The following is a 144,179-nucleotide window of genomic DNA, read 5'->3' as shown; positions in this document are numbered from 1 at the left end:
AGTGATCTTTCTAGGAGTCAAATGACAAGGGCAAGCAAGCGAACCAAGCAAGCTCACACTATTAATGAATAAATTGACAAGCTACTAAGGGTAGGATTCATTTACAATATTGAGCACATGGATTGGATCTCCCCCATAGTGATCATACTAAACAAGAATGGAAAGATCAGAGTATGCGCTAACTACAAGAAGGTAAATGTTGCTACCAAGAGGGAAAATTATCCATTTCCATACACTGAGCACATGCTCGAGAGAGTAGCGGGCAAAGAGGTCTACAGTTTTTTGGATGACTTCTCAGGATACAATCAGGTGCAAGTGCACCCTAATGACATGCACAAGACCGCCTTTGCCACTAAGTGGGGTGTCTTCGCCTACACATTCATACCCCTCAGGTTGACTAATGCACCTGCTACTTTTCAGAGGCTCATGCACAATATTCAAGGACATGCTTAGGAAAGAGTTAGAGGTCTTCATTGATGACTTGTGTGTTCACTCCACTTGGAAGAAACACTAAGACAAACTCCGAGCAGTCTTTGAATGATGTAGACTATATCATCTCTCATTGAACCCCTTAAAATGCCAATTCTGGGTAAAGCACGGATGCATCCTAGGGCACCTGGTGTCCAAGAATGGCATTGCCACTGACTTCTCAAAAGTCAGGGCTATTTTCGATCTTCCACTCCCAACCAATTACAAGGGAGTTCAATGCTTTCTCGGTCATACAGGGTACTATCAATGGTTGGTGCTAAACTATGCATTGATTGCTAGATCCTTATACAAGCTATTGATGATATTCCAATGGGCCAAGGAATGCCAACACGCATACGAGTAATTGAAGAAAGCTCTAACCACTGCACCACTTTTCATGTTCATTTTGACACTTTGAATTTCGCAGTAGGAGTTGTGTTGTGCCAGCCTGGTGACCAGAATCTAGACTATCTAGTGAGCTTTCCTAGTAGTCAACTCATAGATACATAAATGGACTACTCCACAATCGAATGAGAGGGGTTAACCATGGTTTTTTCCATCAAGAAATTTCGACATTATCTTCTGGCTACACCCTTTATTTTCTTTGTTGACCATCAAGCCTTGCTGTATCTAGTAAAAAAACCATGCGCTACACGATGCATAGCTCAATGGTTACTTCTGCTTCTCGAATTTGAATTCTCTATCATCATACTCAAGGGAAAGTAACACTATATGGCTGATCATATGTCTTGCATACCCTTGGGAGAAGCCACTGGATAGGGCATTGGAGATTAATCACAAGACACACATCTATTCACCCTATCTAGCGAAAGAGATTTGTTTAGAGCCAACTTGACGCCATACCATTGGGCAGACGATATAGTCCAAGTGCTTGAGCATGGACTACCTGATTGACCCATAGAAAAGGCCCACCAACTGAGGTGACTCATTCTCAAAATCCAACCCTATCAGTTAATAGCATGCCAACTCTATCAGCTAGGGCAAGATTGATTGTTGTAGAGTTGTGTGTGTGAGCACAAAATGCACGATATACTAGTTGAGGTGCTCGATGAAATTATAAGAGGACACTTCAACGAAGATATGAAAACCTGCAAGGTGCTACAGTCTCAACTATGGTGGCCCACACTTTTTCGAGATGTGGCATGATTTGTGAAACACTTTGACGAGTGCCAATGGACCAAGGTTCCAGTTTGTAAGGACAAAATGGAGCTAAGTCCCATCATTGTAAGATAACCATTCAAGAAATGGGGGATTGACTTCATTGGGCCTATCAGTCCCACGGCTCAATATTCACAAGCCAAGTACATCATCGTTACCACTGATTATCTCACAAAGTGGGACAAAGCTCAAGCCACTAGGAAGAACTATGCACCAACCACTACTAAGCTCTTATGGGAGCAGGTAATCTCTTAGTTTGGCTACCCCATCGAACTTGTTAGTGATCAAGGCACACACTTCATCAATGAGGTGATTGCTCATCTCTTGTCCACATTCTTGATCATCCATTAGAAATTCTCACCCTACTACTCTCAAGCAAACGGCCAAGTGGAATCAACAAATAAGATTTTGGTAAACATCCTGACCAAGATAGTTTCTACTTCCCACCAATGGCCAGGATAACAAGCTAATGTCAGCCTTATGGGCTGATCAGACAACCTATAAAATAGCTGTGGGACAGACTCCCTTCAAGTTGACCTACGAAACTAAGGCAATTCTACATGTAGAATTCTTCATTCCTAGCTTGAGAATTGCTATTCAAGAGAGACGGGAGGGAAAGGAAGCATGGACGAAACGTCTCGTTGGGCTAGAACGCTTATCAAAAACTTGACTTCTAGCCACCCATGCACTAAACTATGAAAATACATGACGTAAGAGTTTGTTTACATCAAGTAGCAAGATTTCAAATAGGGTGACTTAGTAGTGTTGCACTCAGTCAAGGGACATAAGCAGAAAATGAAGTTTATGTTGGGGTAAAAGGCCTCTGGGCCTACCCATGTATATTGTGACTGCCCATTCTTTATTCATATATAATATGATAGTGCAATAAGGCTGTCAGTTCAGTTGGACAGTACCTACATTGTGTGTGCTCTTCTCTCCCGCATCTTCCTCTTCTCCTTCTCCACTGCTATTGCATCCCCTTTAACTGGTATCAGAGCGGGTCTTCAAGATCTCATCTCGGCCTTCCATACGAGGTATGAGATCTTCATTCTCACTCAGTTTTCAGCTCAACAGGGTTTTCACAAGTTGTGGGCAGCCATAGCTCACACCTCTTGGAGCTTCCTTCACCTGGATCTTGCTTCCAGCCTTTCAAGGCTTGCTGAGGCTTGGTATAGGTCTTCTTTGGCTCCCATTTGTGCCCCCTTTGGGCCCCATTGTTGACAAGTGGGACAGCAGACCCCCCAGCCAGCTCACGTTTTTTTTGCGCATGTTTCAGGCATTTGGAACCCGATTTAGGCAAGGTAAGAGTCTAAGTTGGGTTTTTGGCATGCTCTGGACGCGAGGGTGATGTCAAATTTTCCAAATTCTGATGACATAATATTTTGCAACAGATTTCAGGTCTAAGAAAACATGTATTTGTATGCCTATGGCTTATATGTGATGCTTCTACTGATGTCTATTGATACCGAATCACTTGTGGATGTTATGCCTCTTATGTGAGATGCATTTGGAGTGATTTAGCTCAGCCATTGACTGTTTTGAACAATCCCAGATCTATCCAAAACAAGGCAGCCACCTGTTACTTCAATTTTATGCTTACAAGTCTTGGCATTTGATGCCCGATTATGCCTGGTTGGTTCTTATACATACGAGAATGTATGACTATGGTTTGCATATGGATTTGAGCTTGGATTGAGCACTGATTTGCTTAGTTTACAAAGGTTATATGATGCTGGAAACTTCAGGGTTGAAGCTATTTATGCTATAGTTGGGTTATGCATATTGGTTACGGGGTGCTCCCGACTACTCAATATGATGTCATGATGTATTTTGACTATGCCACATGTCTTGTTTATGCTCCAGAATGCTTTTGAGTTGAGATTAGAGCTCGATTTGGGTTTGACTATCACTTCTTTGCAGCTAGCATTTCATCTATGACATGGTTTATGCCTAGGCTACCCAGTATGGGTTATGATGTCTTAGTGAATGCTTTATGCTTTGGCTATAGATGGCAGTTATTTGAGCTTGTCTCGACATTCATTTGAGTGTTCCCTTGAGTAGTTGGACATTGACTTGGCTTTTTTCATTACGACTTGGCTTTTTCCATTATGACCTTGGATGCTATATGGGATTCGATGCTCCGATTATGGATCTTGGCTATTACTTGGATGCACTTATAGGTATTGAGTAGTGAACTGCTCCCTTGTTTTGGTAGTTGCCTATTGAGCTATGATTGCTCGTCTTCATTTGATATGCGGGATATTTACTAATCAGTGGACTTGGATAGTGCTTGGGATTTAAATTATGGCTTTCTTGCTCCTCTATTGTCTAGCTTCTATGCTAGTTGGGCTCTTGTTGCCCATCCATGTTAGAGAGCAGATGCTATGTATGCTTACCCGTCTATGCACATGGTCTATTGTTGTATACCTTACAGAGCCACTTATTTGGATGTTGTTGTATAGATGTTTGGGCTTCACTTGGAGCTTGACTCTTGCAGGATGCTTTGCCACTTGTCGATCTTTACTTGACTTGGATGTTTCTTGGTGGCATGATGTACTGCAGAGCTATGCATATGCATATGGTTATGGGCTGATTTCATGGCTGAATATCATATGCTCTTATGACAGATGTCTTATGCTTTATTGTACTGTGGTTAGTTATGTCATGCAGTTGGCTACGACTCTTCTTCATGTGGGAGCTTTTGCATCCTTGATTGATGCCTTTATGTCCTCCCATCCATTGAGGTTTCATGAGCATTTGCAACATGCTTCTACCACTGATGTACTAGCAGATGATTGTCTTTATGAGCACGTTCCCTATGTTGGGACAGTCCTCGACTGCTTGAGCTCTATGGATGCTATGGATAGCCCTATTCATGATGACTTGGATTCCTTGTCGTCTTATACAGGTTCTTCTACTTTAGATGTTGTTTGCTTTGAGCAGAGAGTTAGCGATGCAACAGGTATTACCACTCTTTCTAGTGGTGAGGTACATGCAGTTACCCATGATGATGTAGTTGAGCATGTCCTCATGTCATCTAGTTTCCCTACAACTTACTTGCTCAATGATCGGGCCCATGCCTTTGATCGGCTTTTCGACTCTATGGCATCTTGTCATGTTACCCCTCATAGAGCATGGTCCTCTTCTTACAAGGAGGTTGATGGATGTATTGATTTGTGCCTTGATCAGATTATGCTATTGTTGGTACAGGGAACATACACCTAGCTTTGCCTAATGGGACTTCTCTTATGCTCAAGGATGTTCTACATGTTCCCATGCTCAGTAAGAGCCTAATTTCTATCAGTCAGTTGCATGATGCAGGTTACTATGTTTTTCTTCAGGATAGGTCATGGAAGATCTATCATGGTTGCTTGGGTTTTTCCAGAGGTTCTCGAGTTGGTTCTCATTACCCAGTGCATGTCTCTCATGTGGGAGATTCTATGGTTGCAGTTATCCGGATACCACATGCATTGTTATGGCATTATTGCTTAGGCCATATGCACCACAGAGAGATGGAGATCTTTTCTCGTTCAGACTCATTGTTGCCTCCTATGTCACTTACAGATCTTGATGCTTGCCCTCATTGTACTCTTAGTCCTTGCAGAGCCCCCTTGGCTTATGGCGATCATATGAGGCATGCTCCTCTAGATCTTGTCAATTGTGCAGTATATGGACCTTTGCCTTCCCAGTCACTTGGTGGAGCGTCGTACTTTGTGACCTTTGTTGATCATGCTACCCATCGTGTTTGGGCTTTTCCCTTGGTGTAGATTGAGGATGCTATAGTTATGCTTGACATGTTTATGGATTTTGCTGGTAGAAGACCTAGGTGCTTGCAGATGGATTATGAGAGTCATGCTCTCTCTCCCAGCTTTCAGACCTCTTGTCAACAATATGGCATTGATTTCTTGTGCCCATGGTATTATGGGATTGCTCATGGCATGTGTCTAACCTTAAAAGAAAAGGTTGATTCTATGCTTACCACAGCTGGGTTGTCTTATGGCTTTTGGGCTGAGGCCCTTATGACAACTGTCTATTTGGTTAACAGAATGCCATGCTTAACCTTGGATGGTATTACACCCCATGAGGCATGGAGTGGCATGCAAACCTCCTATGATTACTTGAGGATGTTTGGCTGCCAAGAATCTGTACGTATGCCACATGAGCCTATGTCACATGGATGTATCCTCCTTGGTTATGGAGATGGTGACTTTAAGGCCTACAGATTATGGTATTTGGATGCCTAGCAGGTCATATTGCAGCCGTCATGCTATCTTCTATGAGACGCAGAAACCTCTTAGCCCTCTTGATGAGCGTTTAGTATGCTTTATGGTTGATTTTACAGCAGCTACAGTGCCATTACAGCAAGTTGTTTATGCTGAAAATGAGGCACTTATTGGCCCAGCTGATGTAGCTATGCATAGCAGTCAGGGTCAGGATGTTGGTAGTCAGTTGCTAGACCCCTTGCAGGCTCATGAGAGCCATTTTCTTGTAGTTTTGCAAGCTAGACAAACAGCCATATGTCAGTCTTCTGCTTCGTTGAGGCAACATGTAGTCTTGAGACCTCGAGTGTCCAAGATGTTGACCCTCTTTCAGTGATTGACTCTGGAGTGTTTGACTACTCTCCGCTATCTTATATGCGCCACGCTAATGCTATGTGCGACTCTGATGCTTTACAGTCATGCACTAATGAGTTGTGCTTGCTTCATGAGAAGCATTCTTGGATTGATCCATTGTATGGAGCTGCGGGATCGTTTATCTCCTAGATGTCATGGACTCGGGGATGCTTGACTCTTCTTCTGCAGAGGTTCCCAACACTTCTTGCACAGCTTGCTTTCCGATTGTGCATTGGGTGAGATGTTATGATTCCTCATCTTGTCTTTTTTCTTTTCTTTTATTTGTTTTCACTCCCTAGCCACATTGGCCTTTTAGTGGGAGGTTATTGGGGTAAAAGGCCTCTAGGCCTACCCGTGTATACTGTGACTGCCCATTCTTTATTCATATATAATATGATAGTGCAATAAGGTTGTTAGTTCAGTTGGACAACACCTACATTGTGTGTGCTCTTCTCTCCCGCATCTTCCTCTTCTCCTTCTCCACTGCCATTGCATCCCCTTCAGTTTAGGGGATTAGGACCTTTCAGAGTTTGCACTATAAGCTGAACTAGTAATGTAGAACTCGAAACCTTGGAAGGTGAGGGCATAGGCTTCTTTAATGGCATTCGCGTGAAGAAGTATTACCCTCTCACGCATCCACTACATGAACCCCCGATGCTAGAAGCCCCTGTCAATATATGAGTAGCCACCATTACGGAGATTGAAGATTAGGATGAAAAATCTATAGCTTTGGCTTACCTGCGCATGAACATTACAGCCTAGCAGGCACACGCCATTGATGCATTGATCAATGGGGGTGTTGACTTTAATATCCTAACTCACAATCATTGGACTCAAATTGGCAAACCACACTTACATCCCACTAATGCCAAACTTAGCCCATTTGGGGGTTGATCATATGCACTTCTAGAAAAGTGCAAAGTTGCAATCTCTATTGAGTCTAAAAGCTTGCCCATGATTTTTTATGTGTTGCCAAATACAAAAGATGTAGGCACGCAGTCACTATAGGACAAACCTTTAAGAAGTAAGCCCACTGTAATGTCGACTACCAATCATAACATATTCACCTCATCATTGGCAACATAGAGTCATCACACAGCCTTCAGCAAGGACTGCATGACTCCATCACAGTCCGCAAAGCCACTAGTAGAGAAACCCACCATCAAGCCTAAGGAGGGGGATCATGATTCTCACCACATGCCAAACCTCAGCACGAACAAAAAGTCGACCACAAAGCTAAAACCCTTGAACACCAATTCAAATGGGTACCAAACATCCAAGACCACTACCTAGGAGCACCCACCACCAACCACGAGCTCGCAAAGCTAGGAACCTTCACTCGAAACCTAGGAGACCTAGAAGAAACTACAGGCATTAACGAATGCATTACACTACGATGGGTCCCCAAGTACTGCAGGGCCCATTACCCTTCCAAAACCTAAACCCATCGAGACTCAACAAGCCTATCAACCCAAACCGCAACACGTTACTCCTAAACCGCCTCAACCTTGCCCCGCTAGGACCCTAACTGCCGTCTAAACATTTGGTAGTCTGCCACCCACACCACCGCACTAGCCACGCCTAGTGTACTAAGGCCACATCCCCAACCAGAATTGCAACTAGAGATGCAAGTGCTCAACTATCAAGCCCAACCAAACCTCCACCATTTACTGGCCTTATACCATCTTACCAGCAGAGATCTATTCTAACATTGGCCAAAGACTTAGTTGAAAATACATGCAACGACTTGGTAACTTTCCTCAGATGCTTGGATGGCACGTTTACCATGCTTTCTAAAAGCTACAATCAGTTAGACTTAGGTCTTTTGGACGAGCCTTTAGCAATGGAAGTGCAAATGCTACCTTGCTTGTGGGAGGAATCTGAATTCATATTTGTCAAAGCTTCATAGGCCATCGAAGAACTCATTACCACCAAGATTTCCATTGAAAAAGCATGCAAACTACGCCTTATCACATCTTATGACAAGAACAAAGCCCTTGCCATCCATGGACTAGGAAATTGCAAAGTTGAAGTAGCTCGTGACATCGACTCCTCTTTCTTATGCAAATGGTATGCTCTTTGCCTTCATAAATGGGAAATAGAAGGATGCCAAGTCATGACAAATGCTGAACAGAGATGCAAAATCAAAATTGCAGAGTATGACCTCCAACTTTCTATAGGGTGTTGAACACCATTTGTAATGGACCCCTTGAGGACCACATCAGAAGAGATCCCTATTTAGATCAAATTCTCACAGGAGAGGAGCTCCATATTGCTAGCAAAGTCGACTTTGAGGATTTCCTTCTCAATGTCCTCTCTTACATCACACTAATAGGCATCAGACCATGCTACATGGACAACTATGCTCAAATGGAATACAAACCCAATTTTATCCTTGGCTCATGCAAAAGTAAACACAGTAACCATGTGCGGAACACCCTTAACCCCTTAACCATAATCCTAGGAAGGATTCTTCTTATTTCCGCAAGGGGCGGGGGTAATGTGGAAATAAGAATAAAACTCAAAAGAAAAGGAAAAAAAATCAAAATCAATTCATGGTTAAGAGAAAGGGTCATAAAATTTGGGATTTATGGACTGCTTGAGGGATAAGTTTAATTCTATAATTAAGCATTTCAATTCCATAATTAAGCATGTGATCTTTTTCCTCTGCAAATAATTGTTTTGAAAAGCACTAATGGTGAACATGGTTTCATGACAAGCACCCAATCGGCATGGCGGGCCAAGAGAAAGCTAGTGTAGAAGACCATTGAGTCTTCAACAAAAGCACTGGCATCAGGAGGAAGACCCATAAGAGGAGAGTCCCCTACTACCAAGGCAAAAAGAAAAGTGTCATCCTCAAAGGCTTCTACTGTTGGATTCGATGGGTTTTTGACAGCTATAATAAGGGAAGCATAGGGGGAAGGACATGCTGAAGAAGAAGGAGTCGGAGAAACACCAGAGAGGTCACCTCCTCACCACGAATAGTAGCCACACTCTAGTGAAAGGACTATGAGTGATGATGAGGAAGGAGAATGAGAAATACACAATGGTGGCCAACGAAAAACTAAAAAGCCAAAGAAGAAGGATTCAGGAGAGAAGGCTGAGGAGGAAAGCAGGAAAAAAGAAAAAGCAGACTTACAAAAAGCTAAAAGAGAGTCTAAGAAGGATGAGAAAGAGAGGAAGAAGAAAGAAAAGGAGGAGTTGGAGAGGTTGAAGGAAGAATCAAGAAAATCTGAGGAGAGAAAAATGAAGCAACTGAAGAAGAGGAAGAGTTGAAAAGGAAGGAAGACAAAGATATGTCTTTAGCAACATGTGTATCTATAAAGCAACTATATAGGCAGGATGAGTTGGGTGCCAAGAGCCCCGTCTAGAGATGAGGCCCAAGCTCAAGCACACAAGCACCAAAGATCACATCACCTACACAGACCGAATGCTTGTGCTTGCTGAACAGGGTCCATGATATTATTTGCCTCACACACTTGCTCAAATTTCTCAACGAAGTTGTAAGGGTCACTCCTTACCTAGTATTTATCAAGTTTCTTTGCCACTATGGGGTTTTTTTTTTTTTTGGCTTCTGGCATTTGGGGTGACTCCCGCCCCACTCTACTCGGCGCGAGTAGTGTCTAGGAATCTCTTGGTGAGTAGCTCGCTCAGTGTAAGATTGACTTCCAAAATTCTCTCCCTATCACCATTGCCTCATGTTCTATTCCTACTTGATATGGCCAAGATCCTATGAATCTCATTGAGTTCCCTCTCATGACGTAGTCTCTAAACCTTTTACTACTGACTATAATTTGCCATGTGTTGCAATGCCTTCCATGCCAATCTCCTATCTTCCTCAAGGTTAGCTACAACGTCTGCCAGCGATCTTCCACAGTGTTCTAACCTCGTTTGCTAGTCGTATTATGTGACAAGTTGTTAGGGTGCTCAGCTATATTGAGGTCAAGGTCTAGGTCTAGGTTGTTCTCATTTGGCATGGTACCTGCCATGGTGGTTGCCTCTTGACCCATTAAAGTGTCTATGGCCCTATCATATTATTTGCCACATGCAAATCATGGTTATGACCTTGCTCTCCAGTTATTTGGGCTCATTGGTTAAAGAGCCATGGATAGGGATTTCACACTTTCAATTTAGAAATGAGATTTTTGGCAAGATCCATGCCTTGCTTTCAAGCATAGATAAGCTTGGAATTGAGTATATGAAGTGGAGATATCCACACCTTGCTTTCAAGCATATATAAGCTTGGAATTGAGTATATGAAGAGGAGAGATGCCATGGCTTGGGTCACTGACTTCATTCTCTTGGATTTTTCTACAAATGCATAATTGGGCAAAGTTAACATTCCACCATTGAATAAATATACAGAGGACCACATTCACCATAGGCTTAGGGTTGCATTGGCATGCTTGGAAAATTTTGGATGGGTTGTTTGCCATCTTGATTGGGGTTTTGGGTGGTTTAAGTACCTCAACTTAATTTTTAACTCTGATCACCTTTGGTCTTTTATGTTGTGCATCCTAGGCACTTTTGCTTTATTGATTGAGAGGTAAGCACCTTGTCCAAATCTAGAGATTATGCACAAGTTCATAGTGGAGGACATTGCTCCAATGGGGATATGTGTTAGAAATCAAGCTCACCGTCAGTGTGTCTTTATCTATGACCGACATCTATGACAGCTAGTGTGTACAGCTGTCTACATGTGACTACATTAAATAAGTCATGTTAGTAGTCAGTTAGTGACTTGACTAGAGTTAGTCTGTCTAGTCTACATTTACACTAGGTCTTTTTATCTTTGTAAGTGTGTGTGCTTTTCAGTTTAGTGTGTGGAAAATGAAGGAATGAGCTTGAGAGCCTGAAGGCTCATGGATATGGTGTTTTTCCCTATCTCTCTCTCCTCTTTGAACACGGTATCAGAGCATTGCCAGGTTGAGCTCTCTAGAGCAGGAGGGAGTCAAGAAGACTTGAAGAAGCTAAAGAACAAGGTCTTTTGAAAACAAGAACAGGCTGCCATTACTTTGTCAAGGTATGCATTTGCTCATCTTGGAACCCATGCTTTATCATAGTGGTTGAGGCCTTTCTGGGAGCCTTGGTGGGCATCCTTGAGCATCTGCAAGTGGTCATTGAGCCTCATGATGAGGAGGACCAGCTGACAACAAGGCCTGGAATTCTGCGTGATCTGCGCCTGTTGATCTGGGTGGACAGCAACCTGTCAATCTTCAGTGGGGCACCTGGACAAGATTCATAGAGCATGTATGCTCACTATTGAAGGTATCTGAAGTGTACAAGAAGTAAATGCTTGTGTGGGAGCTCTGTTATGAGCTGGAGTAATAGACACAGACCTATAATCAATTCTAAACTACTGTAAACATGAATGGACAGCATGCATTCAGTCATTACTGACATACAGGAGCCTTGTACTACACTCAGAAGGCATCTTTGGAGCACAAGAATGTGTCAAAGCATGTATACATTGGATCAAATGTCTTGGAGCTGAGATTTCTTGCTCAGATTACTCAGATCTAAAAATCATTGACAGGCTGAAAACTGTCATACACAGCCAATGACAAGCATTGTGTATTACTGAAGCAATACAGGTCATCTTGGGGGTTCCATCATCTATATGAACTGACCTATACATGCTGAATGTATGGAGGATTGAAGCAAGCAATGAACATCATTGAAAACTAAATTCTGAAGCTGAAGTAAATGCAATTACACTATCTTGGTCAATTACAAACAGCCCATGAAGTTTATGCCATTGGTCAATGAAGACAGGTTGTCTATGCCTACTCAGATGCTCATGTATTGAACTTGCCACTACAAAGTAAATGTATGACATGGTCGGAATACATTTTGGAGCTGCTTGGAGCTTGGTATGCTGAATTTTGGTTGACTGCAACCTGCAACTAAATTTGTTGACACTTATATGTGCTGGTTATGCACTGTTCTGTGCCTCTATGCTCATGTCTTGATTGCCAAATGTACTAGCAGCTACCTGGGAGATTTTGGAACATGTATGACATGATTACACTCAGTTTTGGATTTGAAATTGCTGCTGGTTATTTACAGTTTACAGTTTTCAGACTGCATGTATGTACCCTGGCAGTGAGGTTACAGAAGCTTAAGCTTAAGCAAACACATAGCTTATGTATTGACAGTTATATCTACAGTTGAGACCACTTGTTTGTGGGTTGTTTTCGGGTGTCAGTGGGCTGAAATACCCTGGTTTTTTTCTGCAATTTAGTGCAGAAAACTGTCATAAACTATTACGGACTGAACTTAGTCAGTCATACTTATTGGTCTGTAGGGAGTCGGACACTTGATAGACAGTCTATTGCATCATGGCTAATGCACATGGGACTGACAATATCACTCAGATAGTTGGAGAGAAGTTGGATAATAAGAACTTTGCATTATGGAAATTCAGAATGAAAAACTTTCTGGTCGGCAGAGGTTATTGGGATCTATGTATAGGAGATGAAGTTGCTCGTGAGTTGACTGCACACAATCCAACAAATGAACAGAAAAGAGCCTACAAGCTATGGAATGAAAGAGCATGAAAGGTGCTGCATTGGTTTTCTTTATGTATATCTGATGCTATGGTAATACAAATCACTGGATGTGAGAATCCGAAGGATGCTTGGGACATATTGATGAAAAATTATGGAACCATGACACATGCAAGGAAGATCCAGTTGAAACAGCAGTTCAACAACATGTCTAGGAATGGCAAGAGCATCCAGGCGTATACCACGGAGATTAAAACCATAGCTGATCAACTTGCCACTATTGGTTCAAGTGTATCAGAAGATGATATGATTTAATTGTACATTTCAACTAGATTGTGTGAGCAAGTTTCTATTTATTGAGCATGTTATACCACTAAGGAGTGGTGCCACTCCTAACGAAACTTGATGTATCCTTTACTCGTGGAACAAAGAAACTCATTTCAAACTTTAGCTCAAACTTGATACCATAGATAATCATGCACACAAATTTTATGAAAAAGTAAATGTTGATGGAAAAGAAGTAAGTTAAGTGAGGTGGAAATCTTGAAGCATAGAGTGAAAAGTTGACAATCAACACAATGTTAGAAAAAATGCAAGGTATGAGCTTGAAAAGTAAAATATTACAATTGAAGGTATTTTTTATACTAATGATCATTATTAATATCTTTGTAATATGTTCTACATGTTATAATACTAACTTGCAATGGTTTCTCTATTAGACTATTTTCTATATCTTAAGGTAAGGATGACCAATGGTGGACTATCCTGAGTAGAAAGAGTTTTTGTGGCAACTTGTTATTGATAAATTTTCACATTTGCATTGGTCATAGAATAGTAGATGGGATTGGACACAAGCATTAGATGAGGTTGCCAAGGAATATTTGAGATAAAAAATCGAATCTTGTCAATTCTTTTCTCTCTCATTGGATGAGGCCACAACTTAACATAATACTAGTTGGGTCATGACTGTTTATTGTGTAGAAAATCATGTTCAACATGCACAATTTCTCATATTTAGACAAATGTAAAAAGATGCCATAGTTGAAAACATATTTTTACTAGCCCAAAAAAGCATAATGAGTATTTTGCAATGATCAAAAGTCAGGATTGCAAAAAAACTAGTTTGTGTGGGGATTGATGGAGCAACAGTTATGCAAGGATATAAGTCAGGGATCTATGTTTGACTACAAACTTCTATAGTACCTTTCATGTTGGGGATTCATTGCATGGTGCATTGAATTAACTTGTCCTATTAAGTAGTTGATGAGTTTAATAGTGTTGCAAAGGTGGAGCAGTTGATCACTACATCTAGTGGTCTCTTTTGTAAATGTTCGAAATGATATTTGAAGTTTCAAGAGATGGTAAAGGGTTTAATAGAGGGTAGAAAATTATTGAAGTATGTGAGCATAAGGTGGATCAATTTTTACTTTCCAACAAAGAGGTCATTGGATGAATATCTATCTTTAGTGGGACTCATGGATAGATTGGTAGCTCAAAAGTCAAAGGATGCTGACAAGGCATTAGAGTTGTTAACAGCTTTGACAAATTTGGAGAATTTTGGAGACATTGTCCACTTGTGGGACACGTCTTAGCAGCCCATCGGGAAGAGAGTCTAGAAAGCGCCACCTGGCACTCGCAAGGAATGTCATAGGGTTTGCGATCTATGTCTTCCCAGGTCTGCCCCAAGCAGAAGTATTGGGCCGTTCCCACTTAGGACCAACCTGAAGTCAGGGTTTGTTTCCTATCAACAAAGACTCTAGGAAGTAGCTAGCGTATGCTAACGACCAAGGAGGAGGGGGGGGGGGGGGGGGGGGGGGGGCTTCCCCTTATATGGTGGAGGAGGGAGGGCTTCACAAGGGGGGGAGACGGCCATTGAATGGCTGCCACCCTCCACCTAGGGGGTTGCATGCCCCCCTCTCTTTACTCACACACACTCTCTCTCTCTCCAACATGCTGTCAATGGGGAGGGTAAAAAAAATGTACTAATTTTTTTTTAAAAATATTTAAAATGGGGGTTCTCATGGGGGGAGGCACGGGAGGGGGGGAGATATTACATCCTCTCCCCCTTAGAGGAATCGAGATGTCCTCATCTCGAGAAGACCTGGGGGTATTGTTGGTTGAGAGTATTTTCATCCATCCAGGTGGCATCCTCTTTTGGATAATCTTTCTATTGGATGAGGTATTCTCTCAAGGTCCTTGATCTCAAATGCCTCTCTCTAACATCTAGGATTCTATCAGGCCGTAGCTCAAGGACTCCTTGGCTAGGCATTACGATTTGCTGATCATCAAGTACATGATTCAGATTAGGTAGATACTTTTTCAATAGGCTAACATGGAATACATTATGAATCTTTAGAGTTGTGGGCAACTGTAGTCTGTAAGCATTAGGCCCTAGGCACTTGGTGATCTTATAAGGCCCACAATACCTTGGACTTAGCTTCTTGTACTCTCCCAAGGACAGTGAACTCTTTTTAGGGCGTACACGGATGAAGATCATATCACCTTCAATGAAGGATCTGTCTTGCCGTTTCAAGTCAGTGTAAGCCTTCTGTCTATCCTTGGTAGCTTGAATGTCTTGTCTTATCGATTGGATTTGATCATCCATGTCTTCCAGCATCTGTCTTGAAGCTTCTACCCTCAAAGTTGGATCTGAGAAGTTTAAAGGGGTACGACAATCATGCCCATACAATGCTTGGAAAGGGGTCATTTGAATACTCTATTGGTAAGAAGCATTGTAGGCAAACTCAACTAGTGGTAAGTATTGAATCCACTTTTTGGGTTAGCGATAGCAGTATGCCCTAAGCATATCTTCAATGAATTGATTGACTCATTCTATTTGACCATCAGTTTGGGGATGGTAAGCTATACTGAAACATAGTTGAGTTCCAATAGCCTCAAAGATAGCCCTCCAGAAGTGTGATGTGAAAAGAGAGTCACGATCACTAATGATTCTTTTGGGTAACCCATGAAGTTTGAATATTTCCTTGATGAATAATCTTGTGATAGATGAAGCTTTATAGTTCATCTTGACAAGGATGAGATATGCGACATTGGTGAGCATATCCACTACAACCAAAATAGAGTTATATCCTCCCTGAACTTGGGGTAAGCTAACAATGAAGTCCATACTAATGAACTCCCATTTCATTTATGGAATGTCAAGTGGTTGCAATTTCCCAGGCATTTTAACATGTTCTGCCTTAATGCATTGACAAGACAAACATTCCGTGATATATTTGAGTATATCTCCCTTGAGCCTTTCCCAATAATAGCTCTTTCTGACCGTATTAAGGGTCTTGGCATAACCAGGATGTCCTGAGAAAGGGGAGTCATGGGCTTCCCAAAGTATCTTTTGCTTGAGAGTTTGGCTTGCAAGGATACAAAATCTTGTCCTAAAGTAGACCAGCCCACTACTAATGGAGAATTCTTGATACTTCATCTTTAGCTTCAGGTCTTGATCCTTGATGGGGATCTCCCTTAGCATTTTCTGATAGACTGGGTCATGATATGCCCCTTCTTTTGCTAGCTCAAGAATCAGGTTGTTTGACATTGATACCTTTGTGGCTAGAGACCTTGCTATTGATGGATCTTACAAAATGAGAGAATTTAGAAATGCCTTGCGACTAAGTGTATCGGCAACTACATTCTCTTTTCCAGGCCTATATTTGATTTCAAAATCATATTCTTCTAGCACTTCGATCCATCGACGTTGCCTCATATTGAGCTCATTTTGGGTGAAAATCCATTTAAGACTCTTGTGGTCCGTTACTAAGGAAAATTTGTTACCTAACAAGTAATGTCTCCAAAGTTTGAGAGCATGGATGATAGCCAAGAGCTCCAGGTCGTGGGTAGCATAATTCCTTTCATGGCTCTTCAATTTTCTTGAAGAATATGCCACGGGATGACCTTCTTGCATAAGTACACATTCTAAAGCAAGTGAGCTAGCATCAATTACCACTCAAACTCCTTACTAAGATCAGGAAGTTTCAGGATGGGTGCTAATACTAAGCTTTGCTTTAGTTTGTCAAAGCTGGTCTGTTCAGCAGGTGACCATGCAATTGCTACTTTCTTCTTTAGTAGATCAGTTCAGAGGGGTTGCAATCAAAGCATAATCTTTTATGAAAATTATGTACCACCCTATCAACCCAAGAAAACTATGTATTTCTTTGACAAAAGTTGGTGTTGGCAATTCTAGAACGTCTCTAACCTTAGCTAGATCTACTAAAATTCATTTTGCTGATACAATGAATCCCAGATATTCAATCTGTTACTTGAAAAACGCGCACTTCTTCTTCTTGGCATAAAGCTTGTGTGCTCTCATTGTTTCGAGAACAATGCAAAGCTGGGGTTCATGATCCTTTCCCTGTTTTGAGTAGACTAGGGTATCGTCAAAGAAGATGAGTAAAAAGTCATGAAGATAGGGCCTAAAGATATCCTGCATTAACCTGTTGAAGGTAGCATGAGCATTCATTAGCCCGAATGACATCACTAGGAATTCAAAGTGTCTATACCTTTTATTGAATGCAGTCTTTGGAATATCTTCTTCCTTGATCCTTATCTGATAATATCCAGATCTGAGATCTATCTTTGAGAAGACCTTCACTCCTTGAAGACGGTCAAGTAATTCATCTATTCTTGGAATGGGGTATTTATTTTTGATAGTTTCTTGATTCAACCCTCTATAGTAAATGCATAGGCGAAGTGTTCCATCTTTCTTCTTTTGGAACAACACTGGGGCTCCCCATGGTGAACTGCTAGGACGGATGTAGCCTTGGTCTAACAGTTGCTTGAGTTTCTCTTTCAATTCGATAGCTTCCGGGATGGACATCTTATACGGCCTCTTTGCGACCGGTGCAGCTCTTGGCACAAGTTTGATTTCGTGGTCGACTTCCCTTTGGGGAGGAAGCTCCATCAGATCTTCAGGAAATACGTCAGCGTATTCCTTTAACCATGAAGGTTCTTCTCCAAATTCTTGATTCTAATCTAGCTTATTCAGTTTAATTAGATAAACAGGTAGGCCTTTTTGAACACCTTTTATTATCCATGTTGCTTTTGCCAACTGTATTTTTGGCTTACCAGCCTCACCTTGAGTCGTGACTAGTTCCCCTTCAGAATTTCGGAAGGAGACTTGGCCCTTTCCACAGTGGATGTGGGCATCATTGGGTATTAGCCAATCCATTTAGAGTAAACATTCGTGGACACCTAGGTTCATTACCCTGAATCTCACAGAAGTTGGCTTCCCTCCCAGTAGGAATTTCACCTTAGCAGTTTGCCTAGTACAAGTGACCTCACGACCATTTGCTAATTCCACAAGTAGGTGCATCTATTGTGGCTATCCCTAATTTTTTTGCACAGATTGGTGAAATGAAGGAATGTGTACTGCCACAGTCAATCAAGGTTTTGAAGCTTTTACCTTGATATTCTGATGGAGTTTGAATCACCGAGAATTGGCGATTTGGACCCTTCTTGTGAAGAGTGGGGTGAACCATTGCCCTCTCAATGTCAGCATCCATGGATGGATCGTCTTCATTGTCCAGCTCCCTATTGGAAACACTAGAGGTCCTCCCTCTAGCCATAACGATGGTTCCTTGGCCATGAGTGGCTCTATTTTGACATTGGAATTGCCCCTGGAAATGTCCTCTGCCAAGCTTGGGACACTCCCTCTTGATGTGTCCGAGCTCGTTGCAATGGAAGCAACGTGGGTTGCGATCATTGCTTTGTGTTGGAACAAAGTTGTTGACACCATTGGCCCTACTTTCTTTCTTTGGCCCTAGTTCAAACCCTGTGCTCTCTTAGTCTGAGCCTTAGACATGCCCTTATTCTATCTTTGTAAGGACAAATCCTGTTGTTCCTTGGTTTGGTTTGCACCTCCTGTATTATTGGAGCAGCTCGAATGAGTGCGTCTTGTAGGTCCGTTGGGCGCATCGATTCCAATCGAGTGTTTATGGGTGGATTCAACCCAACATACACTTTTGACACATGTTGTGTCATACCCATTGGGGGTGCATACTTTAGGAGTGAAACGAACTTCGAATAATATGCTTCCAGGGATAATCCTAGCTGCTTCAAGTCATAGAATTCATTCATCTTTTGTGTGCGGAAGGCAGTTGGTAGATACCTCCCTCGTACGGCTTCCTTAAGCTTATCCCAAGTGACTGTCCCCTCCAAGATCACTTATTCTCTACACCATTGTTTCCACCAAAGTCTCGCTTTGCCTGTTAGCTTAAGTTTGGCGAGCATGGCTTGGTTAGCAAGTGCAGTTCCTACTGCCTCAAAATAGTCCTCCATGGACTCAATCCAGATCTCGATGTTAGCTTGAACAGTGCTTCTCTTGCCATCAAACTCGGATGGCTTAATTTGTTTGAGAAGGAATTTCTTCTCTTGAACCACAACTGGACTTAGTGTAGGAGTTGGATTTGGAACCTGCGCTTGGGGTTGTGTCTGAAGAACAATAAGATTCTTTATGTTAACATCTTATCATACGTTCCCATATTATGTTAATACGACAGCTTTTTAGCTAAGTGATTTAATCACTTAACACCTCAGTTAACATTTATGATCACGATAGACAATTGTAAAAAGTCTTATCTATTCATGAAGGCATAACCCTTTGAGTACATTTATTTTGGATAAGTAGGACAAGCTTATTGATACATTAGTTTGGGGAAAATAGGATTGTGTTACAATCGGCTACAGGGACGGAATAATAATATGGAGTGGAGTCATGGATTTTCAGGAAACGGTAAGTCATAGGAAGCTTGGGGTATCCCTTCCTTTGATACCCATTCTTCTCATAGCGCCCTAACACTTTGATTCTGTCAACAGAGATTACACGGGTCACTTCTTCATAGACATACTTGTTCTGCTTGACTTGCCGACCGCTAACATGCAAAGTTGCGTTTACGCGAGCTTCAACAAAGATGAATAGCTTCACAATCTTTAAATCCTCCATCCACTTGATTCTCTTCAAGTTGGTCTGAAGGTACGCGAGTCGGTGGGCTGCTATGTAGTATATTCCTGAATCTCTCATCCATCTCCACTCTGCATACAAGGGCGAAGGATTATAGATGCGATCCAAAATATTCATCATGCCAAGCCTCTGACGATAATTAGAAGCATGCATTGTAGTCATAAACATGACCTGGAACACCAAGAACTTGCTCCATGCTTTGTGACTCTGCAACCCAACATCCATAAGTGAGTAAAGAAATGTTTTCAACAGAAAGCACTGCTCTATTCTACTCACCTTCCCTTGTTTATTCCCTTATTCCCTTTATTTTCCTCCATTAAGTTCCCTTGTAATCCTTGGATCTTGTTGGTTTGCTCTGATACCAACTGTAACGTGTCCGCTCGTCCACTTGTGGGACACGTCTTAGCAGCCCATTGAGAAGAGAGTCTAGAAAGTGCCACCTGGCACTCACAAGGAATGTCACAGGGTTTGTGATCTAGGTCTTCTCGAGTCTTTTCCAAGCAAAAGTATCCGATCATTCCCACTTAGGCCCGACCTGAAGTCAGGGTTTCTTTCCTATCAGCAAAGTCTCTAGGAAGTAGCTAGCGTCGAGCTCCAGATGAACCACTTTGCGTAGGAATAACAGAGTCGAAGCGGATTTATGCTGCACTTGGTTCATGGAGAATGGAAAACAAGAGGGATGCGAAGCTCAACCTCTCTGCCCATAAGGCATAGTCCCATTCCACTCCCCTAAAACAACATAAATTGGGATTCTAACTCTACTAACACTAGGTCTTCACAGTCTCGTTATCACGTCTTTTGAGAAAAGTTCCCAGCTAATCGGGACCACCCTTCCGTAGGACGAACCCAAGTCTTATCCACCGCACTTTCCTCGATTTGCTTAGTTATCTAATTACCTACCACATTATGTTTGACATGCAAAAGTAGCTTCCTTAATTAACCAATTTAAACACAGGTTCCTTCACGTAACTTAGGCACCGACACAAAAACAATGTCAAGCAAGTTTCTTTCTCAAATATCTGATCTTTATTTATCATAGTCCCGGAATACATCAAGTATCATGCCCGAAGGCTAACCTAGCAATCAACAGGATCGTTGCTCCAAGTTTCGCCCGTGAACTAGTACACGAGCCTCAAGATCCTATCTTGAGTCACGTCGGGGCCTCTTGTGCGGGATCCGAAGGCAAGGAATTTACAGTCAGAGCCTCCCCCAAATGTCCTCCTGCTCCAAGCAGTACCCATGGAGAGCTCTCGCGGTGGATTCGGTCCATATACCTGGCACGGCTAACAACCCCCTTGGATAGGGCCAGGCAGGCAGTCGGAGGTAACTGAACGTGCCTCTCTCTCCAGTATTTTAACCTGAAGCATTAAGTGTTTTTCCTTGAGTTAGTTCCTTGAGCAAAGAAGTTCAAACAATGTACCTAAGTGTACAATCACGATCATTTCAATGGTCGTTCATATGACCAACTGCTAAGGTGTGATTCCTTCTTCCCGAATGCTCCCAGCATTTGGTCTTGGATCGTTCGCAACTTGGCGAGATTCCAAGGGCTTGGCAAGCTAGGTTGCTTATTTCCCCTTTTTCTTCAGGTTAGGGTTTGTACCCTACCGACCCTAATTATCCTTACCTTAGGTCTCCTTGTAAGATGGATCATGGACAACCCCGTCATCCTCGATTGGTCTACTTGCTGGTTGTCTCCTATATCCCTTGAAGTACTTATGTACATTTAACTTTGATCTTAATTGATCAAGATTGTCTATCCCCTTGACCATGGTTGGTCAAGATGGTTCTCTTTAGAATAGTTCCTACTCCCTCTTAACTATAATCTTCTTAAGCCCTCTTAATAATGCTCACATGCACTAAGCTTTTACCTATCCCTCTTGAAGTCACCAAGGACTTTGACATGGGACTCATGGATCTCAGTCCCATTTGGTAAATTACAAACAACGTTGAATTTTCCCAATAATTTTAATGCACACAACATAATGCCATGCCTTCATTTCAATGATTATAATTTTGATATAATCCATACGATATTTTATGCCACACATGCGAAGGTATTTTCTATGCATGCAATCTTAACATTATCCTCTATGTAATTATTTACACGATCTATAACCTTCTTGAATGATCTGATCTTTATAACTTTATGTGATTATTGTATGAGTCTAGCTACACTTTAATCTTTTCTACAAATTATTACATGTACCTTAGAATCCATCTTGTGATATGGAGATGCACTTTACTTCTTCTGATGTCCTCTGAAATGTATTTTGCAAGAACTTGTGCAAGGAGCAATGCACTTTATGCAGGAATACATGCAAGACATTTTTGGTAATTTACGATGCAATTATCTGATCAATTTCACCTATTATGATGTCATCTGACAACGGAATTTATTTTGTTTGTTACATATATCACAATTAAGTTCATACCTAGGAAATTATCAATCGTGTAATTAATGTGATGCATGTGAATATGATTTTCATGATGATAATTATAATCTATGATTTAATAATAGAGCAACCTGGGTTTGGAGTGAAGTCTTGATTCCAGTGGTGTTTACGCCTGATGATCGATCATTCATGGTTGCAGTGCCGTCTTGATTAGAACCACCATCCACACTTGCAGGGTTTTCGGCCATCCTTGTGAAACTACGCTTCGGAGCCATACTCAAAGACGCATGTACGAGTGATAGAATTCTTGCACTCTCCTATGCAAAATTCTCACCACCTCTCCTTGAGTGGAGGAAAGATAATGAAGGGGAGGGGTGTCTTTCGGCAATGTTTAGGGGTGTGTGACCTCCCTTTTAAGGGGGGGAAGAAGAACCTTCCAAAGATTCTCTCTCTCTCTCTCTCTCTCTCTCTCTCTCTCTCTTTGCGATGATCACCAAGGGGCTGGGGGCTGTTGCGTGAGGATGAGGGAGGGGGGGGCGGTGCATGCTGACGACCAATGAGGAGAGGGGGGCTTCCCCTTATATGGTGGAGAGGGCTTCACAAGGGGGGAGACGGCTGTTGAACGGCCGCCACCCTCCACTTGGGGGGCTGCATGCCCCCTCTCTTTACTCACTCTCTCTCTCTCCTCGACATGCTGTCGGTGGCGAGGAGAGAGAGGGACAGTAAAAAAATGTGTACTAATTTTTTTTTTAATTCTTTAAAAGGGGGGGTTCTCAAGGGCGGGCACGGGGGGGAGATATTACATCCTCTCCCCCTTAGAGGAATCGAGATGTCCTCATCTCGAAAAGACCTCAGGGTATTGTTGGTTGAGAGTATTTTCATCCATCCAAGTGGCATCCACTTCTAGATAATCTTTCCACTGGATGAGGTATTCTCTCAAGGTCCTTGATCTCAAATGCCTCTCCCTAACATCTAGGATTCTATCAGGCCGTAGCTCAAGGACTCCTTGGCTAGGCATTACAATTTGCTGATCATCAAGTACATGATTTAGATTAGGTAGATTCTTCTTCTCCTTCCCTCTCTCCCTTCTTCTTCTTCTTCTTCTTCTTCTTCTTCTTCTCTTCTCTCTCTCTCTCTCTCTCTCTCTCTCTCTCTCTCTCTCTCTCTCTCTCTCTCTCTCTCTCTCTCTCTCTCTCTCTCTCTCTCTCTCTCTCTCTCTCTCTGTGATGATCACCGAGGGGAGGGGCTGATGCCTGACGACGAGGGAGGGGGCGCTGCGTGCTGACGATGAGGGAGGAGGGGGGAGGGCTTCCCCTTATATGGTGGAGGAGGGAGGGCTTCACAAGGGGGAAGACGGCCGTTGAACGGCAGCCACCCTCCACCTGGGGGGCTGCATGCCTCCCTCTCTTTTCTCACACACTCTCTCTCTCTCCCCGACATGCTGTCGGTGGGGAGAGAGAGGGAGAGTAAAAAAAATTGTACTATTTTTTTTTAATTTTCTTTAAAAGGGGGGGTTCTCATGGGGGGGGAGATATTACAGGTATTTCAATATTCTTTAACATATTACATTTACTATTTCTTTTTGAATTTTCTATCTAATATGTTTTTTTTGTAAGTATTATTCCTCTCCTTGCAGAGCTTAATGTCCTTGTGAAGCTAGGTCAAAAGCAAACAATGTATATGGTTAAATATAGTAATATACAAATGATGATATTGTTATTATTGATCTCTTTTTATGCAGATATGAATTCTTCTTTATATGATGAGAAATTCAAAAAATGGCATGAGATCTTCAAATTTGAATTAGAATGGGGAAAAAGGTTTTCAACAAAGAGAAATGGTACAATATACATTAAAAAACATTCAAGATTGATACATCTTTACGTTTCTAGGAAGTGAGTTTGAGGAATACTTGTTAAAAGACAACAAGTAAATATGAAAACTTTCAATGACATGGTGAGGAGTGTTAAAACTACCCTAACAAAAGTTTCAAAGTATAGCAAATGAAATAAGATAATTGTTCCAATAAGTGAACTATTAGAGGCAATGTGCATAGTTTATCCACAATTTTCTTTGGAGAAGTTGTACAAGTACAAGAGTCCAAAGAAACCATCTCAATACTAGATAGGGATGTACTTTTAGAGTGATCCCAATGCTTTGGAGATGCTATGTGACATCAACTCAGTGCTAATATTTGATTATGGAACAAGTTGAACATGAGCCAAGCTCTCCAAAAATGTATGCTTGAATATATTTGAGTTACTAACTTTGCTCAAACAATAACTTTAGGATCAATGTAGGATGAAAGAATGTTTAGCATCATAGGTCTTTTAAAGAATAAGGTGTGTAACAAGTTAAGTACAAACTTGCATGTTTGCATGAGATTATATGTTTCCCAATACTCAATAGAGAACTTTCAATGTGATTGAGAGCTTTAGTATATTGGATATCAAATAATGACCAACAAAAATAGTGTGGATATCAACACAAGGTCAACAACACCAACAATATCTTCCACAACTTAGATTAAAATAATGAAGTGCCTAGTACTACTGCATTGCATGCTTAAGATATTCAAGATTTTTTATTTGTATATAATAAGCCCGAGTAGAAATACTCTTCGATAGAAAAGATGGGTCAATGTTGCACTATATCTAATGAATATGTTATCAATAATATATTATCTATGGATATTTATTTGCAACAAGATTGAGCTTTGATAATTTTGTGCTTTTTGATTTACATTTCTTTAGTCATACTATTTTCTTTCCATTAAGATGGTTGAACTATCTTTCATTCTATTAAGCATGGATACTCACAAGGATATAGAAATGTACACATGTAACTACATGTCCACACTAATGCTCATTCATATTCACTTTGTGCCTATGAATGTACCTAAGTGCTCATAAATGTACATGGTGCTAGATGAATGTGTAATTGTATGCAAATGCATTGCAAGGTAAATGCACAATGTTCATGGGTACTTAATGAATTATACAAGAGTACTTATATGCATTGTGATATCTTTATGTGAAGAATAAGAAATCTAAGTATTGTGAATGCTAGGGTGGGTAATCGGACTATGTGTATATTCAGAAGTACGCACGATTTTCCACAAGTATGCTCAAATGCACATTAGTACATAGGGTTGCATAAGTGTGTTATTAGTGTTCACTTGTGCCCAAGGTTATACTTTAGGTGCATGTCACTTTGAAATGGGTTTGTAACGTGCCTGCCTAACAGCTATACGTGCACATTTTTAGCGGTTCATCAAGAAAAGAATCCAAGCATCACCGCCTGGCACTCCCATGGAATGCTCCGAGGTTTGTCGCCTACAGTTTCCCAAGTCCACCTCACGACGGAACGTTCGTGATCGAACCCACTAGGATCGATTGAAAATTTGGATTTCCAGTTACCGAGGTCTCCTAACAGCATTCTAAAATCAGATCCTAGACATGCTACTTTACGCAGAGATACCCAGCCTGAAGCAACCATCCCGCACTTGGTCAAAGAGAATGGGAAATGAGAGGAATGCACTGCTCAACCTCTCTGCCCATAAGGCATAGTCCCATTCCAGCCCCCTAAAATGGATTGAATCGGGTTCTAATCTAATAAATTCTAAATATCGTACATCTATAGGACCTTGTGAGAAGCCTCCCGGTCCTCTAGGACCACCCTATCGTAGGACGGATCCATCAGGGGTTCCGCCCACCGGGCTTCCCTCAATGGTGTTCTTTAGTTATCTAATTAGGTCCTATCACATTTATGTATGACATTTTTTTTTTTAAACTTCCTTAATTAATCCTTTTAAGGAACAGGGTTCGTTTGCGTAACTTATTGCACTGACACAAAAATAGTTCAGACAAGTTCTTTGGAAGTGAGCTTTATATTATCCTTTTAACTGAATACAAGTCTTGTCCAAAAAGGACGGATTCCGCAATCCCTGAGGATGCATCTTATTTCTTCCAAGTTTCCACCCTTGCACTAGTATCAAGGCCTTGAGAATCTATCCCGAGTCATGTAGATTGTTTGAGTAGGACCCGAAGGTAGGGAATTTATAGCCAGAGCCCCCTGGCATCCAAGTGTCCTCCTACATTCAAACTAACCCACGGAGAGACCTCTCAAGGTGGGTTCGGTCCACGTTCCCATCATGGTTATTTGGAACCCCTTGGCTAGGGTTGGCCGCCAGTTGGGGGTAGCTTGGCACGCCCTCCTTGAATTCAACCTAATTCATTATTCAAATTTATGTTGTGAGTTTGTGTCATACATTCCTTTCATAGACATTGAATCTAGATTTACAAGCACAAACAAACAATGAAGGTGAGTGCTCAGGACATCTACTAAGGTGGAGTCCTCATCTTTGACGCTGGTGTCGCCCTTCTTGGTCTTTCCTGCCTAGGTGTCATTTTCCATTATTTTCTTAGGGATAGAGAATAACCCCTTTCTGACCTCTCTCCTATGTAATAGGGGTGAGCAATTTTGCTATAGTTTTGGATGACAGCTTCCCTAAGTTACTAACCTTTGGTTCTCATCCTAAGATCCCAGTCTAGGATTTAATTGATCAGTTGGTAACCATTTTCCCATCTTAGAATTCTATCGGGGTTCTAAGTTCATCCTAGGGTTTCCTTTCCTCAAGATAGCAGGAACTTAAGTCTACTCCTCTTGCAAGTCAAATGTAAGTTAAGTCTATTTACCAATCCGAAATAGTTGCGAGCATCGAATGTATTTGGAAAATAGTCATTCTTCATGTGTGTATGACATTTGAACCTTCTTGTGTCAACTTCAAGATGTATCATTTTTTTGAAAATGATAAATCCAAGAGTGTTTTGGGTCCATCATGGTTGCCTATTAGGGTAGGGACCAAGAGCATGTTGGCTCTAATTAAAAATATGGACGTAAGGGAAACTTGATCTATTTGCAATTAGAACCCTAGTTGAGTCGAATTAAGCCTTAGCTTCACTTATCATGTAAGGTTTCATTTACTAGACTGGCCCTTGTAGTTAAGTTTAGCACTTGACATGCGCATCTTAAACCTACCTTTTTGGGTGCATTCCCTATTATGTGGTGCAAATAAGGCTAATTATGATATCATGCAAATCTAGTATGCAGGCCTTCCCCGAGTTGTCGATGCGATGCGAGATCCCCATTCATAAAAATCTCTTCTAATGCATTTATGCAACTCAAAAGGCATGACTTAATTATTCAAATGCGAGTATATATGCATTCACTCTAAATGCAAGTTAATTTACTATGATGGTTTACGATATGCAATTGACCTATATGGAATATTTATGTACCCCGGCAATCTATGATGCATTTGCGAAAGATTGAACCTAATACTTGACTTAGTTTTCGCAATAACCCGTAGATGCTTAATCTATTCTAGACAACTCATGGTTATTAAACCCTTTTCAGCTACCTTTCAAACTATGCAAGCTACTCGATGTGAGGAATGACTTTTTCCTAATGATACCCATGCTTAGATATTCGATTTCAATTTCTAGAAACGGTAGCGGTACCTAGTTTTGGAGTGTTGACTTAGCGTTCACGCCTAATAAACCATTCGTGTTGATGGTGGCATCTTTGCCCAATCCTTCTCTGATAGTCACGGTTTTTCCAGTTACTTGGGAGAGTTTACACTTTGGGGCCATTTTGGAGCTAGAAGGGACCTTGACTTCTCTCGGAGGACTCCTTGGTGTCGGAGTTCCCTACGCCTAGTCTTGACTTTCATGGTCTCCTTATCAATCAGAGGCAGTCAATGGAGAGGTTATGGGAATCACAATGGGAGAGAGGGTACTCAAGCCCTCGCCCATGAGAGGAGTTTTCCTTGGCCTCTCTCTCTCTCTCTCTCTCTCTCACTCTAGGTTTTTCTTCCCTCTCTTCCCTTTTCTCTTCCTCTCTTGCTCTCCTTTACTACCTATCCCTCTCATTTTCTCCTTCTCAAATTGGCAGCAAGAGGGGGAGAAGAATAACGATCTTGATGAAAGGGGAAAAAATGGGAAAATTATAAGGGAAGGGTGGCAATAGCAGGGGGAAAAAAAGAGGGTTCGTCCTACCTGTTTAAGGGGGGAGGGGGTTTTATAAGGGTGAGGTGGTAATAATTGGGAGGGGGAAAGGCACCGTGATGAGGAGGCCTTTGTTGAGATTCAGACAATCACACCTACTAACAGCCTCTTTGAATGGATGTGCCGAATCTAGGGTTTCTAAGGACTAAATATTTGGTTTATGTCCTCTGACAAGAATCATCAAGTTGACATACAAAAAGCAAAACATGCTAAGAGGGCTAGATGGCGGTTGGAGATTGTAAGGCGTTATTCTCCTCAAAGAAGCAGCCCACTATGCATAAGCGACAGTGGTTCTAATAACCTAAGTGTCATAAGTATCCCTTTGAGCACAAGTGGAAGTCTTAGCACTTCCCCACTCATGATGTCAATCTGATTGTAGCCATGGGACAACCCATCGCAATTTCGGGATTTATCGGCATTATGAGCATCTTTGTCCATTTTCCATGGGTTGGCAGAAGAAGATGGAGAACTCCATATTAATGAGTTTCAAATGCTCATGTTCAACTATCGAATCCAAGACGAAGGACACCTAATGATGTTCTTCAATATGACGTTAAAAGAAAGGGGAGAAGTATGATATCATGGTCTAGAGGCCGGAACCATAACTAGCACACTGACCAATTCTTCACGGCCTTCTGTAGAGAGTTTGCTCCTGAAAGGGGTGGACAGTATTGGTTGCATGTCTTGAATGTAACATGCCAAGAGCCAAATGAGAATGTCCAGGTCTATGCCAAGAAGCTAAAGCAAGTTCTTCGCAAACTTAATACTTATATCCCCATTCCACCAGCTGCATAGTTGCAATATTTCCTACATGGATTTGATTTCAATATCCAGGTGCAGCTTAGTAGTGTTGCTTTGGCAGACATTGACACTGCTATTACCCAAGCAGAAGGAGTAGAGTCGCACTTGCAAGTGGCTTATGCAGCAAGGATAAATTGGAATGGTAATGATTTGGCACTGACCAATGGGAGTCAAGGGGACCCCATATCAAATGCGAATGGCAGAGGGAGTATCATGCCAAATCTGCTTATGTTACCAGCTCCTCCCAATAGTATGACTATGCCAAATCTGCTTATGTTATCAGCTCCTCCCAATAGTATGACTATGCCTATGGCTAGTCAGACGGCCCACTAATAGTGGGGGCCAAATAATGAATCCTAATGTTGTTCCAATAAGTCAGCGGGCCAATTCCTAATCAAGTGGTTAGGCTGATGGGACAATAGACAGATGATCACGGCTATGAGTGGAGTGTCTCTAATGTCTTGGGTGAAGTTAAAGACATGATGAAGCACTACATCAATATGATTTCTTAACAATATAGACAAATAGCTATGGATGTCAATTCTCTTAAGAAGTAGTAGAATTTGATAGGGAGTCGATGCCCTGAAGAGGGTGCCCCCTCAAGATTCAGTTGTAAGTGGTGTGGTGGCCTACATTTCCCTAGGAATTGTCCGAATGTCAAATGCGATATTTGTGGGAAGTCTGGCCACTTAGCCACTACCTGTTGGAGTAATATCAGTTCTCTCCAACAAGGGAGTAAACTACTAGGTCCAGTTAACTATCACGCATAAGGGAATAATCTTTAGCAAGATGAGGGACCAAGACAAATACTACAACGAGGAAAGGCTATTGTAGAGGAGTTGCCTCATGGCAGTGGAGTTAGTCTTATTGAGGCTGTATGTGTCAATAACACTGAAACTTCTAATCTACGAGTTGTAACAAGAGGTCAAAAGATTAAAGAGGGTAATAAAGGAACTATAAAACCTATTGAGGGAAACCCTAAGCAAGATGCTAGGGGAAAGCAAGTTCTGAATCCTAATATGGAAGGTGAACCTATAAGGCCTATTGATAGTAAAGTTGATCCCGAGAAGGATAAAGAATTGCTAAGAATGAATGAAAAAGTTAAAAAAGAGGCACCAAAGCTAGTCCAAAGACCAAAGGAGAGAATGGTTTGGCGTGAGAAGAGAACTTTGGCTAACTATCACGACTTTGATCTGGCAAGTTTTCTTTGTGAAGTTAAACCATACATGAATCTCTTGCAATTGATTAAACTTTCTCCAGGAGTACGCAAGGAATTCGAGAAAATCATGCGTATTGCGTATAATGTAGAACATTTGGGCATAGCACGAGTGGGAGAAGATTAGTTCGATCATGCTAAAAATCATTGCCCTAGGGTTCTAGCATACATGGATGGAATATCAGTGGAGCATGCTATTGTGGACACTGGATCCTCCGTCAATATCATGAGTTCAAACTTGATGGAGAGGCTAGGTCTAGCGATTCAAAAGGATGGCTCCGCACTTCTTAGGATGGCTGATGATAGTCTAAGACAACCGAAAGGTTGCATCACTAAAGTCCACATTACCATTGCAAGAGTGGAATGCTATATCGACTTTAGGGTGATAAGGTTTGCAGGACATCCTAGATATCGAGTTTTGCTAGGTAGGCCATGGATCTTACAAACAGATTGCCAAGTCTATATACCCACTGGTTGAGTGATTCTAAGTAGAGGTGCTAATCATGTAATAGTGGATCCTTACCCTGAGTCTCCTGAGAGTGAGAGAGCTCCTTTATGTCAAGAATCGCGTGCTGAGGGGACTTGCTCAAGATGCTGCGTCGAACACACATAGAATGCACAAGGAGAAGCTCACTCAAGAGACAAGAAGAGAGATGGAGGCCAAAAAGTTTTCTTGCTAGTTTCTTCTTCTTCTTCCACACACTTTTCAATGTACACAAAGTATAGATAAGATACAACATAAAGGAAAGTGGCCTACTAAGTCAAACAATGCATAACCGACTACACTAGTCGACTAGCACTATAGCTATGCCAACTGTAAATAGGTGTAACAACCTGAATATAATAAGTAATGAGTCAGTGGCCATGTGAGAGTCATAATGACCACCAACGTGCTAAGTGTAGACGTGTGGACCCATCTAACCAGGTGGTCCATCATTAATGTCCGCATGTGTTGAGCTTGTCATCTCAATATTTTATCCTCTACTAAACTAGAAACAGTAGATGATCCATCTAGTAGTGAGACGTCATCGAGCGATGGATCTAAAGAAGGTTCCACTACAAAGGACATTTATCAGATAGCATTGAATGAGTCGATAGAGCCTCAAGATCGAATAAGAGGCGTGGATGTTATTGAGTTGGACCTCGGTACGCCTAATGATTCACAACCAATTAAATTAGGTTCCATGCTCTATTCGAAAGAGAGAGAGGACTATGTGTCCCTGATTCAGGAGTTCCATGACATTTTTGCTTGGAGCTATGATGAACTTAGGGGCATTTCCCCCAATCTACTAGCTGTGCATACTATTCCTGTAAAGGAAGGTACCCGTCTTGTACGTCAGAAAGTAAGGTGTATGCCTTTTGAATTAAGGGATGGGTTGTTTGAGAAGCTACAAAAGTTGTGAAAAGCGGGTTTGATCTTTCATGTTTAGCATACGGAATGGTGTTCATCGATTTTGATTAGAAAGAAGAAGAATAATCAAATCCGGCTTTGTGTAGACTTTAGAGAGCTAAGTAAGCAAACAGTAAGGACTACTACTACCCATTGCCCTTTATTGACCAAATTTTGGATCAACTAGCGGGTAGGGAAATATATTTGTTTATGGATTGCTTTGTGGGGTATACCCAAATGGCAATTGCTGAGCAAGACAACCTTAAAATGACATTTATTATTGTCTTTGGTACCTTTGCGTACCATGTGATAGCATTTAGTTTATGTAATGCACCTAGTTTGTGGCAAAGAATAGCCGACAAGACCTTTGGTGACATCTTCCCATAGGAGTTGAAAGTATTCATTGACGATCTAGGAGCAGCCACCACAAGAGAAAGACAATTGATCATTTTGCGGAAGTGTTTTGAGAGTTGTAGAAAATTTTGCATAGCTCTCAACCCACGGAAGTGCATCTTTGGAGTGCCTTATGGACTATTGTTAGGTCATGTGATCAATTCACAATAGGGATTGCAACTGACCCTAAAAAGATCAAGGTCATAGTCACCATGAGTCTGCCACACACTCCAAATAAAGTGCATAGCTTTATGTCATTTGTAGGGTATTATCGGAGGTTTATCGATGCCTTGGCAAAAAGAACATTGCCACTGACAAACCTATTATCCTTTAACTGTCAGTTTACATAGAGTGATGCTTGCAAAGTATCTATTGACAATGTGAAGCAGGAGCTTATCAAAGCACCTCTTTTAAAAGCACCTAAAAGGGGAAAAAAGTTCTATATATTTTCAGTAACCACCATGTATAGTATCAGCTGCTACTTATCATAAATTTGGGAGGAAAAGTGGTACCATCCGATAGCCTTTGCTAGTCGGAAGTTGGGCATATTGGAAATTAACTATACCTATATGGAGAAGTTTTGCCTTGCGATGGTATTGGTGACCAAAAAGTTCAGGCACTGGATCGTTTAGCAAAGTGGTTAATCACTTTGCAAGAGTTTGATTACGAGATCAAAAGTAAGCTATCAAAGCTACAAAGCATTGTAGAATGTCTTGTGGATTTCAAAGAGCCAAAAGAGGTCATGGCTAAAGGAAGTGACATGGAAATATTTTTTAAGATTGATACGATGTCTATTCCCTCCTAGTATGTTGCTATAACACACTATTCATCTACGAGAGAGATTGGAGCTACTCTATCCAAATCCGAGAAGAGAAAAATTAAACAACAAGCATTGAAATTTTCCTTGATCACACGAACACTATATCGGTAGGGAGTTGATGATATCTATTGTTGATGTGTAATTCCTGACGAGGTTCCATTTATCTTGGAGGAGTGCCATGACTCCGCTTGTGGAGAACACTTTGTTGAGCGGTTGATGGCAAAGAAGGCTTTAAGAGCTGGATATTGGTGGCCGTCCATCTTCCGAGATTCATTTGAGTATGTTAAGAGATGCGATACATGTCAAAGACATGACAATCGAGAGAATAGGAAGTGACCACTTGCATCTATTATGGCTATCCTTCCATTTGAGAAGTGGAGCATCAATTTTGTGGGTCCTATTACCCCGTCATCTACTACTCAGAAGAGATACATTATAGTACCCACTGATTAATTCACAAAGTGGTCAGAAGCATGGGTGACAAGGCAGGACAATGCAAAAGAGACTGTTAGTTTCCTACTTGAGCAGATTATCTGCCGTTTTCGGTCCGCCAAAGGAAATAGTATCGGACCGTGGAACTCACTTTTTGAATAAGGTGATTAAAAGCTTGACTGAAGCATGGAAAATTAAGCATAACAAGATGACTCCCTATAATCTGCAAGAAAATGGACAAGTTGAATGTATCAATAAACAACTTATGGGTATCCTATCCAAGATAGTCTTCGAAAAGAAACGGGATTGGGATACAAAATTGTATGGGCGTATAACATGACATTTAAACGAGTCACTGGCCACACCCCATTTAGATTATTTTATGGGAAGGAATGTGTCTTGCCCTTAAAAATTAAGTTATTGACCATAAGATTCGCAATCAATCATTCTTTGGGTGATGAAGATGCCCTATTCGAGCATTTTTCGACTATAGCCCACTTGGATGAGCTTAAATTGCAGAGTTTGTTGCACCAGGAAGTGGCTAAGCGCCGGATGAAGTGGTTGCATGATCTAAAAGCAAAGAAGTGTACTTTTAAAAAAGGACAGTTAGTTCTATACTATGATGCACATAGGGAGCTGTTTCCAGGAAAGTTGGAACCTAGATGGGATGGCCCTTACAAGGTAGTTAGGATAGGTAAAAATAAGTCCACGACTTTACTAGCTGATCTACAATGAGTGGAATTTAAAAATAAGGTTAATCTTAATAATATTAAACCTTATTATTTTTTAGTATGCTAATGTGCTAAATGCATTGCAAGTTCATGTTGGGCTTGATCTGAGACCTGTAGGAGAGCTTAAACTGGTTGATGGGGCAGTTAATTCCTTATCTGGAGCACCCATATCTAGAGCAAAGATATCATCAGGGGAAGCTTATCTAGTGGAGCAAAGGATACAAAGTGATTAATCATGAAGACAGTACCTTTGTGTGTGAGATCAAATTTTTTTGCCATCACTGTTTACATATTTTGACAAGCATCCCTGTTGAGTTTAATGAAGAAGGTGGGATGGAGTAGTTAGTTCATCCTCTAAATATGTTGAATTTTGATTATAATCATTACGAATCGGGGAGTTCTTGATGGTTGGCTGTGTAAACCCATTATGCATGTATACGTTATACTTTGATGGAGCATCCAGGGGCCCTAATAAAAAAGGGAGTGTTGGAGTAGTTATCCAAGATCCCCAACATAGAGTTATAATGAAATTAGCTATTTACCTCGGGGTAGGTTTCACTAACAACATGGCAGAGTATAAAGCCTTGATTATGAGATTGAACATTGCCAAGAAAGGTGGTATTCGGTGGTTGTTAGTAAAAGGGGATTCCTAGTTCATTGTAAATCAACTAAATGGGACATATAATGTCCGGAATCCTATCCTTCGTATGTATCATCTAACTACTATGACCCTACTTGATGAATTTGAGAGAGTATCTCTTCAGTTGCTTCCACGTTCTTGGAATCAGTTTGCGGATTCATTAGCAAATTTTGCTTATGAAGAGGATCTCTTCTTCAACTGTGGTCCTAGTCCGGATCTTGTTATTGATAATGAGACGTGATCTGGTTGTTTGTGGGGAATGTTATCAGGCCACGTGTTATATGGCAGGCGATAGTTGATATGGGTAATGCGAAGAGTAGCCGAGACCCATCTACCACTATTATCTTGGACCCATAGGTTGGTTAGACGACATGTTATGCATACGCCTCTTGCTATATATGCAGGAGGTATGGTTCACAACTTGATGCATTTAGTTTAGGGCTGAGAGCCCTATTTTTTCCCTTAGAATGGAGCATATTTTTGTATATCTGACTTCTTCCAAGGAGGGATTTATATGAGCTGGTTTGCTTGATTGCTTTAGGCCAAGAGGGCAAGTTGCTTTCAAGTTTTAATGATTGATTTTTTAAGGCCAAGAGGGCCAGTTAGTTTGCACTGAAATGTGCTATTTCTTTAGGCCAAGAGGGTCTATGTCTATTTGGTGCATGTGTGTTTAATGGTTTGTTGTTTTAGTGATTGCACCATACAAGTTGACGAAGTTGCTAGAGGAAGCCTTTGCTACAAAGGAGCTTCTTGTGGCCATTCTAGGTGGTTTCGTCCCCTTTCCAAGTCTTTTTTCCTTAAGCAATTAATGATACATGTGTATGTAAGGGTGCTTTCTTTTTGTTTGTTGAGGACCAGCAATCAAGGCATAAAGTCCCAGGTTTAGGTTATGTATGTCTGTGGGAGGTCTAAGTATTCATTGCCTCCTACAAAGGCATTGTTCGACACTGAAAGACCTGTTTTAGACGGGAGTTCTAGTGACCATGTTCTGCTAACCTGTTAGGCGGCTGTTCTAGGAGGTTCTATTAGTGTGGGGCAGTTAGAGAAGCCTACTAAAAATAACCAAACAGAAAAACCCTAAATATCTAAAAGAAAATCTATGAATATACAGCAGTGTGTAAAAAGGGGTTCTAACCCCTATAAGAATAGAGAAGAAAGACAAATCTTTGAGCAATTTTTAATTGCCTTGCAAAGGCCTGGTAGGTTCCTCAAGACGAGACAAGACCCGGGGCCGATGCCTTGTCTTCCTAGGGGTGGCAACTAGCTGAAAAGCACAGCAAATAAAAGAAGGTTAGAGTGAAAATAAAAGTGAGTGTTAGAAAAGGATTAAGTGTCACCTTGCGAGGGCTTGGTAGGTTCTTGGGTATCGAGACAGGACCTAAGGCCAATGCCTTGTTCTCCTTGGGTCACTACGCTTACCTCCCTCCTTTTTACACACCCAAGTATGGAAACCTAAAGAAATATGTGCCTTAAAAAACGATAATACTTTTTTATCAAGCTATAGGAGTCCTCACCTAGGAGGAGCTCCTTGTTGAGTTGTCCTTAGTTAGGTAGGTAGTTCAGACCACCACTTAGGATGACCTCTCTGATAGTTCTTTTTGGCTTGGCCTTGTTGGAGCAACGGATTAGTGACTAGATTTGGGATTTCTCTCAGGTTATGCTAGGCCTACTCCTTGTGGATTTCCTGCCTTGGTTTTGTCAAGGGGTAGGGTGAGTGTTGTGATGTGTTTTGTTTAGTATTTTCTGTATCAGCTTGATGCTCTTTATGGTTGTGTTTATGTGCATATTTTTTCATGGGATTCGACGGGCTAAGTCGCCCTATCCCATGGTTGCCAATGACAGCTGAATTTTGACTCCGAGAAGTGCTTGAAAATAGCCAAAAAATCTAAATTTCAAGGGAAAAATAGATGTCGTCGAAGGCGGCAGCTACAATCAGTACGATTATAAGTGGCAAAGCCCTAAAGTGCTTTAAAGACCCACTAAGCGATGGTTGGGAAATTTTCATAATTTCCCATGCTATCGGATGAGACTCTAGGAGATGCCTGGCAATGGGGGACTTTGAGACGAATGTGCTGGATTTTTCAAATCACAATTCCGACACTGGAAAATCAAATGGGGGTGCCTAGAGGCCAAGACCCAAAAAGGTCAAGTGTAAATGAACTTGAGCCTTGGGGGGTGTGACCCTTGGGGTCTCCACCCCCAAAATATCATGAAATAGGGGGGGAGTGTTTTTCTATGGCGGAAAAACTGGATGAAGGTGCCATTGTTGACAAGCGACAATTAGGGAGAGGGGTGCTATGGGAGCTTTAAAGAAAACCCCCCAACAAATTGCATCCCTTATCTGCATTTTTTTCACACTCTCCATCGTTGGTCTTCACACGTTCAATGGCTGCCTGGACACGGAGATCAGAAATCAATCTTTCTCTCTCCTCCCTCTCTCTCGCCTCAAGGGGCAGTTCATGCACATGAAGAAGAATGAAGACCAGTTGACAGAGACTTGTCTCGCATTAATTGGATTGCTCCAAGATCGAGACGAGGCTGAGGGGAGATATTCAACATTGAAGATTTGTTGTTGGTCAGTCCGTTGGAAACTCGAAAAAATAATTCAAAAAAGCCGCAACACACAAGTTAGCAGTATGCATCATTTTTACAAAGGAATTTCGCCTCTTTTTTATGTTTGATGGTTGAAATAGAATTCATATGGAACAAAAATTTGTTTGAATCTTTTTTACATTATGATTGAGGGCTGTGCATAAAAGAAATGCAGATCCATAATGATAAATAGTCACAATAATTTTGAAAAGTGCCTTTTTAGTGTAAAAATGAAGGTTTTATTGGTTTCAAGTGGGAAAAAGAGATGCGTGTGGGATAAAATTCTGAGGCAAAACATCTTTCAACTATCATAGTTACTCACTTATCATAAATCAGAAAAATAATCTATTTTTATGCACAAATAAATAGAGAAAAATAGCTAAAAATGAAAAAAACATAGATTTTCACGTTATAAAAATCTAGAAAATTATGATTCATGGTTGTGGCTGTATAACAAAGTTGAGGCATGAAGTTTGGCTTCAGTTTGGCTTTGTTTATGTGTTATAGTGCATGGTTTTTCCATTTTATGCGAAACATACATACAAAGTAAAACCCTTCACCTATGCAATGCAGCAAAACCTAAACGTTAGAGGGAAAGGGTGACGTTAAGATATTAAGAGGGCTGAGAGGATTTTGAATCTTTGAAATATTTAATTGTGCATTGCATTTAGAATTGCGATATTCCAGTTTAAGGGGCTAGTAACACGAGGAATCGATGCTAGTCTCCATACATCGAAGCACATGTTTAGTGAAGATCATGAAAGGGCTGTTTTTCCACATCACAAAATGTTGATTTGATGAATATTGTTTGTGCACTAGGATCATATGCACTATACATGACGCATGACATGGTATCAGTCTTGGACTGCATAGCAATTGTCTTCCTAGGATATGACTTATACGTGGAGTGGAAAGGAGCCTTTGTTGTAGGGCAGTTGTATGCTTTCCTTGGGACTGTTTGGTGAGGATATATATATTCTTGGATCGTACAAAACAAGAAAAGAGTGGAGTTTGTGCATTATGTTTTATATGTTGGAATGATGCCTCTTGGGACCAATCCCCAAGGTGTAAGAGAGTCGCGGTAGCCAAGAGGAGCTTCCTTATGTTTGTGTTACGAGGCACTATGCCTATATGTTCTGGAATCTCCCTCTGATGAGAAGGGAAGGTAAACATTGGACTACATATTAGCTACAAATGCATAATTAGTTCTATCTAGTGTACATCGGTGTATTGCAAATGCTCCTAGCCCACGAGGCCGTGTGGTGGGGTTGTCTGTTTTGTGCATGAGGTGCGGCTAGTGCCATAGCTATGCTGGCCCATTTTAGGTCCCATCACATGAATAGTAATTAGAAAGTGAAACTTTGATGAACATTATTAACAATTATGGGGGCAGATGATGTTGCTACCCACGAATCAATAGATCCAAGGTGCAGATTTGAAGGAAATGATAATAACTTTATTGCTATCCACTAGGAGGATCATGAGTAGTAGGAGAACATGATGCAAACAAGCCATGATTGGTAGTAGAGAGAGAGAGAGAGAGAGAGAGAGAGAGAGAGAGAGAGAGAGAGAGAGAGAGAGAGGTTAGCTACCCACAATCATAGAGAAAAACCACAATCTTATTGCCTATGTTTGGTTAGCTAACCACAATCATAGAGAGAGAGAGAGAGAGAGAGAGAGAGAGAGATTAGCTACCCACAATCATAGACAAAAACCACAATCTTATTGCCTATGTTTGGTACTTGGAGGACATAAATAACTTCTAACTAATCGTGATTCTTTTCTTATGTACTAACCTAGTTATTTCCATTTGGCCATCCATTGTGATTATGGTTTATAGCTACAACCTCGATTTGTTGTGGGATGGTTGGTTCTTAGGTTTGAATGGGTTTGGGGTTAACTTTTTCTTGTGCTTCAGCATCGTGTTGAGTTTCCTCATCAGTAGCGGCGACCACTTCCTCGTGTTGGGGATCTCTCTCAGTATAACCTCGCTCAGCATCTTGATGTCTCTTAGGAGCCATGGAAAAAGCCTGATGGGTTCGGGAAACACTTTCGCATAAGAATGGAGAGAGAGAGAGAGAGAGAGAGAGAGATTCGGCTGATTGCAGTAGAGATTCATCGCTTCAATAGCAGTAGAGAGACGTTTGCATGGATCATTGTGTACTTGATATGACACTATACTCGTGTTTATATAGTAATGGGGGGGGGAGTAAAAGAGAGGGCACCTACTTTTTAGTGTTTTTGATGGCATCATTGACAACAAAGAGAAAACGCTTTCTTTTAGCATTTTTGACAACGTCATTGATGATGTTAGGGAGGGGTTCCATTTTTGTAGTGTGAAGATAAAATTTGACGAATATGTGGACAAGGACACATTGCGCATTACATGGATGAGGACGCACTCCAAGGCTCTTACAACTGAGGCAACGACCAAGGCATAGACCTTGGCATACTTGGAAACGGGCTACAAAAGCTTCATTGGTGCCATTGGCTGCACGTGAGAAGCTCCCACTAGTGTGTAGGAAAATCTTCCCAGGAGGTCACCCATCCTAGCAGTGTCATCACCCAAGTGCTTAACTGCCAAGTGACTATCCACTAAGGCTAGTTCTTTTTGTTGTTATATACTACAAAAATAGTCTTAATAAGGAAGTCTTGGGAGGGTCTCCCAAGTCTTTCTTCCATAAATTAGCATATAATACCTCATTAATAATAACAATTATCTTTATAATGAGAGTCAGTTTCATAATTAGAGTTACTTTTTAAAAATGTGCAACGTAAATCAATTGTCTTTGAAATGTATACGCACATTAAAATAAAATAAGTAATGGGGACATTACAAAAAAGACAAGATCACCAGTTTGAAATAGAAAATTTATTTTCAAAATGATTGTTTTTTATTGTTTTTGTATTTGTGACTAAGTTATGTGAAAGAACCTTGTACTCAACATGTTAATTAAGGAATCTTCTTTTATGTGTTCAAATAAATGCAATATGTAATTAGATAACTAAGAAAACCTATCATGAAAGGGAATTTGGAGGGTTAACCCCCAATGTATTCACATTTTAGCTAGCATCTAATCCCCATGAAGAGATCTCTCATATTTGGTGCTGGTTTTAGCACTTGGAGTTGACAAAAAGAGCCCATTGCTGATGATGACTAGCCTTGGGGGAGGCCTAGAACATATCCAAAATCAATTTAGTTGATACAAACTTTAATCAAAGTACACAATCAACAAATAGTCCTTCCTAATGTATCAAAAAATCTTACATGTGAAATCTATGTTTTAGGTCTTGTTATTCTAGCTTGAGATTTCACTTGACTTGTTAAATGAAGTCAGTGAGGATGTTAACCTCTAGCCCATTGAATAGAATTTAATTCTTTTGATTGTTTTGACATCTTAAATTGGGGTTGATTTTTCCTCTTTGAGAATATTTAATCCTTTTAATTTAAGTACTTAGACTTAAGGACCTTTATGAAATTTTAGCTTGGGTTTCAAAGTAAGGTTTGCATCTTACTTGTATGAGGAAATGAAATCTCATTTACACTCACTTAGGGATTATTGTCATGATTTGAAGTCTCCTCCATCTTCCAATTCCCCTCCTTTCTCTAACTCTCTCTTCCTCTCCACCTTTATCTCTTTTTTCTTACATATCTTTCCTCTCTCCCTCTATCTCTTTTTCTTATTGTGTGTGTGTAGAATGCACAATATTGGGTTAACTTAGCAATAATGATTGAAAAGTGTAAACCTTAATAGCTTATTTTTTAAGGCTATTTTATAGCCTTAGAGTCCTCTTCATTTTTTATGTCATCTCCTACTCTCTCTCCATTGGAGATTCTATTGTGTTCCTCTCCTATTGAACATGTCTCAGTTGTTAAAATGATAATTAATTGCATGGTTTGTGGTCTTGACCGATTTATTGAGTCTTTGTGTAGTAAGGTGATGGTGTCAACAACATTTGTTGATGAGTGTGGTAGTTTGAGTAAACAATGAGGTTGGAGTGGGCAATATGCGTTATATTTATTATACATAAACATTCAGGTTACAACCGTTTACTTTTATTGTCTTGAGGCCTCTTTCATATGCAATGGTTCATATTGGGCTTCATTCACATACAAGGATTTATAGCCAAGACATTGCATCCTCTCTCCCTTAGAGGAATCGAGATGTCCTCATCTCAATAAAAACTAGGGGATATCCACTTTGTGTAAATAATATCCCCTAGTTTTTCTTGAGATGAGGATATCTCGATTCCTCTAAAGGAAACATAATTTAAGTGCTAGGGGAGTTGCCACTTGTATACGTTAGAGCCTAGGCAAATTACCCTAACTATGTTTTCAATGACTTGATTCACCTGCTTTGTCTCGCCATCAATTTGGTGTGGTAACCTGTACAAAAGAAAAGTTATGTTCCATGGTAGCTCTTCCAAAATTGAGAAGGAAACAAGGAATTGTGATAATTGATTATCCTTTTTGGAACACATGGATTTGAAAAATCTCCTTTACATAGAGCATTGCAATATCTGAAGCCTTATAGCTTGTCTTGATGGGAAGAAGATGAGCAACCTTTGTAAGCATGTTGATAATAACCATGATAGAGTTGTAGCCTCCTTGGATTTAGGGTAACCCAACTACAAAAACTGATAAAATTTGATTTTATCTAAGGAGTCTTAAGTGGCTAGAGATTTCTTGCCATCTTGACACGTTCATCCTTCACTCATTGGTAGTTGAGGCATTTAGTGATGTACTTGGATACATCACCCCTTACATTTTCCCAATGATAACTCTTGCAGAACTTCAATCCACCATCATCGTCTCATATTTAGATTCAGTTGGGTTCAACTTGAGACTCTTTTTATCAATGACAAAGGTAAGTTTCTTTCCAAATTTTTTTAAAAAAACTTAGCACACACTCCTCACCTCATTGCCATTAAGGTTGAAACCAATACACAAAAATAAAACAAATAAAAAGTTACAAGTTACATAAACAAAAATAATAATTACACCCTTTCAAAGCTATGTCCCTTATTTCTATTTTTTTGTTAGTTGGATTTTCTTGGTTAGATTGGCCATAGATGGTTGGTTGCCTTTGACTGCATTACCCATCTACCTATTTTTCCATAGAACTGATTTTTTAACACTTAAGATCCTCTTCATCCTTGTGCCATTTGCCATTCCATGAGTGCATCACCACACACACACAAACTTTTTCACATATTATTTGTCTCACCAAAACCCACATGTTAATTATTAAAACAAATGTTGCTCACCTTTTCCACATGCATGTACACCCAATAATCACTAATTAGCTAATGGATTAGTAAAATCTCGAAAGAAGTAAGATCTTGGGAGAAAATTTTCTCTTCAAGTATAGCCCTACTAGAGTAGGAGAGATTCTGTCGGGGAAGTAACTACTCCTACTATTGTAGCAATTGCCATAGCTGCACTTGCTATCACTACAATTGTTGCTACCCCTACTTGTGCCAATTTCTCTTGTGCATTTGTGTTTGCACCCTTTACATTTTCATTTGGACCGGCGACAATAGAAAATTTTACTTGCTCTTATGGAGTGATAAACACCAAGGCATGTGGTAGTTCCTCGTCACTATTTGGAAGAGGAAAGAGAAAGGTAAGGACCTTGGTCATTTGAGACACAACTCATGTCATCTAAGAGAGTAGATGAGCAAGGGGAATGGTAGCCTAGTTGGGGCAAGGGCCATCCTCCATGTAGAACAAAGAGGCCACCTTGGTAGAAATATTAAATGACTTTGCTTGGATGTAAAGGGTCTCCATAAAAAAACATAAGACATCATTCTTGACCTTACGGAGTACTTGTATTGTGCTAATATGAAAGTTTCTACCTTATTACAAAACATGTTACAACAAGAGATAGGAGTAGACTATAAGGAAAATTAAAAAAACAAGAATGAAACCATAGTGGCATGAAAGAGGCTTGATTGATTTCATGGTTGAGCAAGTGCATTCTTTTATACTTTTCTAGCTTGGATATGCACCTTTCTATGTGCTTATGGGATTCATTACATGTGCCTCTAGCACCGTACTTTGACAACCCCCCTTGGTACTAGCTTTTTCTCTAGAAAAGTGCACCTAAGGATGCAGGTTCCCCCCCTTGAATGCATGCAAGATCTCTAGCTCATGTAGTGTCAAACAAAAGTGCACGAAATATTTGCAAAATACTTTTAGAACATTCTTCATAAAATGGTGAATATTATTGTACAATGTTTACCCTTTGATTCTAACAATATTTGTTGATGTGTCCAAACTTGTTGCCATTTTTGGACATTGGTTTTACTTCGTTCTAGTAGCCTTGGTCTTTGTGTCCATTTCTCTAGCATACCCTAAAAATAACCTTTGAAGAAGAATCTTTGCTTTAAATTGTGATTGCTAGAAGGTTCGTTGTTGTAGACTCTTGGGCCTTCTCTTTAATTTTACTTTTTTGCTTGTAATAAGTAGCTTCCATTAAGTTGATTTTTCTATGTAGCACATTTCTTAATGTTGCTACCACTTATTCACATAACCTTTGTTATTTATCCCCATTGTTGAGTAGAATGGAAATTGCTTCATTATCTTTAATATATTTAATAATAGAAGCCAATTGCAATTTCAAGATTTTAAATTTGTTAATCAATGAAGTCAAGGGGTCATAGTTGTTTAGAACTAGCCTTAAAAATTCCACTATAAGATTTATCTTTGAGTTCTTGCTTGGGAGCCAAAGGTCTTGTCTGAATCTTCCCATGTATCTCTTGCATTTATAATCCCAAATATGTGATGTAGAACATCATCTAACAATCTTTGCACTATTATCTCAAATGCTTTGTTATTTCTTGTTTTCCATGTTGGATCATTAGGAGCCTCAAGTTCTTCAAATATTTCACAAAGGTCTTTCCTCATGATGCATTGTTTTCATTTTGTGTGTATAAAAATTGTTTCCATTAAAATTTTCTACTGCTTCTATTTTAGATATTTTGGCATGAGAGGTCTTATTAGTGACTTTCACATCAGTGTGTAACTCCATACAAGAGAGGAGAATTTCTAGGGATTTACAAGAGATTTTCATTTTAAAAAAGAATCCCATATACAATAAGCTTTTAGGCTTTAATTTGATATCTGGATTTGACTTTGGAAGAGCATGACCATCTCTTTATAGGCAAACCAATTTAACACAATCATAATGTGAATAAGCATTATGCTTAAACAGGTTCACTTCAATTAATGTTGCACAAGGGCTGGAATGATCTAGTTCTCCTTCAACAGTGTGAAAATAGATCTTTTGGGGGGCCTCTTTGACCTTAAGGATAAGGTTAGAAAGAAGAGAAACTTATAAAAGAGAATAAAAAACGACATAGAGAGTAGGTGCCACTTGTGATGGTGTGAGCACAATCACCATAATGTAGCAGAGTCGAGAGGATGAATTAGACAGTGGCATTTGTGATGTGGAGACCTCCTCTTGCAATAAGTGATTGATTGGTGGGCTTCAAGATCACCCACCTCTCTTCTTTTATTCTTCTCTTGTCCTTCTCTATCTCTGATGAATAGAGTAAAGAAGGTCCCTTCTTGTTCAAACAAGTTTCCCCCTTCTCAAGTTGAGCATCAACTTATGTAGTCCTCTTGCTTGTTGAAGCAACCCCCATCAATTTTCCCCTTAAGTAGAGGGTTTAAGTAGTGCCCCATGCTTGACAACATGTTGAGCCAAATGCACCAAGAGTTAGGACTTTTGAGGAGCCTTCTATTATTTTAGAGGTTGCAACTTGCTTTGCTGACAATCTCTCACCTTGTCTCTCAACACTCCACTCTAACTAACCAAGCATTCTCCTCTCTATCCCAAAAAAGCAAGAACAAAAGACTAGCTTTGAGGTATAGTGAACTCACCAACTTATCTTCTTGTGTTGTAGTCCAAAATCTTGAAGACTCAAATATGGTTCCATGACCACACGATCAACATAATCCAATGCCATCGCTTCTCTACTTCCACCACCAGGCACAACAATGAGTCAAGAAGTTAGTAAAGAAGAAGACCAAAGAAAGAAGATGATGAGGAGCTTCACCTTCCCTTAGTCTCGCACTCAACACACCTCTCACATACTCTCTCTCGTTCATGCTCAACAATGGAGGCAAGATGATAAAATAGAAGAAGAGAATAGAAAGCTTCAATAGTTGCACTTATAAAGGTTCCACAACATGGATTCACCAAAAGAATCAATACAATTGAGACCTCCCACCCTTATATAGACATAAATTAGGGTTAGGGTTAGGTTACCTCTCTAGGATGGTGCATCATTTTAGAGTTAGAGTTTGCACCCTTATGAATTAGGGTTTGCATCCCTTTTGTGTTTTAGGGTTTCCACCACTGTGAATTAGGATTTCCATCCTCTTTTGGGCATCCCACTTCCTTTGTGGAATCTAGGAAAGGCAATGTGCCCAAAGGTAGAGGAAAATAATCAGCTAAGTATAATTATGTACAAAGTTGAAGAGACTATACCTATCCAATACCTATCATCTGTTGGCAATGGGCAAACCTCTCTGCTGGAAGACCTTTTGTGAGAAGGTCTGCAAGGTTATCAATGTGCACCTTGACCAGCTCAATGCTCTTGATGTCAACTATCTCTCTGATGGAATGATACTTCACATGTATGTGTTTTTTCTTTGCATGAAAGATAGGGTTCCATGCTAACATGATAGCACTCTAACTATCACAGTGGAGGATAGGAACCTCAGTAATCCCAAGCTCATCAACAACCAAACATGACAGCCATAAGGCCTCTTTGCATGCCTTAATGGGCATCCGCATACTCTGCCTCTATAGTAGACATTGCAACACACTTCTACAGCTTGGATACCCAAGAGACAAATCCCCCTGTGAAGTTAATACCATGTAGTGGACTTTCTGTGGTCCGCATGTCCAGCATAGTCTACATCCGTAAAGCCAATGACAGATATTTTCTGCTTACCAAAGAAGATGCACAAATCCTTTGTTCCCTTGAGGTATCTCATAATACCTTTCACTTCTTCCCAATGCTTCTTGCCAAGGTTTGCCATGTACCTACTAACCACTTCCACTGCAAAGGCAATGTCTAGACATGTAGCAACCATAGCATACATCAAACTGTCAACGACTGAAGCATACAGAATCTTGGCCATTTTAGCCTTTTCATCATCAGATGTAGGGTTATCCTCTGCACTGAGTTTCACATATGGAGGAAATGGAACTCTGATTTCTTTCCCCCCTCCATATTGAAACGCTGCAAAATCTTGGATACATACTCTTGCTGAGATAGATAGAGTAACCCCTTCGATCTATCTCCGAGTATTTTCATCCCAAGAATGTGATTGGCATCACCAAGATCCTTTGTATCAAAGTTGCCATGAAGACTTTGCTTCAATGAATCCAAGGCATGAGCATCCATGCCAGCAATTAGCATGTCATCGAAATACAGAACCAAGATAATCAAACTGCCATCTACTACCGTCTTGGTGTACCAGTAGCAATCAACTTGACTTCTCTAAAAGCCTTGAGACTGCATGAAATTATCAAACTTATGATACCATTCCCTCAATGCATGTTTTAGCCCATACAAACTCCATTTCAGTTTACAGACCATCGTCTCTTTGCCTTTAGCAACAAAACCTTCAAGCTACCTACATATATATGTCTTCATGTAGATCACCATGTAAGAATGCAGTCTTTACATCCATATGTAGTGACCTTCATCTTGTAAACCCACTTGTATGGAAGAGTTTTCTGCCCTTTAGATAGCTACACCAAGTCCTAAGTACCATTCTTATAAAGTAATTCCATTTCTAACAGCATGGCCTTGAATCACTTCTTGATGTCCGATCTAGTCATTGATTCCTTGAAGCATAATGACTGACCATAGTTAGTAACCACGACATAATCCGCAGCATATTACACACCAAGAACAAACCTATTTGGTTGGATTTAAGGTCAATTTGAGCTACGCACGCAGCAAAGGTTTTGCATTTGCCAGCTGCTAGGCCTGCAAATCTGCATTTACAGGATGTTGTCCTGAAATATGGGTCTATAATTTTGTATATACAAGTTTCTGTCCTGAAATTCCAATATGTTGTCTTGACACTTTAGGGCTATCCTAATTGCATGTTTTCAGGCTTAAACTACGGTGTATCATGGTGAATACGTTGTTGGTCATTTTCAACACCATTTCTTGCATTTTTAGGAGCATTTACAGTAGGTATACGTTGTTGTCCACCATTGGGAAAAAATGGCTATCTAAAAGGTATATCCTCCCTGAAAACAACCCTCTTGCCTTCCTCAGTCTTCTCGGGTTGCTTATGCATGCGATCTTCACAAAAGATGATATCATTGTTGCATATCATCTTTCTTTTCTTGGGATCCCAAAGTCTATACCCCATCTCACCCTCGTCACTGTATCCTAGGAATATGCATTTATAGGACTTTGGTTCTAGTTTGCTGCATTCTTCTTTCCATATTGTACAAAAGCCTCACAGCCAAACACTCATAAATGTGCATAAGAAGGTGGCTTGCCCCAACCACTCTTCCTGAGGGACTCTCCTCCCCTAAAAATCTATTCAATGACCTGTAAATCATATGAACGACTATCATAATGGCCTTTGCCCAAAAGCCATGGGGTAATGCAGCATGAGACAGCATCGTACGGACCTTATCCTATATGGTCCAATTCATGTGCTTTGCAACTCCATTTAGGGGTGGATTATGAGGGCCAATGAGCTCCCTATTTATCTCCTTGTTGTCACAAAATGCGTGAAAGGCCTTGGATACATACTCCCACCATTGTAAGAGTGAAGACACTTAAGTGTCTTATCAGTGTGGTTGTCAACCAATGCTAGGAATTTCTAAAACTTATTGATGAAAATAGAATTATGTTTATTTGTATTATTGACCCATAACTATGATGGTGTCGAATAGAGGAAGAGGAATTATGGAACAAGCAAGGGAAGAGATTGCTCATTAGGTGTACATCCAACAAATGCATATCTCATTTAGGTGTTTAGAATAGCAACAAGAGGTAAATAAAGATAGAAAGTGTTATTAATGTTGTAGTGAATGTAGAATAACTCATATGTTATTAATTTTGAGTTGAGCGTGAAAATTAAATGGGTTGTATTGAGATGGAAATCAAGTAATAATGTAGAAAATAAACAACACAATACCAAACGTTTTAGCAAACCTTGACAGCTAGAAACTAATAATATTTTTTTAAAAAGTGTTGAAGAAAAAATTGGACATCCTTCCATAACCTGTCCTGATTTGATATAGGAAGAAGATATGGAAAATCATGTGGGAGTTGGTATAGATTTCTTCTTCTATTGGCTCTTCCACATAAGTACAATCATGTGACTTGGAGGATGTGTAATCATTGGGCTAGGAGGTTTGGATATTTCTTATTAGCTAAATTCCATCCTAGGTGCTACTATCTCAAAAATGATGGAGCTGCCAAAGCTAAGGGTGCTCCCTTATTAGCATACAACATTACTCTATTGGCATACCAAGCTAAGGGTGCTTCTATGTATCGCAATCCTCTATTTAATGTATACTAGTTTTTAGCAACATACAAGTTTTGGAAAGGAAAGCATCTAAGGGGCATATAGTTTGAATGGCATTGCTCAAACATTTGGCAATTAGCACAAATTCTTTGATTTCGGTCTCTTAGGAAACTCTCTTGGTAAATGGTCATCTCTACAATAGATACATTGCATGTTGGATCTAGAGGTTGGTCTTGGTCTAAAATTTTCTACCATGTTCATCAATTCCTATTGCTCTTGTTGGATGCTAGCCACCTTCTTAAGACTATTGATTCTTTCTCCTTAGTTCTCTCAATGGAATATTATGTTTGTCCACTTGGGCTTTATTTATCTCTCTTTTCTTTTCTATACAACTAATCTATCGTGCTTTTGTCTCCCTAAACCACACTCAAGGATTTTCTATTAAAGCTAGAAGTGTGAGCTAGGGTATTGTATAGTTATTTGTCTCCAAGGCCTTTGACAAAAATTTGGCTAATGCTCTGTCACTAAGTTGCTCTTTGTGTTGAAATTCCTATTACATGCTTTGGAATTTATACACAGTCTCTTACTTACTCATCCCTTAATTGAGTCGCATTCTCAATCAAACAGGTAGATTGCCTCTTACTAACTTATCCTTTATTAAGATAATCTCTTACTAAATCATCCTTTAATTAGGCCACACTCATCAAGTGAATGAGGAGATTGTCTATATGCTTGGCCTCGATTCACCTCCACAAGAGCAAGTTCTTCAAGTTAGAAAAGTGTGCCTTAATTTTTTCATCCAAGCTTATGAATCAGGTTCTACCTTTGTCACATAATCATCCTAAAGGCGCCTAAGCTCTTTTGTCATCTATCACAAACCCATTATTAGCACAAGCTTTCTCACACTACTCTACAAAGATGTAAGCATCATCTCATGCCCTATACTTATTTCTCTACTTGGATATTATTGGGATTTTGGAGACAATGTCTCAATTTGAAAGGATTATTTGTCCCTCTTTCATTTCCTATGCAAGTCATCTATCATGATGGTTGCTTCCAAGACTACATTGAAGGGTTCTTTATCTAAGCTAGAACTACTAGCTACTAGGACATCATACAAATTCTTATCTCTAAGGCCTTTGACAAAAACTTGGCTACTACAGCAACCACTAAGCACTTCATGACACAAACTTGCTCAAACTGTTATACAAAGATTTAGGATGATCTCATGTTCTATACTTATCCACCTACTTGGTAATGATTGAAATTTCGGAGGTCTTGATTAGCAAGTTGGCTCCTTTTTCTTCACTGACGCTTATTTATCTCTCTTTCATTCCCAATCCAAATCATGTACCCTAATGGCTTCTTCCAACACTACACTCAAGGATTCTCTATCTAAGTTAGAATTGCTAGCTTGGATATCATACAATTGCTTGTCTCTAAGGCCATTGACAATAACTTTGTCTACTACTGCATCAATAGGCTACTCCATGGTTGGAAGTGTTTTATACATTATTCCAAATTTACATGCATAGTCTCTTACTAACTCATCCTCTACTTGGGTCATATTCACTAGAGGCGAATGATGTGATTGTCTGTACAGTTGTCCTCTCATGAATCTCCTAACAAGCAAGTCCTTCAAGGTAGAGAACTATGCCTTCTTATTGTCATCAAACTTGCTCAAAATCTCATGCCCTATACTTTTCTACTTTCTTGGAAATAAGTAGATTTTAAAGACAAGGTCTTGATTTGGAAATTTCACTCTTTTTTATCCACCATCTAAGTTCTATTTGTACCTCTCTTATCTCCTATGTAGGTCATCTATCACACATTATGTTTTATTCGAAAGCTAGACTCAAGGATTCTCTATTTCAACTAGATTTGCTAGGGCACTATGACCTTTGACAAAAGCTTTGGCTATTGCATTGTCAATAGTTTACTCTACAATTGGAATCATTTTATGCATGCTTCTAACTTTTCAATCATAGTCCCTTACTAACTCGTCCTCTAATGGGCCATGGGTTCATCAAGAAAACAATGAGATTTTTTGCATAGTTGGCCTCTATGAAATTGTTGACGAGCAAGTCTTGATAAGAAATTCATTCAAGACAAAGAAGTGTACCTTCTCATTGTCATCCAAGCTTGTGAATGAGGTTCTAAATTTTTCACATAAATATAGGCCAAATATTTGAGCTCTTATATCATCACCCACTAATCCATTGGCAATATAAGATCCCTCAAACTACTCTAGTAGGATCTTAAATTGATCTATGAAGATGTAAGGATCATCCATGTCCTATACTTGTCTACTTGCTTGGAAATTATTGAGATTTTGGAGGTAGGATGCCCATTTGACAATTTGGCTCATAGCATTAGTATCTATGGGGATTATGTTGGTTAGCACACATTGTAGCACAAGATCCTTGATTGTATCCATAGTTGTTCTTACAAGCTTAGAGTCATCTCATGCCACATCACTAATTTGGTATTTATTTAGTTATTTCTTTTGAAAGTTGGATATCATGTTGTTAGCATCTTCCATAGTAGTTTTAAGGGTTTGCAATTGTCCCTAAGTTCTTGAGTCATTAGTCTACTAGTGCCAACAATGCAATCCTACTTCTCATAGCTATTAATGATTGCTTTCAAGTAATCAAGAAAACTATTAGTATTCCATATAGTCATTTGTCTACTAGTGCCAACAATGCAATCCTACTTATCATAGCTATTAATGATTGCCTTCAAAAGTAATCAAGAAAACCATTAGTATTCCATATAGTCAACATCATTTATCTCCATGCTACTCTAGGTCATTTCAACTTTCAATTAACCAATGAGACTAAGATTACCCCACTTTGGCTAATAGTAATGTGTTAAAGAGTTGACACCCATCCTTCTTTGAGGTGATTTTTCAAGTCTTTGCCCATAGTTTAAGCCATGAATGACTAAATTAATCAATTTTTGGTCTTAAGGTACTTCTACATTGATTGCAAGTGTTCTACAAGATTGCTAGCTTGCTCCAATTACCCATTTCAACTAACAAGCTACAATTTCACAAATATCTAGGGTATCAAGATCAAATCACCCTAATCAATTCCCAACTCGTAATATAAGTCTAATTAATGTGTGATGCCATATTATTAACCAATTTATCAATGCTCATTGATTTTTCTAAAGATCTAGGGGACTAGTACTCCTAAGTCCAGCTTGGTCACACTCTCACAATCTCCTACCCCTCACCTATGATGCCTCTCAATTGTTCTTTTTCAAGATTGAGCACATTATCCTTAAGAAAGTAACCAAGCAACCTCAAAAACAAGAGAAATTTTCTTACTAATTCAATTGCTCCCTCGATGGTAATCTAGATGTTCGAGTGAGAAGCTTCCATTTTCTTCAATCCTTGTACAACCTCTAATAGCTTCCATGCTTCAAGCTCTAAGCTCCCACAAGAAAGAAGAGATAACAAGAGAGCACAAAAGGAGAATAAAAAGGCAAGCTCCCCTTCTCTCACACTCACACATTTACTCAAGCACATTCCTGAATACACTCTCACTCTCATACAAGATATTGTGGATGGAGAAGAAAAGAGGAAGTAAATAGTGGGGAGAACCCAAATATTGGCGCACATGAGAATGAGTTCTTTCATTCATTTTGCACATCATATACACAAGGAATTTTCGTTTGGGGTGGACACCCTCAATAATCCTATCTTTCTTGTCCACTTTGTCTTTAGACAAGGGCTTCACTTACTTTGCGAAAATTTACATAGGAGAGACCAACACAAAATAGTCAATTAATTAAAAAATCAAAATGACTCAATATTTATGATCGTGTCACATTTCATATGATTGCACAACCTTCTTGCTTGCTTCTTACTTTTCCATTTCTTTCTCACTTCTTTTCTTCTTGCATCTACATCTTGCTTTGCTCTTGAGCTTCCTTTTTTATTCTTTGTTTTGTCACTTTTTTCAATGTTATGTGATCCAAAACCCATGCTTTGTCACATGGCAAAGTTGAAACCCTTGTGTCTCTCCCCAAATAGCCTATATTTGGGGAGAGAGTCCTTTTTCCCTCTATTCCCTTTCTCCTTTGATTGAGGATTGAAATTTTGCTTTATGAAAATTTTGTAAGCATATCAATGTATGCATATGGCAAACAACCTAACATATTTATTGCACTCTTGAACCTATTTAGTTTTTAATGTGCTTATTAGCATTCTTCATCAAGGTATATGCTGTAACAAAATCATCGTTGACAAGGTTACTCTTCTTTGAACAATTACTCCTATCTAAGTTAAGTGGCCTAGTCTTAAGAAAGGTTGCTAGCATTGATATGTTAACAATTGTCTTAGGAGCTTGCAATGTTGCTCGTAGCCAACGGCTCTCTCTCTCTCTCTCTCTCTCTCTCTCTCTCTCTCTCTCTCTCTCTCTCTCTCTCTCTCTCTCTCTCTCTCTCTCTCTCTCTCTCTCTCTCTCTCTCTCTCTCTCTCTCTCTCTCTCTCTCTCTCTCTCTCTCTCTCTCTCTCATGCGAAGATAATTGAATTAGACAGTGAATATTTACATCAAACCATCAGGTCAACATTCTATGTGTAGCAATTATTTTCTATTACATTAGACCAAGAGGTCAGCATACTCTGTCTCTCTCACTCTCTGTGTAACTAATGTTTACATGAGGCCTGCAGGCTATTAGAACAACCTATTACATGAACAGTACTATCAGATCACACAAGAGCAGCTGGAGTAGAGCGAACAATTGTCATCCAGGGAGCAGCAATATCCGAAAGAACCAGGTCCGCTGACATCATAGAGGAGATTTTCCATAACACTTCCTCACACATGGGCCACATGCCCATGGATGCCCGATGCTGAATCAAAAATAAAGGCATTGTGAGTATGCCATATATGCCACAGGGCTATCCATCTAAGGAAATGAAATAGGCAGGAACAATCTGAACTTAAAGAGGGCATAGAGGACATATCTCCCATAATCCACGAACGAACTGAGAGGCGGTGCTGAGTCACTGAGGACCAGACACAGGAAATGAAATTCCAAATATGTCACGCAACAGGGCAGGAGACAAAGAGGTGAAGCAATGTATCATCACAGTAGTGCAAAAAACACAACGCCTAGCAGAGATCTTTTAGGCACAGAGCACTTTTCCCGTTGGAAGACCCCCAATGAGCAATCGCCACATGAACACTTTTCCCTGATATGGGACCTTAGACTTCCACAGCTTGATAAATCTTTCCCGCCACTTCTTTTCAATGTCCCTACATATATCTGATTAGCTGACCTTTTCCCAAAAATATCAAGAAGCACAAACATCTAGTCATGCCAATGATCCAATGACTATAATATAGGCAAAGGAAAGAACCTCTGAAGATTGTCCTGTATGGATGACCAAATGTCCATGTATCCATGAGGCACCCGAAAGTACTGACGAATACACCTAAAGGAATAAAGACAGGCCTGCCCAGGAATAACACCATCACGGACCGTCTTTAGCCCCAACCTAGGCATCCGATTGAACTTGTCTCGCAGCAAATCTTTTTGTGACCAATCCAATAACCTTGAGCAAGCTAGTATTTCTCCTTGCAATGAATTTTCTTGTTTACGAATATCCAGAGGACGCCAAACTGCAAAACGAAGCATCTCCTGCCAGGAAGCTATCAACTGAGAAAGAAGAAAAGACTGGGAGACCTTTAAAGGCCTCATAGTATTAAGCACATGCCACCAGGAAGCATGAATAACCGTGCTACCATGAGAGATGCTAGTCTTTTCTATGAAGAATTTGGCAATGTCTGACCAAGGATGACACTGAGTACATAGACTCTGCAACAGGGAAAGCCTCAAAGTGGCCATATGCAAATTGGCATCTAGCAAAGTTGCACCCCCCATCCTTTTCGGAGTGGTCACATGTTGCCAGGAGATCCATACCTGTCCCAAACAATTGTCTTTCTTTTTCTAAAGCATAAATCAAATAGGCTGAACCAAATCCAAAATGGACTTCTTTGTCCAAGGAAGTAGTGGCAGAAAGAATGAGATCATACTGATCATTATACATTAAGCCACTTTTAGTCTAACATGTAGTGGCCAACTCTAGGATTTCCAGTACATGAACCTGTCATGAATTCAGGAGGCCATCCAATCCAGCAAGGCTTGGGGAGCAACCTCCACACCAATAGGGTATCCCAAGTTTCTGGTTATATTGCCCCTTGTGATCATAATTCCATTCCAGCCCAAGGCCTGCAGATCATTCTCCATACAGGAGAGAAGGGTGGATTTCTAAGTATTAATGTGAAAACCTGATGCCAAAGCAAAAAGATTCGAGGCCACCATTGCCCGGTTAACATTAATACCATCCCCCTTAAGGAACATAAAAGAATCATCCACCAAATATTGACCCACAAGCTAGTCACCGCCAGGATGAGTTAAACTAACTATCTCACCTTGAGCTGCCAACTTATCCACTGATGAGAGCATGGGGTGAATAACCAAAGCAAATAGCAAAGGGCTAAGAGGACAACCTTGTTGAAGGGACCGGGATGAGGCAATTTCCTCAGTAATCCCTAAATTAAGAGCAATATGGGCCACAGCACCCTGACTGATAATATCAACTAGAGAAATCATATGGGGCCCAAAACCCATTGTAGACATTAATTGCTGCAAGAAAGACCATCTGACATGATCAAAAGCCTTCTCAATATCCAGCTGAAGCATAACAACCTACTAGTAGCTAGAAGCTTTGGCATAGTTAATTCCAAGCTGAACATTCAAAATGTTGTGCATAATATTACGACCTTTAATAAAACCGTATTGATGTGGATTATATATATATATATAAATATATAATCCACTGATGAGAGCATGGGGTGAATAACCAAAGCAAACAGCAAAGGGCTAAGAGGACAACCTTGCTGAAGGGACCGGGATAAGGCAATTTCCTCAGTAATCCCTAAATTAAGAGCAATATGGGCCACAGCACCGTGACTGATAGTATCAACTAGAGAAATCATATGGGGCCCAAAACCCATTGTAGACATTAATTGCTGCAAGAAAGACCAACTGACATGATCAAAAGCCTTCTCAATATCCAGTTGAAGCATAACAACCTGCTAGCTAGAAGCTTTGGCATAGTCAATTCCAAGCTGAACATTCAAAATGTTGTGCATAATATTCCGACCTTTAATAAAACCATATTGATGTGGATGAATGAGGAGCATAAAAACTTTTTGCAATCTCTCTCTCTCTCTCTCTCTCTCTCTTATATATATATATATATATATATATATATATATATATATATATATATATATATATATATATATATATATATATATATATATATAGATATACATGGCAAGGGGACAACAACTCTACACATGAGGCCAAAAAAGTAACCATGACTTTATTCGATAGCAGCTAGTAAGTTATAAAATGGAGGCCAAGATCGAAAACCTAAAGAAAGCAATGAAAACATTGATCAACACCACCAAACAAACCATAGAAAATTACATAAATAAAATTCAATGTACTCTATTAGAAAAGATTGCAAAGCTTAAGGGCAAATCAAAAGAATTAGAAAAGAAAAAAGCGCATGTGCAATTAGAGATTCGTAATATGAGAGAAGAAATTACACCCTTAAAAAGCATTGACTATGAAGAAGGGGAAATCCAAGATGATACAATTAGCACCATTAAAGAATAAATACCCAAGTCGATCACTAAATATGTAGGCATCAAGGTTGAGGCCACACAAGAAGGAAGGGTGGAAGTGGTGAAAAAGAACATAAAAATGGAGGCATAAAAGGACAACCATCAAGAGGAAGTGCACATTGTCAATGTGATTCTCGAGACATAGAGAATGAGAGAAGCAAGGCATTTGAATGTAGGAGTCAATGGAATACTTGATAAAGAGGATTCTACCCCCTAAGGAAGATAGTAAAGCTTTATGCATGTGTCTTAAAGAAGAAGGCCACTACTCTTTAGTAAGCTTGGAGAGTCAATAAAGAAGAAGGCCACTACCCTTTAGTAAGCTTGGAGAGTCAACAAAGAAACAAAAAAGTGCACCCTCATACTAAGGTTCCAAGATGAGGTGGATGACCTTCATAAAACAGAAAACCATATCACAAGGCCTCCTAGGAGATCCCACGTACATAGACAATGACCTCACCAAAATGAATGAGGAATAGAGATGGGCCAATATGACCAAAATAATCCAAGCTAGGAATGAAAGCAAGACACCAATATGAACATCATCAATGATAGCAAGACAGTTGAGCAAGGACTCACAGCCCATGAGATGGACACTCATGAGATACAAATGACTGTGTGGAACTATAGGACAAAGGAGGTGATGGAGAGCATGGATCCAATTATGATTATAGAGACACACCAAATTCCTAAGAGATGGCTACCTAGAGTGCAGGAATACACGTGGAAGTCCGCATATAGAGACTACATGAGACATCAAGGCACCACATAAGGATGAGGCAAAGTGGCAGTCTAATGTAATAGGAGCTACATGAAGAGGTATCCATCATTGCACCTAACCCTAATGTTTGATACATGTGGATCATATTGGAGATATCAACTAACACTAGACAATATAGCACATGCTATGGTGAACTAGAGAATATGTCTACAACAGGATGAGGAAGTAGCCCAAAGCCACGAAGCATTAACCTACTTCTAGCCCACTAGTTTCAACACATTGGACTACACCTTAGGCTTCATTGTGACAATAGAGCTAATCACATCCTCCACTATCCCTACTTACCACACTAAAGAGAACCATACCTACTCCCTCAGTGTATCCACATCCCCATACCCATAAGTTTTAGCCACAACCCACACCCAATCACCACCTTCCACTTCACACATGAGCTAGTTGGCATATACAATCACGAAGTCATAATGGTTTCACTGAATTCAAGCACACAAATCCCCTAGGGACACACATTTCAGCTTACCTCCATCCTACACTCATCCACCCTCTAAAGTTTCCTACACTCCACACACACTATGGGAAGTACATAATCTAGGACCATGCCCCAAGGAAAATGGTATGATGATGAGTGCGAGATATGCAAACATATTTATACCTAAAGAGGGATAGTAAACACTATACAAAGGGGGACCCACAAGCAAATGAGGACCCTCACTCACCTTAAACATTGAACCTATGAGGAGGCATAGTACTGAGATCTCTACCACCTATTTATGAGCATAGATGTGACTTTAGCATGGTGCAAATGATGGAAAGCACACCACCCTACACCATCAAAAACCCACAAACATGGCACTCATATGTAAAGAGGCTCTAGGATGTAGTTGACCACAACCTCCAAAGCTTCACCCTACCACGTCTACCTTCTTCACACATGATATGGTGAGGAGGGCAAAAGAGCACCTAGAGCTTGGACAAACAATGGATTGCACATGAATATACCCGGTGACTTTATTTATGCAATGGACATTTTGGCCCCTCTCCTCACATTCATGTTTAGCAAGGCATTGTGGAGAGGCTTACTAGACAAGTGGACCATGCACGCCATTGTACCTATTTACAAGTATATCCCTTAGATCCAAGTAATTATAAGACCATCATGGTGAGCCACACTCTTGCCAAAATACTTGGTGCATTGTTGAGGAAAAACCTAGTTCCTATGCAAAGAGAGAAAGACTAAGAGCTACAAGACCAGCGAGATTCAAACATGGGCTCTCTACACTCAATCACATCTTCACTCTAAGAGGCATAATTGAGCAAGTGAAAGCTAGAAAAAGAAGCCTTGTTGTTGCTTTGTGGACTTCTACAAGGCCTTTGATATAGTTCTATGCATTGTACAAGATGGTGGTAGTCCAAGTTATATGCCCAAGAGGACTTTCAAAGGCGGTCTCTAGCACCATCAATATGAAGTAGGGATGCCCCATCTCCCCTACACTCTTTGGATTCTACATCAATGAGATAGATGACCACTTCACAAGAGGAGGGGATGGAGCAAACATAGGAGGTACATTCAATTTTATTATGCCTTATGGTAACGATATTGTCCTGGTCTTTGAGTCACGGGAGGGTCTATAGCAACATCTCCATGCCCTACATGACTTCTACACATTGTGTGGATTGACAGTTAATTTTAGGAAAACTGAGATCCTGATCTTTCACACATCGGCCCCAGTATATAGAAGATCAATCTTCACTCTAGGAGTTGGACAAGTGGTAGTAGTGGACTCATGTCTACTACTACGGGGTCATGTGTGCTAGGAGATTCACCATGGCATAGGCAGCCAAAGATCAACTCGCACAAGGATATGCAACATGAGCCATACTCGAGAGAGAACACCATTTGGTGCAATTCCATGAGCCCCACCCAAGGGGATGGTTACACAACAAATTGGTCACACCAACCGTGATGTATGGAGGACTAGTTTAAACTTGGATTGGCTACGTACCTACATATACAAATTGAGAGGCCACATATCATCAAGCTCCCATATCAACTTCATACACAAGAGTATGTGGGATGCATCTAGACCAACCACCTAGAAAAGTTTTCAAGGCTTCCAAGCAACTAGCACATGCAAGACCTCATGGTAGAAGCACAAGTCGAGTTGTGGATCAAAAGATATGGGATCGACATGGACCACTTTGTCCCTTCTAATATGATCATTTTCCCCCTCCGTACACCTCTCTTGCATTGAGAGGAATCTATTCATGTGACAAGACCTCTACCAAATGCTCATTTAACATGGATTTCACCCAACCCCCTTCCCTCGAAGATGTCATGCCACAAATACCACTTTATGAGGACTATGTAAATTGCTTCATTAAGAGATCTTACCACGTAAGATGCAAGTACTCATTGGCCAACCCTAAGGTCTCCTCTCATTAGCTAGAGATTGAGACAAGGAGGGCAACCTATGTTCCCATGGCCAAGAGGATTTGCAAACTATACTAGGAGGTGGAGAATATAGAGCATTATATTTGCAAATGCAAGGCCAACAATACGATTAGAGCTAGATACCCCACATTATTCAAAGGACACACCCCCCTTCACTAGTCATGGAGTCTCCAAATTGGCGACGCTTGGGCCAATTCCTACTTCAGATTTAGAGGCTTTGCACAACACTACTCCAAGCAAGCACCCTACAAAGAAGGATTAAACAATCACAACTTGCCAAGTTTTTTCTAGATTATGCCCACAGACAATGCACCCACTAGAGGGGGGTCACTATCCAAAGGTCCAAAGAGAAAAAAGTAGCATGTCAACTAAGGGTGTAGGAATACCATGCATAGAGGCTATACCAAAGAGAGATGAGGGAGATTCACCAACAACATGAGCAATCCTTATTAGAGCTAAGGGATCAGTATAGATCCAACCCACTATCTCATAAGGGACATACAAAATATTAGACTCACCAATCCTAACTAGATGGAGCTACTCAACATGGTAAAAGTATTCGATCACATAGCTAGCCATCTATATCCCCATATGCCCATACTACATTTGGTTGAATCCTTATAACAACATTTTATTGTACGACGCTTCATATTCCCTTACTTTGCACTATTTATGACCAATCATCATTTCACACATTACATTTCGATATCTAGTGATAGTTATCATTGCACATGGTTCTCTCATAGGCCATTTCTCAAACGTTACTCTGTGTGTGTCTATGTGTGTGTGTGTGTGTGTGTGTGTGTGTGTGTGTGGCTATAGGATGCAACAAACAAGTTGGGAAGAAGAGTTTGTGTGCTGCTACCCTTCTACAACAACAATGCTTCTACTATTTTTATTTGGGAGTGATGACTACTATTATTGATGTTTATTGGTTTGCTTTTGCGAGACAATGGGGCATTTTGTTGTTTGAAGTAAAAGGGTACCTTGCTTGGAAAGAAAAAGATTTGTTATTTGAAGATGGAAATTTGGATTGGATAGCTTTTGGCATATATATGCATCCAAAGCAACCTATTATTGGAGATGTGATTGTTATAGGAGAAGCTTCATGTAAAAGTTGGCAGGCCTTTGTTCATACCATGGGTAAAGTTTAGTGCATTTTGGGTAACTATATAACAATGCTCAACACATGTGGACAGATTTGAAGAAATCTTTCTAGAACAATGCTACGACTGAAGTTATGTATCTCAATAGGGTCTTGGAAGATCTGTCTTACTCATATATTCATGTCTTTTTACATCAAGTAGAAAAATGCAAAGATATTGTGAACCAATTGGATGCTGCTGGGACTAACACTAAATTGATTCCAAATACCTTAGTGCTAGTGCTCCAAATACCATCTCATTGGTTCTTACCTACCCTTCAATTAAGGATTTTTATAATCTTGCCTTCTCATATCTTCTTCCTGCCACTGAGTATGCATACTAAACTATTCACTATCCTTGCCTACCTTTCAATCAAGTTGTTTAATCCTGCCTGCTCACATCTTCTTCCCGCAACTGCATACATGAATGTCTGTCTAACGTATCTTGTATCCCAACAAGCTAACACATTAACAATCCAGAACTATGAAATTGAGAGCTTTTACAAATACCGTGTTAAGGCCTAAGAAAGCAGCAACAATAAAAGTGCTTTCTCGTTAAGCTTTAGAGCAAATTTCAGCTAGATTATTGAAAAGATATAAATTACAAAAACAAGGACCAGAGGTACTTGCTGAAAAGGACTGGTGGGGAGGTCTAGAAACAACAGATCCAAAGGTTAAGTATCAATAACATTTTCTTGGGTTAAAGTATCAAGTTGGGTCAACATCCTATACAGCTTTCAATCAAACAAAACTCTCCTTCAAGGAGTGAAGAATGCCTTAATCAAGGCTGTGACATCATGTCTAATATCTATGTACACACAACACTCTGCACACCACTAGTCTTTATTACTCCAGGCAATATAAACCTTGGTTAATCCTATGTCAAGCATCACGAGGCTGCCACTTTAGTTCCAAGTCTATTTGACCTTTCTCCACATTCTTAAGCTTGATACACACTTCCTGGACTATGTGCCCATTTACATACTTGACAATGCTGTCCTTCACAAAGCCATTCTCATTATTAGCAACAACTCTGCGAATGTTCATGCCCTCTTGAAAGTGATCCTTCAGTCTAGCTGCAGCTAGCAAGGTGTGAAGATCTATTTGAGCATCTCCCATCTTGTCATCAGCTTTCAGAATGTCCTTATCAAATACAAACTGCAAAACAAAGTGCATCCCTCATCAGCCTCCCAATACAAACATGTCCTTATGAAACACAAGCTGCAAAAACAGAAACATTAAACCCCTCACTCCAGCCTTCCCCTCCCATTCTCCTTCCCTTACCTGCATCTTCCTAGCACACCTGCCACATGGTGCTGTTAAAAAGATAATCAGATATTCCAGGATTTGTCCAGGCATTGGTTGTACTTCTTTTAGCTGTGCAGTTCGCCAGTATTATTTGTAGTAGTCAAACATATTTGATTTATCTGGCCAACCAACTTTTATAATGTTCAGACCAATAAAACTTTGTTTATGTATTTATAAGACCCGCTTACTTAATGCACAAAGAGCTCAGTCTTAGTCTCCAAACTCCAGCCTTGTACTCAAAACCCAGACTCAGTTTGTAGCAGATTTTGGCAATCAGCCCTTTACTTTCCACACTCCAAAGGTGCTGGCCTAGCAGTTAACACTTCATCTCATAATCATCAGGCTGTGGGTTTGAGTCACTTTGGGTGCATCCCTTGGTTCAACTGTGCCTGCTCAAAGCAGCAAGCATTTTGGTTGGCCCTCATCCTTGGTGGGGTCACCAACCCAGGGCCATCAAACTCTATTATTCATTCAGCCTGCAGGTCATCCAATCTTCCACAAGGGGTGTCCTCTTAAATGTTCTGCTAAAGCATTGTCTTGAGCTTCAAAATGATATTTACTATTTTTGGGACTTTTCCAAGCATTGATTGTGGCAGTAATGTTGAATGATCCTATCACTATCTCTTTATACTATCCAAACTGATTTTCATTATTTGAAAACAACATTTTTGACTGGTAGGACCAATCAAACTTTCTTCATCAAGTTCTAAGGCCCTCTCGTGGGGGCACAAAAGGTGCAGTTTTAGCCTCCCAAGTCCCCTCCCCTCCCCTCCCCTTAGCACCCCCAACTCCTTTTTTTCCCCTCCCTCATATGCAGAGATTTGGCACTCATATGCAAAGAGGTTATATGTGTACCACATCAACCACTGATGTCACACCCTTACAAAGCCTTGCCCTACCAGATTCACCTTTTTCACACATGATACGATGAGAAAGGCCATGGAGCATCTACAGCATGGAAGATCCATGGATCATACAAATATGCAGGCAAAAGGCTTTCCAAATGAGTGGATGATGCACACCATTGTGCCTATCCACAAATCTAGAGACCCTCTAGATCCAAGGCCCAGGCAACTACAAGACTATTATGGTGGGCCACACACTGGCCACGGTCTATGCAGCAATGCTGGAGATTGAGTTGAGCACCTATGTTGAGAGAGGGCAATTGAGAACCACATGACAAGCTAGATTCAAACAAGGGTTCTCTACACGATCACATTTTCACCTTGAGAGGTACCATAAAGTAGGCAAAAGCTAGGAAGAAGAGACTCTACTACCACTTCGTGGACTTCTACAAATCATTTGGTACAGCCCCACAAGATAAATTACTACAGACGCCACAAACAGTTGGGATTCCATCAGACATAATTTGGGGTATCCACACACTATATGAGACAGTGATAGGCTGAGTTAGATTTTCAAGAGGACTTTCAGATGTGGTCTCTAGTACCATCAGTGTGAATCAAGGCTGTCCTCTCTCTCCTATACTCATTGGACTTACACTGATGAGATAAGAGTACCACGCCGAAGAGGAGAAAGGGTGGACACAGCTGTAAACGCCCCAAACAACGTAGTATGCTTAACAATTATGATATTCGCTTGTTTTCGAGATTTAATATAAAAGAGAATGAACACTTAAAGCTGAAAATGAAAATTACTCACAAAATTACAGCCATGAAAATGTAAAAGTAATGGAGACAAGATTGAGGGTTGAAGATGGGCAAACCACCCCCCTCCCCCCCCCCCCCCGAAGGAATGTATTTCTGCTCAACCTAAGTCCCTTAGGGAAGAGCTCAATTACAATCAACCTGAGAGTGAGGAAAAGTAATTCTCACTCTCACAAGATCATGAGAGCATGATAATCCTTGAAGAGCATGATAATCAGTGGCCAGCTCCAATGCACTTTTCTTTATATCTAATTAGTGCAAAGAAAACAAATTTAATAAATCATTATATAGACAAATTAATGAAAAAGGATACAAATTCTGTTTCTATAGAGTTGTGACAACAGCCAATACACAAGGTCTCTAATATACATTATGTTGATGATATTGGCTTGGTCTCTAAGTCACATGAGGGTCTACAACATCTCCATGCTCCACACGACCTCTACACACACCATGGGTTGACCATTACTCGTCCGAAAACCAAGATTCTAATCTTTTACACATCAGCCCAAGTATGAAGGAGATCAATCTTCACTCTAGGAGCCAAACATGTGGAGGTAGTGGATTAATACATCTATTTGGGGATCACATTCACCACATTCATTTGGGGGAACATGAGGATATGCAGCATTAGCCATGTTGGAGAGAACATGCCATCAAGCACACTTCCATGAGCCTTGTACATGAGGGTGGTCGTTTGATATACTGATCACACCAAACATGATATATGTGATGTATGGAGCACTTATTTGGACCCCTAGCATGGCTACATATCTATGTATACATATTTAGAGGCCACAGATTATCATGCTCTCAAGGATTATCCACAGCAGACCATTGATACCACATGAGATCATTACAACAAAGTTTGTAGCACCTCCTACAATGACAGAGACCCTCTTTTAGACCATTAGATTTATGCGTAGCAAAACTGGTCTTCAAAAGCCCAAAGGGGACTAGACCATATTTTAGCAAACACTTAATTCAACTTAACAATAAATTCAGCAAGAGAAATCCACACGCAACTAGAGCTAGAGTGCTCCTGCACCACACACGACACTTGTTGGTCCCAAAGGTTGGTGTCCCTTTTGATATTTCTTTAGATTACGGATATATGCTTGAAATTTGTTACAAATGGCCATATTTCAGTGATTTGTTGTGACATAACTAATCCATGTGCACAATCACCTTGTCACTCTCAATGTTGGCCTTCAACGAGTTGTAGAGTATTCAAAAATGCAAATGAATAGTTCAGCATGCCAAACCCTAAAAAAGACCACCAACATTTGAACCCAATTTCATGGAGCATTCGCCTAGAATATTGTCCTACATAGGTCCCATACAATCCCACACCATTCCTCTCATAAACAAAGGGATTTCTCGTGATGAAATTGTGAGAACGTCACTTTTTTCCTGACAAAGTTACCCACCAAAAAGCACACTACGCTTGAGATCTTAGAGGAAAGGAGAGGATCTCAGCCTTAGTGCTGTGATAACTCCTTTTTCTTATATGTATATCAAAAACAGCAACATACCTTGCTCTAAACGGAATTACGAAGCTTCCCAATGAAATTGCCAAGCGAAGATTGGCTGCTGTCCACATTCCATCCATGCTGTCAACTCATTTTCCAACGCTGAAACCTAAAATTTCTGCAGCAAAGAAGAGAAGAATGGCTCTCTCTAAAGTTGGGCTAGTCAAATGAGAGAGGAGGAACCCCAAGTAGCCAAGATAAGCCTCCCTAGCTACTCCTTAATCAAATCTTGTTTTTAATTAAGGGTTGATAAAGACTTAGTCTTAATCATAAGTGAGCTACTCACTGGACCAAACCATAGTTGTCATGTACAAAAGGTGTGATACCATACGGTACCATAAAATACAGTGCTAATTAGCACCTTAAGGTTTTATAAGGTACAGTACGATATTAGTACCCAAAAACAAAAAAAAAACAAAAAAAAACATTATTAAGGACTAAAGATGATAGAATAGATATTTAAAGTCTAAATAGCAATGCTATTGTACTAAGGGTAACATGCTAAAGCCTCATGCTACATGCACAACATGCACTAGAGTTACCTACAACATACACGTACGTAGATGGGAGTGGATACATCATACATGAATGATCATACAAATAAGAGAAGTGTAGGCTTGCCACTTGAGAGAGAAGGTTGAGAGAGAGGGAGAGGCTAGAGAGAGAGAGGAGCTTGAGAGAAAAAGAAGGTGAGAGAGAGAGAGAGTTGAGATAGAGAAAAAGAATAAAGAAAGAAAGAAAGAAAGAAAAGAGAGAAAGAGGAAAGAGAAGTGGGGGTTGGGGGAGAGTGGCCAAAAAGGCATTGTTTTTTCATACTAAATCATACAATACCGTACGGATTGTACCGTATGGATCGATCTATATTACATATAGAGACAACCCTGGACCAAACTTAAGCTAGGGATCTATTTTATAACTCAACTGCCCTAAGTGAGCTGCTTGTCAAAAAAAATGACTAAGACCAAAGAGACAATAAGGTTTAGGGGGAGAAACATAGTGTGTATAGCAGACACTAAGCAAAACATGAACATTACCCCCCCTCCTTACACCTCTTGCACTAAGAGGAACCTCATCGTGTGACAAGATCTCTATCAACTCCACATACAACATAAATATATCTCACCCGAGTAAAACTCCCCTTGTTGAGAAACCCTTCACATGCAGTTTGCATTCTGCGTTGTGCGTTTAGGGTTTTGCGTTCTACGTTTTGCGTTTAGGGTTTCACAGTGGACAGCCCCAAAAAGGGACTGGGTGCCCACAGTGTGGCGCCACCTAGACAGCTGACACCCTTCCTTCGGGCGCCACCCTAGACAATCTCTTGCCTATTTATAGGCTATCTCTGTCACTCATTTGATACGGCTGATTCATTCAGTCCGTCACCTCTTCTCTCCAATCTCTACACTACCCTCACACCCCTTCAGGAGGACATTGCGGTTCGTGGTTCGTGGCTGTCTTCATCATCTTCCTTGTGCTACGGCACCCTTGTTCCCTTGTATCACATTCACTTCATGATTCAGAACTTCATCATTCCATTCATCAGAGTTTCTTCTCTCTTCTCTTCTCTTCTCAGTGTTTGCCGAGTTCATTCCATGTTCCTCTCCGCAAACTCTACTATCTCGCTGGTACATCATCTTTTGACATGGTATCAGAGTTGGATCTGCTCAAACAGTGGCAAAGATCCTCCACTCTAGTGAAGGCAAAGACTGGCAGCAAGTTTGGCATCCACTTCTCTTCTTCTTCCATTGCATCAACACCCTACTTGGCAGTTGTTCTCTGCAGCCTGGCGGCTCAGCCAATCTACTGGTGGCTCCTCCCTGCTGCTACTGGCTGTTTTCTGCAACCTGGCAGCTCAGCTAGTCTGTTGGAGGCTCCTCCGTGCTGTTGGCAGCTGTTTTCTGCAACTTGGCAGCTCAGCCAGTCTGCTGGCAGCTCCTTCCTGCTGCTGGTGGCTCTTCCCTGCACTTGGCAGCTCATCCCTGACTGCTGCCTGTGTTTCAGCCAGCTGGCGGCTCATCCCTGACTGCTGTCTGTGTTTCAGCCAGACTGCTGGCTGCTCCTCCCTGCTGCTGGCGGCTCAGCCAGACTTCTAGCGGCCGTTCTCTGCCTGCTGGCAACTCAGCCAGACAACTGGCGGCTCCTCCTTGCTGCTGGCGGCTAAGCCACACTGTTGATGGCTGTTCCCTGACTGCTGGCGGATGTTCTCTACTGCTGGCAGCTCAGCCAGACAGTTGGCGGCTCCTCCCTACTGTTGGCGGCACCTCCCAACTGTCGGTAGCTGTTCTCTATGACCTGGCGGCTCAGCCAGTCTGCTGGCGGCTATTCTCTACAATCTGACAGCTCCACCATACTGCTGTACCCTACGTTTTTCTACTGGTTGCATCCTCTTACTGTTGGCAGCATCCTCCTCCCACTGGCAGTTCACTTCCAGCCCTTGCATTGCCCTCACACCCCTTGAGGCAGACATTGCAGTTCTTGGTTCATGGCAAACCTCTTCCTTCTTCACCAAGGCACACCGGTACCCATGGCTTCTTCCCCAACAAACGACCAGTCTATTGGGTGTTCCAATTGCGGCAAGAACGGTCATTCCACCGATGACTATCAATATCAACCTTTGCTTTCCACCCCCCCCCCCCCCCAGAGTATATGCATCTTCCACCATGCACTCCTTGTGCCACCTCTCCTTTCTGGGCCATAGAGGTCGTTCTGTAGTGGCTATCAAAGTACTATGCTCAAGGCAATAAGATGCATCCGATGCGCACTAAGTCCTTTCAAGCACATGGAGGATCGACTGGTGCTACAACCTCCTGGAGATCGTCGCAATGCCAGCAGCAGTCTTCTCCCACCTATTTTCGAGTATAGTGGCTACCACGGCCCGTGGTTCTACAGTCCACTCCACTGAGAGAGAATGATTGTTTGATACTATCACCTCGTCAGTCCACTTCTTCGAGAGACGATGGCTACTCGACTCCTTCCTCTTCTTCGGCTTTCCGGTTTGCTCCATTGAGAAGTCGCACTTGTTGCCCACTCATTGCTCAATCTGAGCCCCACCCTCGCCTACTTAGGTTCAAGAGGCCACCTCTCGGAGTTCTTCACCACCCAGATACCTCCTTCAGCACGACCGGCAGCACTTCCTTCATCCTCAAACATTTCGGAGTTCGTGATCCATGGGTTTTTGGATTTCAGGGGGATAATATTTCTTTGCCCTCCAAGGGGGCATCTACATCTACTACGGCTTCAAAGGGGGCTCCTATTCCTCCAGTTTCAAGGGGATCCCCACCCACCGCTCAATCCTTCGTACACCCTGGCGAAGGCATTTTACCTTCTTCTTCTACCTTTGTATGGGGTGGCTTCCTTCCAACAGTAATCTCACCTATTGATTCCTAGGATCTCAAGGATCTACCTAGATCGGGGCCTTGGACGTTCAGCCGCAACTTGGTGACGAGGCCCTCCTATTCCTTCTTGCATGGATGCACAGAGCTAGTGGCTTCTCCCTCGAGGTTGAGTTTCAAGCTCTCCAATTCACTCTGTCTACTGTTCTTTACTACAAGTTACCTTTCAAGTGGAAATCTTGGATATTAGGGATCCTCCTCTTCTTCTTGCCTTGGTCACTTGGTCAACATGGAGCCAACTCCCGAGATTGAATACGAACATATCCTTATGGTTCTTGACACCACACAAAGTTCGACATTCCTCCTGTGCATTGCATGTTTTCATCATCCTTGTACTAGGGCGCTTGGGCAAGTGAACAATTTCCCCACAAGGGACACTGTCCAAGTGGCACTTGTTGTTGCATGAGCATTCTTCAGTATGTAGCATTACATCTCCACCTCACTCTCCTCTTGTTCCCCCTTTTTGGGCCTGAAAGGGGATGTTGAGAAACCCTTCACATACACTTTGTGTTCTACATTTTGCGTTTAGGGTTTCACAGTGGACAGCCCCAAAAATGAACCGGGCAACAGTGTGGTGCCACCCTAGACAGCTGACACCCTCCCTCCGGGCGCGACCCTAGACAGTCTCTTGCCTATTTATAGGCTGCCTCTATCACTCATTTGATACAGCTGATTCATTCAATCCATCACCTCTTCTCTCCAACCTCTCCACTACCCTCACACCCCTTCAAGAGGACATTGCGGTTCGTGGTCTGTGGCTGTCTTCATCATCTTCCTTGTGCTACAGCACCTTTGTTCCCTTGTATCACATTCACTCCATGATTCAAAACTTCATCATTCCATTCGTCAGAGTTTCTTCTCTCTTCTCTTCTCTTCTTAGTGTTTGCCGAGTTCACTCCGTGTTCCTCCCCGCAAACCCTATTGTCTCGCTGGTACGTCATCTTTTGACACACACCCCCCCCCCCCAAAGATGTCATATTACAAGTTCCTCTTTATGAGGACTACAACAAATGGTTTCATTGAGAGACTTGGATATCTAGATATATACATGCCACATGAGATGCAAGGAGAGCCATTGGTTAACTTAAGGTCTCTTCTCACCAACTCAAGATCAAGATTTATCTAGGGTGGACTTTGAATTGTTGGAGGTGACTTCAAGAATCTAGAGACTCCAATGGAAATTAAAGTTGATGAGGAAGAGATTAGGTATTCATTTTTGAAATGGGTGCTCGAGATGTTTGAAGAGACCCGGCATTCCACATGTGATGGATCACTGGACTTCTCCTAGACTAATCCTTTTGAAGTGGGTGGACAAGTTCTATGAAGCCAGCTTCCCTCATGGAGAGAGAGATGTTATACCTAATTATCCAGCAATTTACAACAAACAATAATTTAACATAAAATAAAAATTAGCATTTTACCAATTTTAGAGAGAGAACCCACACCGGATTGGCCCCAAAACTGGTTGTATTCTAAGTTCTTGTTGTACAATTGAGAATAGATTGAATTCCTAGAAAGATGGAAGGTTCAAGAGCTTGCCACAAACTCAAGAGATGCATCCCCCAATCTCCACTTCCTCTATTGAACAAGCCAATTCTCTCACAAAATCTATGAAGGAATTGATTAGTCACGGAGATAGAGGTAGACAGACCTTACGCTCAATAAGGGAAACAGAGAGTGCGAATGAGCAGAGTAGAGAGTGAACACGTTTTTTCGGTACAATGACCAGTGTACCACTTTAGGTTTTAGATAGATATATGTATGAAAGTACAATGTGCTAAAGGTGTGTTCACACCCGTGCACATATAAAAGGCACGATGGCCCTTTATTCCCAACAACCTCCCACCTAAAGGCAATGTGCCTTAAGAGGAAAAAAGAATTAGCTAAGTCTAAGTATGTACAAAGCTAAAATAAATATATATATCCAACTCCCATCATCTGTCGGTAATGAGCAAACCGCTCTGCTAGAAGACCCTTCGTGAGAAGATCTGCAGGATTATCATCTGTATGCACTTTGACAAGCTCAATGCTCTTGCTGTCAAGTACATCTCTAATGAAGTGAAACTTCACCTGTATGTGCTTTGTCTTTGCATGAAAGACAGGATTCCGGCTAGCATGATAGCCATGACTATCACAATGGAGAACAGGTAACTCTGTGATGCCAAGCTCTCCCACCAGACGTGAAAGCCATAAAGGCTCCTTGCATGCCTCAGTGGCAGCTACATACTCTGCCTCTGTAGTAGACAATGCAACACACTTTTGTAGCCTGGAGATCTAAGAGACCGCTCCTCCTGTGAAAGTAAACGCATACCCAGAAGTGGACTTCCTGCAGTCCGCATGACCAGCATAGTCTGCATCCGTAAAGCCAACAACAAATGCCTTCTGCTTTCCAAAGCAGATGCACAACTCCTTTGTGCCTTTGAGGTATCTCATAATATCTTTCACTGCATCCCAATGCTTCTTGCCAAGGGTTGCCATGTATCTGCTAACCACTCCCACTGCAAAAGCAATGTCAGGATGTGTAGCAACCATAGCATATACCAAACTGTCAACAGCTGAAGCATATGGTATCTTGGCCATTTCAACCTTCTCATCATCACATGTAGGGCTGTCCTCTACACTGAGTTTCACATATGGAGGCAATGGAACCCCAATTGTTTCCTCCCCTCCATATTGAAACATTGCAAAACTTTGGAGGTATACTCCTATTGAGATAGATAGAGTAAACCTTTAGATCTATCTCTGAGTATTCACATGCCAAAAATGTGATTTGCATCACCCAAATCCTTCATGTCAAAGCTGCCATGAGGACTTTGCTTATGCTGATTGTTAAAGGCAGCAAAAGGGAGACTTTATATTACTTGCATTGTAAAGTATTACCTCGCAAGTTCTTGGCAGATGGGATGACTGGTGATGGTGGTGGTGGCTGTTCATGCTCCTCAAAACCTAGCTCCTTGAGCTCAGTAGTGGAAAGGCCCGTACAACGTAAGTAGTGGAATTGTTGCTCCTTAGTGATCCCTGTACTCGTTGGGAGCTCCCGCTCTTGAAGACCATATCTTAGAGCTCGGGTGGTCATCCACAGATGGAGCTTTGGCACAAAAGACTTGGTCATATGAGCCAAAAAGGCCTTTAAGTTCTCTCCTCTTAGGGAGATTTGATATAAAAGACTCTGGTCTCAAATTTTGTAATGATTGCTTATATGGAAAATAAGTAGTCTCCTTATTACTCTAGCGTCGTTAAGAAGTCTAATGCTCTTGACTTAGTACACTCTAATGTATACAGTATGCATGTTAATTCGTATGGGGGTGCACGGTACTTTGTTACTTTCATTGATGATTTTAGTAGAAGTTCATAGGTGTATGTACTTAAGAGCAAAAAGGAAGTGTTGGATTCTTTTAAAGAGTTTCATGCTTTTGTTACCCCACAAAAAGGGCTTAAGTTAAAAGCCATAAGAACAGATAATGGGGGTGAGTATGTCTCAAAAGAATTTAACATTAAGAGGGAGTTGACAACCCCTTATAATCCTATATCAAATGGCATGGCTGTAAGCATTAACCGCACACAGTACACTTTGTGAGAGAGTCAAATACATGTTGTCCACAGCTAATCTCCTGCAACAGTTTGGGAAGAGGCTCTTAAACTTGCAGTTCATGTATGCAATCGATCTCCCAATCATGCATTGGAAAATGATATTCCTGAAGAGGTTTGGTCTGGCAAACCTGCTTCATATGACCATTTGTGTGTCTTTGGCTATGATGCCTTTGTGTATGTACTTGTAGAACAGAGGACCAAACTAGACATAAAATCCATCAAGGGCATCTTCATGGGATATGGAGATAAGGGAGAATTGGGTTATAGAGTTTGGCTTCCTCACAGCAGGAAGATAGTACGCAGCCGAGATGTAGTATTTAATGAGGCAACGTTGCTGAAAAATGCTACACATGGTGATCTTGACAAAAAGAATGTCAAATTTCAGCATGAACAGCCAGCCATTCAACAGCCATTACCTGAAAATTCTATCCCTTTTAATGCTGAAAATGAGTAGCAACCTATTGTGCTACAATCAAAAAATCATGGACAGCAAATAGATGCACATGATAAAATAGGACACCAAGAAGAACATGATCATTGGGTAGGAAGGTCTACATGTGTCAAAAGGCAGCCACAGAGGTTTCAACCATCTTTGGATTGCATTTTGTTGATAGATGAGGGTGGGCCTCTGACATTTAAAGAGACACAGTTATGTGAAAACAAGAGAAAGTGGAAGCTTGCTATGCATGAAGAGATGAAGTCTCTATATGCAAATAACACATGGGAGCTTGTACCTTTGCCCAAGGATAGGAAAGCTATTCCTAATAAATGGATTTACAAAGTGAGATGTATTGATGGGAAGCCCAAGTACAAGGCATTGCTTGTTGCTAAGGGCTATGCACAAAAGGAAGGCATAGACTTCCAGGAGGTCTTTTTACCAGTGGTGAAGATGACTACGCTCCGTGTTTTGTTTCCTCTCACTGCATCCTTGGATTTAGAGTTCGATCAGATGGATGTGAAGACTGCTTTTCTTCATGGTGACTTGGATGAAGAGCTGTACATGAAGTAACAGAAGGTGGTTTGTAAGCTGAAATGCATCTTATATGGGCTGAAACAAGCCCCTAGACAATGGTACAAAAAATTGGATACCTTTATGCTCAGCCATGGATTTAAACGTAGTCATGCAAATCACTGCTTATACACTAAAAAGGCTAATGATGGCAGCATTATTGTGCTGGTTTTATATGTGGATGACATGCTGATTGTAGGACAGCATAAGAGTACTTTGAATGCTCTTAAAAGGTAGCTGAGTTCAGCCTTCTCTATGAAAGATTTAGGGGCAGCTAAACACATTTTGGGCATGCGCATTAAAAGAGACAGAGGGCAACGTTTGTTGTTTCTCTCACAGGACAAGTACATTAGCAAAGTACTTGACAGGTTTAATATGGCTGATGCTAAGACTCTTGGTGTGCCTTTACCGCCACATACAAAGCTTAGCAAATCTGATTGCCCTAAGGATGATACAGTTACTAGTGCCATAAAGGGTATACCTTATGCATCAGCTTGTGGATCTTTGATGTATGCCATGGTTGCAACTCGCCCTGACATTGCTCATGCAGTGGGAGTTGTTGCAAATTCATGTCTAACCCCGGCAAGCCACATTGGGAAGCAGTGAAATGTATCTTCCGATACTTGAAAGATACACAAGAAAAGTGTATATGCTATGGAAAGAGTACACTAGAGTTGCAGGGATTTTGTGATTCAAACATGGCAGGAGATCTTGACATTAGGAAATCTACCAGTGGGTATGACTTTGGCTGGTGGGGCTATCTCTTGGTGTTCAAGATTGCAGAAAATTGTGGCACTGAGTACTACAGAAGCTGAATATATTTCAGCCACCAAAGCTTCTAAGGAAGCTATTTGTCTTGGCCGTCTGGTCAAGGATTTTGGTCTTTCTTCACGTACTCCAGTGCTTGGTTGTGATAGCCAAAGTGCAGTATGTTGGCTAAGAATGCCATGTTCCATGCACCTACCAAACACATAGATGTTTGGTATCACTTGGATGATGATCTTGTCACACTGACTAAGGTCAAAACCCAAGATAACCCTGCAGATGTTCTCACTAAGTCTCTTACAAAGGCTCAGCATGAGCATTGCATTCGTTTAGTGGGAGTTGGTTAGCTTAAAGGTACCACTTCGGACCTTTAAGTGGGAGGTTGTTGGGTATAAAGTCCCTTCGTCTCCGTGTAAATAGACTTATGGGTGTAAACACACCCTTAATGTACCCTAACATATAAATACATTCTTTTATTCTTTGTGTACCATCACAAATGGTACACCTATCTCTGCGTTCACTCCCATTAACTCTCACCTCAGCTTTGCTCTTCAGCTAATGCCTTGATCTCGTACACCATTGCACACTCACCCCCTTCAGTGTGAGCATTGGCACTAGCTCCCTCTCTTCAACAAAACCTGCTCTAGAAGACTGCAGATGATGAATGATGATTGAGGAAGAGAGAGCCATATAAATAGCACAAAGATATGCCATAAGGATGCTCAGGTCAGCCAGCAAATAATGGCTCAAAACCATAATAATGACAAATTAAAAATGCCTGAAATATCTATAGTGCACAGTCCACTAAACCACATGCCCAGACTCACTCATGAACTGACTAAATTGCTAACAAATGCATATATCCATGTGGTCAAGAAGAAAAGAGACAAGCTCGATGCAAAGTCAAAGAAATTTATCTTCGTTGATTATAGTACAACCACGAAGAGTTACAAGCTCTATGGCCCAACTAAAGGAAAAATCAAGGTGAGTTAGGATGTGATCTTTGATGAGATTGCAGCTTTGGATACTCCCATTAATGGTGATGCTTTTGCAAGTGGTTCTTCATCATCGATTGACCCCCATCCTCCCAAACCATCAGCACCTCCCTTGCCTTCCAGGTTAGATTTTGGTACTACTCCTTCCTCTCCTTCTCCTCCTCCTCCACTGTTGCTATGCCCTCCTCCACCGAATATTCCTCCTACCACATCCCCTCAGGTTTTCTCAAGGGATATTGATCCGCCAAAGGGGGAACCATCTTCTTCTAATGAGGGGAATGTACATTTACCAAGGGAGAATCTCTATCCCAAACAGGTGCATCACAAGTACAAGATGCCTCTAGGTCTCTATCACAACAAGATCAACCCCCATTGTTGTTCCTTCATAATTTCGTCAACTATTGGTTCCATGTGCAAAGAAGCAAAAGGTGATTGTCGTGAAGTGGGTCTGTTAGACCAAATACGTGGCCTATGGCACCTTGGACAAGCACAAAGCTAGGCTTGTTGCCAATGGTTTTGCACAAAGGGCAGGCTTGGATTACTCAGAGACTTTTGTATGTCCATTATTTGGGCCATCTTGACTCTTGCAGCTCGTCACTAATGGCCGGTTTTCTAGATGGATGAAAAGTCAACCTTTTGAATGGCATTCTTGAGGAGGAGACTTATATTGAATTAGCCTCCTAGTTTCTTTGTGCAAAGGAAGGAGAACCATGTTTACAAGTTGCCAAAGGCCCTCTATGGCTCGAAGGGCTAGGTACCAATGGATCAATCGGTTCATTTTACAAAGTGGCTTCCACTAATCAAGCCATGACTCCAACCTTTATTAGGAGGTTAAGGGTTTGAAATCTATTTTAGTCATCCTTCATGTGGATGACCTAATCAGGCTGTGGTTGCCTCCATACTGGAGGCTGAGAAAAGAGCTTTATCGGACACCACCACTGAGGCTGTTTATCTTCACAGGTTCTCAGCAGGCATGCAGTTCCCCATGACTCTCCCATTTTCCTCTGCATCAACCACCAAAGTGTTATCTGACTTGCTGTTAATTCCATTCTGTGTTGATCACCTAGGACCAAGCATGCGAAGTTCCTGTTTCACTTCTCTAGAAAGCTATAAAGAACAGCTAGGGCAAACACGAAGAAATGCAAACATATGACATGCAAATAACACAATCCGATGAGTACTCAAATGAAGATGAGGGCAACAGAAAAGATGAACTTCATGTCCAGAATAGGTTGATAGTACAAGTGGCAAGTAAACCTTAATGTCTCTTTGGAAAATGTTTTCTTGAGGTAGAAAGATTTATAGTAAGAAGAGTAAACTCTTTCCAACTCTAATAGTAAGAAAGGATCTGATTAGGAAGCCCACAAGTAATGTTTAAATATCCTATAAAGAAACTGTTGAGTAGGATAAAAGGTTTGTTATGGAAAGAGTAAGTGCTTACCAACTCTAATGGCAGAAGGGGGTCAGGTATAGGAAGACTCAGCTCCTCGTTCCATTGTGGATTCAAATCATTTCTAATCACCCGTGTCTTTACTGTCTGCAATCCAATATCAAAGGTCCACCAACCAAATACCTTATTATCTCCAGCAGAAACCAACAAAATAAAGCATCAAGAGCATCCTGAACAGCCTTTCTTTTAACTTGCAACAAAAAACTGTCCAGTACAATGCTCCAAAAGACTAAATTAACTTTAAGAAGAGTTTTAAAGATTTGAATCTTAAAAATCCAAATATCAGTATATTCTGATGTTATAAAGCTCTGAAAACATCAATTATGTTATAGATCACTTCAACATTACACTCCACAAGAGCGATTGTAGAAGTCAGTACAGATTGGCCAACCAAAGATTAGACAACAGAATATTATGCCCCAACTGTACCACTCCTCTTTATCAGAAAGTATCTATGTCTGATCTATTCTTCCAGTGGATTCACCAACCAAGGCAGCTTTTAAAGTCCATCTTATATAGATGGAACTGGTTCCAATCTTTTGATCAAAATCCCATATATTCCACCATTGAGACCACACTAAGTACTTTGTAGCATGTACAATTTCAGGCAAATGGCTAAAATATCCATCAGGAGCGGCCTTTATTAGTTGACATCAAGAAGTGTCTACAGCATTAGGAGATCATCTTCTAGCCAGATGATGTCCTCATCACTTGCAGCTTTACACTGAGTGAATCCAGATAGCAATAACACATCCAATAGAAGTCACCTTGGCTATTAGCTTTGTTTCAAGATATAAGTTCTAGGCCTTGGCTGTCACCTTTCAAGTCGCTGTCTAATGTGCTATCTAGCAAGGGTGGGCACCAATATGTTGAAAATGGAGAGAGAGAGAGAGAGAGAGAGAGAGAGAGAGAGTGAGTGAACACAAGACAATGAGCAAGAGTGGGCAGCAATTCCGCACTCAAAAGATGCAAGTTCTGGAATGATAGAATGAAAGTACAATAGGTCTTAAGTAACTAGTTGTGTTTACACTAAAAACCAAATAACTAAAAACATTAGGCACTACCCATAGAATTGGCAAATTCTAACACCCCCCTGCAATGCCGATGTGGTAGAAGTACCAGAAGATCAATCACCAAAGGGTAGCAAGTTCAAGGATTTTCGAAAAGCCTTAAACTTCTCACGAGGAAGTGCTTTGGTGAAAATGTCTGCAACATTCTCTTGTGTAGGGCCATACATCAAACTAATCTCTCCTACATAGCATCTCTCTCTGACATAATGGTAATGTACCTCAATGTGTGTCATGCGAGCATGAAATACAAGATTCCGTGCCAGTGCAATAGCACTCTAATTGCCAAAAAGAATGGGTGTAGGACTGTCCAAAGAAATCTATAGATCAGCCAACAAACCATACACATTCCACTGTTACAGTAAAGGCTGCCCTGTACCCAACCTCACAAGACAAGGTAGCCAGTGTAGGCTATTTCTTACTTAGCCATGAAATGCATGAGCGACCCAAAAATAAACAATGTCCACTAATAGACTACCTAGTATCTACATCACCAGCCCATTTTGAATTACTGTAAGCCGATAGATGCAAGTCTCCCTCCCTTGGGAGATAATAATGCATGTGACTGAGTACCTTGCAAATATCTGAAAATCAATTTAACAGATTGCCAATGTATGGTCCATGGGCTATACATATACCTACTCACCTAACAAGGCGTATGTTGCAAAGATAAATAAGATAGCCAACACCTTGGTTGTAAATTGCAACATCAAACATCTCTTCACCATTATGCATAGACAAAGTACACATAGGTTTGCAATCCTGCATATTAAACGTATGTAACAGCTTATCCACATACTATGACTATGACATGATGATACCATGCTGATTTTGGGTATACTGAATCTCCAAATAATAGTATAGACAGCCCATATCTCACATAGAAAATGCATGTTTAAATTCAACTTTAAAATTTGCAATTTTTTCCTCTGCAGGTCCAATGAGCACCAATTATCCACATAAATAATAATAATCAGAAAGTCCCCCCCTTCGTTCTTAATGTATAGAGTGGGAACAGACAAACTATTTTTGAACCCTTTGCTAGCCAAATATGCATCAATTTTTGAGTACCATGCACAAGGTGCTTGTTTAAGACCATAGAGAGCTTTATGTAGCTTGCATACCATGTGCTCTTTTCCTTTAACCACAAGCCCTAGAGATTGTGACACAAACATCCTCATGTAAATCCCCATTCAAGAATGCTATCTTAATGTCCAACTAAGGTACTTTCCAGCCATAATTTGTAGCCATCACAATCATACATCTCACCCTACTCATACAGGATGTAGGAGCAAAAGTTTCCTCATAAACTCTACCTTTCTTTTGCGCATGAGGACTCTACCATCAACTTTATGTTTGAATTTGAAAACCCACTTAGTGTCAATGGCCTTCTTGCCAAATGATAGATCCACAAGATCCCATGTACAATTAGCAGCAATGGAGTCTAACTCCTCTTGCATGGCCTGCATCCAATGTACATTTTGCTAAGCTTCGTTCGAGGAAGTAGGCCCTTCATCATCCAACAATGAGCTCATAAACACATGCTCATCACAATCATCTACTTCCATTATATCAGCCAAATGTGCCCCCCTTGCATCATGTGTTGCATGCTTGGCAGCCCTTTTAGTGCACTAAGGTAGCAAGGCATCCATTTTACTCTCCTAAAGAGTTTGTAACAGCTATCTCAGGACTGTTTTTGCTGCATTTACAACAGCCCCTTCATGCTGACCCGCTACCTCCACTACATGCGGCAAACCCTCATCAATACCCTGCTATTTGAGAGCATATGGAGCAACAACAGCTTGCTTTGATAGATCTGTCCTGCCAATTACAGCAAGCGTGGACTCCAAAGAAAGTGGTAAAGGGCCTTCAAAAACATCACTGATGTCATGTGTGGTGGCATTTGAAACTGTCATGAGAAAATGTTGCATTTTCAGCAAATAGGACATCTCTACTAATAAATACCTTATTCATGCGTGGGTCATACATGTGATAGCCTTTACTTTCTAAACTGTAGCCAATAAAAATGCATTTTACAACCTTATCATCGAGCTTTCCACAAAGCTCTTTCAGAACATGTGCCTAGGCTATGCAACCAAGCACCCAAAAGTAGTCAACTTTGGGTTTCTTGCCATGCCAAGCTTTGAACGGTGTGATTGTCTTCAAAGCCTTTATAGGTGCATGATTCAATACATGATTGACACACTAAAGCCCTTCTAACCAAATTTATGTAGCAACCCCTTGCTTTTCAACATACAACGAGTTATTTTCATGAGTGTGATTCTTCCTTTCACCAACTCCATTCTGTTGAGAAGTCATTCTAACAGTGGCTTTATGCATAATGTCACGATCCAACAAATATGTCGTAAATGCACGAGACATGTACTCCCCCCTCTATCTATATGAAGTGTCTGCACTTTTAAACCAGTTTCAGCCTCGAGCTTTGGCACAAGATGTTTAAAATGCATGAACACATCAGATTTAGCCTCAATCCATACACCCATGTATATTTCAAGTAGTCATCAATAAATGTAACAAAGTAAAGATGACCCCCCAAGTACATATGTCCTCATGGAACTACAAACATCCGAGTGAATAAGCAACATTTTTCGGACAGCATGCATTGCACCATTCTTTTTGAAGGCAAACTTGTGCATCTTGCCCAAAATACATCCCTCGCATGCATGAGGAGGTGAAGTCTCCACTAGAGGCAATGCATCTACCATATGACACCTCTAAAGGGTCATCAAACTCCCGAAGCTCATATGTCCATAACAAGCATACCAAAGCTCCACATTCTACATAGCGGATGTAAGACTAGTGACTATCAGAGCATCATGAGACTATCTATCATAAATGTCCAAAAAGAATAAACCCTTGTACAGGGTGCCGGACAGCCTGAGTACATAGTTCATCTCTCTATCTCTGATAATATATTTATCATCCTCAAAGATGACCTAAAAGCCATGCTTATTGAAAGCTGAAATAGACAACAAGTTCTTTGTAATGCCAAGCACAAATAATACATCTAGAAGCATGAAGTCTAAACCATATACAGCAATAATAGTGAGTGTCCCAATGCCACAAACATCATGGTGGTTGTTATTTGCACATATGACACGCTTCCCAATAGGGACAGAATGCAAAGAATTAAACAAACACTTCTTGAAAGTGATGTGCTTTGAAACACCACTGTCAAAATACCATGTTTACTGCGTTTCAATAGCATTAAATGCTGAATCAACCATTGAAGAATCATAGATGCATGTAAGAAATGCATAATCCTCCTCTACCAAGTTGGTTGAAGTATCACCATCTGCTAATTTGTTGGCCAATGCCTCTTGGACAACCAAACCAGAGTCTTTCTTCTTCACCTTGTCTAATCTCTTTCAACACTTATCAATATAGTAACTAAGCTTCTTGCAATAATGGCATTTTTTCTTTTTTTTAGACTTATCTAAGTCTTGGACAGCCTTGTTTGATGGCTGTTCGAACAAAAAGGTTGCGGACCATAAAACTCCGCAATGGGTAGTTGGAGCCATCAAGCTTATCCTCATGAGTGAAAACACCAAGCATAGTGCTCTAATCATTGTTACCCTGACGCGCCATGTTGTCAGAAATCAACAAAGATCGGCAATAAAATACTTCAAAGCTAAAGTGTAGTATGTGTACATCTTAGAGTACTAAAAATCCCTCAAGATTACCAAACAAACGCCAAACTATCACACAAACACAAAAGTATGCGATGTCACCCAAAATAGCACTCAGCCACAAGAATAGCCGCAATACACTGTTGTATACTGCTATAGTACACTTGCCTTGTAATGCATGCCCACAAAATTACAAATTCCAACAATTTAATGCTGATTCTTACCAAAGTTTTTGAATTTTCCCCAAATTTACTATTCAATCTGATTATAGCAACAATTAAATGTTGTTGTACCATTGATTTCTTGCTTTGAGATGCATGCACGGCAAAAGTCCTAAATTTCTTCTTGAAATTTCAAAGAAATCGAAGAAATTTTTACCTTATAGTCTGAATTTCAAAAGAAATATTACCTTGAGACACATGCCAACAGAACCAACAACTGCAATCCACCTCATGATGCAAGCCAAAGCCAAAAAACTGAAAAGCCCCAAATTTATCGCACCAATGTCAAAGAAATTTACAATGTTTGGCAATTTCGGTGGAGATTCACGCGAGGAAACTTGAATCAAGCAAAAGCCACAATTTTCATCAAAGAAATTTTGAGAAATTTTAGAAATTGGGAACGTCGGCCGAAAATCCCCAAATTTATTGGCATGAAGTGTGAGAAATTGAAAATTTCTTTAAAGTTAGGTAATAGACAAGAAAGACGGATGAGAAATTGCAGAAATTTTCGAAAATCCCTACGTTTGGAAACTTAAGGTTTCTGTGTTTTTTCTTAGATCTGCAAGAAATGGAGGGCAAGTGTGAGAAAATGGCAAGCACTAGACATGGCTGAGAATATCACGAACAGGACCAAGAGAGACTATGTGTGCACACTTTTATGCAAGATTGTGTACAAGACTGTGTGCAAGCTGAAAATAGTAGCAGCTCCTCCTCCAAAACAACTTCTTCTCTTCCTTGGGCTGAACGTTGGTAGGACCTTGGCGGAGTGGCAGCAACTAACAGTGGCTGTTCAGAATCCGCACGTAGAAGTTGCTTTGTTACCAAACGTTAAGAGCTATGGTGGAAGGAGCAACAGCAATAGAGAGACAGAGACTTGGAAACTCTAATAGTCACAATGTGTGACTGGTCTTCCCTTTATTCAAATGTCACTGAAAGAATAAAGAATGAAGTGACAATGATGGGCGCCTGCCACCTGTAGTGTACAGGTGTGCGGATATGCAGATAGTGTCAGTATAATTAATACACTCGTGGCTAGGCACATGCACCTTTACCCCGAACAATCTCCCACTTAAAGATGAATGTGCCCTTGGTGAGGAGAGAATAATGTTTACCCCAAGTCGAGATGGTGGAAAAATGAAAGAAAAAGCAAAAGGAAGATGGAAAAATAGCAAAGACACGTAGGCGGCCTCTAAAGATAAACCGGGGCAAAAAGTGCAACTTTAAATGAAAAGGCGCCTCAAAAAACTTGAAAAACTCTTGTTGTGTGTCTTTGTAAAGTGTCAAAGACCTCTCTTATATGCTTCAAATGCTCATCCTTGGATTTACTATAGATTAGGATATCATCAAAGAAAACAATAGCTGTTTTGAACAAAAAGGGCTGCAATATTTTATTCATGAGGGCTTGAAAAGTAGCAAGTGCATTGGAAAGTCCAAATGGCATAACCAAGAAGTGATATAACCCTCTTTCAGTTCTAAAGGCTGTTTTGAACTCATCTCCTTCCTTCATTCGGATTTGATGACAACCTGATCGAAGATCTATTTTGGTGAAGGCCTTTGCATCTTTAAGCTCATCCAAAAGATCATCAATTCAGGGAATAGGATACCTATTCTTGACCATTGACTTGTTCAAATCCCGATAATCAATATACATGCGAAATGATCCATCCTTCTTTTTGACTAAGAGCACAAGAGAGACAAACGGTGATTAACTTTGCTGAATTAAACCCATTTGCAACAATTCCTTGACTTGACACTCTACTTCTTCCCTTTCAAACTTGGACAAGCGATAGAGAGATTTGTTGATGGGTTTTGTATTGGGTAACAAGTCAATAGGATGGTCAACTTCTCACTTTGGAGGTAAAGATGATGGTGGCTGAAATAAATCCTTGTACTCTTCCAATAGCTCTTCTAATCTTGGATCCCTTTCCTTTGAAGAAGGAAATGGCTGATTTGTTGATTGTCCTTCATCTACTTTCGCAAGCAAAAACGTGAAGATACATGATTTTGCATTGATTTCTTTTCACAATTTCTTCATGGAGATGAGTTCTATTTGTTTGTGGTCTATGCCTTTCAACTCTATGTGCTATCCTTGTCAATTAAATTCCATTAGCATTTGCTCCAAGTCCAAGGTAAATTTGCCGAGTGTTTTCAGCCAATTACAACCAATAACAATGTCAATAGGCCCCATATTCAAAGTGATTAAATCCACTTTTATTGTGCAAGAGGGCGATAACTCAATTGAGGTACATGGACACACTTCTTTACTAGACTCATATTTACTGTTGGCAACTTGTATCCACAAGGAAGAATCCATAGCAATGGGTAGCAACTTCAGTCCATTCGAAGATTTGGTGTTGACGAAGCTATGAGTGCTGTCCGTATCCACTAGAATATGTGCAACCTTGCCATTAATGAAACCTTTGAGTCTAAGTGTATTTTCCCCTTTACAACCGGTCCATGCATCATGTGAGATGGTATACAAGGAAACATGAGAATCATGATTACCACCTGGATCAAAAGGAAATCCATCCATGGGATCATAGAATTCTTTGTTGGTGGCATGCTCCTCTTCATGAATCTCTTCAACCATTGGGTATGCATCAACATACAGTAAATTTCCCTCTTGATCTTCTTCTTCTTTAACTTCCACTTCCTGAGTAATCACCATGTTGATTTTTTGAGTTCTTAGCTTTACACTTCAGCTTATGATCTTATGGCCACTTCTCCCCACACTTGAAACATAATCCTTTTGCATGCATATCTCGAAATTTGTCGTGAGGAAGGAAGTTGCTGTTAGAACTGTTTTGGGGCAATTTAGGAGTATTTTCAGCTCTTGAAAAAGTATTTCTTGGCTCAGCCACATTTCTGAAAGTTTGCCCCTATTTTGGTATAAAATTTCCACTCTGTTTAGAGACATAAACAGTGGGAAATGTTGGCACTTTGCTGTTATAACTGTTTGGACTGTTATAACCTCTGTTTTCTTGTCTAAAAGAGTCTCTTGATTGGCTGAAAACTTGCCCATACTTTATAGGTTGATTGGAAACATTATTGCCCATACTTCTTTGCTGAAAATTTCATGCATCCCTTTTGTACTTCAAAGAATATCTTTCAACCAATTGTATGGCCTCATGTAATGTTTTTGGTTGTTGAGCTCCTACCTCCGATGATAGGGCAGGGTCAAGACCAAAAATATCTTTAACATACATGGAAAGATTCAAGTAGGCATTGGAATAGTCTCTAATGGAACATTCCCCTTTGAGCGCACGCATACCATCTTCTTTGAAGCCTTTCTTTTTCCAAAGGAGACACAAAGACATCAATTATCGCTTGCTTGAACTCCTCCCAAGAGTCAAAACTTTGCCCAATCTTTTGCATGTAACGCCACTAAGTATGGGCATAACCTTCAAGATGAAGAGCCGCGAAATAAATTTTGGCCTCTTCACTTCTAGGGTAAAGGGTGAAGTACAATTCAAACTTATTGATCCACTCCTCCCATTCTGAGGGTGATGCATTATCTCCTTTGAAATTAGTGTTATTGATCTTCTCTTTATATTCTTTTTCATTGTAAGATGACTGCCCATGAGATTGTTGTCTCCATGAATCTTTATTCCATGAATTTTGTCTAAAAGTAGGTGGCCCAAAACCATGAGATGAGGGTTGTCCATTTGAAACACGCTCTTGGTTTGGGATGTCATGGGCTGATCTTCGCTCATCGTGCCTTCCACCTTCATGGACTTGATTGTTAACTGCATTTCCTTTTTGTGCATTTGAGAGCTAATGATAAAAATTCTTGTAAAAGGGATCACATCCATGATAATCATTGTCCCATCGAGTGTTGTCACGTTCCCCTTCATGTCTATGATTATCTTTGGACTGCTAAACTGAGGCCTTGGGATATGAATTTCATGAATTTGTGAAGGATGATGGTTGCCCCTGACATGGCTCTCCCTTTTCAAAGGTGTGCATTATTGGCTGAGACTTTTCTTTGTTTGGATGGAAAGAAATACCAATAAAGGGAATTGCACGGGAATCTTCAATATTTTGAGGTTCACTTTGTGGTTCGCTTCCGATTTCCTTTATGGGTAAGATGAGCTCTTGGAATAAGAATTTATTGCTTTGCTGCAATTCAGAGATTCCTTGGTGTACCTGTGCCATCCCTTGCAACAAACCTTGATTCATATGGGTTAAACCTTCATTCAAAACCTTCAAATCCTTAGAAAGGCCTTCATTAACATGTCCCAGCTCTTTTGACAATAGGAGATAATCATTCCCTGCATGCTCTTCATATGTGACCTACTGTCCTTGATGTGTGCTATGAGCAATTCCAATACTTAATTCTTTATCTACTTGATCAACATTATGGGATTCAGTTGTGTAATTTTGATCCTCTTGGAAGTCTCTGACACCATCATTCAATGCCTCAGTAATAGGGTCTTTCTTCTTATTCCTGGCCATTAAGAAACAATGCTGTAATAGTAGACAATTTGTCACTAAACCCCTTGTTTCTCTTTGAATATGGCACCAATCCCAATGCTTAATAGCTCTATGGAAAGCTTATTATATGGGGATATACCAGATTTAATAATATCTCAACTTGCAATAGGGTATATAGGTCGATTGAACTCAAACAGTGTATTCCAGACAGCCTGTTTAGGTGCAGTCCACTAGACCCCCTGTCAAGAAATTGGCCATAACTTTTGCTCCCGATGTCGAATCAACAAAATTTTGATTCAAATCGGAGCTTAGGATCCCCTCTTCGAATGGAGCTATCAAGTTCTTAGTTTGGATCAGGACAGAATTTTCTGTAATAAGAACTGTATATCTGTCCAGAGAATTCCTGCAACCTGTTAACACCCTGTGGGAACCTTGTTTGACCCTGAAATGAATCCTATAGTACTTATAGACCTTCAAAGCAATTAGTAGACTTGTGATAGGCTATAAGGCACCTGTAAGTATCCAGTAAACCCTTGCAACTGATAGATACCTGTATGAAAAGACCTGTAAATCTGTCCAAGGATGTCACAACCTGTCCTATTCGGTACCCCAAGTCTTCAAATCTTCATCCACTCTTTCCCAAGTGGTCTTCCGTGGTCCACCACCTGTGGTGAGGGATAAAACAGTAGGACAGGCACCTAAATGAGCTCTGAAACTCCAAAAGGTGTGCAAAGTTCCTTCCGAGCCAGGTTGTGCACCCCTACAGAGTCTTAAATAGCAAGGGAAGGTCACCTCTCTTTTGTCTTGCTATCTCGTCCGGCTTCGACCTTTTTCCTTGGTCGGAATATACATGGCAAAGCTAGTGTTCTAACGATCAAGGAATGCAATGCATGGCTAAATCACGATTTTGTCATTTCATGGTATGCAAGAATTCAAGGGTAAAATGTATGAAAACTGAGGATGAGAAAGGCTTACCAATAGTAATCAGTGACTCACTAATTTACTATGCTCACCTTTTACAATTTATTGGATATTCTCGATAGATTGAATCACAAAAGACCCCAAAGTTAGAGGTTAAGCAATTCTTAAGCATCAATGAAAGGAAATTGCATGAGTTTGTAAAATGGGTTGATCAAGCAACAAAGCAAGGAGTAATGAATCAATCTATGCAATCATTTGGGCATCAATTTATGAATGGACAGAGCTAGAAATCAGTAAACAACATCAATCAGCCCTAGGTAAGGTACTATATGATCATGACATCAATGATTTACTCTTAATTTCTTCCCTTTCAGCAATTGGAAAGTTTGAACAAGTGGATTAATAGGGAAATTAAGAGTAGGGAACAAGAATTACCTGTTGATTGTTGTTGAAGAATGGTAGATGAACCTTAATCGGTCAATACTCCATAAAATCCATCATTAAATTGATCCAAATTAAAAGGTATAGCCCCAGCTTCAAACAAAAATTTGTCCCATAATGGTTGCTTCCATGTAGCATAAGCATTACTTCCAATAGAGAGCTCCAATGATTCAAAAGAATCCAATGCTTAAAGAAATATCCATAATGCTTGTAGGAGAAAATACTTTGAGCCTTGAAGAATCCAAATTCTTGATAGAATCAAGAATTAATGAAAATACCATACACTCAAGCATTCAAGAGAGTGAAAATGCTCTCAATCTTGATGGAATGCCCCAATGTAGACCGATTCTTGATGGAGTGGCTTCAATCAAACCTTCTTGGAGTTGTAGAATACAAAAGCCCCATGAAAATGAATAAGATAATCCAAGAATTGGATTCTTGAAGCTTGCTGCCCTATTTTGACTCCATAGCCACCATATTTTGAAGCTTCACATCCAAGAATGCATCAATGTCAATCCCTTGAGTGTTGAGAAGCTCCAGGAGGCTTGATAGAACAAAAGCCTTCTGACATTTTAAAGGAATTTCAGAAAAGATTCACTGCTGTCCTGAATCTGCCTAGCCAGAGTTTTGGAAGCTAAAGAATGATCAAGAATGATCAAGGAAGTGTAAGAAGACCATAGATGCTTGCTGAAGATCTGAAGGAGCCTTGCCAAAGCTTGCCTTAACCATAGCCAAGCTTCAACTGATGAAATTTCGTGGAGAAAGAGGTGCAGGAATTCAGTGCAAAATGCGCCAGCTCAGCCTGTTGTCCTGCTGATGATAGTTGCCTTGATCAAGGTATATAGCTACTCTACGTGAAGCTTAAAGCATGGAGAATAAAATCTTGGAGGTTACTTGAACCAATGAAGGCCAAGAAGAAGAGCAAAGTCGAGATCCACCATGAAAGCTTGAAGAAAAGCTTGAGAGGAGAAGAGAGAGAAACTACCCCAAAAAGTAATCTCAGTTTAACCATTGTAACCCCACTTAGACTTCAGTTAGGTCCAAAAACCTTCAAAATGGACCTCCATTTGACCACGTCCTGCTAATTCAGCCAAGAACCTCCATCTTCCTCAAGGTCTTCTTCAAAAGCCTTCAAAATTAGTCACGACTTGTTGCAGAAGACTCTGACTAGTCACAGTTTGAACTGTACCAAACCCTGTGACCAAATCTTGGTGCTCCAATTAACTGGTTCCTATCCCGATGACTAAATTTTTCAAGAAAATGACATTTTCCATAGATCAAAGACCATGCTCTGATACCAATGTAATAAAGCTAAATTCCACAGCAAGATTTTAAACTGAAAATACAAGAAATAGACATAAAATGTCAGGAAGCCATAGCCAAGGTGGCTTGGCAAGAAATGATAGATGCTACACATGTTACACCTCCACCTTTTATACTTACCCTAGACTAGGCATTTATGCTTTATTACATAGGAGAAGCAAGAAAGTGAGAAACACCTGAATCCTATATGAGCTATTAGTACTAACAAGAAATCCAAATAGACTCATCTGGTTGCAAGGAAGACTAAGTAGCCTCCGGTACCTGCAATGCACTTGTCTGTGAAAGGGACTCCCCCTCAATAAGGGAAGGTAAATCCTCATCTAAAAAAGGCTCCGCCTCTGACAACTCGTCAACCCTAGAAGACTCCAAAGGGGAAGCTAAAGGGGTGGAAGTATGCGACGAAGAAGAAGTAGTAGTCACATTCGTCAAAGGTGGTAGGGAAGCCGGAGTAGAGGGTGGAGGGGGAGAAGGGGGAGGAACCGAAGACGAAGACGAAGAAAGGGTACTAAGAGGCAACATAGAAGGAAGTAGAGAAACGGAGGGTGGGGGTGGATCAGTCAATGACGAAGAATCAATTGCAATAGAACCATCAATAGGATCCTTAGAGGCCAAAGCCTCATTGAAGATCGCATCCCTGCTTACATCAAGCTTCCATGTTGTCGGGTCATAGGGTTGATGGCCCTTCGTAATAGTGCTCTAGCCCACGAAAATGAGCTTCCTGGACTTCGAGTCAAGCTTTGTCTTCCTCTTCTTCTTGTCCACATGAACAAATGCATCACATCCAAAGATACGGAAGTGAGACACAGAGGGCTCTTGACCAAAGAAAGCCTCATAGGGAGTCATGTCCTATAACACAAAAGTTGAGGAACGGTTGCAAATGTAAATCATAGTAGCCACCATCTCAACCCAAAGGAAATGAGGAAGACCTCGATGCTCCAACATCAATCACGCCATCCCTAGCATGGTCTAATTCACATACTCCATTGCACCATTCTCCAAAGGTGTATTCGGATAGATATACACCACCCGAATGCCATGATCCCTATAAAACTGAGAAAAGAGTTTACAAGTAAACTCTCCACCATGATCTACTTATATGCCACGAACTTTGAAGATTGTCTATGTCTCCACAAACACCTTCCACTCCTAGAAATGGAAGTACGCCTTACTCTTGTATTCCAAAAAATAAGGCCACACATAACGACTGAAGTCATCTATAATCAGCGTCAAATACTTGGCCTTCTCAAGGGAGACCGTGCCCATAGGTTCGTAAAAGTCGGCATAAACTAACTCAAGTGGAGTAGAAGCTCTTCGAGTAGCAACCTAGGGATGTGGCTTCCTATGATGCTTGTCCCTCAAATAGCTAGAATACAACGTGTAAATAGAAGAAAAATCAAGAAGTCCCTCCACCATCTTCTTCTTTCGAGAAACCCCATCGTATAGCGTCAAAATTTAGATGATCATAACGAGCATGCCAAAGCAGCCCAAGCTCATGAGAAGACCACACGGCTAAACCTAAATCCGGTACATAAAGAACTTTGGCCGAAGAAGATTGTCTATCTAATACAATAAAGGAATAGTTTCCACTCCTCAAGCGGGAACGGTAGAGTTGTCACCAATCATAACTATGCCCCCTCTGACACTCAAATCCTGAAGTGTCTATAGATCATGTGAGAAGAGGCCCCACTATCAACAAGCCATGGCTTCTCCTGTGAGCAAAAGATGTCACAGATATACCATGATCAAGTGTACGGATTAATTCTTGCTCATGCCATATGAATCCACACCCCATGCAAATGCACCCTTAACACGGCATCCTCAAGCCAACCATGCGAACCCAGCCTTGCCATGTTATCATAGAATCTTCTACAAGATATGCCATCGTCCATGTCATCGCATGTATCATCAACAATATCATCATAAAACCTTCTAAAAGATATGCCATGTCATCGCTTGTGTCATCCATGATGTGTCATCATGGAACATTCTAAAATATATTTAGCCATCCTCCAACACCTATAAAAGAAAGGGCTCGCCATAGAGCTCCTCAATCTTACCAACGCCAGTCTTGGAAGCTCAAGAAGTCGAGACCTCCAAGTGAATAACTTCAAGTTCCACTTCTAATTCTTGTCTAGTCATGGTATCTAGTCTTGTCTTGTCTTCCATTATACTCCTATTGTCTTGTCAACTTGTAATCTTGTAGTATGAGATCTTGTCTAGTACTATACTGTATCTTATTCATCCCCCTCAAGGGAAATCTTGTAATTCTGATATCTTGTATCCATACCTACGGTCCCAAGTTGTGGGATCCTTCATACCTATGGAGTCCTGTTATCTATACCTACCATCTCGCATTGTAGGATTTTTCATATCTTGTTAAGTTATCATTGTACCTTGTGCCCCTACATGGGATTATCTTGTAATCAAAATTCTTGTAACAAATCCTCCATCTAGTCTAGTCTCTCAAGCATAGTCTAGTGCTCAAATAACAGAAGAAGTAAGAGTTATATCCTCCTTAGCAAATATATGCATAAAGACAAAACTCTATCGTCGCCTATGCAACATTCGTATCCTTTCTATCATTCAAATCCTTTTCCTTTGGTTTCAATTGGGAGGTACTTTTGCCAACACTTCTCTTCGAGATGAGTGCCCTTCCCACAGTGTGGGTACTTGTGCTACTTCTCCTTTTTCTCATCCTTCTTGTCCTCCAACTTCTTGTCCTTGGCCTACGCCTTTTTCTTCTTCCCTTCACCTAGACCTACAATAAATGCATTGATGGAGCAAGAACCATTGGCCCCAACCTCTCTGAGTCGCTCGTCATGCTCTAGGACAAGCGGTGAAAGCTCCTCCCATAAGAATGTCTCATATGTCCTCGATGTGATAAGGTTATTGTAGAAAACATCGAACCGAGGAGATGGCAAATGAGTCAAAAGGATCATAGCCATGTCTTCAAAGGATATCATCCAACCAAGAGAGGCAAGCTTACCTCTCATGTCCTCCATCTTCATGATATGCTCCTTCATAGAGGAGGAATCATCAAGACTAAGCATCCGCAACTTCTTCTTAAGGAAAAACTTGCAAGGCAAACATCTTATATTGATACAAAGACACATACTGAAACCAACCTTCCTTCTTGGAATGGGTGGTGATAACATGATTTAAGAGTTAATTACAGCAATAAATAAATGCAAATAAAATGAAATACACACTTTACCATAACATTCTTGGACAGTAAACACCCTGTTGGCCCCAAAATTGGTGCCCCTTGCGGTATTTCTTTAGCTTTCATTCAATTGGAAGGAGTACAACTCGAGATTCTTCAATCTCCTCCTGCTAACCAATTGTTTATTGATGTTATAAATGACCAACAAGCCTTTTGGGTCATTTGCCCCTTGATTCACCCAGGACTTCTTCTTCAATTTGACCCTTGGCTGGCCAAATGCTGCCCCAAATCGATTCGGGATAGGCTAGCTCTTGAAATCCCTTGATAATCTTCAATTATCAGCTGCTGATTTCAGTCCCTTGAGCCTTCAATCTCTGGCACAGATACCAAGGTGGCTGCTAAACCCTAATTTCTGTTGTAAATTAGGGTTTACTGCAGAAATTATAGATCAGCCCACCAAAAATGCTGAAATCTCCTCCAAATGGCTGAGAATTGCTGGGCATAGACTGAAGGAGATGAGAGAATGCTGTAGAGAGAGAAAATTCTGAGATTTGTCGTGAAGAACTGATCAAAATCAACAACTGCCCTGCTGTACCAGCCCCAAACGGATGCACCAACAACAATAGGAGCATCAGAGACTGTGATCTTCAGGAGAAAGTGCATCAACAACGATTGCCAGCTTCCTAAGGTCAAGAATATGCAATCTCCATCACCAAAATGGTCTCCAATGGCTGGGAAATGGCCCCAAAAGCTGGCAGCAACAGTCCAACACCTCTTTCCGATAGCTCCAAAATGAAAAAACAAGATTTCCCTCTCCCTTCAGCCCTATTTAACCTTTCTCCCACTTGCATGGAAAAGTTTTGCCAAGTGGCAGCTTTCTTAATCCATTTTCAGCAATTTCTAGCCATTTAATTAATTTTCAAAATTAATCAATTCTGAAAATTAATTCAACCCTTAATCCATGCCCAGAAAATTGACCTTGCCCATCCAAAAATTAATTGGCTAGGCCGTTTGCAACCCAAAGTGGTCCCATGCATTAATTGACCCTTGGACAAGCATTAATCCATTAATTAATGCCTAGTCCCTAGTGTCACCATTGACACTTAATGGCCAATTAATAGTCCTAGGGGCAAACTGACACCAAAATTCACCTAGAATCTAACAAGTGTAACTTGTTACAACTTTTGCCTTTGACACCCATCTTTTTCACAGGGTCCTTCGGCCTTCAACTATGAAAAAGTAGCTTGCACCTCACATGTGCAACACGTGTGCATCTTTTAATTGCACATCTAATTAATCCTTTAATCAAATGTCAATTAAACATAAGCAAAGCATCAAATTTTCACATCCTCCTGACACATACTGCTTCCACACTTTTGCTACAGTCTTCAACCTACAAACATGCACAAGGACAGAATCTTGCAAACTCATAAAGAAAAAAATCATGCTTGAGAGTTGAGCCGATCCCACAAGGTTGCTCGCTCCATAGAAGTCCCATATGTTGAATTTGTTAGCAAATATGTAAGTTCATGGTTGAGTCTGTGCATGTGATTCAAAGGGCTGGGACACCAATATATTTCCTAAATTATTTAGGCATTTTATCTCCATTTTCTTATGACCGTTTTGGACATTTTATGCTGGCCAATCTATTGCCATTTATGGCATTTTTTCAGCCTATTTATTGTGGCTCCTCCTCCACAGTCATTAAGCATCATCTATCATTCATCACTTGATAGGATCTCATGGAGGGAGAGGAGCAGCTGCTTGTGCCTTCACAACTGGTGATTCACATTGGTTCTGTATTGTCTCATAGCTTGTTATATGGATTCCATTTCCTAGGTATCTCTTTGCTTCTAAGTTCTTTGTGCAATGTTCGTTTCTTTTGCAGTGTTTCTCTTTCCTTTGTCTCTTATGTTCAGCAGTCTATTACAACAATTTTCCACGCTTCCACCACTACATCCACTTTTGACATGGTATCAAATTGCAAGATCAATGTTCCTACTGCTGTTTTACACTCCTTCAGGTCTGAGTTTTGACTTTTCATTTGCTGTTTTGACCTATTTCTCACTACTGCAACTAATTTCCAGCCTAAGCGACCATCTTCTGATCATCTTCGGCATGTTTCATTAACATTTTACAAACTGTCGTTTGCATTTTCAGCTTTTGGGTCTGTTTCAAGGCTGGAGACCTGGTCTTGACCCTTCCACATCAGTGTCTTGGTGTATGGTTTTTGTTGCTCCTCCTCCATGTCTAGTGCCCCGAAAGAAACACGTGGTTGGTAGTGATATTTCTCCATACCTTGGCTACTGTAAGTTGCTAGGGGCCGTTGCTCTTCCAAAAAATAAGGCCCATGAATAAGAAGAACATGATGTGACAACCCAACAAGCAATAATCAGTTTAAATAATTAAACCTTGTTTTCAAAATAGAAAGGTCCAAATTTATGTCCATCTTACCAAGTAGAAAGCAATATCATTTTCTCCCCAAGCTTCCTTGATTGCTTGAACAAGATTCACAATTGAACGTTTGTACTATTCCGAATAGTTAGATGTTATCTTTTGTTCCCTAAGCATTTTTAATAATATGTCAAGGTGTCTCCAAACCTCCATTCATAGGAATGCAATTCGCAGTGTGCTAGCCACATTTGTTGTGATTGCACACAACTCTCTCCAACACTCCCACAATACGTTCATTTGTTTACCAGTATGATTTCTTAGAAATCTCTTAACATGTGTGTGTTAAATGTTTGCTAAGAATGCTAGAACTTTGGTGCTACTTCAGCCTGCATTCCTTTTACTGAAAATGCCACAAATTTGGGGCATTCTAGCCTACATTCCCTTGCTGAAAATGCCCCAAATTTTGGTGTATTTTCAGCTCCCAAATTTGGGGCAATGACTGACTCAAAATGCCCCAAATTTGGGGCATTCCAGCCTGCATTCCCTTGCTGAAAATCCCCCAAAATTTGGTGCATTTTCAGCTCCCAAATTTGGGGCAATGACTGATTTAAAATGCCCCAAGTTTGGGGGCTCTTTTAGATCCTGGGATGATGGATCCCAATGCCCCAGATTTGGGGACCCAATCATTAAATGATAAAAATAAACAAAATGCATCTGCACCTCATACATCTCATTTTCAAAACCCACCCATCTCACCACATTCATCCGCTACTTCTCCACTTTCATTCACACCATTCACTTTTCCATTTCAAACACATTATGTCGCACCGCACATCACACCGGGGGTTATGGAAACATAGCCACATCCTTTAGGACCTCATCCTTACCTCTGTCGGGTGGTGTTCCACCTACTTCACACACACTTTCGGGATCATTACAGCCAAGGTATCCCCCCCAATCTATGCCAAGTGTGGATCAGTTGACTCCACAGTTTGCCTCCATGGCTTTTCCTAGTGGACCTTCTGGTCATACTGTTGTGCCCCAGCCTCACTTTGGACAGGGCTTCCATGTCCCAGTGCCTTCACATACACCGGCACCTTATGGAAACATTCATGTTCAAGCTGACCTGTTTTTTTGCAAGACGATTGCATTTAATGCAACTACTACATGCGGTTTCTTGATCAGCCTTTGCATTTTCCTTTTTCTATAATTCTTTGGAAGACTGGGCAACGGGTTTAAGGCTGTTTTTTGGTTGTGTTTGATCCATCTTTTCCTTTTGTGATGCACTCCTCAAATTTAGAGAAGATTCATATGCATCCAGTTGTCATGTTCTCATTACTACACTCTGCTTATTGTTGATCTTTTCTTTATGTGTCATCTTTACTACTTTGAACTCGTGCAATCCTTGTGAGTCCGTATTTTTGGCAAACTTTTCTCCCTGAAGATCCCTTGTCTTTCTTCATCTTCTCTATATCTCCCTCCTCATGGCTCCTCCAACATCTCCTCCTCGTGGTCAGTATGCAGACATTATTTCCTCATCTACCGATGTTATATTGAAGACTTGCTATGGCTAGCTTCAAATCTCTATGAGGATGCTATATCTTGGAGCTTCAGATGTTGCCGTTTTCGAGATGTGCAACCAGCCTTCCTTCCATGGATGGGTGGTAAATCCCTGATTACAACTTAGTTATAGAAGCAAACAATTAATGCAAATCTGAAAATACAAATTTACCTACTGATCTTGGACAATGCACACCTCATTGGCCCCAAAATTGGCACCCCTTTCGGTATTTCTTTAGCTTTATTGAAGAAAAAGTTGATTTGCAATGGGAATCTCCCGATTCCCTTCGCAATCCAAACTCCCCTTGCTGTCCAAAGTGACCAGCAAGTCTTCAAACTGATTTGCCCCTTGATTCGAGCACTTAATTGGCCTTCACCCACTTCATAGACGATGGAAATGCCCCAAATTCAATGGCTAGCTAGTCCTCCATCTGAATTTAGCTGAAATTCACCTTCAACCTTGAAAAATCCAAGTCTTGGAACTTCCAATTTCTAGCCACTTCTCGAGGCAGCCGCTAAACCCTAATTTCTGCTGTAAATTAGGGTTTACAGCATAGAAATTTGCAATTTCTCAACCTCCAAGGGTCCAAATGCTGAGGCTGGGAGATGAGAGAGAAAGCTGTAGAGAGAGAAAATTCAAAGTTTTGTCGCGAAGAATGACTGAAAACCAGTCAAATGCAGTTGTTGCCCTGCCACAACAGCTTGTAGATGCAAAGAACTAAAGAAAATCAATCATTTATTGTTGCTTCCTTGTCTCAACAGCCTATAGATACTGTCACCTGTTGTTGATTGGTCTTCTCCTGCCCCTAGCTACCTCAGAAGGTCCTCCAATGGCTGCAAAATCAGACCAGCAGCATCTCTTCCCTCTCTCTTGTAGGCTGAATACACTAAAAATGCCTCTCTCAAGCCTCTAAAGACGTTTTTCAGTCTTGCATGGGCATTTTTTACAAGTGGCAACCTTCCCAAATGGTTTTTTCAACATTATCCATAATTAAATATTAATTGTAACTTTGAATACTGAAAATTAATATAATAATTATTTTGGTGCCCTGAAAAATAATCTGACTGACCAATAATTAAATTGGCTAGGCAACTTCCATTCCCGAGTGTCTCTGCGCCATCTTTGACCATCAGATTGGCGTTAGGTACCATTAAATGCTACTTCTCTAGTGTCACCAACTGACATTTATGGTCAAATGAATGATCTAGGTCAACAACTGACACCAGATACCACCAAGTACCTGTGCAGTATAACTTATAGCAACTTTTGCCTTTGACATCCAATGATTTCTTCGAGTCTCGGGCTCGTATAATTACTTTAACCCCAGTTGCATCTCACATGTGCAACATTTACTTAATCATGTGATTAAAAATTAATCCACATGTTAAGTGAGGTTTCAAAAATGCATGTCCTCATGACAAGAGAGGTGCCCTATAGCAGAAGAAGTCACAACGCTATTATTGTGGTATGAAGGGACACCTCTGAAAGGACTACAAGACATTAGCAGCTTTACAGCATGAGCAAGAGCAACAAATGACACAGGGTGATAACTCTCTCAACGAGTCTTCCTCGTCTCCAAGTCCAGATTTAGCCCCTAGCTATATCGTCCTAGCAATGGCTCTAGGGGTCTTCCTTCCACATTGCTAGCACAACTGATGTGGTCATTCCTCATAACTCTCCAATGCTAGAGAGGGAGTGTGAGAGGGTGGTAAGATGAGGTCGATGAACCTCATCTATATTGATATACAAGTGTACAAGTGCTCGAGAGAGGTTTCCCTGACGCATCAACTCAAGTCTCTGGCAAGTTCAAATCTTGAAGCTAGGATTGACATCCAAGTCATGCTAACCATGAAACACGTTTTGTTGGCAATAAAATGTGAAATAGCTCAAAGATTGAAACATGAAACACCTAGAGTGAAAAAGTTGACTAAAATAAGATTTTTAACTAAAAAACAAGTGGTTTGTGCTTTTTTTAGAGTTTTTTGACACTCTACATATGCGATCACTTGATGTTTCGCTTGGGACTTATCCAAAGGTGAAACATTTCGAGATGAAACGCAATGTTTCAAGGGTGAAACATTTCGCAATTACCTTGATCCAAGATCATGCTGGGCTGGTTATTTGACAAAGAGCGGGATTTGCTCCTAGTCTAAGCTCACATGAGGAGACACTAAGACAATCTCTGGCCAAAGACGAGAAATCCATGGTCACATATATTCAAAGGCATTTTTGACAACCTGGTCTTGTATGCTACAACGAGACATTCTTAACACACATTGAGAGCTATATGATTCTTCTCTATTTTCAAACGTCGGTACAATTGATATCAACATCAGGTTCTCTCCGAGGCACTTTGGTAGTGGCTTGCACACCCACTACTTGGATATCCATGGTTCTACTCTGATGGTCCTTGTTGTATATACTATGATGGGGCATTATCATTGTATATTGTATTGTATCAGATCACCCGTGATCTTAGAGAGGGTGTTAGCATATATGTCAATTCATGGTTGAGTTTGTGCATTGATTCAAAGGGCTAGGGCATCGATATATTTCCTAGATTATTTAGGCATTTTATCTTGCATTTTATGATCTCCATTTTGGGCATTTTATGCTGGTCAACCAGTATTAAATTATGGCTAACCTGCTACCATTTATGGCATTATTTCAAGCTTCAGCCTATTTATTGAGGCTCCTCCTCCACAGTCATTATACACCATCTATCATTGACCATCTAATAGGTTCTGGTAGAGAAAGTGAACAGCAAGTGCCAGTGCCTTCACAACTGGTGACTCATATTGGTTTTGTATTGTCCCATATCTTGGTATATGGATTCCATTTCCCAAGTATCTCTTAACTTCTGAGTTCTGTGTGCAATGTTCTTTTCTTTTGCAGTGTTTTTATTTCCTTTGTCTCTCATGTTCAACAATCTATTACAATAGTTTTACACACTTCCATCATTGCATCCACTTCTAACAAGACCCTCCTTAGAACAAGGGATGGAATCTCAAACAAAAGCCCAAAGATTGAAGGTGTCTAGTATGCACTCCACCTTACATCACCACAGCCATCAAGTTTGTCTTCTTTGGGTAATGAAGGTAAGACAGGCACCTCCACCGAGGGTATCAAGGGCAACATCTTCACTTCAGACGAAGCCTTCTGTGATAGATAAATAAAAGGAGAACGGGTGCAAACAAGGGACTTCTCTCGCCAACTATAATCACGATAATCACATCTCCACTCAAAAGAGTGTCCACTGTCTAGAAATAAGCTTCTCCTCTGAGTCATCAAAGTTAATGAATTGGTAAGACATCTTTGATCCTACAGTCACCCAAAAATCTACATTTTGATGGAGACAATGGGAAAGATAGAAGGCAGTAAGCTACAAAGACTGTGGATATGTTGTCTGTCAAGGAAAATATGTTGCCTAGCACCAAGAAGCTGTGGCCTGCACAGAAAGTTGTTGCCTGCAACAGGATGATGTCACCTCCACCAAGATACAATGTATGTTGTTGTCTCCACCACAAATATAAATTTTCGTTTTCTGCAAAACACATAAATAGATGCTGCCTAGTGCCTGAATGTTGTTACTTGGATCTTGGAGACTATTCCCTAGCTATCAAGGAGATCAAACAAGCAATGGACCACCTATACGGGTTGAATGCAACAAACGCAAGTAGAAAATTCACATTTTGAAGATCTAGGCTGCTCCGCCGCGATGAAAACCTGCTCTTTTACAAGAAATCTCCAAATTGTATCCTCACTTAGGCGATAATAACATGTGAGTGTATACAACAGAAAAGAAACATGAACACAGAGAAGCACAGAGAGAGAGAGAGAGCAGAAGATGAAGGAAGAATAGTGCACTTACTGAAGACTGATACAATGATGATGGACTGATCAGTCCCTACAGGTAGCCCAAAGCATTAGTAAGGGCACCAAATCATGCTCATGACGATAGCAACACCAAGCACGGAGAGTTGGAGTATCGAAGTATCGTAGTTACCCCCCAAGTGGACAACACCACATACACCACCATTGTAGTCAAAAAACCACTCATGATGTGGTGTGACATAAAAAGACGCACCTAAATCAAGTATCCAATTCCGCATATCATCATCAGAATCTGCAATCAATGCATGTGCACTCAATGTAGAAGCAAGGAGTACATCACCATCATTGTCATTCTCATGAGTGAATACATTTACCTCCTCTATCTTCACACTCCTTTTCTTTGCAAGTTGGCTGTCCTTTTTCTCAACCTTGTTGTCTTTGGTATTTCTTCTTTTGTCTTTCTCTTTCTTCAATTGGAAACAATCCCGTTTGTAGTGCCCTTTCCTGCCACAATGATGACACTCCACATTTTTTCCACGAGACTTGCTGCATGCTCTATTTTCAGAACTTCCCTTTTGCTGAAATCTGCCCCTAGTGTGCAATACATTAGAAGACTTGTATACTGAATTGTTTTGCCTATTGAGTTCTTCCATTAGTAAAAAACTTTCCATGTCAAAATATAGCAGCTGAGCATTTGAGTTACTCAAAGCTGTCCTAAAAGTATCCCAACTTTCAAGCAGAGTGCATAACAAGAAAGTAGCCTTAAACTCATCATCAATGTAGAAATCCAAAGCAATCAACTGACTGAAAATTGGGTTGAACTCATTCAAATGTACAAACATGGCTATACCTTCCTTCATGCGAAGGTCCATCAACTTTTTCAACCAATAAACCTTGTTGGCTACACTTTTCTGAGCATACAATTCCTCAAGTCTTTGCCACATTTCATATGCAAAATTCAGCTTCTCAATGTTAAAGAGCAAGTTGTCTAACACCACTGAGAGCTCTATGGTAGAGCGTGCAAGCTCATCCAAACCATCCCACTCTTCTTGTTCCATACCTGCTGGTCTTATTCCCTTCACTTTGATGGGCTTCACTTGTTTCTACCGCACCAAGACATTGTAGCATTTTTTTTCCATATTTCAAAATTGTGTGCACCCTCAAGCTTCTTGATATGCAAAAGGTTGTTGATGTCACTATTTCCAGCCATGATTTGCAGCACTAAATTGACTCAAACGTCAACCAATGCAAGCTCAAATGTCACACAAACGACCACGGTACACTGCAAGTACCAACCAACAATAAAAATTAAGAAATTGCAGAAATTTCAGATCTGCAAATTGATTTCCAAAATTAGAGAATGTCTGGTGCTGCACTCGACAATCAATTACAGCCACATTTATAGGCCAATGCATCAATTGCATGTGAAAACCCCAAAATTTTTCTGCAATTTCTGCTCCAAATGCATTCTCGGGCACAAATTTGAAGATTGTAGTCAAAAGCCCCAAATTTTCAAAGGCAAATCCGCCCAAATTGCATCAATACATTTACCCAAGTGCATATGCCAGGTAATTCTTGCACAATTTGATGAAATTCAGCAAAAGCCCTGATTTTCTTGCGTCAGGTGTGCACAAAGTTCAGTGAAATTGAGAAAATTTCACTAAAATGCGAAAAGCCCCAATTTTTTGGGCAAATGTGCAACAAATTTGGAATTTCTAAATCAAATTGTCTTGTTTTGCATCAAAATCCCCGAATCTAGGAAAAGTCCCAATTTTCTGGCTCAAAATTTCACGCTAAGCTTGCGCATGCAAGCGCATGTCAATGTGGAAAGGGGAACAGATTGCATAAATTAATTTTAAAAAATGGCCGAAAAAAAAACTACCGAGTCATGGCGTCGTTACGACATTGACCTACCTCCTATTGCGTGCCTCCTATCTCATGATCTGTGCCCACCTGGTCACACCTGACCTGTCTAGCCCATCACCTGCTTGCCTGATCTGTCTAGCCCATCACCTGCTTGCCTGATCTGTCGCAACTCACAGCTGGCTTTCTAGGCCATTGCTTGTTGACGCCTGACTCACACCTAATTTGTCCAATCAAAAAATAACCTATCGACTTCTCAACTAGTCAACCTAGTCAAAAACGACCTATCACCTACCTTAGGAAGCACGCACACCTATGCCACAACTCTGATACCACTTTGTCAACAAAGTGCACAAGGATTGAGACACAATGTTGTGGTTCGCACAGTGAGAGAGTGAGTATAGAGTACAATGTGTGTGTGTGTGTGTGTGTGTGTGTGCACAAGACTCAATGTGGGTACAATCTCAAAAGTACCACTTTAGGTTTTTGATAATATATATATATATATATAGTACATGTGTAAGGGTACGTACACACCTGAACACCATAAAAGGCACAGTGACCCTTTATTCCCAACATAGGTGCCCCACTTAAATGACTCCTTGTTGATGGGATAGAGGAGGCCCCTCCAACGAAGAAAACAAAGACTGTTGGAGAGGGATATTCTTCGTGATCCGAGGCCCCATAATCAATAGACACCACTTCCTCACTTGCCCTTGAAATGCCTTTGCACCACTTCAATGCAAGTATTTTTGACAACATTCTTGCTTAACATCGTGAGGAATGGTGGGGCATGGTGTGGCCTCCCCTCCCAATTCGCATATGTGAATGAGGCGGGTGACAGATGAGGTTTGGATCTTGGGGCAATACTTGCATTGTCACTTGCAAGTGTTGGATTTCTCCTTCACACACTTAAAGTAGACACAATGCAAGAGAAAGGCCTCATGAAGAGGAGATGCAATCGATGATTGGGTGTATGGAGAGAGAGAGAGAGAGAGAGAGAGTATGGAGGCTCGATGGATAGGAGACTCAAGGGTGGAGTGATTGAGGGAGTAGAAAGGGTAGAGGGATTGAGAAAGTAGAGATAGCTTGAGAAAGTAGAGAGCTTGCAATGGCAAGAGTGCTCAAGGGAGTAGAGAATACTTGAAGGATAAAGGAGATGGGGGAGAGGGAGAGATTTTTATAGAGAGAGTATGTGTTTTAGGGTTCAGAGTTAGTGAGGGAGAAGGGGAAAGGAGAGAACGGGAGAGAAGGGTGGGGGGCGAGGGGGGGGAAACTTTGTGTGTCATGTCACATCAACATGTGTGAGAGAAGGGGGAGAAAGAGAGTGAATGGGAGAGAAAATGTGATGGATAATTAGTGATAGAGCTGTTGAAGAGTGGTTGTTGCAACGTACAAAAAACGCACAAGGAAATGGATACAAGAAAATGAACACTTTTATTTACACGGATACACACTAGGGAACCCATCGGATGGGTCCGGACAGATCGTACTAGATCATACAAATCAGACAAATCAATCCATCTATCGAACGTAGACAAACCCTTATGCAAGTTTGTTGAAGTTGCATCTCAATTGCATGCTTTGCAAAAGAAGGATGTGCCATTTAGATGGACAACAATGAAACTTTCAGCATTTGAAAAATTAAAGAAAAAATCTACTTCAGATCCTGTGCTTGTGTTGCTCAATCTAAGGAAGTCATTCATCGTTTAGTGTAACAACATTGACACTGTTCTTATGCAGGATGGCCGAGTTGTGGCTTATGAGAGCCAAATTCTCCGCGGAGTAAAGAACAAAATGCATATCCATAAGAAAGAGCTCTTGGCTGTAATTCATGCAGTCTACATGGAAACATTATTTGTTGGGGGTTGATTTTACAATTCAAATAAACCATCTGACTTTGAGGTGCTTTCTAAAGCAGATAAAGTTGTCAGAGAAGCACAAGATGGTTGAATTTTCTCTCTATGTTTCACTTTTCGATTGTATATATTGATGGTAAAAAGAATGTTGTGGTTAATGCACTATCATACAAGCCACAAATTTCAGCTATCATCATGGTTTATCACACTGAATTGGATGCCATGAAAGAGCAATATGCTGCTAATTCGAACTTTGCTAATGTTTATGATCAACTTTACAATGGATAGAGATATGAGCACTTTGTGCTAAAAGATGGATTTTGATGATGCATGGACGACTATGGGTCATAAAGCAGTTGAGGTCTAGAGTTCTCATTGAAAGTCACACCCCCATATGCAGGACACAGAGGTATTGATGCCACAGTCAAGGCACTAGAGCATTTCTTTTATTGGCCAGCTTTGAGACATGATGTGGAACAGTTTGTCAAGACATGTATCGTATATCAAAAGGTAAAGCATAATAGGCAAAAGATGCCAAGCTTGTTGCAACCCTTGCCTATTCCACATAGGGCTTAACAGAGCATTGCAATGGATTTTATTTTTTAGCTTCCTAGGACACCAACAAGGAATGATGGAATATGGACTATCATTTGCTAGTTTAGCAAACAAGCCCATTCCATTCCAGTAAGGAAGAAAATAATGACTGATCTTATGGCACGATTGTTTCTACAACATATCTTTAAGTATCATGTTATGCCACAAAGTCGATCATCAATGATCGAGACTCTCGAATGACCATTTTATTTTGGAAGGGATTGTTTGAGAATATGGATACCACGCTGAAATTCTCATCATCCTTCCATCTACAAACAAATAGTTAGTCTGAGAAAGCAAATTCCAGTGTTGGATCTTTTAAGATGCTATGTTTTAAACCACAACACACAGTTGGAGCAATATCTACCATTAGTTGAGTTTGCATACAATAATACAGTGTATAGTTCCACTAGCAAAGCTCCATTTGAGGTGGTTGAGAGTGGAATTAATATACACCTATCTTGCAAACTAAGGATAGCATCTTTGAGGTTGATCGTTATGTAGAAAACTTGGATGCAACCTATATAAAGATAAAATATGCACTTTAGAGATCACAAGAAAAGCAAAAGAAAGCAGCTAATTGCAATAGACGTGTTTTGCAATTTACAAAGGGTGAATACATTTTGCTATATTTTGAAAAGGCAAGGCTGAAAAAGATGAAAAAAGAGAGAGGTTGTATCCGAAGTTGAGTATGAGATACTGTGGGCCTTTCCTGTTAGCAGTCATGTTTGTCATGCCTTGTCATCTCCTGCCTGTGAGCCTCAGTCTGAGTCAGACGAGGACATTAGGAGCTCTGACATGTCTGTCATGTGTTATAATGGGGGAGGCTAGTCACTCTTGATTGGCTGTTTTAGGTTGTGTATTTCTTTTTGGCCTCTTTTAGTGGGCAGCCACTGGCTGGCCAGCCACTTTTTGGTCACTGTTGTGTCCCTCCTCTCAGTTTATGGCCTTACAAGGCTTGGCACACGAGTGATCTTCACCGAGCATGCCGTTGTTATTGAGGATTCTTCTACAGGAGCTGTCTTATCTACAGGTTGGCAGGAGAGCGGGCTTTACCGGCTCCATTCCCCTTCTTTGATGCAGAGTCCTCCGAGGCAGTCTATTGCTACACCCGTTCTCGCTTGTGCACCTTCTATTCCACAGGTTCCTTCCCATCCCCCACCTTCTCCTCCGGTGGTTCCCTCGTACCCCCCATCCCTTTCCGAGGGGGACGATCTCGGTGATGCGACTGTGGATTCCCTGGCCCCTAGTGTTTTAGAGGGGGCTTTCCAGGATCGTGAGGAGCTCCTTCAGCGGCAGTCTACTTCGACGGACTTCATTGACATTGGCATTCGTCTTGCCATCCCCGGATCCATTTCTTCTTCGGCCTTCAGCCACATCCAGGATTTGAGAGGGGGTGTTAGCAGTCATGTTTGTCATGCCTTGTCATCTCCTGCCTGTGAGCCTCAGTCTGAGTCAGACGAGGACATTAGGAGCTCTGACATGTCTGTCATGTGTTATCATGGGGGAGGCTAGTCACTCTTGATTGGCTGTTTTAGGTTGTGTATTTCTTTTTGGCCTCTTTTAGTGGGCAGCCACTGGCTGCCCGGCCACTTTTTGGTCACTGTTGTGGGGCGCCCATTTTAGGGCACTTTTAGGGTTTGCGCCCATTTTAGGGTTAGGGTTAGGGTTTGTCCGTTGCCTATTTATTGGCAGCCCCCCTCCCCACTTGGTCAGTTGTCTTCTTGCAGATTCCGACACTCCTTCTCCCCCGTGGTGGTGCTGCCATCGTCATCAGCCCGATCTGGTGCCCTCACTGACGCTGTGGGCTGCGTGCAGGGACTGATCAGTCCATTTCAATGTATTCAGCATTCATTTCAGTCAGTGCAGATTTCTCTTCTTTATTTTCTGCTTTCTCTCTCTCTCTCCCTCCGTGTTCGTATTTCCTCTTCCGTTGCGCATTGGAGAATATCAACAATGTGGCATGTTGGTTGAAATTACCTTGACATTGATAGATACACAATGCTTTTCATATCAATTTATTAAGGCCTTTTCGTGGTGATGTGCTAGAGGATGCATCTACTGAAATTCAACCTAAGGTTGAGGAGCTAAATGAGATCTTGGTACTCAAGCAAATTTTGGCACATGAGGAAAGAATGGTCAAATGTAAAGTTTCCGAGAGATATTTCGTAAAGTTTCAAAACTATCCACCAATGCATGCAAAATGAATGTAAAAGGATAACCTGGCAAACTATCCTTAGTTGATGTAACTTTACCTAGATGCCTTTCAATTAGAGCCGGCTCGAGCTCAATCAAGTTCAGCAGAGCAAGGATTTAGAGTACTGCCTAATACTCAAGGGAAGATAGCACTTACACTCCTCTAGTTATGGATAGCTCCATCAACTAAGGGTTGCTTCTACTACCCCCAGACCTCAAAATAGGGGTCCTTGATATCTCTTACACCCCACAACTTAATGCAATGTGCCTCGAGTTACTACCAGCTTAATGACTCTATCTAACCCAAAGGCTAGATCCACAAAGGCCACTTCTTACCGTTCAATCACATAGACCTCATCTGACATACGAGTCACGACCTAACCAATGTCCCAGCTCACACTTAGCTTCTTCTTATAATAAGAGCCTTATAACTTAGAGCACCTAGGATCATTGGTGACACCTTGCAAGGGCGGGGCATTGAGTATATTTAGCATACTAATGCATAACTTGATCTCTAGAAATGAATTCCTAACAATAATTAATTAAGTAAATTCAAAAATTATTAGGTCCCGTCTACAAATTGGCCATTATCCATCCACAATTTAAAATATTAAGCCACATGAGCTTGAAAGTCTTCAAACTTTCATTAACCTTAGTTCTAAGCATTAACTATTTAGTTCTAAGTCATTTCCAAGGGCACATATAATGCCTAGAGACATAACTATCACTACGTACCCACTTATACCTATACATCATAACTCATCACAACTGTTGCCAATGTTCCCCACTGCACAAGCTAGGATTTTGGACTATCATCATGTCCCAATTTGACTTGCACTTCTCAGATGCACCTCACATCGGCACATCTTAATTATGCCAAAGCAATAAGCTAAGCATTCATGTCCCCATCCCCATGACAAATCCCCTATATAAGGACATGTTATAGGTATTCATCCTCATTCTTGTTCATTTATTCTCATTCTCATCCTCATATATTCATCCTCACATCCACGCTGTGCCAAGGCTCTTCATCTTCATTCCTCACCATCTCAAGGTCCTGCCAATCCATCAGCCAGTGTTGCCACCAGCCTGTTGGATGTTCCACCCTGGTGTTAGTGGTACTGCCCTTGCTGCCACTCTTGCCACCCAGCCCTTAGGAGAACCATACACTACTACGCTTTGGTTCTCAGAAATCCACTTCATCCGCAGCTGCTGTCACCAGTTATTCTCATCATTTGGAGCCTGTTTCTGCCTCCAGGCTACTTTGCAGCATAGTTTTCATCATCTACAGCAGTCGTGTCTCTCTCGAATGGTTGCAGTTTGGCTATCAGCTGCTCCTCACTGCATTAGATACTGTCACAAAGCTGTATACTGGTGCATTTGGTCATCCTACCCAGAGATCGTTGCATTGTGGCATCTGGCCTGCTGCCTGCTGACTTCAGATCTCCACATCGTTTTTCACAGTGTCATTGGTGGTTTGCTGCACTGAGGATCCCATATGAAAGAGTGACTGGTGGACCGTCTCTGCTCTTTGGGCCCCTTCATTATACATTCACTCATCATTTTCTTCTTCTTTTCCTTTTGTGTTCTTGTCTCAGTTCACCCTCATCAGCGATCCCCTGTTTGCACTACACTGTACTGTTGGCATGCAGTTTCAGAAGAGTCGTACTCTTGTTGGTCAGTCACCAAAGTTGCAGAGCTGAACCAGTGTTCACTACACAACTGAGATTCATGGCAGTTAGTTTGAAGATTAGAATTTCAAACGTGAGAGCGCAAGGCACCTAATTCTCTTGAAGATTTTCATTATTAAGTTATGATTTCGCCAAGAAATGACTAATCTGAAGGGAGTATTAGACATGATAAAGGTTGCAAATCAGAGAGGGATGATTCCTGAAAGGCATCTTCCGTATGTAAAGACGATTTGGCGAAAAACGTCTAATTAGAGGGCAACATGTCGGAAGAGAGAAAACAGGGAGCTTACATGTTCTCCGAGGACTAGCTTGACGTAAGGATCGCTGCTGAAGATGTCTCGAACAGCCAAGTTAGTGCCTTTGATCACTTTCACCTTGAGGGTGCCGGTGAACTCCACCATCCCACCAGACGAAGCTTCGAGAGGTCCGCACAGTTAGCCTTGGGGATCTCAGAGACAGATACGAGGAGGGGGGGCGGGGGGCGGGGGGGGTAAGGAGGAGGAGGAGAAGAAGAAGAAGAAGAAAGACGGACTCCGTTTACTCGTGAGATCGAACAGGTCGTTGTTTCAAAGATTTCAGACGATTTTTCTCAGGGAATTTGGATGAGGCAAATGGCTCAGAAGAATCTTTCTTTTCGCTTTTTTAAAAACTTTTTTTTAAAGGTTTTTGTCATGAACCAAGACTCGCAAACCTATGTAGGTACATGTACGAAGAGAAGAAGTTTGGTATTTAAGAAACAAATAGAGTTTTTTTTTTTAAGGTGAATGGATATTATATTTTTTCTCTCTTATACTCTCATATACACTTTTTTTTAATTGAATATAAGATACTAGCATTCCATGCGCACGGAACACTAGGCTGTTTCGCTACAGCTTCGCTATCGCAAAGTGACAAGCGAAGTTGTCGCACACAACTTCACTCAACAATCTATTACTCATCTCTCTCTCTCTCCTATTTTCTCTCTCTGCTTCTAATTTTTTTATTTACTCCCTCTCTCTCACTATCTCTCTCTCCCAAATTTCTTATGTCTAATTTTTTATCTCTCTCTCTCCTTTTCTTTGTCATCTATTTTAGTTTGTTTTTTCTCCTCTCTCTCTCTTTTCTTTTTTTTCTCTCCCCACTTTTCTTCTGTCTCCCCTCTTTTATTCTCCCCCCTCTCTCCTCTTTTTTCCTTCTCTCTCCCTCTCCTCTTTTTTTCTTCTCTCTCTCTTCATTCTCTTTTTATTTTTTTTCTTTTCTATCTCTTTTTTTCTTCTCTTTCTGCTCTATTTTCATTCTCTCTTTAAATTTTATCTTTCCTCTCTCTATAATTCTCTCTACACGTTGTTCCTCTCTCTCTCTCTCTCTCTCTCTCTCTCTCTCTCTCTCTCTCAAAGTATGTAATGTACATTTTATCTTTTCCCTATATATAATACCCTCTTTATGTTTATATTATCTCTTCTTCTCCTCTCTCTCTCTCTCTCTCTCTCTCTCTCACCCCCTTTTCTTCTCCTCTCCTTTCTCCTTTTTTTCTTTTTTTCTTCTCTCCCTCTCTCTCTTTTAAATTCTCTCTCTCTCTCTCTCTCTCTCTCTCTCTCTCTCTCTCTCTCTCTCTCTCAATATTTAAATTTAAAAAATACTTCTCTTTTTCACTCACTCTCTCTCTTCCTCTTTTCCTCTTTGTTATTCTTCCTCTCTCTCTCTCTCTCTCTCTCTCTCTCTCTCTCTCTCTCTTCTTTTCTCTTTCTCGTAAATTTTAGCTTTCCTTTATAATTCTCTATGTGTTCAAATTCTCTCTCTTCTTCTTCTTTTCTCTCTCTCATTTAGATGCCAAGAGGCAGATTTCACAGTGGTTTCCGTAAAACTATTTATTGCCGAGGCTTATACACAAGGTGGATTCCTTGTGCGAGAAGCTAACGGGAACGCATGTCCTTTTCGGGTGTTAGATTAATTTAAAGTGCACATAGGTGATTCCATAACGAGTGATTCCATAAAATACATATTAAATTAATGGACGTTTGCGAGTTAAGAGTACGCACTCGAATTAAATTAAGGTTTGGACAGTGTTCCAACCTATTTAATTATTTTGTAGCTGAAGACTACTAGGTATTTACTTTTGTTAGATTTTATTTAATTATTTTCTAACAATTGCGAATGCTTCAGTTGATGTGTAGAGCAGATGGCGGTGGCGTTGGGTAGCACCGGGTGATAGCGTGAATCCAAATGCCTAGAAGAATTACTATTTTTTATGAGTGCGTGCATTATCACTAAAGACGTTGCGCCAATATTTATTTTTAAGTGTGCTTATTTATTAAAGTACTTGATAAAATATTTATTATCTTATATGCGTATAAGTACTCGGTTAAATACTTCATTATTTGTTATTTGTATTTGGGCACAGTCCAACTTTTGAATGTCCAAATGCCTTACTTTATATTTGAGCAAACACAAACGCAAAAGCAAAAGCATGTTATTTGTAAAGTGAGCTGGCGGTATGATGCCATGAGGTAATTTTCAAGGTGGATTCTGTGACCACTATGGATTTTGTAAAACTATTTGTTGATGGGGCTCGTACACAAGGTGGATTCCTTGTGTGAAAAGTTGACAGGGACACCTATCATTTTCGAGTGTTAGATTAATTTAATGTGCACGTAGGTGATTCCATAGCGGGTGATTCCATAAAATACATATTAAATTAATGGACATTTACAAGTTTAGAGTGCACACTTAAATTAAATTAAAGCTAGGATAGAGCTCCAACCTATTTAATTATTTTGTAGCTGAAGACTGCTAGGTATTCACTTTTGTTGGATTTTATTTAATTATTTTCTAACAATTGTGAATGCTCCGATTGATATGTAGAACAGGTGACGATGGCATTGGGTAGCACCGAGCGATAGCGTGAATTCAAATACCTAAAAGAATTACTATTTTTGATGGGTGCGTGTCTTATCACTAAAGGCGTGGCGCCAATATTTATTTAGGCGCTTGACAAACATTTATTATCTTGTATGCACATAAGCGCTCGATAAAATACTTCATTATTTGATATTTATATTTGGGTACAACCCGACTTTTGGACACCCAAACACCTTACTTTCTATTTGGGCAAACACAAATGCAAAAGAAAAAGCATGTTATTTATAAAGTTGGCTATTTTTTAGTTTGAAGATAAATAAATCTATAAATACATGCCTTGTGAAGCACTCACACAAGGCACGGGGAGAGATTGCACCCAATTTATCTTTTTATTTCATATTGTGCAAATTTGCTTTTGCTTTGTACTTGAAATTATGAAGATTTGTAGAGTTCTTTGTTCTTGAGGAATCAGAACCGTTCGGCATTCACTACGCACGCATCCAACATCCAATCTGTGCACCACATTTTCTTCTCTCTGTCTCTCTCCCCCCTCTCTCCTCTGTTTTCTTTTTTCTTTTCTTTTCTCTCTCTCTCTCTTAAATTTTATATTTCTCCTCTCTATAATTCTCTTTCTCTCTCTTCCCCCTCTCTCTCCCTACCCCTCCCTCTTCTCTTCTTTCTTTTTTGCTATTTGTATGATTCTCTCTCTCTCTCTCTCTCTCTCTCTCTCTCTCTCTCTCTCTCTTTAAGTCAAAAACTATATAAAAAGATTTAATTTAAAAAAGACTATTCTCTTTTCTCTTTCCCCCCTCTCTCCGTCTTTTAATTCTATTTCTTCTTCCTTCTTTTATCCTTCTCCTTCTTCTTCTTCTATCTCCCTCTCAAAGTGTGTGAAAAACTATGTCAAAAAAACTTTAAATTAAAAAAATAAAATATTTATTTAAAAATTTTAATCTAATTGAGAGAGAGAGAGAGAGAAAACTTAGGCCATACACATGAGAGAGAGAGAGAAGATACGGAAGAAATTATGTCCAAAAAACTTTAAATTAAAAAATTAAAAATATTTAATTAAAATTTTTGAATTCAAAAGTTTAATCTAATTGAGAGAGAGAGAGAGAAAAAAAAACCTAAGTCCTACACATGAGAGAGATAGGGGAGAGGAGGAGAATAACAACTATTCTATTTCCTCTTTCCCCTAATCCTCTCTTCGTCATCTTCTTCTTCTTCTCCTTCTCTCTCTCTCTCTCTCTCTCTCTCAAAGTGTGTGAAAAACTATGTTCAAAAAATTTTTAATTTAAAAAAGTTTTTGAAAAAAAAATAATTAAAAGAAAATTATATTTAAAAATGCAATCTAATACACACATAGAGAGAAACTTTTAATTTAAAAAGAAGTTTGATTTAATTAGAGGAGAGATAGAAAGAAAGAAAGAAAGAAAGTTATATTAACGTCTTCTAAAGACCAAAACTGGCCTATGAGACAAACTGTGATACAACTGATGAGGTCCAGCTATCCAAAATAAAAGTGATGAATGAAATGCTAAAAACTGGAAACTGAAAATACGGTGCTGTGAGTGTGATAAGTGTCGTGTATATGTATGTGTGTATGTAGCTCTGGAACTCCAGATAATGGCTACAAAAGGGGAACAAATGTCGGCTGTGATAGGGGAACAACTGTCGGCTGTGATAAAGTGGTGCGATGTATATATGTAACAGATGCAGGGAGATATACTATCCTGGGATGTAGTAGCAGTCATCGAAGTCGCTAATAGCAGGTGATCCCTCCTGGATGCAGGATGTGGTACATCGGCGGTGGAGAAAGAGCAAACTGGAGATCTGAGATCCAATGTGTTGAGTGTCGTCGGATCTCAGTCTGCTGTCGATGTAGATCAAGAATCCTCCGGATCTCCTGTCGGTGTGGCTGTGGGGTCCGAAACCCACGTATCCTCGTACGGCATCGGGTACGCTGGTCCTCAGCTTGCTGTAGTGTGAGCCCGGAGGTCTGGCTGGAGGCTGGTACAGTAGCTCTCACTCTGTCTGTCTGAAAGAACTGTGTAATAGTCGTCTAGGTGGGCCCCTCTCTGACTGAGACCGGCTGTGTGCTTTGCTCTCTGATGTGCCATGACTCTCCCAGAAAACGGCCAAATGATCTTTGATCCATATGAGAGAGAGAGAGAGAGAGAGAGAGAGAGAGAGAGAGAGAGAGAGAGAGAGAGAGAGAGAACCTAGGCCCTACACATGAGACAGAGAGAGAGAGAGGGGAGGGGGTTTTAATTGAAAAAAATAAAGTGGGAGGGGGGGCTTTAATGAAAAAGAGGGGGAAGAGAAAATGAGAGATTACACGTGAGAAAGAGGAGAGGGGAGGGGATTTTGATTGAAAAAGGGAAGTTTGAAAAAGTTCGAAGCTTCCCCCCCTCTCTTTGTCTTTTTCTCTTTCTTCTTCTTCTTCTTTTATCCTTCTTCTTCTTCTTCTTCTATCTCCCTCTCAAAGTATGTGAAGAACTATGTCAAAAAAACTTTAAATTAAAAAAGTTTTTAAAATATTTAATTAAAAAGAAATTTTAATCTAAGTGAGAGAGAGAGAGAGAGAGAAAACCTAGGCCTTACACATGAGAGAGAGGGGGGAGGGAGAGAAGAAAAATGTTTAATTTAAAAAAGACTATTCTCTTTCCTCTTTCCTCTTTCCCCCCTCTCTTTGTCTTCTTTTTTTATCCTTATTCTTCTTCTCTCTCTCTCTCTCTCAAAGTGTGTGAAAAACTATATTTGAAAAACTTTAAAATTAAAAAAACTTTTAAAATTATTTAATTAAAAGAAAATTCAAATTAAAAATGTAATCTAATAATGAGAGAGTGAGAGAGAAACTTTTGATTTAATTAAAGGAGAGAGAGAGAGAGAGAGAGAGAGAGAGAGAGAGAGAGAGAGAGAGAGAGAGAGAGAGAGAAGGGGGGCAAGGGGAGGAATTTAATTAAAAAGGGGAAGGGGGAAAGAAAGAGAGCAATTATAAGTGAGAGAGAGAGGGAAGGGGGTTTTACTTTTAAAAAGGGGCAAAGGGGGGGGGGGGGGAGCTTTAATGAAAATACGGAGGGGAAAGAGAAAATGAGAGATTACACATGAGAAAGAGGGGAGGAGGGGAGGGGTTTTTGTTTGAAAAATGGAGTTTTGGAAAAGGGGGTAGGTTCGCGAAGCCCTCTGGAATTTTGGGGCTTTTTGAACCTACAACAAAAATAATATAGTAGTAAGATGATCAAGAAAATGAGAAATTTGTATGTGGCAGTCTCTCTCTCTCTCTCTCTCTCTCTCTCTCTCTCTCTCTCTCTCTCTCTCTCTCTCTCTCTCCAACATTAGGATTTTATGGACATCCACCCATTCAAGGGTCTCCAACCTGTCCTAAGAATGGCAAAATAATATGGAACTTTTCATTGGACTGACAACTTAGAAAATTGCCAATCCATATAAAAGTGTAAAGATTTTGGATAACTTTCCATAAATGGGCAATAACTAGGAATGTTTGTCCAAAACTAAATGCAATTTAAAGCATATGATATCATATAACAAGAAAATTGTACGTTGCTTATAATTGTATTGGATAATTATATCATGTCATGTGTTTTATATCATGTAGTAAAGCAATACAAACATTAGTATAAGACATATATGCTTAGTGCTTTTAATTGTACTTGTGGTTTACATCTTTTGATTATATATTTATGTATATAATCATAATAGTGTAAAAAGTGTTAATTTATATCAATAGTCTATGGATTGGCAAGGTTCAAATTTGCCGTGCTAGTGGGAATGGCAAGGTCCAAAAGAAAGTGCCCCATGAAAAGTAGTGTTGCATGTCAAATCCTCTCTCTCTCTTTTTTCGTAAAAGGTAATTGTATTAATTACGAAAAAAATACAAGATTACTTGATTACAAGATACATGACGACAATCTAAGCCATCATGTGAAGAGGTACTACAAGTTACAACGTCATGGCAAAGACGCGGAGGAAATTGCCATATGCCAGGGACGTAAGTCCTCCCTAGAGAGTAAATCAGAATGTTGGAGAAGATCTAACTGCCAATACAAGAGGCCCTTAAGCCTCGCAATATGCCGCTGAACATTATAGGCGGAGTTAAAAAGAAAAGCATTCCGAATGGTCCAGTTGTGCCAACAGCCCCAATATCGAAGAAAGTGATACATGAGCTTCATATGTGGCTGTGCCGGAGTAGGGTATTTGGGCTGCCCAAAAACCCAATCAAAGGGGCGCAGGGTGAAACCAACCACCCCTTGCCAAACAGCCGACAAAAATAACCAGACTTTCTTAGCAATGGGGCAAGAAATAAATCGGTGGCGGGCGGATTCCACAGTAGTGGTGCAAAAGAAACAGTTGCCATTGGAGATTCGTCGCTTGGAAAGAGCTGAAGCAAGCGGAAGACCACCAATCATCACTCTCCAAAGAAAGACTTTATATTTGAAGGATGTCTTGTTCAACCAGCACTCCATCACAGTAGCCCTCCACCATGACTGGGATTTACGCAAACCCCATAAAGCATTCGCTTTAGTAACTAGCCATTGATGATCTTTAATCAGAAGATGATACACTTGGTTAGCAGAAGCTTTGCTTAAATTCAGCCGGCCTTGTAGGTCCCAATCCTGCCAGGGATGATCCGAAGCAAGGGCAGGAAAGGGTTGTCTGCTTTGGAGCACCCTCAAAAGCTGTTCCCATAAAGGCCTATATCCACGAGGGATCCTGAAAAGCCTCCTAGCTGTACGAAATGATATAAACACATTGCGACTGGCAAGGGTGGCATCCGCAACCGAAGACAAGCCCAAACGTGCCATCCGGTTGAATTGTGGTCTAAGCTCATGTTTACCTTCCCATGAAAGTAAACGCGAGACTGCTAGCTATTCCAATTGAAAAGACTTAGTAGCTAAGCGATCCTTCGCTGGATGCCACTGAGCCTTCTGGAGGACCTGTTTCCAGGAACATACCAAATGAGTAAGCAGCGATGAAGAAGAACTGGAGAACCGCGAATCAGCATTAAGAACATGCCACCAAGAACTCCGGATTTGGGTATTGCCATGCAGAAGCCCATGGCCCTCAAGGAAATAATGGGCTATATCGACCCATGGATCATGATCTGAGCACATGGCGCGGAAAAGAGACCAACGGAGTGCCTGCATGTGAGTTTGGGCATCTAAAATAGCTCCACCACCCATGCGTTTGGGGGTGCACACATGCGACCAAGAGATCCAGGAAATACTTGCATGCAATGAGTCCTTCTTCCATAGCATGAAACGAATAGACTGAGTAAGAGCATTCAGAGTCGTAGTAGTCCAAGGCAACAATGGCAAGAAATATGTGAGCATTGGCAACATAATTGTCTGTGCTATTTTGAGGCGAACATGGAAGGGCCAGGCCTGAGACTTCCAATACATAAACTTAGCCACCATTTTCTGAGAAATCCACTGCAGAAGCTGCTTTGGGGAAACATCAACACCCAAAGGGTACCCAAGATGCCTGACAATGGAGCCACGAGGAACAACCAGACCCTGCCAGTCCAAGGACTGCAAATCCGACTCCGTGCAGCTGAGAATGGCTGATTTGAGCGCATTGATCCGAAGGCCGGACGCTTGACCAAAGAGACCCCAAACATCCAATGCTTTTCGAAGGTTATCCTTGTCCGCACGCAAAATCATAAAGCTATCATCCGCCAGGGATTGGCTAATGAAGTGCTGTCCTGTAGGAAGTGACAGTCCGGCCAACTGAGAAGAGGCTGCCATATGAGATAACATCAAAAGAATTGGATGTGTCGCAAGGGCAAAGAATAAAGGGCTCAAAGGGCACCCCTGTCTGACAGAGCGGGCAAGGACAAATGGCTCAATAACTCCTCCGTTCAGCATGACTCGTGAAGACGCCGCATCGCTAATGGTGTAGATTAGATGAGACATCCGAGCACCAAAGCCCATAGTAGACATAAGTTCAGCAACGAAAGACCAGTCCAGATAGTCAAAAGCCTTTTCCAGGTCCAGTTGAATCAGTACTACCTCCTGATTAGAATGCCTTGCATAATCAATTGCCAGTTGAGCATTCAGTACATTGTGTAGAATATTTCGGCCCTTAATGAAACCATACTGAAGAGGGTGCACAATGGCAGGGAGATGCTTATGGAGCTGATTCGCCATTACTTTGGAAAAGATTTTGTACATGGAACCCATCAAAGAAATTGGGTACCACTGTGTCAACTTAGATGGCGAAGGAACTTTTGGAAGCAGTTTAATAAGTCCTTCTTTCCATGAGGAAGGCATGATCCCCGTTTCCCACACCTGCTGAAACAAAGCCTGCAATGGTTTCGCCAGTTGGGTAGCAAAAGCTTCAAAGAACTCATTGGTGAGACCATCCCAACCCGGACTTTTATCCTTGGGCAAGTGTAACAAGACGTCCATGACCTCTGCCTCACAAATATCTGAATCCATAGTAGCTTGCATGTCCTGCGGAAGCTGATTGCGGACCAGGTCATAAAAAACCGAACGGGCCTGAGTAATTTGGGCTGAAGGTGGAGAAGTGGAACCGAGAAGGTCGCGGAAATAATTCCTACACATATGCACAATAGTCTGCGGATCCAGGATAAGGTGGCCTTCTGCATCCTCGAGTGTGGTCATATTCTCTCGAGCAGGAGAGGCGTGGAGAGCTCGAAAGAACTTATGGGTCTGACATGCACTATCTTGCAAAGTCTCCGTCAAGTGTTGCAATTTGGCCTGCTGATATGATTTCAACTGGAACGCTTTAATAAGATCAGCCGCCTGTTGGGGGTAAAGGCGCCTCTGCCGTGCCGCCCCGTGTATTACTACATTGACAGTACCCGCCACTGCACACTGCAGGTGGTGGGCGCCCGTCACGTCACTTTATTCTTTATTCTTTTAGTGACAGTTTGAATAAAGGAAGGCCCGGTCACACATTGTGACTGTTGGAGTTCCCATTTCTTGTCTCTCTCTTTCTTGCTCTTGCTCTCCCGCCATAGCTCGCGTGCAAGCTTAGATCCTTCTCACCTTTCAACTAGTATCAGAGCTTGGCATTCTCTTGCTCGAGCTCGACTCGGTGCTTCCCGACCTTCTCATCGACTCGCTTCACGCATTGGGTCTCCATCCCGGCAGCCATATCCGATCTCCCCAAGCTCCCGTCACTCCCCGGCTTCCCGAGCACCTTCCCAGCCTATTGAGGCACCTTCAAGGCATTGATACTGAGGTATTTGATCATTCTTTCAGGGTTTTATTTTAGTCTACAGGTTGCAAACAACAAGGGCAGCCATGGCTTCAAACCCTTGAAGATTATTCCCCTCATATTGTGCCTTACACCTATCAAGGCTCAAAGAGGCTTGTCATAGGCCTTTGATAGGCCCTTCTTGAGCCCCCCATTACCCCCTTTTCAGCCCATGTGGAGCAGCAGCAAGTTCAGCACCAACAGGGCAGATTGCATCATTTTTTTCCAGGCTGTGAGCACTCATCTACTTCAGCTCCACACTTGGCCATTGCTTCTTGCTCTCTACCTTGATCAAGAGGGCTATAGACTTCATGTTTGATGTCATTCAAGCTTTGGGCATTGGTCTTGATCATTCGGGGCTGATCTCTTCAGATTTGGGACTGTCATAAACTGTCATAACAGGCTGAAAACAGGGCAGCACCATTGGCATTAGCATTTGTTGCTTATACTCCATTCCGGTTGTGCTATTTGATGCCCATATGCGGTCTACATGATGCCTAGTGCCTTGGGAATGTATGCACATGATTATGCCATGATTTTGGCCTGAAATATTGGCTGATTTGGGACTGTTATTTACTGTTATACAGTGCTGGAAACAGGGCAGCCACACTTGGCATTGGCATTTGATGCTTATACTCTACTCGGGTTACCTTATTTGATGCCCGTATGCGGTCTACTTCTTACCCAGATGTATTGGGGATGTATGCATTTGGTTTGACCATGATTTTGGCTTGAATTCGGGGCTGAAATCTACTGTTTAGAATAGTAAATACATGCTGGAATAACAGTGGGCTGAAGGTACTTTACAGGCTTTGGCACTTACCTACCGATACCAGATGTATGCCTTGAGCTTTGGCATGATGTCTCTGACATTTGGGGACGGCTTGGAGCATATGTATGAGATTATGGGATGCTTTTGAGCTTCGCATTAGCTTTGTCTTCACTGGCATTTGGACCGACTTGGCATGCTCGTGGACCGCCTATGCCTCATGTCTCTGCTTGACAGTTAGGCTTTTGCATTACATGCTTTGGTTCGTGACATATGCTATTTGGTTCGTGTATGCCATACCGACATTTGGAGCTTGGATTTGGATGTATTTGAGCATTCCCGGCTTACTTGATCACTGATCTTGGTTGCTATTTGGATGTCATTGAGTTGACCGAGAGCTTATTTGGGCTTATGTATTGCTTCATGGTTAATACAACCGGTGCTTCATGTATGTCATGCTCTCTTGGATGCGCTTGATGCATTGACAGGGTCACTTATCACTGGTGCTTTCTCTTGGGTTATTTGAGCTTCTGAGCTCGCTTTGTATGCCTTTTGTGCCAGTGGGAGCATTCTACATGCTTGCTTGACCTTTGACAGTTGCATGTTATTGGAGCACTTACATGTATTTGGAGCAGTTTATGTATTGAGCAACTACATACGCATTGAGACTTTGGGATCATACTCCGATCTTTATGGATATGCATTGATGTACTCTTGGTTCACAGGATGCTTATGAGCTGAGTCTCATATTTGGATCTTTCTCTTTGAGCAGACACCTATTTGTGTCAGGTTTTGGCAGTTACAGGAACACTTTGCCTAGAGTGTCTGGGGGTGTGCCTTTCACTGGCAGATGTTATTTTGACATGCTTGGTGTTGAGCTCATGTTCTTTTCACTGTCATTGGCCTTGCTTATGTCCGTTTCATGCCGGCTTTGGACCTAGCATTGTTTGCTTGACACTGGATCCTATTTTGGGACAGTTTGCTCTCTAGACTGCATACCTGCAATTTATTACAGCAAGCAGTTATTGGTGGACTGAGGTGTACTTTTCATGCTAAAATATCCTGATTTGGTGTACCACACCTAGTACTAAGTGGGCATCAACTTTTGGCACACTTTGCTCGCCCTTTGGACCCTGTTTTGGTCATTTTTGGGCAGTTTCTGCAGTAAAACAACAAACAGTTTTGGACTGTTTGGGCATTTCTAGCCTGCATAATGGCGTCATCTTCGCATGATAGTGCCATCTTTAACATTACAAAGTTGTATGGTACCAACTACTCTTATTGGAAGAGTCAAATTTGGCAGGTCTTGGTGCAGAAATCTCAGATTAAGCCACTTCGGTTGAGTGGGGGGCAGCCTGAAACTATGGACAATGACGACTGGCTTGAACTTGATGAGCTAAGCAAGTCCACGATTGTATCGTCTCTCACTGAACAGGTACATTATAATGTATTTGAGGAAGCACAGAGTGCATGGGATCTATGGAATAAGATCAAGAATCTTTATGATAAGAAAAGTCTGGCAAGTCAGATGTACTGGTTGAAGCAGCTTATGGATCTGCGTATGAAGGATAATGCAACTATATTTGCTCACTTGAGCCAGTTCCATGCTATACTGAAGAACCTGTCTTCGCAGGATATCACCTTTGGAGAGGAAGTAACTCCTCTTTTCTTGCTTGGGACTCTGAATGAGTCATGGGATGTTTTCCGTACTGCTCTTTGTGCCTCTAGTGCTACTCTAAAATTGGCAGATGTTGAGAGTGCTCTTCTTCAGGAAGAGGTGAATCGCAAAAACTTGGATGCCTCTCGTGATAGTCATGCTTTGACAGTTAGAGGCAGGAATGACAGGTACGACCGTGGTAATGGCCAAGGCTGTGACTCGCAGAAGGGTCGGTCTAAATCTCGTGGAAAGTCACGTAGTAAGTTGCGTGGGCGCAACGCTAATGTCACTTGTCATCATTGTGGGAAAAAGGGCCATATCAGACCACAGTGTCATGAGTTGCGCAATGAGAAGCGCAAGGATAAGGGCAAAGAGAAAGTGCAGGAGAAGTCCTTTGATCGCAACATAGTACCTGCGAAGTCCAGCGTCAAGATTGAAGAAAATAATGTCATGCAGACCAAGGATTCTGATGGTAGTGATGAGTTCATACTTGCAGCTAGTTCTTCTGATGCTTCACACTTGACTGAGATACCTAGTATGTATGCACAGTGCTGGTTATTGGATTCAGGTGCGTCCTTCCATGTGACGCCTTACCGTGAGTGGTTTCACTCTTACCATACTGTATCTGGATCAGTCAGACTTGGAGATGACAGGTCTCTTGATATTGTGGGCTGTGGAGATATTCAGTTGCAGTTTTCCACTGGCAGTTCCTTTTTGCTCAGGGATGTACGTCATGTACCTGCGCTTACGCGCAGTCTTATGTCTGTAGGACAGTTGGATGATGCAGGGTTTCATGTCTGTTTTGGGGATTCTGCCTGGAAGATCACTAAAGGCAGACTTGTGCTTGCTAGAGGCGCCAAGGCTGGCAGCCTCTATCCTCTTGTTGTATCTGGGTCTTCTGTAGACCATGTTTTGGCAGTGGGCTCTATCCCACATGTATCACTTTGGCATGCCCATTTGGGGCATATGTCTTTAAAGGGAATGAAAATGTTATCTGGTTTGCAGTATCTTCCGCCTTTGGATTATGCATGTTTTGACTCGTGTGATCATTGTCTTTATGGTAAGCAGAATAGGTCTACGCATAAGAAATCGGGTAGGCCAGCATGATTGAGCCCTTGGCATTGGTGCATTCCGATGTTTGTGGGCCTATGCCTTGCATGTCTATGGGTGGCGCGAAGTACTTCGTTACCTTCATTGATGATTTTTCTAGGAAAGTGTGGGCTTATCCCATAAAGCAGAAGTCTGATGTCTTGGCAGTTTTTCAGAGATGGCTTGCTCTTGTTGAGAACCAGACTGGGTATAGGCTGAAATGCCTTAGGACTGACAATGGGGGAGAATATGTCTCACATGCTTTTGAGCAGTTTTGTGATGACAGGGGTATTAAGCGTCAGTTGACCGCCCCTTATACCCCATCCCAGAATGGTTTGGCTGAGCGCATGAACAGGACTATTCAGGAGCGTGTGCGCTCTATGCTTAGCCATGCAGGCCTACCCCAGAGTTTTTGGGCTGAGGCAGTTAGTACGGTAGTGCATGTTATAAACCGATCGCCTTCTAGTGGATTGGATTTCCAGGTTGCAGAGGAAGTTTGGGCTGGTAAGCCACCCTCTTATGCGCATCTCCGTGTCTTTGGATGTGAGGCATTCTGCCATGTGCCCAAGGACAAGAGGAGTAAATTGGATCCAAAGAGCATTAAATGCATATTCCTTGGCTATGGTGAGTCAGGAGAGATGGGCTATCGCCTATGGGATCCGCAAGCGCGGAAAATAGTACGCAACCATGATGTCGTCTTCCATGAAGACAAGATGCACAGGCAGCCTGAGAAGGTGGTTGAGATCCGCAGAGTGATCTTTCAGGAGGAGCCTAGAACTCCAGCACAGCTAGTAGTACAGCCTGCAGCAGTTCCTCCACAGGGCCAGGGTGTTGGACAGGCAGTTAGACAGGCAGCAGAGCCTGCGGTGAGACGGTCTACTAGAGACAGACGTCCACCTGACAGATTTCAGCCCTCTATGCATTATGTTTTGGTTACAGATACAGGAGAGCCTTTCACTTATGATGAGGCTATGCACAGGGGTGACAGTCACTACTGGGAGAGGGCTATGCAGTTTGAAATAGACTCCCTACATAAGAATGAGACTTGGGATTTGGTTGCCTTGCCTAAGGGCAAGAAGGCTTTGCCATGCAAGTGGGTGTACAAGCTGAAAAGTACCCCTGGACACCCCAAGCCGGCATATAAGGCTAGATTGGTAGCAAAGGGTTTTAACCAGGAACATGGTGTGGACTTTGATGAGGTCTTCTCTCATGTGGTTAAGATGACCACCTTGCGCTTAGTCTTGTCTTTGGTTGCACAGGCCGATTATCCGCAGACAGATGAGCAGAGGGCCGCGATGGCCAAGATCCCTTATGCTTCAGCCGTGGGTAGTTTGATGTATGCCATGATAGCCACTCGTCCAGATATTGCGCATGCAGTTGGTGTTGTGGCACGCTATATGGCTACACCTGGCAGCAGACATTGGGATGCCGTGAAGGGTATCATGAGGTACCTGAAGGGCACAACAGATATGTGTATTTGCTATGGCAGCCAGGATACAGGGGTCGTGGGGTACACTGACTCCGATTATGCAGGACATGCAGATAGTAGGAAGTCCACTTCTGGCTATGTATTCACCTATGCTGGAGGGGCTGTCTCTTGGATGTCCAAGGTTCAGAAGTGTACGACTTTGTCTACCACTGAGGCCGAGTATGTTGCAGCCACTGAGGCTTGCAAGGAGGCCATATGGTTAGGCCGTCTAGTTGCTGACATTGGGATTGATGCTACACCTACACTGCATTCGGATTCTATGAGTGCCATTCAGTTGGCTAAGAATCCGGCCTTCCATGCGAAGACGAAACACATTGAGGTGAGGTATCACTTCATACGTGGTGTCGTGAAGGACAAGTCTGTTGACCTTGTCAAGATCTCCACTGACGAGAATCCTGTAGATCTACTCACGAAGAGCCTCACTACTAAGCACTTTGCCTTCCTCAGGAGGTTGATGGGCATTGGATGAGATGTCGCCTTTCCTCATCCCTTGTACCTATGTACATTTGTACTGTCTTTTCTTTTTTATTTTCTCTCTCACTAGGGCAGATTCGCCTTTAAGTGGGAGGTTGTTGGGGGTAAAGGCGCCTCCGCCGTGCCGCCCCGTGTATTATTATACTGACAGTACCCGCCACTGCACACTGCAGGTGGCGGGCGCCTGTCACGTCACTTTATTCTTTATTCTTTTAGTGACAGTTTGAATAAAGGAAGGCCCGATCACACATTGTGACTGTTGGAGTTCCCATTTCTTGTCTCTCTCTTTCTTGCTCTTGCTCTCCCGCCATAGCTCGCGTGCAAGCTTCGATCCTTCTCACCTTTCACCACCCGCATGGCCAGTGCGAGCAGAAATGCATCATCCGGAGTGTCCACAGCAGAGAACGAACCAAAACCAGGAGGTCCTCCGCTGCCTGTTGACGCCGCCGACAAAGAGAGGCATGATAGATCCCATACTGCCGAGCAACCCGCTGCACATTAGAGAGCAATCTGTCAAATGACGCAGTGCCCTGAGAGGAGAAGTCCAAGAAGAATCTGTCAATCAATTGCTACATATAGCCCTGAAAGATTGCATGCTTCAAGTAAGATGAGTTGAAACGCAAAGGGAGTCTCTCCAGAAATTGCTTGAAAGGTGCAATGGGTTGTGCAAGCAGCTCGAGTTGCAGAGGGAAATGGTCCGACAAGGCATATTGCTGCAACACTTTTATTTCGAGCATCTCGGGAAGAAAATCATCATTCTGCATGATATATATACGGTCTAACCGTGACCATGTTGTTGCATACTGGGCAGAATGGAAAGTAAACCCTGTAGAAGACGGGTGTAGCTAGGACCAAAGATCTTGCTTAAGAACAGCAAGAGCCAACTCCTGCCACATACGACTTTCCGGCGCATCCATTACCGAATGCTCCGATGTGGACTAGGAAGAATCAATACACATATTGAAATCCCCCATGAAGAAGCCCCGTCTGCCAAGTGACAAGGAGGACTGCAAAGTCTGCCAAAGCTCCCGATGAGATAACGAATCATTCGGGGCATAGAGGCCAAGTAACCATAAGATTTTCCCTTCGAATAAAATTTCAATCACCAAAAAGCAGCCATGAACATCATTTTTAATAAGAACAAGCTGATATTTGTCATGTACAATCATGAGCACACCCGAATAATGCATGGCCTGTGTCCCTGCATAGAACAAACGAAAGCCATGGCAATCCACAACTTTTTCGGCTTCACCATGACTCTTGTGCTCAACAGCGCACAGGACATCCCACTGATTATCATACAATGCAGTCCACATGGCATGTTGTTTGTGTCGAGAACAAATTCCTCGCACATTCCACGTGGCTATTTTCATGTGTATTCAAAACAAAATCAGGTACGAGGCATAGCTTGCCTCGATTTGACTTTGTCGACGAGAATGTCCAGGACTCTTTCGTCCAAGAAATCCGCCAACACCGCAAAAGAGTTCTGAGGACCAGATTTGGAAGTAGACGGCATATCTGCTGGCTTGGGGTAGGAATGAGGATAACGACGGTCCCAGGGGTAATGACATTGCCTCTGGTATCAAAAGCCAGCTTAGCAGGTGGACCCTTTGGACGATCCGAATACATTTTCCTGGCGGGCTGAGGACGTGGGCAGAGGAAAGCATAGCAGGAGCAGAGCGCTCGGAAGACAACATTTCCTTCCTGCGCATATATGTACGCATGGAATCTTGTGATGTAGTAGGCACAGTATTCTCCATGCCACCAACAACCCTGTTGCCTTTTTTTGCACGTACTTCAACCCAATCAGTGGCACGGGAATCCAGACCCGAAACCTGTTGTTTACCTTTGGCCAGAACTTGGGGCGGGTGGATAGTATCCAGCGACGGAGCATCACACAGCATATCTTCCATGGGCGGCGCCACATGGCCAACATCTGAAGTGTGTTGCTGCTCCGGGCATTCGGCCATAAAATGCCCCAACTGTCCACAGGAAAAGCAATGCCCTACAAAATTGCCCCATTTCAAACGAAAGTGTAATGGATGCATGCTAGAGCAATTGAGGCGTAACCAAGCAGGCATTTTCCTTGCAGTGTCCCATAACATACACAAGCGGTTGCGATTCACCGCCCTGAGACTGGGAGGGACCAGAACAGTGCCCACAGTGGCCATAGCATCCTTCAATAGTGGCCAGTAAACAGCCGGACAATTTTCCACTTCTACCCACACAGGGCATTCACGTTGCAGCACACGTTGAAAATCTGCCATTGGGCGCCATGGAACCACATGAACCAACCGGCGATCAAAAAACAAAGGCAGTTTAGACAGGAGAGCAGCACGGTGCGTCTCAGATTTCAATAGGACCTCAAAAAAACCTCGGGACCCAACAAAAATCTCTTCAACACATTCCCCTTGTAGCAGACTGTGCAGCCACTGGCGAATACGGGAAAGCAGCGGGATTCGACCAGTGAAGAAGAGTATCACAGCGCGATCATGAAACACCGAAAAGGAGCGCATGACAGTTTTTGGGTCCACGGTGGCTTCCAGAACATCGTCAGGTGAAGAGTCAGAAAAGACTTCCTGATTATGTTGAACATAATCGCCAAGCAGAGTGTTGGCAAATTCCAGCAAATGCTCCCAGTCAACATCCTGAGAGTCCACAGAATCCGAAGCAACCTGAGCATAGGAATGATCCTGATGAACACCTATCTCTTCCGAAGTATGCTTGGTACGTTTACCCGCAGGCTGGATGTCAAGACCAGGGGGCATCTCTTCGGTGCACGGAACCATATCCTCAGGTTCCTCAGCATCAGAATCCGGGCCAAGTGCTGCCACCGTTTGGTCTATAAAATCCAGATCCAAACCAGCCATCGTGTATCACGATCTGATCTCGAAGGAGGATTGACGCACAGTGCAGATCACTGTCTGCTGAGTTAGATATCTGTACCCATGTACGCTAGTTTCTCACACGGCGGAGGACGACCCTCTACTGTATCACATAATTCTTTCTGTTGTGCCCGAAACCTAGAAGAGGTGAAGTCTGCAGTGCAGCCGCCTGAGTGGTGGGGCAGCTTCTAGCTGTAACCTGTAAGCCTAGGCAACCTGGACCTGAAACAGTCCCCTCTTTGCTGCTGAGTGCCGATCGATTCAAGGTAAATGCAGACCCTGCATGCCTTCTTGTGCGCAGATGTGGCCCTGATAGGGGCAGCCGTTCGACAGGAAATCAATCGCAGGGGCAAGAGGCTATCGAAGACGGTAGGGTTTCCGCCGCGAGGAGCTTACGGCTCTCCGACCTGTTGCATGCAGTCTGTCTGCTTATTTCCTGCTCCTGACGAGGCCCTCTCTCCTCTTTTGGCAAGTCGGATCAGAGACCCGAGCTTACGGGGCAAACAGCCTGCCCTGCACGCTGCAGGAACAGGCGACAGGAGGCTGAGATGCCCGCCGGTGGTACACAGGTCCCAGCCCCACGGGAGCACAGGGAGCGCAGGGCAGGTAGGAAGTGCTGGGCACAAACAAGTAGGGTGTGGCTCTCTCTCTCTCTCTCTCTCTCTCATTGCTTCTGCACGCTGGGCCGAACAGGACTTGCGCAACCCTGAGGGAAGATCTCAGGTTGCTGCGCACAGGGCAAGGAAGCGCGCCCGCTGTACATGGCAAGTCGCCAGGACCAGACCTCGATGTCAATCGTCGCTCACCAGACTTCGATGTTCAGCCATCGCACCTCCATTGAACCGTTCTCTCCCATCCTCTCTCTCTCTCTCTCTCTCTCAATGATAATATATATGCATAATTATATGTATAATATATTAACTATAATACAATTATACACCTTTTATTAATATATTAATTAACTTATTAATGTTTAATTATTAATATCTAATAAATTACATTAATGTATCATTATACATGTAATCAAATACATTAAAGCAATTATAACAAATATATTGTTATTATCGTTAATGCAAATTTTGAATGAAGGATAATCAGACATAATATTATAGATAATAGCTACGTATATTAATGTATATACATGGTACATAATATGTATATACATTAACCAAATTATCAATTATTATACACATATATGTTATATATCTTTTATTAATAATTAATAAAAGTATTAATAATTATTGATTAATATAACATCAATTACCTAAATGTATTAATATGTATATTATTAAATTAATATAAAATTTATTATTATTAATCTCACAAGGTGGGAAATACTTACAATGCCTCATCACATCTACCAACCATAGTCTCCTATACATCCAAGCCTTAGTGTTGAGCAAATTTTTCCAAAGGCCACCGTGTAAGGGCATTGCCATCCCACAAATCAGCCCATATATGGATTTCTTTTCCATGAAAGGCTTTGGACCGATTTGGTATATCCATGCTTGAAAGCATCAACACATTGCCATTGGATTTGTAATAGAGAGGTGTTTGGAATGTACTAAAGGGGCTAGATGTTCTTTTTATCAGGGCATTAAGTTAATAATCATTGGTTATAAAGGTTTCCAAAAGTTGGTAGTTGAGTGTAGAGCCATCATTGAGGTGTGTAAATGGCATGGGAGAAAGGAAGACTAAGGAGGCTATATCCAATGCCTTAAAAGGGCATCACAAGGCTTCTCCTTCTCCATACTCCTTATTTGCTTAAACAACAATCTTGTTGCCATGTATTTGAGAGGCTCATTACTCAAATTGCCCTCTCCCTTCTCCTCCATCAATAAGTCCCAAGGAATTGAGTGCCACCACATTAATTATTACATACCTAAATATATATGCAATAACATATAAATATTATATATATAAAGTATAAGTCAATAATAATTTACATAATAGTATTTTATAGCTAATAATTAATATATAATCAATTATATTAACATATTATAATTCTAATTAATAAATATATTATTGAATGAATGTATATTTAAGTCATGTATTACATCATCATTGTTATTAGTAATGGTAAACGTAATAATAAATATAATTGTATATATAATTATTTAATATATATTAATAGTTATAATACATAAACTATATTATAAGTAATATGAATAATAAATTGATACTAATCATACATAATAATTAAGCATTAATACATAATATAAGTATTAATTATATCTTCTTCTTCCTCTCTCTCTCTCTCTCTCCTTCCTTTCTTTTTTTTCCTCCTTTCTTTTACTCTCCCTCTCATCATTGTTAGTCTCTCTCTGCTTTCCTTTTCTTCCTCCTTTCTCATATTTCTTCACCTCATATGTATGCATGTGTATGCATTGCGTGTATATGTGCATGTATATATTTGTGTGTTGATGTGTGTATTTGCACATGTGTGTGTGCATGTTTGTAAATGCATGTTTTATAGGTCTCTCTCTCTCTCTCTCTCTCTCTCTCATGTGTTTACATGTGCATGAGCATGTATACATATACATGTGTATATATATGCATACATGTGCATATGTGCTTGCACACGTACATGTGTATGTGCACATATATTGTTCTGTATTTTTATAGTCTGTGTGCATTTGTGTGAGGTTATAGAGTATGTATACATTACATTAACATGTTCAACCATTAAAATTATTGTCTCATCTTTTATGTTAAATTTAAAAAGAAGTTCAACTATTTTTTTAAGTTTATGTGTATTAGTGGATGTTTTTAGAGTAAGTACACATTGTATGCACATATTCAACCATTAAAATATCATATCATTTCATATGTCTAATTAAAAAAGAAGCTAATCTCTCTCTCTCTCTCTCTCTCTAAGGAAAAGAAGAGAGGGGGGGGGGGGAGAGGGAGAAAGAGAGCTACATATAATGTTTTAAAGATTTGTCTTTCCCTTTCGATGATCATATCCTATGTTCAATTAAAAAAGAGAAAGAAAGAGTGTGTACATGTGTTAAGAGAGAGAGAGGGGGGAAGAGGGAGAAAGAGAGCTATATATAACGTTTTAAAGATTCGTCTTTCCCTTTCCATGATCATATCCTATGCTCAATTAAAAAAGAGAAAGAAAGAGTGTGTACATGTGTTGAGAGAGAGAGAGAGAGAGAGAGAGAGAGAGAGAGAGAGAGAGAGAGAGAGAGAGAGAGAGAGAGAAACCCTTCAAGAAAAGCCCCTCTTTATTTCTTGAATACCAAACTTCCCTCCTTGTGCCACATAGGCTTGATACAATCAAAGTTTGGATAATGGCACTATTCAATGGGAAAAAGCTTAATATTACTATTCAATTTGGAAAGTGATTTTAAGCTACGTAGATAACAAGGTAGGACCACGACATTTTTTAATGCATACAAATATATAAAAGAAATGTCTACATTACCTTTCCCAAAGGGAGCACTGTACATTAAGGATACAGTCAAAGTGTAGTTGAATTGGAAAATGAAGGCACAAAGAGTAGCTTAGAACGAGTACATTGTTTTCTCATAATAGTAAATCAGGTTTCTCTTCTTTTGAAAAGTAGTAAGTTTGGTCCTACAATCAAGACCATGATGATCAGGTGGTACATGCAAGTTACAAAGCAAATAGTCAATATGACTTTTTGAAAATCCAAAAACCCTAGAATAAAATTATCTTTTTGTAGGAGAGAGAGCGGTAAGAGAGAGAGAGAGAGAGAGAGAGAGAGAGAGAGAGAGAGAGAGAGAGAGAGAGAGAGAGAGAGAGAGAGAGAGAGAGGGGGGGGGTATTAATGTGCATATTGAAGCTTTTATCAACTATATGTATATGAAACATGAATTTGTTATCAAATCTCTTTATTATGATTAAAAAGACTCTGTAGAAGTGTCTGTGTGTGTGATATATATATAATACTAATGAGATATAAAAGGATACAAAGAAATAATAATAATTATTAGGATAAATGGATAAATGTGTGAGTGCCTATTAGTGTTAAAAATGCAAAACACAATTTTTAGTAGGTTGCAATGTTTTCAACACTAAAAATTAGTCAAGACCTCTAAAATAATAATGATCATGAGTATAACAATTTACATAAAAGGTAATAGTTTTTCAAATGTATATGTGTATTCTTTTTACATATGAGTTGAATTCTCAATATCCATTTTGACATAATGGGAAATATTTTGAAAATGTAGTATCATAATTGAGTATAAGCTTGTTGTGGATCTTTAGGGATAATGATTGCAAAGCATAGTAGATATTTATTTCAAACTACATAGTTCTAGATATATTGATTATTGTTGTAAGGTGTACCTTTGTAATGTGTTCTTTATCTTCAAGCAATTAATTGGTTGAAAAGTATGAAAACTTTTCTTATCAAATTGTTTTTGGAGAAATTTAATAGATAAATCACTTAATGTGCATAATAGATTATAGAGTAACTCCTATGTACGCTTTTATCTCATTATTATCGTATTAATTAATAATATCCATGGATTTTTGAATGCACTTACTATTCACCTTGTATTTTCAATAAATTATGAATATGATTGAACTACATTGACCTTTATTTGAGATAATCCCATTTTTTCTATCACACGCACGCACGCACGCACGCACGCACGCACACACACACACACACACACACACACACAAAGTTGATATTATGTAGTTATGTTGTATTACTTTAGTATACTTGCATTTAAGTGAATTTGTTCTAGGGTTCTCTCATTGTGTATGCTGTCTATTGTTACTTGTATCTTTAAATCAAAATTGACCTCAAAAGGCTAGTAGTTTTGAATGTCTTTCTTCATCTTTCAAATGGGCTTTCTTTTGTGTTCTATGCTTCTTTTGATGTTTATAATGTGTCACTTGTATTCTTTGCCATTTTGTTGCATGTTATGTTGTCTACAAAGTTTTTACTCTTGAACTTCTACATTGCTACTATGGTACTAGCTCTTACACGTGGAATGAAGTTGTACTTGAGGAGATGGTAATACTTGTATTGTTTGAGCTTGATATTCAAGAGCTAGTAGTAGGGGGATTTGTTTCAATGTTCCCTCTATCTAGAGAACATTGTTGTCATAAAAATGATTTCTTTTTCTTCTTTTGAATGTATTGATGTTTATGGAACAAGTGTATTTCATTATTGTATTCTTTTGCAATGTTGTTGAATTTATTGTTCTATTCATGTAAATTTTGTTGTATGCCTCTCTATTACATCATGTGATCTTTTTGATAGTGATGATTGGTCTATAATGTGTGTGCGTGCGTGCGCTTGTATGTGTGTATGGCTATTGTCTCTTATGAACTTTCTCATTGCATCGTTGACTTCATCTTTATTTGTTGCTAACAATGGTGTGAGTGGAATGTTATATGCATGGATTACTAGCTTCATTGCGTATGTAGAGACACCCTAGCTTTTATGTCCATCATGGCCTATATATGGCAATTTGTTCATAATAAATTTGCTATTGTGTTATCATCCTCAATGCCTAACTTATCGAGAATTTCTTTAAATGGCCCTCCTTGTATTTCTTGCATCCTTATTATTTCTAGTTATTTTCAATTGAGTTAAAGTTCCATCGTTTGAAGAAGGAAGTATACCATTTGCACTTCCATACAACTATCTCTCCTAGTTATTTGAGAATGTATCATTTCACATATCCATGAAATTCTAGCACATTGCTATAATTGAAGCCTTCAACATATGTCAATGATTATTGGCCAGTATTGTTTGCCATCCTCATATTGTCAAGTAGCTTCTATGGTTTATATCTATTAATGGTTTGCTTAGATTTGTTTATATTGTAATAATTGTATAGATGTTATCTAGTAGTGTGTTTGGAGTACCTCATTCACATTCATCTTCTCCTTTCTAGGTCTTTATTCTATTCATACCACAAAAAAAAATCATGCTAGCATGGATTGAAAAAATATGATATTATATGAAAGAGAAAGTTATATATTTAGTTATTTTATTTTACATAACTATAGAGAATAATAATTCTTCCCCTTGTAGCTGGGTATATGTTTGGTCATATGAAAACTTGTTCTTTGTGTATGTGATTCATAGCCTGATGCTTAGCATTGGAATAAAGGTGATGGATTTGGTAGGCCAACTATTGGTAGGTTCATTCTTTCAATTGCTCTTTAGAGCATTACATAATCAAGTCTTGGAGCAAATCTGTTCCTTATCTACAAGAGAGCTTCTTAGGTAATTGTAGCTCCCTATGCTTTGTGACTAATGGTTGCATATGCAAGCATTAATGAGAAGGTTGACTTATGCAAGCATTAATGTGTTGGTGTGTTTGCTTCATTATAGAGTTAGTTGTTGGTTGGTGGACTGATTTGTGACTTCGATTCTAGTCAAAATCCTATTCTTTTTAAGAAAAATCTAGCAATTTTGTACATTATATAATTCACAACACCTATTTGTGAAATTATGTGTTTAGTATTATTATTATTCTTTGTTATAGATGTTACGGACCATATAGCCCAAAAAGAAGTGGAGGAGGACCAAAGAAGCCCAAGTCAAAAAGTGAATAGAGAAGCTCATTTTGCCCAAACAAGAAAAGTGGAAGAGAAGGCAAGCTCAGAAAAAACGTAGAAGAGCATCGAATATCCTAGCAAGGTGCACCAAAGATTCTAGCAAGGTGCAATGAATATTCTGGCAAGGCGCATATAATGTTCTAGAGTAAGGAAAGCTTAGGGCACAATGTAATTCATTTTATAAAAGAGCGCCAGGCTCCCTCCTGTGCAAATCGTAAACGTAGAAGTGCAAGAGCAAAAGAACTGTGAAAAGAAGGAAGACGTGAGGAAAAAAGAATTTGGCTAAGATGGCCGGTCATGTAAAAAAGGAGATGGGTGACCAAAGGGATGAGGGCATGTATAAAAGTCTAAAAGTGAATAATGGAGAAGCTCATTCTTGGTGTGTGGCTCAAGTGGCTCTCTTCTTCTCTTATCCCTGCTTGTGTTTGAGAGAGGGAGTGTGAGAGTGTGAGGGTGAGAAACCGTGGTGGAGAAGCTCTCCATCTTCTCCTCTCTTCTTCTCTTCTCTTCTATTGTCTCACGCACGTGGTGATGGAGGATGGAGCTTGGAGGTAGAGGATTGAGCTTGCTTGAGCTTGCATCTTGGATCGTGGAGCTACCAAAGTGCTTGAGGGAAGAGGCTACTCAATTGGCCATCAAGGTAACCTATGTGAGAGGTAGCCATAGCATTCGGCTTGAAGTGCTTAAAGCAATAAGCGGTCTGTAGGTCTTGGCGGTCGAGCGAAGCCTCCCACATTTTGGTTACATTGCTGGGACCAATGGATTCAAGCTTTGAGTGCTTGTGCACTTCGAATCAAGCATTGAAGTAGGGTTTTCCTCCATATACTGGTGCTTGAGATAGGTAGGAAGTGAGGGAGTTTGAACATATATTCAATCTCCTTTACAAGTAAGTTTTTTTGGTTTTTTGGATTTAGGGAAGTAGATTGGAGTAGTTTGAGTTGTTACTTGCAATTTGAATGCATTTATGTAAGAAAAAAATTAGAAAAGTTAGAGAAATACACAACAAGATATTTGATGTAATAGCAGGCCCAAAACAGGGGAAAAAAAGGGAAAAGAGAGCTTCAATGCATAAGAGAGAAGAAGGGGAGTGGAAGACTGAATAACCAAGGGTTGAGAGTCCAATAGGGCAAAGAGAGAGCTCATTTGTGTGCATTCAGTTGAGAGAGAGAGAGAGAGAGAGAGAGAGAGAGAGAGAGAGAGAGAGAGAGAGAGAGAGAGAGAGAGAGAGAGAGAGAGAGAGAGAGAGAGAGAGAGAGAGAGAGAGAGAGAGAGAGAGAGAGGGTAGGAGCACAAATATGTGCATTGATTCTCATTCTTGCATTCCTGAGCTCTGCAGGTATGTTCTCGATGTTGTTTGAGGTGTGCTTATCAGTGTCAGCACTTCGATTGCAATCATTGGTAAGGCGCGAGTAGGGTTTTTTGTCATTCGACAACTCATCGTTGCACTCGGACGATGACCGAAAGCTTCGAACAGTTGAGCAAACTTAGACATCAAAGGCACTAGTGTCACTAAATTGATTTCTTATTACACATTCTCTATTTAATAAATTCATGTCAATAAATTAATGACTGAATTTTAAGTATTGATGATGATCTAGCATGGCCATGAGACCATTTAAAGATCAGTATTCCTAGTGCATCACTTAATGGGCTGATCAGAGCACTGTGACGGGGATATCTGGTACAGGTAGTACAAGTTATGAAGGGGGAAAGAAGTGTCTGCCAAGTGTAAGAGTGTACACAAGAACCAAGGAGTTACACATAAATGAAGATGGATTGAGTTTTAAGAAGAGGAAGTGCATTAGCATTGTGTTATGTATTTATGTGTGCATCCAAGGATGCCTGGGAATGTTTTACTTGTGTGCAATGAGCATTGCATTCATTTGGGGTCATCCTCTCCCCGACAAGTCAAGGTTTAAGGTCTTTTCTTTCATTAAGAAAGACGAGAGAGGGAATTCTCTCACTAAGAAAGACGAGAGAACGTGATCCTTTGGAAGTGAGGAGAGAAGTGATTTTCTCTTTCTAATATCTAAAATGACACAAGCTTTTGTGTGGAATTCAATCTTAACGTTGAGGCCCAAGGCAATCTAATGAACTCTCCTTATCTATGACTCAAAGTGGTTGCATGGACCACAAGTTAAGAGTACAGTTTAAAAAGCCATTTTTTTGAAAAATCCATTTTTAAAATATCTTGCAATAGAAAAACGATCTACAACTTTTGTGTTGGACATTTTTTCATCCAAACAACGCACAAAGAGATATCTCGAAATTAGTGCTACAGAGTGGAACAACCACATCTTGCATGAAGAACAACTGAACTCTCTCTCCAAGAAGAGAAGCTCTTGAAAACCTATAAAAGAGGAGGCTCTCTTTGGGTGTAAGGGAGGGGGTGAAGGAAGCATCACTTTGCAAGTTCCAAGAGGAGAAGAGAAGGTACAAGTGTTGCGGAAGCTTTGCTGAAATTAAGTGCTGCGGAAGCCCTACTGAAATCAAGATCCAAGAGGAGAAGAGAAGGTGCAAGTGCTGCGGAAGCTCTGCTGAAATCAAGTGCCAAGAGGAGAGCCCTACACATATTGTGTAGGAGAGAAGGAGACTTGCAAGTGTTCGGCGGTTGTATATCGTGCAAGGAACTGTGATCTTGTTTCCAAGATCTACAAGTAAGAACTGGCTTATGTGTAACGGAGGAGCTTGCTCCTTGTCAATAATATAACTCCACAAGGGGGGGGGATTGTCCCATCTTCCGGTACCTAGTGTGTTGCCAATTTCTCTATCTCTCTCTCTACATCTTTCTTTTCTCTCATCTATTCTCCCTCTGTGCCAACATAATATTTGCCATATATATTTTAAGTATATAAGAAAGTTGAGTGTGTATCTCGGATTTTATAACTAGTGTCCACTCAGACAATTGCTGGACGGCCACACTCGGACAATAGTACTCACAGCCTCGAACAACCGAGTCAGTGCACTTAGACACTCAGACACTAAGATTTAGCCCACCTAGCCACATGCCATTCGAACAGTAGGAATGGGTCATTCGGCTTGCTCGGTCCCCTGCAACTCGAACCTCTGCAATTTGGACCACTTGGGCCAAATGTGCAATTATGGAAAATTGACATCCTCAGACCTTGACAAATGTGGACCCAAGCTCGATGAACCTCTAGAAGCCTTATAGACGAGTTGAACGGCTTCGAGACGTGAGAAACAGAAGAAACAGTGACCTAACGACCCAGAAGCAACCGCTAGCTAACCCGTTATAGTTGTCCGCCCCCTCTTAGTTCCCCAAATTGACATGCAAACCCTGATTACACCTAACCAAGCTGGGAGATGTAGTAGAGACCCTAATCAACCCTTGAGAGTAGCCAACAGTCATGCTTAGAGCCATGTTTGGTTGAAACAGGAACGAGGAGAGAGCGAGATGTGCATTGTTCATCTAGCATTTGTACCTCACATTGTTTTAACACTTGAAGTGCACTTGAAAGCTGAAAGCTTGATTTTGCACCGCGCACAAAAAAGAGCACCATGCACACATAAGCTGAGGGCTATTTGTAATAAGAAGGAACACATCAAGACATTAATAAGCGAATCAAACCCACTAATAGGAGTATGATCCAAGGATCAGGAGAAAACTAGAAAACTAAGGACAAAGACACGGAGAGGACCAAACCATCGCATCGCCAGAGGCAAAGGGAAGACTCACTAGGATTAGGAATACGTCCCTCGCCGATTAGATAGATGAGGGTATATAGATTGGTAACCTACAGATGAAAAGGAGAATAGATTGATCTAAAAAAGTAATAGATCTTCAAAGATCTACATGGAAAAGTCAATAGTGCAAATTTTGGTACCACATAATTCTCATCTTGTGCCTATGAATGAGCACCACCTCCAAGCCTTCTAATGTCATCAAATTTGTGCCTCTCACTTGGCAACACATTAGGTGGGGGCATGTCCCAACATGGGTAATTCTTAATCTCATATTGAGAAATTCCATTCATGTTATCCCCATACATGGTGGATTTTTTGTTTATAATATCCACCCATGATGTAGAAGCTATCAGCAAGTCCATTATTAACTTGAGATCCCTCAAATGAAGGAAATACCTATCATTGAAACATAAAGGCAAGGTACACATTCACAACAATGTGCCCACCAATTGAGCAAACAAACATGACAATAAGAGGCTAAATCTAGTTGAAACTATGCATGACCATAATCCATTTTTCTCATCTTTTCCTTTGAGTCCATTTTCTTGATAGTTTCAAAAAAGTGTTTTTTCTCTTCATATCAAATTTGAGAGAATCGTGTATAAAGGGCTTAGAGGCAAGATCATAGGATTCCCTATGGTTGCTATCAAATTCACCTTGTTATCGAAAGTCCTTAATACATTCTTCTCAATCATGTAAACAACCACCCACATCCAAACCATAAGTAACATATTCAAAGTGCACACACATAACCTTCATTTACAACTACTAAACCAAACATCAAGAAAATATCTTAGGTTCTAGATTTAGAGTTTGTGCTAATAGTCCACAAGCACTCTACACCACTCTTGAGCTCTCAAACATCCTCAATCATGTGTTCTTTTTTCAATGGAGATAGATGAGATGGCTATCAAGTTCAATTTATCAATATCCACTATTGTCATGTGACCATCAAAACTTAAGGAGAACAAAGTCTCCCTCCATTCCTCCCCTAGTAGCAAGGGATTGATTATGCTATGAGGGTGCCAAAAGTTTCAAGAAAGTAATAAATTTTATCAGATTAGCCACCATATATATAAGTGCAAACTCTTAACCAAGCAAGGAGCTCATCTTTTGCATGTAATCATTGTATCTATACTTCAATTATATGTGAACCTTGTATTTCTTGATCAATCTTTGTTCTTCCATAAGATTCTTTGTTGCATCTCCAATTTTTATATGTGATTCCCTTTGAAACTTAACCTACAAACTCATAGATCGAGAATGTTTCCACCTCAAATATTTTAAAAGTTAATATAAGATTAAAATAATGATACTTGTTATAGATTACCATATCCACAATTTAGGAGGTTGTTGTTGGTTGCTACTACATGCAGCAAGTGTTATTGGTGTTGGGGGGGGGGGGGGGGTAAGTGTCAAGCCACAAACCATTGAGGTTCAATGGACAAGACAAAGAGGTGAAAGAATTAAAATGAAACCCAAAGACACTAAAGAAAAATCAAAAAATTATTATGAAACCCAAAGACATTGAAGAAAACTCTCTACACTCTAGTAGCACACACATGTTACAAACTCTACATCCAAGGCAATGGCTCAGACAAAACTCTGTCAAGACAATAGCTTGACCACACTATGCAACTTATAAACTCTTTGCTACTTCCCTTTCAAAACTCTATAAAAATAATATTACACTAGTAAAACTCTTTCAAGCTAACACCTATCGTATTAGGTATCTCTTCATGCAAATTCATTCTAAATCTAGTACTCTTAGGCAAGCTTTTCCATCGAGTAGATTAACTTTAGTGCATTGCCTTACTTTCCATGCTAAAAACACATGCTTTTTTCGTATATGACTTGCCTTTTGCTTTTCCATTATTTCACTTTTATTTTTGTATAGGCCTTGAGCTTACTTGCAACTTGTTTTGGCCATAACTTTGTTATACAAACTCCGAATATGGTTGTCCAAGTACTCAAATTGAATGGAATAGACTTTATCTACAGGTGCACATGGGTAGAATTGCAAAAATCTTCTCAAAATAGCCAAAAATACCGCTTTTTATAAAATGGATCACTTTGTAATATTTTTGGACTTGGATGACTTGTACCACTTAAGATAAGTGATTACATAGATCTAGATCAAACCAAACTTATCATTAATTTATTAAAACTTAGTAATGGATATTCAAACTATTTTGAAGACTACTTTTGAACTTAGAAAAACTTGTTAGCATCCTAATCTTCCATAAGCATGTATCTAAAATGCTTATAAATTTTTTTTTCCCTTGCTTTTCCTTCATTGAACATGTAGCCACACGACATCCATCGCCTCCAAACTTATACATCCTTCCACATGTGCCACCGCTAATCATCATCCCCAAGATCAATTGTCAACTCAAAGTTTTCCTCCTCCACTACAAGTTCTTCATCTACAAGCTCTTCTTCTTCTTCCTCTACAATATCATACTATGGTGTCTCATCTATCAACTCTTCCATTGCATTCTCTTCTACTTTTCTTTGATGTTAGTACTTTGAATCCATCTTGATTTGTCACTTTTCACTATGAAAACTGTCAATCTGATCCACCCTGTAAAAACTGATCATAACTTTTGATCCATAACTCACATTGCCAAGATTTCTAAAGTAAAACTATAATCCCACTTCTAATCTACTACTTTTGTGAAGACACTAGGATCAAACTCTAAAAGCCTTAGTCCCAAAAAAATTATGTGCAGTTTGCAACTCTATTTTCCTATATGTAGTCCCAATCAAACATCAACATTCTTGAGTGTGTAACTCTTGCATACTGACTCAGATGCCTACCACACTTGGTAGGTCACTTTCCTAGGTATAAAAGCCCATCTCAAAGTGTTACCCACCATTGAACCTCTTTGATTTAGAATAGATTTCAAAATCATCAAATCTACCCAAATTATCTACTATAGTAGCATACTTCCATATCCTCCTCCTAGATCAAATGGCTACTTGATAATCACCCAATAAATCATACAATGAAAACACAGCTTCCTAGTCCCAAAAAATCATATATCATTCTTAGAAAAATATGAAGTCCACTAAGATCAAAGTTCCACATCCTTATCTCACATAAGTCAGCCTCTTGAAAGCTATCACCTAGATCATAAACCTAAATATATCCTGCACAATTTGCATCCTTCGTTACAATCTCTTGTGAGCTCTTTGACATCTTACCATTAGCAACTAGTTCATCATCATCATCATCATCAATCAAAGAATTAATTAATTTTGTAACTTGAGTCATTTTGTATCTTTAGTCACTGTGTCCACTACATTCATTGCTTGTATTGTTGAAGCATAAGTAGAGAATATATCCACAACATCTACAATATCTCCAAGCAAAGTTGTATCTTCAAGCAAAGCATCATCGACAGTCATGGTCATTGCATTATTATATGAATTTACTACATACAATACCGTATCTATAGGTACAATCACTATTTCATTTGCATTCACAAGCATTATAGCATTTGCACTTGTAGTCATAACATCATCAAGCATGCACTTGCATCATCTCTAGCATATCCACATCCTTATGTAAAGCATGTGTATCATACTTTGATAGTGTATGTAGAATCAATTTTGGGATACTCTCTATCAAAGCATCATGGTTTTTCTCTTTTTGTTTTTTGTGCTCTTCTTTTTGCTCTTTCTATTGTAACCCTCCATATACTACTCTAGTCTAGGTCTAGTAGGAGGTGTAGATTTCTCACCCCCTCTATTTACTTTCTTCAAAATGCCAGGATTCCCTTCATATTTCTTCCTCTTCTCTTCTACAATCACTTCTATATTCCCTATTTTAACCAAATCATAAACTAAGTAGATATCTATATAGGAGATTCCCTTTCAGTCTGACTAGTCCATCTTGTACTAGTCAACTTTGTCTAAGGCACCTTGCCCTTTTCTATAGACTGTAGGGCATAGGTCCTATTTTCTGTTTTTAAATCTTCAAGCTTCTTCTCAATCTTTGGTCCATAGGCTACAACATCTACAATGGCATATGTAGTCCTCATAAATACATCCTCAAAAAAATTATTTGTTTTATCCTTTCCAAAGTTCATGGCAACAAGCAAGCCTATCTCACTTGCACAAAATTTTCCATGCTCCTAGAAAATTAGATTTTACTTCATAACATTTCAATAAGCTTTACAATCCCTATAGTCATACTCAAAGTTGTTGCACCATATACATTTGGAAAACAAATTCACGCATAGGTGGAGTCTACAAAGGAGCAAAAGACACTAAATAAACTCTTGAAGAAAACTTTGTACATTGAAATTGCACACATAGGTTATAAGCTTAGCATCCAAGGTGATGGCTCAAAACTCTATTAAGACAATAGCTTTGCCACACTACGCAACCTGAAACCTCTTTGCTACTTCCTTGTCAGAACTTTGTGAGAAAAGACTATATTTGAGTAGTAAATATCTTCTAGTTTAACATCTACCACAATACATATCTATTCATGCGAATTTGTCACAAATTTAGGACTCTCGGGCAAGCCTTTCTAGGCTAGAGGCAACCACGAAGTGGTAGATTTACTTCAGTTCTCTATAGAATAACAATAGTTCATTTCTAGTGATTGCCTTCTACTTTCATACATCAATCTATGCATCTTATATAGAAGTTTATTGCCTTGTTTTCCATGCTCAAAACATAGGCTTTTCCTTCTATGCTTTGCTTTTTTCTTTTCCATGCTTTGTTTTTTTAAAAATATAGGCCCTGAGCATAACTGCTATAACTTTGTCATAACTACTCCAAATATGGTCATCCAGGTACTCAAATCAAACAGAACAAATTAGTCTACAAGATAATGTAGGTAGAATTGCAAAAATCTTATTAAATGGCCAAAAGCACCAATTTTCATAAAATGAGTTACTTTTTGATATTTTAAGGCTTGGACAACTTGTATTACTTAAGATAAGTCCTTGCATGTGTCTAGATCCACCCAAACTTCTCAATAAGTTATTAGAACTTAATAATGGATATTTAGACTATTTTGAAGATCAGTTCTAAACCTAGAAATACATGTTTGCATCTTAACTAAATCTTCTATAAGCATATATCTAAAATGCTTGTATAGATGTATTTCCCTTGCTTTTCCTTCACTGAACATGTAGCCATATGACACTAGAGTGGAGACTTTAATATATATGCTATAACAATTTTTGAGCTACACCTACTATTCTTGCATATTTTCTTGTGAATAAGGAAGAAGACTATTACTTATTGTATTATAGTGGTTTTAGGGAGATTAGTTGGCCATTGTACTTATAAACATTTGGATGATGTTATAATACTACATCTTTGAGAAAGCATTGATGTTGTACTACCATATTTAAATATATGTTGTGATTTTCACAATGTTTGGATAGTGATCTATATATTGTTACTAAGCAATGATTCATTTTCTAGCTTTTCTCAATTCTGGTTATACTGAGTAGGTGTTGTAAAAAGTTTGCTAGTTTTGTGGTGCAGTTTATTGATTTTTTAGTTGCTATTTCTTGACAGTTGGTTGTTGTTTTGCACAAATGGTGCAAGTAATATTTGCAATTTACTTCAGAGAATGGATCTATGTATACTCTTTGAACTATACAGCATGCAGCTAAGCTTACTAAGAGCTTGATAACTACTAGTCAGCTAGATGACTTAAGATACTCTACTACTTTTGGGCGTCAATCATGGAATTCCACAAGAGATCATTTGTTGTTGCTAAAGGAGCTAAATGTGGAATTTTGTATCCCCTTCATGTATCTTTTATAAAAAAACATGTAATTGTAGTAACCAAGCAACCAAATGTATCTTTTTGGTATCACCAATTAAGACATATGCCTAGAAAAGGAATGGAAATGTTATCTCATTTGGATTACTTGCTTTCTCTTAATTATTTTGGCCTTTCTGTTTGTGAGCATTGTATAATACAGAAAGCACACACATTCAACCCATAAGAAAAACTTAAATAGGAAAAGGAGTAAGCTACTTGACTTAGTGCATATGGATATATATGAGTCTATGCCTACAAAGTTTATAGAGGGGAAATTCAATTTTAAAACAGTCATCGATGATGCAATTAGAAAAGTGTGGGCATTCACTATGGGTAGAAAAGATGAAGAATTGCCAAATTTTAAAATTTTTTGGTACTTGTAGAAAATTAGTCTAGTGAGAGAGACTTATCTCAAAACTAATAATAGTGGAGAACATGTCTACTACAAGTTCAAATTTTTTTGTAAAGTGCATGGAAATAAAAACGTAATCCTACCCAAAATCGTGTTATAGAGCATAAAATTAGGACGGTAAATGAAAGGATGTTGAGTCTACCCAAGGACTTTGGGGAGGCTATGGTTCATTATACATTTGATAAATAGGTCGCTTGGATAGTGGCATTTTTGAAGAGGCATGGTCGGGCAAGAAGGCCTTTGATGATCACTTAAGACTATTTGGTTGTGAAGATTATGTATGTATGCCAAAGGAAAAGCATAGTAAGTTAGAACCAAAATCCACTAAGTGCATCTTTTTTGGGCTTGGATAGAGTAGTGATATGGGTTATCACCTTTGGGATCCAGAAAGTAGAAAGATTTTCCATACTAATGATGTGATCTTCAATGAGAAGAAGATGCATAAGCAGCCCCTTAAGGAAGTGGAAACAAGAATGGTTACATTCTAGGATGTAGTGCCATGTGTTATTTTGCCACGTAAAGCAAGTATTAGTGTACCAAGTGTGCAAATAGAGGGTACAACTAATGCTCCAAGAAGTAGTGAGATTTATTGAGCAACAAGTGGAGAGCCCTATGGTAGCTTATGAAAAAAAAGTCGAGGCTGAAATTTCCACTCCAAGTTAGCCTATTGTGCTATGTAGAACTACTCATATCTCTCATCCCTTTTAGAGATTTTAGCATGGGGTTGACCATGCGATGTTGATGGATTGTGGGGAGCCATGACTCATAATGGTAAGCTTAAGTGGAAGCTAGCTATGTAGCCTGAAATAAATTCCATCATGAAGAATCAAACTTGGAAGTTGGTTCCTTTGCCGCCCAAGGGAAAAAATGCTTTGCTATCTAAGTGGATCTATAAGTCGAAGGTTACAGGTGATGCTAAATCAAAGTACAAGGCAGGGTTAGTAGCCAAAGTTTTTAGGCAAGAAAAAGGTGTGAAATTTAATGACATCTTTTCACCCATGGTTAAATTGACTATTCTTTGAATTGTGCTTGAAATGATAGCTAAGGATGATATAGACCTTGTACAATTAGATGTCAAAACAATATTTCTACATGATGATCTTTACGATGAAATCTACATACACTAACCAAAAGGGGTTTTATGGAACATGGTAGAGAAAAGATTATCTACATGCTAAAAAAGAGTCTCCATGGATTAAAGCAAGTCCCAAGGGAATGGTACGATAAATTTGATGCCTTCATGCACTCTCATGGCTATAAGAGAAGTGAGATAAACCATTGCTTATACACTAGAAAGGCTAAAGATGGCAGCTTGATATGTTGATAGCTGGGAAAAACTAGTATGAGATTGATGTCTTGATGAAAATGTTAATGGAAACCTTTGAAATAAAATATTTGGAATATGTAAATCACATTCTTGATATGTAGATAATCAAGGGATAGAACAAAGAGATTGCTCTATCCACCAAAAGGATTATACCAACAAAGTGTTGCAACATTTCAATATGGAGGGGAGGTAATTATTACTCCATTTCCTCACATGTGAAACTTAGTGTTGATGA

At 40.6% G+C, this 144,179-nt stretch overlaps 1 protein-coding gene across 2 annotated transcripts; it reads right to left on the bottom strand.

Moving 5' to 3' along the window:
• Nucleotides 1-61,447: 61,447 nt before the first annotated feature.
• On the bottom strand, nt 61,448-108,281 carry LOC148017139 (putative ADP-ribosylation factor GTPase-activating protein AGD11). 2 transcript variants are annotated; one of them, XM_087662670.1, is made up of 3 exons: nt 107,990-108,258; nt 76,479-76,574; nt 61,448-61,939 (listed from the first exon to the last, which is right to left on the bottom strand). In XM_087662670.1, the coding sequence occupies exons 1-3, from the start codon at nt 108,098-108,100 to the stop codon at nt 61,664-61,666; spliced, it is 483 nt and encodes a 160-aa protein (XP_087518796.1). In that variant the 5' UTR covers nt 108,101-108,258; the 3' UTR covers nt 61,448-61,663. The 2 variants fall into 2 exon arrangements, with proteins under 2 accessions (XP_087518796.1, XP_087518797.1); XM_087662671.1 differs by lacking the exon at nt 76,479-76,574 and having other exon boundaries at nt 107,990-108,281.
• Between the last annotated feature and the right edge of the window lie 35,898 nt (nt 108,282-144,179).

This window comes from Lygodium microphyllum, chromosome 22 (assembly GCF_053477565.2).
Source record: "Lygodium microphyllum isolate KBCC chromosome 22, Lygodium_microphyllum_v1.1.10, whole genome shotgun sequence".
Lineage (NCBI taxonomy): Eukaryota > Viridiplantae > Streptophyta > Polypodiopsida > Schizaeales > Lygodiaceae > Lygodium > Lygodium microphyllum.
The sequence above is the reverse complement of the archived record's forward strand: the minus strand, read 5'-3'. Positions and strand labels throughout refer to the sequence as shown.

What these genes read in the sequence shown, in the direction of transcription:
- LOC148017139 (XM_087662670.1), bottom strand. Translation starts at nt 108,100, where the DNA reads ATGGTGGAGTTCACCGGCACCCTCAAGGTGAAAGTGATCAAAGGCACT. An exon ending in AGCTAGTCCTCGGAGAACAT is followed by an intron (nt 76,575 to 107,989) that starts GTAAGCTCCCTG and finishes ATTGGATTGCAG; the next exon opens with ACAGTAAAGACACGGGTGAT. An exon ending in CCCTTCTGCCATTAGAGTTG is followed by an intron (nt 61,940 to 76,478) that starts GTAAGCACTTAC and finishes TTTGTTTTGCAG; the next exon opens with TTTGTATTTGATAAGGACAT.